This window comes from Miniopterus schreibersii (assembly GCF_964146895.1).
Source record: "Miniopterus schreibersii genome assembly, chromosome: 16".
Taxonomy (NCBI): domain Eukaryota; kingdom Metazoa; phylum Chordata; class Mammalia; order Chiroptera; family Miniopteridae; genus Miniopterus; species Miniopterus schreibersii.
In genome coordinates, this window is record NC_138116.1 from 34,985,440 (window position 1) to 35,114,940 (window position 129,501).

The following is a 129,501-nucleotide window of genomic DNA, read 5'->3' on the forward strand; positions in this document are numbered from 1 at the left end:
TACTACTTTATAGGTACCTTCTCATATACAAACCAAAGCCAATCTCCATTGGTTGATTTTCCCAGAGGCACAGCCATACATTAAACCTCATTTTCATATGGAAACACTCACTACCTGTAGCCTAAATTTACATTTCCAAACATAATTTCCTATCTTTCTGTTTCTCACTTCTTCACTTTTCTGAACTGAAATTAGCTATTTCTGGAGAGAGATAAGGTGAAGGTGCCACCTGAGGAGGAAGTTGACCACTCTTGGGCCCCAGTCTGGGGGATGACAAGCAAACCTCTACTGGCTCTCCACGTTTCAGAATAGGGTCTTCAGCTCTACAGACCTGGATTTGCTTTTTTCAAATACCCTAGAGTAGGCTCAGAAAGCCTCATTCACAAAATACTGATGCATAAACCAGATACCCAACTATTAATTAACAATGAGAAATAAACTCTGAAAGGACCACACTGCCCAGATGAAAATCTACAATGGGAAGCCACATAAAACACCAAAAATTGTTTAGTAGGCTTGCAATCACAAAAAGATTTTATTTTTTATGAATAGTTCTTAAATAATGATTCTGACCTGAAACTAGGTTAGATGCATAACAATCAACTGAGAAATCTGTTAAAAATAGTAATTCCCTACCTCTGAACTCTTAGAATCAGACTCTCCAGGGGTGGGCCAGGGGATCTGTATTTTTATTAAGTGGCCCAGGTGATTCTGATGCCCCACTAGGTTTGGAAACCACTGTGTGAGACAGTCTTAACGACTGAAGTTATCCCACTCTCCATGTGGTGCATCCATCCCTACCCAAAGTCTGGTCTACCAAGTAGCTAAACACTTATGTACAGCAGCAGTATTATAGATACATTGCCAGTTCTTGCTATGACTTTTTTCCTACCCTACATCTTGACTGCCCCTATCCTTCCCTAAACTTCTGAGGGCACATAGGGAAGATAAAATACAATTGACCCCTTTACTGAATAAAAATCGCATTCCTGTTATGCTTATCAGATTGACCCTAGATACCGTGACTGGACCCGAGTTTGCTCAAATTGCCTAAGTCAGAGTTTACAACAATTGCTTGTGATAGCAATATCACTCAGTCCTTTGAACCTACCTGCCAAAAATCATAATTTGCAGGAAAAAAGAAAAAATTTTAATAATCAGCCCACAGTCTGATTTGGTCTTTTTAAAATTTTGTTGAGCCCAGCTGGTGTGGCTCAGTGGCTGAGCTTCAACCCATGCACCAAGAGGTCACCAGTTCAATTCCCCATTTTGGGCTCCATCCCTAGTAGAGGCTGTGCAGGAGGCAGCCAATTGATGTTTTTCTCTCTCTCCCCCTCTCCCTTTCTCTCCCTAGAATTAATAAAAACATATTTTTTAAAAATTTTGTTCAAAGCAAAGATTGGGACTTAAATTACAAAAGGTCCAGGAATCATTTACTTCCTCAACAAACCCTCCCTTTATGTGGTACTCCAGAAGTTTTTCTACCCCAGAGGAATACACTATAGTAAAATTGAGGAGGGCATGGTTGAGAGGTATGTCTTTCTTTTGTAGAAGAGGAAGAGAGAAAGCTACAGACCACAGGCCCATTCTTAAGTAGATTGGTAGTAAGCAAGGATAAACACTGAAGTCAAGGATCTAGAAACTGATTCCCATTCAACAATCCATGTGCCCACAGATGTTACAGAGAGGGTTTGTGCACCCCCTCTGTGTATTTCAGTTTGAAGACTACTGCACAAGAGCATTCTGGGCAGAGAATGGAGTAAGCAAAGCCCCAGAGGCCAGGAGGTACAGGAGGAATAAAGGAACAGAAAGAAGAGTCTAATTTCAATGCAGTATGTGCAGAGTTGGAGTAGATAAGGAAGAAGTGAGGATGCACTGACGTTTTGATGTGGGGAGTAATGATGAGCACTTCCTAGGTACTGTGTGCTAAGCGATTTATTATAGGCAATAGCTTGTTAAACCCTCACAACCTCCTTATGACACAAGTGTGCTGAAGAGCATTAGTGTGAGGAGGAGCCAATCAGCATGCTTTCCTTTCTTTCTCCAGCAACACTTTTGACAGCCCCAGGGCAGGCTGGGAATCTAAAAATATGCCTGGTGGAAGAAAGAGGGAGTGAGGGACTTGAGCATGTTAGCCAGTACAAAGTTGAGATGACTGAAACAGGGAGGCAAATTAAGTGGGGGGTAGGGAGGAGGAGTAGAATGTTAACAGATAGAGGTGACAGAGAAGGTAAAGAATGTGGTGAGCACGAGGAACCAAGCAGGGACAGGTACCCAGGAAACTGGTATGAGGTTTTATTTTGAAATGTCAAAATATATAATACACCAAAAATAAAATCCTTTTCAACTATTCAAATTTATGACAAAAAAGATGAAACATGTTGGATGTCAACTTACATATATGTAAGGGGATACAAAGCTTTTCAAATTATTTTATGGGGTATTTGAGGAAAAAGTTTGCAGTGGCCTTGCTCTCAGAGGCCTTGCTCTCAGAGCACCAGGAGTGAACCCCAACTGAGTTAACCCAGTCAAATTAATACCATCCTCCTTGCAAGTGACTGTTCAAAACAGCAGGAGCTGGTTCAGAAATGGACATATGCCTTTATCTGGCTCAATAACATTCTAAGGTAGTTTGCTAGGAGCTTCTGGGAATAGTTTCCTGCCATTCTGCAGGAAGTCACAGGAAGAGACTCCTATATACGGTTCCCTGGAATTGCTGCTGCCATTTCACTCCCAAGTTGTAGATGAAGGCAGCTAGAGATAAGAAAATTGAGGGGAAATGGAGCCAGGCCCCAGAGATTAAGTCAGTTCTGAAACCACTTTACCTGTTGTTTTCCAATTAAGAGAGCTTATACCTTGCATTTAGCCAGCTTGAGCTGTAGTCTTACAGACAAAAGCATTTTAACTGATACAAATACTTTCCCTTAACTTCTGAAAGGCCATATACTCAATATCTAGTATAAGAATCACCTCCTGCCCAAAGTCTTCACTAACACCTGCAGTAAAGAGATTCTCTCTCAGTTCTCTGAACCAGCATTTCACTTACCTCTTTCTTTGTACTATAGTTATCAGGTCGTTTCCTGTTCATTGCTTCCCAAGACCTACAGAATAAAAACTTAACATGGCTCAGAATGCCCTTCTGGTCAGACCCCTGTCCCCCTTTCCATCTCCTGTTCCACGCTCTCCAATGACTGTTGAGAGCTGTAGTCATGCTCGGGGTCCTGCAGTGCAAACGCTTCCTATTCTTGAAAGTGTCTTTGCCTTTGCAAAGAGGTTATCCCCACTGCCTGCCCACCCTGTGCACTTAACATCTACAGGACTCAGCTCAAGCATAGACAGTCCCTTCTGTTTTCTTCCTGGCCCCTGCCCCTAAGACTCCTTCATCCTGTAGCAGTTACCTCATTTTACTAAGTCTATTTTTATGTCTGCTTTCCTCCGTATAAGGCGAGTAAGGGTGATGTTCTATTTGGCTTGGTATTCCCGGTGCCTGGCATGCTTCGGGTACCTGGCAAATATTTGTTAGATGAATGTGTAAATGTCTTACCTACATAACGAATCTGTGACACCCTTGAGGACTAACTGGATATTTCATTCATTTTGTATTTAAAGAGCCTAGAACGATGTCAGACACATAGCTGACTACAATAACTATTTGTAAAAACAAGTTCCTTTTCCCAATCAGGATATTTAACTTAAAGAGCTATTATCCCCCTTTCCGCTGTCCTTCCCCTGGTTCCACAGTCAAGAAGGCCCTATTCCCTGTCTCCTTTCCAGAACTAACCCTCATAAGCCACTATCCTGTCTGCCGGCACAAGGCACAACATGCCACGGGGGCCTTCAGTTTTTGACATTGCCCCGCCATTTCGTCCCCGCAGTTTACTTGGGGATGGTGAGTCAGAAACCACAGCTCCCACTGGCCCCCGCCTCGGGACCGAGGAAGGGAGCGCCCTGCTCTGCGCCCCCGCGGCTGGCAGGCACCGAACCACCGCGGGGGCGGACCGCAGGTGGGAAATGGAGGCCGGCGCTGACCAGAAAGCCCAAGGTCACACAGAGAACCCGGGTCAGGAATGGGCCCAAACCGTGGGTTTCCGCTCGGCTCGCGGCCGGGAAGTCGGGAGCCGGCGCCCCCCTCCCTCCTGCCGGGACGGAACGAGGGCTCACCGCAGGCCGCCACCGCCCCACGCTCGCTCCGCTCGCGCTCCAAGAGCTGCTCCGCCCGCAAGCACGGAACCCTGCAGCTGTTGTCTTGGTTTCGCTGGCGACGGGCATCGGCTACTTCCGGTACCCGGGCGGCACTCCAGCCAATCAGCGCGCGCCGCACTCCGCCGGACGAACAGGTGGTTCGCACGCCAACGCCTCCTCCCCTTTCCCCGGAGCTGTCTGCGGGTTCTCACGGTAACCCGAGCGCCCTCTCGCCACTGCCGGCCAAAGCTGCTCCCTGGAGTGGCCCAGTGACCCGGCCGACGCCAGCTTCAGCCCCGGGGTCCCTAACGAGCTGGGTCCTCCGGGTTTCCTAGAACGGCTCCAGGGATGAACTTCCGCCCCGTGGCAGGCCGCTCTGCGCGCTGGTGTCGCTCCCCGGAGCATTAATCTGGGCTTGAGAAACTGGGAGTCGGCTTCTCTTCTTCGCGGGGCAGAGGTTGCGGGACCTCCTTAAAACCCCGAACCTGTATCCCTCATCCCGCCACTACCTTCCCTGAGCAACATGAGTCCGGTAAACACAGACCCCTGGATCCCAGGAAGAAGCTGGGGACGAAGGGACACCTGCTGTGAGGTCATGGACGGCCTACTGGGGAGAGGGAGTGATGTTTCGGCTAAATCCGAAGGTTGGGCGGGAATTACCCAGGTTAAGAGTGAGGGGAAGCGGGATTCACACAATAGGAACCGCATTCCACTCCAGCTTTTCCCCTCGTGAACAAGCGTGGCCCATCTCTCTGCAGAACGTTTGTACTTTTTACTTCCCTTCTTTGCACAACAGGATTCCTGTTGTTCAGGTCTCCGTTCAGACGTAACTGGTTGGAGAAGCCTTCCATCCGATCTAATGTTGCCTCAAAACTACATTACCCCTCCCAAATGCCAGCTACAGGGAAGGACTACGATTGGCCCAGTTTGGGCCTGGTGCTCATTCCTGGACCAAACATTATATTCAGGGGATAGGGGTAGTGGGATCAGCCAAATCTGGGTCACCTCCTGCTCCAGTTGTGGGGGCGGGCTTCTGAGTTTACCTCACCATAATGGAAGAGGGAGTGACTATTCTCAGAAAGCGAGATTGTGTATATATACCCAGTACACAATCTGGCAGAAAAGAAAACCTGCTCTTGAGTTCATCCTTGAGTCAGGCCTAGACTCTAAGGTCCATCGCTTTAGCCACTCTCACACCAGTATCCTTGACTTTTTTCTTCTACTGTCTGCAACTGCCCAGGAAGTTTGCTAACCTTGGATCAGTTGAAATACACATTTTCTTTGCCCAGGCACTAGTGGGAACAATTGTACATTTTGGAGAAGAGCCCTAGGATAAATGTATGGTTTTCACTTTCCAGAGGTTTGTCAGTGCTCCCCAGAAATAATTTTGTTTCCCTAGTCAGCCTGCCTACCATCTTCCACAATTGCTATTTCTACCTTCATTCTGCTCAAGCTATGATCCAAGAGTAGTCAATTACCATCACAATTCATTGTCACCTACATTTATCCAGAGACGTCCAGACTACAAAAGTATCCTGCCTCAGAACCAAGGGTTAGGGACATTTGGTTCTACTGACTTTACCTAGTGTACCTGCATGAATGGACATCTGCATCAAGAGCCTAGACCAGTCATTCTCAAAATTGGCTGCACACTGGAATCCCCTGGGACCTTTAAAATATTGATGTCTTGTGCCACCCATATAGATTCTGTTGAAATCTCAGATATAGTCTGGGCAAGGTTTTTTTTTTGGAGAGGGGGTTGTGTTTGTGTTTCTAGCTTTCCAAGTGATTCTAACATGCAGCTAACAAGGTTGAAAAACAATAGCCTAGATCAGTGATTCTCAAAGCATGGTCTCTGAATCAGAAACTCTGGGGTAAAGGCTCAACAATCTGTCTTTAACAAGCCCTTCAGGGGTTCCAATGCACACTAAAATTTGGGTATGACTCACCCAGACACTGACAGTCCTGCATTTGATCACCCCTTGTATGTGAGTTAGGAAAAGAATAAGTTGTATCCTCGCAGCTCCTCCCCTGCTAACCATCTGCTCTATTCCACTAGGCAATTTAGGGGCCATCTGGAGCAATGGGAACCTACTGAGGGGAGAGCAAGGCATATGATCCACAAATACCATTCCCATTTCCAGTGTGAATGAGGATAGCTGGATAGGAGCTGATGTTTCATGGTCTCGTAGCAGGCTATGAATTGATTTTCATAGGTAAGCGCGAGCAGTTTTGCTTCTCTTGAAAAAAAGGGCAGTAGGAACCTTGTCTGCCCTCTTCAATTCACACAGGGACATGAAAAATAAAAGACATACTTCTCACGTTCACCCTTGTTCCTTCTGTTCTCTCTTGGAACACGTAGGGGATTATCAGCACTAGCTGCACTCATTTCTAATACTTTAAATCATGTCGTCTCTCTAATTAGTTTACAACTCTGTTTTGGGCCTGGTACTGATTGTAATTATATTTTCAGTTGTCTATAGACCACACTCCAAGCTGTTACCAAACTATGAGTAACAGCACTCAGACAGCATGTAAATGTAAGCCACTTTAGAATTCTGGAAGAAATGACCATAAGCACCCCCTTGCAAACCTTCAGATCTTTCAAAACCCTTTCTCCCACAGGTGTGCAGCAGGTCCTCAAATAATATCATTTTGTTCAATGTCATTTTGTTATAACGTTGTTGAGATGCCATAGGAGCTTCACTCTAGTTTATATCAATTAGCCTATGGTGAAACTGGTTTCATTACATGTCGTTTCGCTTAGTCACAGAACCTATCAACGACATTAAGTGAGGATTTACTCTATAACTCTGGGCCAGGGTACGATTTAACACAAGGATACTGGCTTGGATAGTTTTCTCTTCCTGCGAATGGCTCTCCTCTTCCCACCTTCTCACATCCACTTCTTATATCACTGTCCTTGATCCTACTTTCTTTCCTTTCTTTCAACTAACCAACCTAACACACCTGAAGTCTCACTCAGCATGACACAAATGCATCTTGCCTATGTGACTTAGCCATTTCCCTTGAACATATCTTTACCCTGAGAAACAGTGTTCCTTGAGAGACAGGACTGTGTTACATGTACCCGAGAAGCACTGGCCATCCTGGGTCCATGTTCAGGAGAACCCAGCTGACCTGAAATATTCATATCTCACCTCCGCACACCAGCAATCAGCTTAAGCTGAGCTAAGGTTCAGTTAAGCCCTCAGTGTTCCCCTCGCACCTCCATCTATGTAGAAGAAGCAGGTAAAACAAAAAGCCACCCTCCTTCTCTAGAGTTAATAATTATACCAAGGAACCCAGAGAGACTAATTCTGAACCTGACTTAGCAAGGTCAAGTTGTCACTGTGCCAGGATAGCAGAGCTTTCTTGGGCAAGTTCTCTAAGGTCCCTTCAGGGTCCTATAAGGTCCACCTCTCTCAGGTGAAACCATGGCTGGATAATGTCTCCTAACAACCCACAGAAATGTTATTTGTCCAATAACACAAGTGAAATAGCATATCCTTGCAATGAGCAACATAAAATAATGCTAGCTCAACTGGCGTGGCTCAGCGGTTGAGCATCAACCTATGATCCAGGAGATCTTGGTTCGATTCCCAGTCGGGGCACATGCCTGGGTTGTAGGCTCAGTCCCCAGTAGGAAGCAGGCAGGAGGCAGCCAATCAATGACTCTCTCATTGGTGTTTCCATCTCTCTCTCTCCCTCTCCCTTCCTCTCTCTGAAATCAATAAAGACATATTTAAAACCACACAATGCTATATAGCTATAGTCATAAAACAAAAGGAAAGCAGATAAGAAAGAATATTGTATTAAATGCTCATGTTGAGTAAATAGAATAAGAATAAAAGAAAATGTGGGAACAGATAGAGTCTGTGAGAGAATCATCTGAATTCTTTCAAGAATTCTAAGGATTGTTAGTCCAGTTTTTACCCCAGAATCCAAGACTGCCTTTTCTCTTAGGGTTGTCTTTCAGGCTTACCACCAAAGGTATTCTTACCTAGATACACCCTAGGGGAGCTAAAAAAAAAAATGATGTCCATGTGTATTAGTCTGCTAGGACTACCATAATAAAATACCACAGGCAATGGGGCTTAAACAATAGAAATTTATTTTCTCATAGTTTTGGAAGCTGAGAAGTCCACTATCAAGGTGTCAACAGGGTTGGTTTCTCCCTAGGCCTCTCTCCTTGCCTTGTAGATGGCTGCCTTCTTACTGTGTCCTCACATGGCCTTTTTTCTTTTTCTTTTTTAAAATATATTTTTATTGATTTCAGAGAGAGGAAGGGAGAGGGGGAGAGAGAGAGAAACATCAATGATGAGACAGTCATTGATCAGCTGCCTCCTGCACGCCCCGTGCTAGGGGTTGAGCTCTCAACCTGGCAGGCATGTGCCCTGATGGGGAATCGAACCACGATCTCCTGGATCACAGGTCAATGCTCAACTGCTAAGCCATGCCAGCCGGGTCTCATATGGCCTTTCCTTCATGCAGGAGTATTCCTGGTATCTCCTCTTGTTCTTAAAAGGACATCAGACAGATTGGATTTGGACCCTGCCCTATGACTTCTATTTTGCCTTACTTACCTCCTTAAAGACCCTATCTCCCATTGCAGTCACATTGGGGGTTAGAATTTCAACATACAGAATTTAGGTGAGACAACAATTCAATCCATAATACCGTGCCTCCCCCCAGAACAATTAAGTTTAAAAAATGATACTTTCAGAATTGCTTTCTGGGGGTCAAGAACCACTGGTAAAGCATGAGCTTTGGAGACAGCCCTGCACTACACTTGAGCTTCTACCACTTACTAGCTCTGCACACCTGGGAAGACGACCTGAGTTTTGGGCCTCAGTGTCCTCTCCTGTAAAATGTGATAATATTAGTACCAAGGGTTCTGATGAGAATTAAATGAGATAATGCACAAGAAGCACTTTGCACATACCAGAATGTATGCAATAGCAACTACCCCTGCAGCTACTGCTGGTGCAAAGAAGGAGAAAGATTTTCTTGAGGAATCAGGAAGGAGTTGGAAGAAGGGGTAGCAGGAATGGGTGTCTGTGTGAGGAAGGTCATCTGAAGTGGAATTAAGTAGACGGGGAATCTTGAAAGGCACAGGAGCAGGAGCTATGTTTATATATTGAGGCACCCTCTCCCTGAGTGGGGATGGAGAGACAGTGTCCTCACTGGGCATCAGGTGGCACTGCAAGCCTGCAAATCAGAGTCCAGCTGTGGCCGGGAGAGTGGATAGGAAAGGGAAAATTTAGTCTCGGGTCACTTGTCCAGTGGACCAGCTGCCCCTTTGTACAGACGGGGCATCTTATCAGTGTTTACACTTCAATGAAGCCATAAAATTCCATCTACAGATCAATCCTCTAGATTTTTTTTCTAATTATTTCTATATCAAGGGACATAAAACATGTATACTGTGGCAGGTAAATAATAAGTTTGTTTTTAAAAATTAGGCCTCATATTGTTAACTATGAGGCCTAATTATTAGTAGTACTAGAGTACTACTATATTTTTTTTAAAATACATCTTTATTGATTTTAGAAAGAGGAAGGGAGAGAGAGATAGAAACATCAATGATTAGAAAGTCATTGATCCGCTGCCTCCTGCACTCCCTCGACTGGGGATCGAGCCTGCAACCCGGGCATGTGCTCTGACCTGGAACAGAACCACAATCTCCTGGGTCATAGGTCAGTGTTCAACCCCTGAGTCACACAGGCTGGGCTAGAGTACTACTATTAATCATAAACAATATTAGGGAGATACTAGATTAAAGTGATACATTTCTCAATGATTTATCCACATCAGCTAAAGGTGAGGAGGGAAATTAAAAATCCTTTATATAAAGGATCTAACTAAGCAAAATCCAGACTGTAAAGTTTAACTGCTTCTGCATATAACATTTAAAATACCATATAACATTTTATTAAGGTAGGAAAAAGCATGCATACTATATGTTATAGCAGCATGTTAGCATATTATTACCATAAATAATATCATAGCCCACATCCCAAACCAGACAAGTCATTTCTGCTGGCAAATGTGGCAGCAAAACACGGGCCCTGGTGGAGACAGAAAAGAGAAAAATGTGAGAAGAAGTCATGACAATTGTGACAGAAACTGGTGGTTGTCTGTCCCAATAATACCCACTCCTCTTAGCATCCTAGAGAATTAGCTGGGTGCAAGGCAGCTTACAGCAAAGAGTAAAATTCCCAGTCTTCCTTGAGCTGCATGTGGCCATGTGGCTAAGCCTTGGCCCGTGGGACATGAGTGGAAGTGGCAGCCTGTGGGAAATTTCCTTGAGACACACATGGCAAGTACCTTCCTCCATTCCCTGCCTGGAACATGGTTTTATGACAGGCGCTCCGCCTTATACCTGAGGGCTGAGGCTCCCTAGGATGACAGAGCAGGGAGCTAGAAATGGCCTGGATTCCAGGCGACTACAGGGGCTCCATAGAAACCCTGAGTTGTCCACTTCTGGACAATTGAGAGAAAAGTAAACTTAAATAATGCGTAAGCCACTGTTATTTTGGGTCTCTATTACTTTAAGTCACAATCCAGCTGATACACCCTATAAGAACTCCAGTTTTATTTTCAAAGGATATTTTTAGAAAAAAATATGGATAAAAGAAATGGAAGACCAAGTAGAGAAGATGGTGAGAGGGTTAGGAAGACAACTCTCAAACTTTTAAGGCTGAGTAGCAGCACAGGTAGAAAAACAAGGGGAAATGTTGATGATACTACAGTAAAAACATCGCTAATGGGAGTCACCTTTCACTGCTGCCAGCAAAGGAGACAGGAACGCCTAGAGTGGGAGAGCAACCTGAAGACCTTCGAGCTCCTGCTTTTGAAACCAGCCGGGCTCTCCTGCTAACCCTGTTTGAATCAGTCACCAAACTAGTAACCAGTGGGGCTTAATCAAGGTCATAAGTTTCCGAGATAAGAGAGTAATGAGTGGAGGTGAAGTTTAAGGCATTAGTCATCCAATAAACCATTACTGAGTCACCACTGACAGGCACTTTTTTCCATTAAGTAGTTAATTTTTATAATTACTGAGACTTTCTGGGGTGATAGTGAGGAATGTTAGATAGTACACTATACTTAAGTATTTAGGCTTAGTCTCTTCCTCTGGGAAAAGGGGCGCTTTGATTGTTAAGACCAGAGGCCCATTACATGAAAAAGTCACAGATGGGTTCCTCCAAGAAAAGCAACATCAAACAATGAGGCCCTGTGCCTTGTCTCTGGTCCAGAGACACCCTGTTAGGCATTCGGTGGAATCCCTCGAGCTGCTAGAATTAGCAGCATATAGACAACTATAGCTCTTTTGCTCTTTTGTTGGAGTCAGTCATATAAGCAGGAGTGCCCTTGTGCTCTTTTTTGTTTTGTGTTTATATTTTGAACTTTTATCTTTGGGTACTTACAATTGGCTTAAAGTTCTGTGGCTGAAAATTATATTTAAAAAGAAGAAATTCTTTCAGCTACCTTGAATCCAAAACAATCTGCAATCTTCCTGTTCAGCTTTTCCCGGGTTCCCCTGCATGAGTACCTATCTATGTTGAGGGCCCCAAGACCATCCTCAGGTTTGGTGGTTCACTAGAATGACTCACCAGACAGCTGTCATACTTATAGTTACGTTTTATTACAGTGAAAGGATACAGATTAAAATCAGTATAGGGTGGAGTCCAAGAGAGCCTAGACTTAAGCTTCCAGTAGTCCGCTGCCAGTAGAATCACATGGACAGCACTTGATTCTCCCAGCAACGATATGTGACAACGTGTACAAAGTGTTCCCAAACAGGGAAGCTTCACCAAGCTTCGGAGTTCAGGACTTTTCTTGGAGTCAGTCACGTAAGCAGGAGTGCCCTTGTGACTAATCTTAACTAGGCAGTGTCCAACCCAGGAGTCAAGCTGACACAGTGTGGCCCAAAGCTTCTGGGCATACAAAAACAGGTGTTCACCGCATCACCTTGTTAGCATAGACCTTACGGTGTGGCCCAAGGCCTCAGGTGCACAAAGATACTCTCATCAGGCAGGTATTACAAGGGCTCAGAGTTTAACCCCCAGGAGCTGGGCTAGTTCTGAAAATCTAGGTCTGAGCAGATAAATAAAGAAACCTAGTACCTTTACAATAAGGCACCATTACCTGAGCTAGCTTCTGAACACCTTCGCTCCTTGCATGAAAAAGACCCAACCAAAGCATATTTCTAACAGCAATGTGTCTAGCATTGTGGACACTTGATAAAGGTTTGAATAAATACAGGAAGGCCCCTTATAGGTGCCCCTGGAGACTGGAGATCTGAGTCTTAGAGCTGCCCAGTTTTTATAGCTGTGGCCCTGTGAGCAAGCTCATTCCTACAACTGGCTTCCTCCCAAGTGTTTCCCTTCCATCCACTTCTCTCTGTTCCAGCTGGTCCAAGGCCCCCAAGATCCAGATTTCCATTTATTCCCCTCCAAGCAAGCCATTCGGGCTCCAGGGCTTCCGTCCAGGGCCAGGACTAGGATGAGGCCAGTGAGGTACAAGGCCACAATATTTAAGGTGGCATCACTCTTGGGGTTGGTCCTCCTTAGATTCTGTACCCTAGGCACCTCACTCCCGTCTTCACCCTGTCTTGAAAGAATCTCTGCATGGGAACCCACACCCCTTGTTTTGTGGGTGTTCAGAGGGAATGGGCAGGTATGAGAAGCACAGGAGCTGAGTCCTGGGAAACAGAGTCAAGCATTAATTCAGATGAGCTTGAACGTGTCTTATGTATGAACCATCCTAAAGGGTAATTCAATTAACTTTAAGTGCCAGAAAATAACTGAAGTGGGTCCTGATGGCAGCACACACTTCCCTCATTTCTACCAGGACCCTTTCACCATTCAATCCTTTCAGAGGCACGAGAGCTCTTTTTCCACAGCATCTAAGAATCTTTATAAACTACATCTTGATGGTAGAAAACTGGTCGGCACCCTTCATTTCTAGATTACCTTGCATTTCCCTGATTTGGGGTAGGAAAGGACTACAGGAGATTTCAGGAGCTCTGACCCTTATAAACAGGACATTCAGCTGCTCACGCGGATGACAAGTCGGAATGCATCCATTAATTCCCAAGACTTGCATCCACTGCTTTTCCATCTGGTGTGGCACTTCCAATGATATATAAGGAGGAACTGTAGAAAAACTGTCCTCCAGGCTTGCGATTGGATCTATTATTCACATAAGAAATGTACGGCCCTGGCCGGTGTGCTCAGTGGTTAGAGCATCGGCCTGCACACCTGAGGGCTGAGGGTCTGACTCCCGGTTAAGGGCACACACCTGGGTTGCGGGTCTGATCCCTGTCCCGGCTGGGGCTCAATGGGAGGCAGCCGACTGATGTGTCTCTCTCACATCGATGTTTTTCTCTCTCCCCACTTCCTTCCACTCTGAAAAAATCAATGGAGAAAGTATCCTCAGTCCTCAGGTGAAGATTAAAAAAAAAAAAAAGTATTAAAAAAAATAAATATACAAACCTAGGATGTACAAAGCTAGCAGTTTTGCATCACAAAATAAATTCACAGATACATTCGAATTGCTCAAGTTTTTTATCATCTCTTTTTTCACAGAGCAGATTCTCAGGTACTAGTCTGCAGAAGGTAACCTCACTTGCAGTACATTCACAGGAGTGTCCCCTGAAATGGGCTCTTTGATGCTGTAAAGCTTGGCCCGAGCCAGAGAGCGTTTTCCCATTTATCACATGCAGACAGGTTCTCTCCCGTATGAATTATCTGGGGTCGAGTAAGGTCTGAACTCTAATTGAAGGCCTCCCCACACTCAGGACAGTCACAGGGTTTCTCTCCAGAACGCATCCTTTGATGCAGAAGTAAGGCTCAAGCTCCGATGAAAGGTTTCACCAGATTCAACAAATGACGGGGTTTCCCTCACGAGCAGACACAGTGATGGAGACAGAGGTGTGCGCTCTGAGGAAAGCCTTTCCCGCGGTCATTACATTCAAAAGGGGTCCCTTGGGACACGAAGCCCCCGGGCTGGTAAGGCAGTTACGTCTCCCCATGCTCCGGCACTCGGGGGGTTTTCCAGTGTGAATTCACCTGCGTTCAAGGAGGCCTCCGCTGTAGCCGAAGGCTCCTCCACCTCAAGGCACTCCCAGGGGTCTCTCCAAATGAATTCCCGATGTTGAACAGTGTGTGAACTCCTCCAGGAAGTTTTCTCATGCTCATTACATTCCAGTGGAATTTCTCCACTGTGAAGTCCCTGATGTTGAACAAGTGAAGTCGCCACCTAAAAAGCTTCCCTACATTTCCTTATACTCACAAGGATTTTTCCACTATGAATTCAGTAATACCGAATGAGTTCTGATTTCCCTTTCAATACTCTCGAGCATTTATTTTTTTAAATTTATCTTTATTGTTGAAAGTATTACAGATGTTCCCCTTTTTCCCCCCATTGACCCCCTCCTCCTCATTCCTGCCCCCTCCCCAGGCCTTCACCACACTATTGTCTGTGTCCATGGGTTATGCATATGTGCATATAAGGTCTTTGGTTAATATCTCCCCACCCCACGCACCCCTTCCCTCTGAGAATCATCAGTCTGTTGCTCCCATGTCTCTGGATCTATTTTGTTGGTCAGTTTATTTTGTTTATTAGATTCCACATATGAGTGAGATCATGTGGTACTTGTCTTTCTCTGCCTGGCTTATTTTGCTTAGCATAATACTCTCCAAGTCCCTCCATGCTACCCTAAAGGGTAAGGGATCCTTTTTTACAGCTGCATAGTATTCCATGGTATAAATGTCCCATGGCTTTCTTATCCACTCATCTGCTGATGGGCACTAGGGCTGTTTCCAGATCTTGGTTATTGTAAACTTCGCTGCTATGAACATGATTTTCCTCTTGTGTGAATTATCTTATATGGAACATGGCATAGCTTTCTCTGGTCACACATGTCACATTTTTACCTCGCTCATTAGTAAAGATCAAGAAAACTGACAAAACGTGGTTGGGGTGGGGATGAGCACTTGTTCATTGTTGGAGGAATGCAGATTGATATAAATTCCAAGGAGAACAAAATTTTCCAAATGCAAAATGCATGCACCTTTGACCAAACAATTCCATTTCTAAGACTGCATTCTACAGAGAGGCGTCATCATGAGCAAAATTACAAGTGCACACGGTTATTTAGTGCCACACTGTTCATAACAGCAAATGGTTTAAACACCCTAAGTAGATCCATAGGAAAGTGGTTAAATAAATGATCATATATCTGAAATGTGATACCTTGCAGCCACGGCTAAAAAGAAGCTCTTCCTCTCTTTTCCTCCCTCCCTCGCCCCTTATTTTTTTTTCTTTTTAAAGCTGGGCGTCATACGATTCAGAGAACATCAAGTATACATTCTCACAGAGACAGGAGTTCAAAAGTGGCCTGGTCCTCAGGCTAGGTAAACACTTGTGCCTGCGGCTGTGGGCAGGGCTTCAGCCACCGGCCCGGCCTGTCTTTGGTTTGGCGTCTGCCCCTGTGGTGGGCTGTCCCTGAGTCTTACTTGGTTCTTGACTGACGTGGGCCACTTTGCAGAGCTTTCTGCTGTTGCTGCTGCTTAACCTGAGTCAGAATTTCCTGAAATTTTCTCTAGGCAGCCTACAAAAGGAGAGAGCTTTGAAATTTCTTCCTGGTCAAAAGTTACTCGAAGTTGTTTTACTTTGTCGTTGTTGCTAATCCTTACCCGAGGACATTTTTTCCATCACTTTATAGAGAGAGAGGAAGCGATGGAGGGAAGGGGAGAGAGAGAGAGAAACATCAGTGTGGGGATTGAACCCGCAACCCAGGCACACGCTCTTGACCGGGAATCGAACCTGAGACCTTCCGGGCGCGAACCAGCGCTCCAGCCGCCGAGCCGTACCGGCCAGCGCCAAGTTGTTTTACTTTTCCATTTCAAAAACTTCAGATAGAAATTTATTTGAAGATTAATTAGAATTCGTTTTGTTTGCGAGTAGAGTCTCTGAAATCACCTGCTCACAGGGGGGTGAAGGGTGTCTGGCCCCAGAATCAGCGGCGGCATGGAGGCACGGGCGCAGGGGTCCGGCCGCAAGGTCTGGGGAAGGCACGGGCGCCATGTGTCCAGCGCAAAGGTGGCAAGAAGCAGCCCAAGGAGCAGGCCGAGGAGATGGCCGAGGAGGAGATGGCATTCAAGCAGAAGCGAAAAGGGGCAGCGGGAGAAACTCAGGGAGCTGAAAGCAAAGGCCGTGGGCAAGGGCGCCCTGGCCGCGGGTGGAATCAAGGAATCTGGCAAAAAGTGAGCTGTTTCTGGGGCAGTGGCGACCCTGAACTCCATTCCCGGCTTAACATCTGGATTCCCTGTCATGACATCTCTTGCCACCTGCAGCTGCAGTGAAGTGTTGTCTTGGATCCTGTTGTGCATTTAAGAATAACCTTTTGTAAATAATAATGATAGTAATAAATAAAAATGAAGAGGCTCTTTATGTCACCAAACTGGAACTATCTTGAAAATAAGGTTCGGAACAGTGTTTCCAGAACAATATCAATTGTGTGCCAACAGCAACGAAAGGAAAACAGCAGGTTTTGACTGACCGCGCACAGATCGCCTCCGGAAGGAGTCAGGGATCCTAACTCAGGAAGGGCCGCGGGGGCTGGTGCCCTTCTGTTCTTTGGGATTCTGTACTACAAAAAGGTATTGGTTGTTTTACAAGTCCTGAAATCTGAGGAAGAGATAGATAAAGACGCGTGGCTTCGGGAAGGTGAGGCTATAACGGAGCGAGGAAGTTTAGAGGATGCGTTGTTTGATCTTGGAGTCTGTTCTGGTTTCTGGTTCCATAAGGAAGGAGCTTGGAAGTCACCGCTCCATCCTAACAAGTAAAAAGTTGAACAAAGTAAAAAATCAACAACTTCTGAGAGCCGTAAGAGAAGTGAGGTGTCAGGGCAAACCACTGCCCCCCAAATTAGAGAGACGGGCCAAACAGGGCAGCACAGCATATCGGAGCCGAACCCTCCACAGGAACCAGCCGGAGGAGGGAGGCCTAAAGTGTCATTGATGAGATGCCAAAGGCCAGGCGTGGACAAGTCTGAGAGTTACAAACTCCAGGGGGACCCAGGCACGGGAGGTGCCCCTGGTTTGGTGAATTTTAGCTTCAGGAGCTCGACCAGGTTCTCACAGTAAAAATGGGAGAAAAATCTCCTTGTGCTTCCAGCCGAGGAAGGGAAAAAGGACCATTTTGAAATACCTCAGAGAGCTCTTTTCTTAACAAGACCTGCCCTCAGAAGAAACTGGTTAACCAGAGCCTAACCAGCTGGGGTTTTATCAGAGCCTAACTAACCTGGAGGAAGAGAAATACCCAACTCCAGCTCTAGCCTTCCTGCTCCACCCAAAGGGGTCAAAGGGAGAACTGAGAAACAGCTGTGGAGCTCTCAGACCAGAGGCACAGGCCCACTAGCAGACTGAGGCCTACATACAGGATGACAGACACTTCCCCTCCCTCACACCTCACAACCACATCACTAAAGGCCTATTTACAGCAGTTTCTTTTACTCAGTAAATCATGTCCAGCTGTCAAGAAAAAAAATTACAAGGCATGCTAAAAGTCCAAAAAAATCCCCACACAATTTGGAGAGACAGAGCAGGAATCAGAACCAGACTCAGATATGGCAAAAATGCTGAAATGATCAGACCGGGGATTTTAAAAACTATGATTAGTATGCTAAGGGCTCTTAGTGATAATGTAAACAGCATGCAAAACCAGATGGGTAACGTAAGCAGGGAGATGAAAAGTCTAAGAAATAACCAAAGCCCTGGCCGGGTAGCTCAGATGGTTAGAGGGTGGTCCCAATACACCAAGGTTTCAGGTTCGATCCCTGGTCAGGGCGCATACAAGAGCCAACTAATGAATGCATAAGTAAGTGGAACAACAAATCCATGTTTCTCTCTCTCTTTTCCTCTCTCTCACTCTAAAAGCAATATATTTTTTTATTTAAGCAAAAATAAATAAATAAATAAATAACCAAAAAAAAGCTAGAGATCAAAACCACTGTAACATAAATGAAGAATGCCTTTATTGAGTTTATTAGTAGGCTGGGCACAGCTGAGGAAAGAATCTATGAGCCTAAGCATATCTCAATAGAAAATGCCAAAACTGAAAATCAAAGTGAGCAAGGACTGAAAAAAGAGGAATATCCAAGAGCTGCGGGACAACTACAAAAGGTATAACATACATGTCACGGGAATATCAGGAGACAGAAAGAGAATGAAACACAAGAAATATTTGAAGCAATAATAACTGAGAATTTCCCCAAATTAATGTGAGAAATTCAAAAGAACATTAAGCAAGATATATGCAATACCCCTCCCCAAAAAAACTTACACTTAGGCATATCATTTTCAAACTACAGAAGGTAAAGAAAGAAGCCGGGGGGAGGGGGGAAGACCTTACCTCCAAAGGAGCAAAGATAAAAATTACATCCAACTCCTCAGAAACCATGCAAGAAGAGAGTAGAAAAAAATATTTAAAGTGTTGAAGAAAAAAAGCCCCACAAATCTAGAATTCTGTACCCTGCAAAATTACCCTTCCAAAGCGAAGGGGGAAATAACAATCTTTCTCAAACAAACAAAAACAGGGAATTCATTGCCAATGGACCTGTCTTGAGAAACAAAGAAGTTCTTTAGAGAGAAGCAAAATAATATAGCTTAGAAATCTACACAAAATCTACACAAAGTATCAAAGAAGGAATAAATAAAGATAAAATAAGCTTTCATTTTTCTTATTTCAGTTGACCTAATAGATAAATTTTTCAAAATAATAATAGTAACAATGTATTCAATTGTGTGTGTGTGTGTGTGTGTGTGTTACATATGCTTATATATAAGTGAAATGAATGACAGCAATGATACAAAGGATGGGAGGGAAGAAAGAAGATTATTTTTTGTTATTATAAGGCATTTACCAATGCAGCAACATTGAAAGTGGACTTGGATTAGTTGTAAATGTATATTGCAATTCTAGGGCAACCACTAAAAAAGGTTTAAAAAAAGAAGTATAACTGATATGCTAAGAAAGGAGAGAAAATGAAATCACATAAAGTGCTCAGTTAAAACCACAAAAGGTAGAAAACAAGTGCAAGACAGAAACAGGAACAAATAAAAAGAGCAACAGGTAGAAAATAGTAACAGATGCGGTAGATACAAATCCAACTACAGCAATAATCACTTGGGACATCAATGGTCTAATGAACCAGTTAAAAGACAGATTATCACAGTGGATCAAAAACACAAGATCCAATTATATGCTGTCTACAAGAAACTCACTTTAAATACAGAGACACCTACAGATTAAAAATAAAGGGATGGAGAAAGATACACCAGGCTACCACAAATCAGAAGAAAGCAGGAGTGGTTATATTAATTTCAGACAGGGCAGACTTCAAAGCAAGGAAAATGCTCAGGCTAGAGACGCGTATTACATAGTGATAAAGGAGTCAATTCCCCAAGAAGACACAGCAATCCCTGATGTGTGTGCCTCTAACAACAGAGCCTCAAAATACGTGAGACAAAAGGGAAGGGGAGGGGAGGGGAGGGGAGGGGAGGGGAGGGGAGGGGAGGGGAGGGGAGGGGAGGGGAGGGGAGGGGAGGGGAGGGGAGGGGAGGGGAGGGGAGGGAAGGGAAGGGAAGGGAAGGGAAGGGAAGGGAAGGGAAGGGAAGGGAAGGGAAGGGAAGGGAAGGGAAGGGAAGGGAGAAAGAGAGAGAGAGAGAGAGGGGGGGGAGAGAGAAAGGAAGGAAGGAAGGAAGGAAGGAAGGAAGGAAGGAAGGAAGGAAGGAAGGAAGGAAGGAAGGAAGGAAGGAAGGAAGGAAGGAAGGAAGGAAGGAAGGAAGGAAGGGAGAGAGAGAGAAATAAAGAAATAAAGAAAGAAAGAGAGAGAGAGAGAGAGAGAGAGAGAGAGAAAGAGAGAGAGAAAGAAAGAAAGAAAGAAAGAAAGAAAGAAAGAAAGAAAGAAAGAAAGAAAGAAAGAAAGAAAGAAAGAAAGAAAGAAAGAAAGAAAGAAAGAAAGAAGACAAGACAGAATGGCAAGAAGGTATAGACGAATCCACTATTATAATTGGAGACTTCAACACCCCTCTATCAGAAACGAACAGATCCAGCCGGCGGAAAATCGGTGAGGACATAGTTGAGCTGAATACCACAATTAACCAGCGGGATATAACGAACATCTGTCGACTGCTTCATCCACAACAGCAGAACACGTGTTTTTCTCAAGTTCCCATGGAACATTTACCCAGACAGGCCGCTTTCTGGCCATGAAACACACCTTCACAAATTTCTAATAACAGAAACCCCGCAATGCTTGCTCTCGGATCACAGCGGAGTTAAACTAGCACTCAAAAGCCCCAAGATAAGTGGGAAACCCCACAAGGCATGGAGATTAAACAACTCGCTTCAAAATAACACACCCGTCAAAGAAGGAATCTCAAGAGAAATTTTAAAAATATTTGGAGCTAAATGGGAATTAAACTTGGTGGCGGCCACTGAGCAGAGCAGACTGCTCGTTGGGGCCTCGCTCCACTTCCTCTGAAACCACGTCTGACGCACCCCACACGGCTGAGATGGAGAAACTCAGTAAGTTGAAACTGAAGACAGACACGCAAGAGAAAAACCCGCCGCCTTCCGAAGAAACAGCTTCCAGGGAGCAGAAGCGGGCAGGCCCGTGTGCACCGCACGCTCCCCGAGCGCGGCCTTCCCGCTTTGCTTCTTTGAGCTGTTTTACTTTGTGAGGCGCAAGGAGGCTGCACGCGTTTAAATGACCGTGCTGCCCCTTTTCACATCGGAAAACTACTGACAACAGGGCCGCGCCTGCCTCTCCCCTCTGCCTGTCCCTCCCAGGGCAGGGAGGGCGAGAACTCGCCTGTGGGTGAAGGAAGCAGCTGGGCGGACGACAGGGAAAGCCAGAGTCAAAACCGAGCCGATCCGAGCGTCCTGCAGGCTGTAAAATGCGGTTTAATCAGAGTGCCTTTTTTTAATTCAAATGATTTTTAATTATGGGAATGCACAATTTGTAAATATGCAAATAAAAGTTTTAAAACCGTGGGGAAAAAGAAAGTTAAACTATAACTTACTAAAATTTCTGGGAGACCAGGAAAGCAGTAGTTAGAGGGAAGTTTATAGCATTAAATATGAGGAATGTGTGAGGATAGGGAATATATAAAATGGAGCCACTTTAACCAAGTGCTAAAATTATTAACAGTATGAAGTCTGAGGCATGAGGAAAGACTCCATTCTCGTGCTAACTACCCTGGGAATTTAATTTTTTTTCTACCTTTCCAGTCCTGCATCAACGCCTAGATAAGCATCTGGACACACACCAAACTTCCGGATAAGCCTTTGATTACCCCCTGAAGGACTCATAGCCAGGCCCCCCCCCCCACATCTCCACGGGCCCTGAGCAGACCTCCTGGCACCCATCATCCAGACCACCTGACATCTGACCGATACCCACCCTGGATCGATCAATCCTCGGGCTAAGAATGCAGGACTGGGGATTCTCAAGAATGTCCTTTGTAGCCCTGGGGGGGGGGGCTCAGTTGGTTGGAGCACCATCCAGGGCACTGAAAAGTTGCAGTTCCCAGTCAGGGCACACACCTAGGTTGAGGGTTAGATCCCCAGTTGGGGCACATGAGGGAAGCAAGTGACCCATGTTTCTCTGTTTCTCTCTCACTTCAGTGTGTGTCTCTTCCCCACCCCCTCCTCTCTCTAAAAAAAAATAAATAAATAAAAATAAATCAATAAAACGTATCCCCAGGTGAAAATTAAATAGGGGGGAAAAAGTCCTTTTTACTATACTATAAGAACTTTTCACTTTCCTTGCTTCTTTGGGACACTTCCAGGTTTTTGCCTAGCCGCATGCCCAGTCTGCAAACTCCAAGACCCTTGAAAAAATCTTTAGCCGTATTTCCAGCAAAGGCTCCCAACTCTTTGAGTTCATTAGACAAAAGCATATATCGGAAAAGAAGACCTAAAAGCAATCATCCAAGCTTCCACCTTAGGAAACTAGAAAAAGAAAAGCTGATTAAATTCAAAGGAGCATAAGAAAATCAGTAATAAAAATTAGAGAGAAAACAATCAGTGAGACTGAAAACAGGAAACCAGTAGAGAAAATCAATGAAACCAAAAGCTGGATCTTTGGTTCCGGTCTTAATACAATGGCCAGAACTTCAGAAAATCACATTAAACAACAACTTGACAGCAAGCCTATCTGGATGCCTCAAGGAAACCTACTGTAGGTAGAGGAGATTGTTTTTCTGTTTGTTTCTGTTCATCCTCACCTGAGGATATTTTTTTTCTATTGCTTTTTAGAGAGAGTAGAAGGGAGGGAGGGAGAGAGAGAGAGAGAGAGAAACTGATGTGAGAGAGACAAGTCGATTGGTTGCCTCCTGCACACACCCGGACGGGGTGGGGATGGAGCCCGGGCAGTGCCCTTAGCCAGGAGCCCAACCGGAGACCCTTCGGTGCGTGGGCCGATGCTCTAACCTCTGAACCACACCAGCCAGAGCAGAAAAGATTGTTTTTTAATTATAGGAAAGAGATTTGTGAACCAAAACAGGAAACAGCAGTAGAAGACACACAGACCAAAAAAAACAATAACAAAACTGAGCAAAATCTGACTGGCATGAACTAGCATCAAATTAAAGGTGCCTCCCAAAGTGGGGGGCAGAAAAGCACCTATAAGCGCCCAGAAGCTGAAGAACGCACCCCCTTCCCCTACAGAACCCAGGGGTGGTGGGTGGGGAGCTCTAACTCCTCTGAGCACCCAGGGATCCAGGCTGCCTTGGGGAGCCAGAGAGCTTCCCTCCTCCTAGGGGCTGCTCAGGCACCGGGAGAAGCCTGCGGGCTACCAGGGCAGAGGCCAATCATTTCTAGGCTTCCAACTGGATGATGAGCTGGAGGAGCGGTGAGAGGCCTCAACCCCCATGGCCGAGAGGCTGGGGTCTGCACAGGACAGGACAATGCCACCCAGTGTAAGCCCATCTAACAGTGGGGCACTCTCGAGGCCTGAAACTCAATCATTCATTTTTACAAGTGTAGGGGGGAAATGCAGCGAACTTTCACTCAGTTTTAGCCACAATGGTCTTTTTGCTGTTCCTGGATTGTATTGGACACACTCCCGCCTCAGGACCTTTGCGCCTATTCCCACTTCCTAGAATCTCTCCCTCCAGAGGTCTTATGGCTAACTCTCTCACCCCCTTTATGTTTTACTCAATAGTCTGGACACATCTAATATTTCAACATCCTGCCCCCTTCATTCATACACTTTCTATTTACCTTTCCTGGTTTATTTTTTTCTTAACAGGTGTTATTATCTAACATAAGGTATATTTTATTTATCTTAGTTATTGTTTTATTTTCTCCCCCAGAATGGAAGCTACACGAAGGTGGAGATTATTGCCTGTTTTTTGTTTGTTTGATTTTATTGTTTTATAGCCAGAACCTGGAAGCACACTGTCTAGGTACCTACAACTATAAATGGGTGATTGCCTGTAGTGATGTGCAGGACTGTGAGAAAGATACAAAGAGGTGTGAGATGGCCTTCTTGCCCGGGAGGAACTACAGTCTAGGTGAAGTCAAGGCCCTGAGGAGCACGCACGTCAAGCAAGCACGCGATCAAGTGCCAAGCTGAGGGCACCAACAGTAAATGCAATAAGAGGGAAGAGATCAGAGCAGGCTGAGCAAGTGGGAGCTGGAGAATATCTGTTGAAGGAATAAGCTGTCAGGACTTGATCACTGTAGCCATGAACAGATAAAAGAAGCGAGACGTCAAAAATGACACCGGGAATTGAGCCGCGGTGACTGGAAGGCCAGTGGTACTGTTGACAGGTGAGAGAGTTGGCTTGGGGAGGGTGAGTTGGGTTTTGGGTGTGTTGATATAAGACGTGTGTCCCTGGATCCACCTCTCCATGTAGACCCATAAATCCGGGCAAAGTGCTCCCCGAGTACTTGTGGGAGTCCCCAAAGGGGGTCTTAATATATCAATGAGCAAGGTGCTCCTCCATGAACTGACACCAGATGTTTTCTGCACTTCTTCCTGCTCAGGGCTCCTCCCACTGGGTACCAATATATTATTCCTCTGTTAAATGCTCCAAACCTTTTTTTTTTATTGGTTGATCTAACAGAAGTACTTTATTTTTTATTTTTTTTAATTTTATTGACTTTAAAGAGAGGAAGAGAGAGAGAGAGGAGAAAGAGGGAAGGAGGGAGGGAGGGAGGGAGGGAGGGAGGGAGGGAGGGAGGGAGGGAGGGAGGGAGGGAGGGAGGGAGGGAGGTTGAGATTGAGATTTGTTGTTCCACTTACTGATGCATCATTGGTTGATTCTTGCATGTGCCCTGACCAGGGACCAAACCCACAACCTTGGTGTATCAGGACGATGCTCTAACCAACTGAGCTACCGGCCAGGGCAAGTATTTATTTTTTATTAAATGTATTGCGGTGACACTGGTTAATACAATTATATAGGTTTCAGGTGTACAATTCTACATCATCTGTATATTGTATTGTGTGCTCACCACCCCAAGTAGAATCTCCTTCCATCACCATTTTTCCCCCTCGACCCTTTTATACCTTCCCCATCCCCCTTTCCTTCTGGTTATCACCAAGCTGTTGTCTGTGACTCACTTTGTTTTTATTTTTATTTTCCCAGGTATCCTTGACAGCTTTATTTGTCATTGTATGACTCACTTTATTTTGATATTTGCTTTATTGCAGGTGTCTGGAACTGAACTTGCAATATCTCCGAGGTACACCTATAATTGTCTTAATCTCCTTATTTCATCTCAAAAAAGATAGCAGAGGTCATTCTCGCCTCTCCATTCTCCTACTCAGTTTTCGTTTCTATAAAATAATCCTTGAACCTGGCCAGTGTGGCTCAGCGGTTGAGGATCGACCTATGATCCAGGAGATAGGCGTTCGATTCCTGGTCAGGGCACATGCCCAGGTTGCGGGCTTGATCCCTAGGACCCATCACTGATGTTTCAACTCTCTCTCCCTCTCCCTTCTTCTCTGAAATCAATAAAGATATATTTAAAATAATAATAATACTTGAATAAAGAAAATAAAAATCGGTGAGGGTGTAAATTGTCAGCTGTCCGCATCCTAAATTTTCCCGTGTGGGTTGGCCAAGTACCAAGTGCCCACACAGGACCTACTCTTTTATGATCCCCTGACACTTGTGATAACCCTTCTGCAGGTGGTATCTGTGAGTTTCAGCTGTTACCAGCCTCCCTTTTATGTCCTTTCATTTCTCGCAGAATTTTTAGGTGGTTTGTGTGTGTTTTTTCATTTTTAAAATTTTGTTTAACTTATGGACAATTTCAAACATATACCGAAGTCCAGAGAATAATATAATGAACTCCCCAGTACTCATCACCCAAATTCAACAACCACCAACTCACAGTCAATCTTGTTTCATCTATAACTCCATCCTCAGTGGGGATATTTTCCTCAACTATATTTAGAGTTGGAATTGGCTTTGGGGGGGAAAACAGCTTTTATTTAATAGCTTGAGATATCATTCACATACCACAAATTTCACCCCCTAAGGCATACAACTCAATGCTTTTACCACCATAAACTAATTTGAGAGCATTTCCATCATCCCAGAAACGTTGTGCCCATTAGTAGTCACTCTCCACCCCCCACCCCACCCCAGCCTTAGGCAACCCGCACCTGCTTTCTGTCTCTCGAGGTTTCCTATTATGAACATTTCATATAAATGGGGCCGTGTAACATGCTGGCATTGCTTCCTTTTGTCTCTCATGAACTCAGAGCTGCAATGATTTAGTCAAATGTCTAAAGCACAAAAAAGTCTAACCACTGAACCGCCTGTGAATGAAAAAGGGGTTGTGCGGAGTTACCTCACGGCGTGATCAGGTCATAAATTCCTAACCGGGTGGGTCACGGTGAGTAGTCACACCCCAGGCCAATAACTTCTTTAGTAAAAGGTTTATGTCTTTTTTTTTATTGATTTTAGAGAGAGAAACACTGATTTGTTGTGCCACTTACGCATTCATTGGTTCGATTTCTGTATGTGCTCTGACCAGCGATCGAACCCACACCCCTGGCGTAAAGGGCTGAAGCTTGAACCAACTCAGCTCCGTGGCCAGAGCTAAAAGGTTTCTCTTTGCCTCAAGCAGGCCCCGTCCATTGTTCGTATGCATCTAGGTTAACACACCTTTGAAATGTCCCCTTAAGGCCCCTCCTGCTAACCCACGACCACCCTCCAGAGACCACGTCACCTGAACTACCCCGTAATCCAACCCCCACTTTACGCCCTCCCACCTCCATGTGATCTTCCTGACCTCTCAGTTTCAAATGCATAAAATACACTACAGAACTGCTATTCTTTGAAGCGTCTGAGGTCTTGGCCCCTGGCATATGTCGTCAGTTTGGCTCAAGCAAACTCTTATAAAAATTCTCTACAGGCGTGGAGGTTTCTTGTGTTGACACTCCTCACGCTGCCTGTCGGTCTTCACATCTGGACTCAGCCCCCCAACACCGAATGCTACTTTTGGGGTGCCATACAGTCCTCACTTAGTCTCCATGGTTGAGTTGTGAATCCCTTCTCCACTGGCAGGAGTGCTTGGGTTAACTGCAATGTTTGCTATTCAGAAACATAAAACCACCCAGCCGGGCGTGGCTCAGCGGTTGAGCATCGACCTGGGATCCAGGCGATCGGGGTTCGAATCCCGGTCAGGGCACATGCCCGGGTTGTGGGTTAGCTGATCAGTGACTCTCTCATCATTGATGTTTCTATCTCTCTCTCTCCCTCTCCTTTCCTCTCTCTGAAATCAATCAAGATATATTTAAAAAAAAAAAAGAAAGAAAAATATAAAACCAGCTCAAGGATGCAGTTGTTGTGCAAGCCCATCTTTTCCCTCCGGTCCCTTCCCCCTCGCACAGCTGTAGGAAAGCAGGAATATGCCCCCGCCTGGAAGTTCCTCTGATTGTCCAGTCCTCCACGGAACATCTTATTTGTTTGTGAGAACAGAAACAAAATAAATGCCCTTAAAAGGAGAGAAGCGCCAGCACGAGGACGACGATGCTTGCCCGGGCTGCCTCCTCCCTTCCCCACTCTGGCCGGCCGAGTGAAGGAGCCCGCGCCCGGGAAGGCACCCAAAAGGGGTGTCTGTGGTTCGTCGCGTCCTTGAAAGCAAGCAGGGCCCCGGGAGGCTCCCTGTCCCTGCGGGCCTCCCTCTGGCGCCAGAAGCAGGTACTGTGAAAAGCAGCGCAGCTCCATCCCAGGGCCTTTCCATAGGAAAAGCTTCTGAAACACAAAGTGCTTGGGCAGCGAAACCGGGCAGAGGGCCAGCTGCGCCGTCTGTGACAGCCATCAGTCGGAGCGTGTTCCTTTTCCCTCCACTGGGCGGCAGCCCTTCCACTCTTCCCTCATGTCTTTTCACTCGGGCTTCTCAACCCTTTATCTAAAAATCCACCTTGCCCTGTGGAATTTAAAAACCCATCAACCGCCCGGCCCTTGTAGCTCAGTGGTTGAGCATCGATCTAGGATCCAGGAGATCACGGTTTGATTCCCGGTCAGGGCACACTCCCGGGTCGCAGGAATCTATCCTCAGTGTGTGGGGGGGGTGCAGGAGGCAGCCGATCAATGACTCTCATCATTGATGTTTCTATTTCTCTCTCTCCCTCCCCCTTTCTCTCTCTGAAAGCAATAAAGACTTTTTTTTTTTTTTAATTAAAAAACAAAACAAAACACCTATAAAGCAAATACCTTTGACGCAAATTGACAGGCTTAAAGAACACAAAGCCCTGGGCTACTCATGAGCCTTTGTTTCTCAGAATGGTAAGTGTAAGAGCAGCCACAAAATGTAAGTTAGATCTTGACTTATTATGTATCTTGTCCAGCTAAAACTGGGGTTCAAATCCCTCTCCTCTTTTAAAAGTGTCGAAGAGCTTTTCATTAATATTAGAAGAGTTGTTTTCATAATTCTAAGAATGGTTCATTTGTAACCTCGAGCCTATGAGTGTTACAGCAATCTGCATTTCTTTGAGTGTTTGGTATGGAAAACTATCTTTGTTTGCTTAAACTATAAACTTATAAACTGTGTTAACCATCATATGACCTTTGACTTGACTCAGGGACAGGTCTTGTTAACCCTGGAGGACAAGACTGATCTCTCTCTAATTAACTCTGCCAACATAAAAAGCCTCTGTGGGTTCTTGCAAAAACAGACAAACAAATTAAGTAAATCTCTATTTGAACTGGAAAACACAATACAGAATCTTAATTTTCCATCTGTAAACTGCAGATCCAAACCAAGTAATCCACAGAAATATCTAGGACAGTTTAAGTTGTCTGGGAGGATTTCACAACTCACCGGTGGTTTGGTCACAAGTGGATTCGGGGGCTGAGGAAGGACACTAACCCAGGAAAGAGAAAGGCCTCATTACCTGAGTGAGTCTGAACACTGAGGACAGCGCTCCAGCTCTGACACACCCTGAAGGAGGGGTGGACCATCCGCAGCGTTTATAGTGCGCCAGGCACATGGCTAAGTGCTCGCTGACTCCTCAACACACCTCATGAGGCAGGTACTATTGTACCCATTTTCTGTAGGGGCAACTGATGCACAGAAAGCTTAACTTGCCCAAAGCCACACAGCTAGTGAGTGGCTCAGGGTCCATGCCACTGGCTGCAACACCTTACTGATAAAAGGGAGTCCTTTCAGTCAACAAATATTTGAGCATCTACCATAAATTAGGTAATAAGGGAGCTACACAAGTAAATATGATCTTTGCTCTCAAGGAGGGGGAGCTAACATGGGGGTAGTTTAGTAGGAAAACAAGAGAAGTGCCTAAGTAAACAGTAAAGCAGAACAAAATTGAGTTTCCTAAGAGGTATATAAATTTGTCTCGGGGGACTCAGAGAAGAGAAACCCTCACCTCACATCTGATTAGGAAGATCAGGATGTAGGGCTAGAACTGGATGTTAAAAAAGAGAAGTATTTTGACCAGGAGATAATGGGGGAAGGACAAAAGTTATTCTAGGCCGAGGAACAGATATGACAAGTTGAGGAGTCCTATTTGGCCAGTGAGTTCTCATCATGGACCGAAGTGGATCTAAGGCAAGGGACCAAATGGAACAGAGCATGAGCCAGGACCCAGGTCATCTCCTGGTGCCTGGTCCTGGACCCCTTCCACTACCTGTTACCTCCTTGACAATCAGAACATTCACCTGATTATGACTTGGGCTCCTGATCTTGATATAACCTCCCTGCCACTCAAGGCCTTTAGCTCTGACGCTAAGACTGACGTGGTTTCAGACTCCTCCCCAGGCTCCTTCCTTCGGCCAGAGGTGGACTTCTGGCTCTGGCCTGCTGCCAAGAAGCCAAGAGTTGACTTTACTCAAGTAGCAGCCTCAGTTTCCTCATTGATACTACTATTATGGTATTTATCATACCTACCTTGATATAATCATTGTACAAGCCTCATGACAGCTTCTCCATTCGACTTCATTAGAGGAAAATCTAGGTCTGATTTAAAGGGAAAATAAGGTTCAGTCCCTAACCTCAGAGTCCAGAGGCAAAGGGGAGAAGACAAGCCAACATTCACAACTGTGTTATTATACATGGTAAGTGCAATGATAGAGATGTGCCCGGGGTAAGCTTGGAAAAAAAAAAAAAAAAGATCCCTAACCCAGACAGGGGGAATCAAGGTCTCCTGAGACCACAGCAGCTACGCTGAGACTCATGGGTGAGTAGGAGGCGGCCAGTTGAAGGGGCCTGAGAGGTATGGGGGACCTTCCAGGGGGAAAGGCACAGAGGCAGGAAACAGTGTGGTGTCCACAAAGAACCGTAAACAATTTGGTGGAGGCAGAGAGAGCCAGAAAGAAGGCAGGAGAGGAAGGAAGGACCAGGCCCTGTAGGGTTTTATAGATATTTAATATGTCTCTGTGTCATCCAAAATACATAGCAAAATGCATCCTATGCAGTAGGCCCTTCATATTTTTAAAAATAAATAAAACGAGATCATGGATTCAAAGTTCCTGGCCCCTTGTGCTGCTGCTGAGTTCTAAATATTGTGAGTTTCTAATGGGAGTATCAAACCTCATTTATGGTCTTATTTTCTAGAAAGTTTGCTCCATAGATGTATCTGTTTGGGGGAGGGAGAGTGATGTGAAACCCACCTTAAAGGTAAGTTATACCATTCAGCTGGGCTTGCCCTCCCCTGGGTGAGTTGTCAAAATCAGGCCCTGGACTAGAGACAGTCACACCAAAGGGTAAGACTGTGGCCCCCTACAAGACCAGGGCGGGCTTCAGGAGGAGCCAGTTTGAAGTAGAGGAAAAACATAAGCAAGACAAGGATTCAAGGTGACTTGGGCTTAACCTCCCTCTCTGTGCTCCAAGAACTGTTCCTGAAGGGGGGGGGGCTGCCAAGTAGAAGGCATAGCAACATTTAGCTCTCCTTGATGACCTTCTTCGACACAGACTTGGGATAAGTCACTGAATCCAGTAAGAATGGCTTATACCATGCACAACAGTTTATGAATCAAGGGCCTTCAACGTGCCTACCCCAAGGCCTGCCCACAGCACAAAGCTATGAGAATTTTGTGTCTACCCTCCTACCCACCCCCAACATTAATTAAATGCTCTGTGAGGTCTTCAAACTAGAAACCCTAGCAATTGGCTAGGATTCCAGGCACTCTGTGGCTAATAGGTAAGGACACTAGGGGAAGTGAAAAATCAGGGAATGGAGATTTGGAAAATCCTTACCACCGGCCCCTCCCACCCATCTGGACTGGATATTATGGGGGAGAACAAGGAGTCATCACCTTTCTTGGCAGCAAAATAAGAACAGCCTTAGGTCTCCCAAACTCACCCCTTGTCTAAGTGGTATTCCTCGGGGTGCCTGTCCCCTGGGGCACACAGTTAGGGTGGGCTTAGGGCTGTGTAGGTACTATGAACCCAAGTCCTCCAAGAAGCACAGGAGTTCTACAGGTGGGCCGAGCAAGTTAGACTCTTGGTCCCCTTGGTAATTCCCTGGCTGCCATCCCTTCCCCAGGGCCATCACTCTTATTCCTTGTAACCCAGCTTCTGCTCTTTTGTGAAAAGTCTGGTGACGCTCAAGGTTTGAGGCACTTTCCACTGAGACCTACGATGACCTTTCTTTCCCAGGCGAGTTTGACCTCAGGACATGGCAGTGCCCAGTGACGTTCTTCATTAAGGAAATTTCTTCCACTTTCCTACTCAAGTCTCCACTCCTCAGGAGGCCACACACAAAGGGTGCCTTTATAATCCTACAATCAGAAGCACCCCAGGCACACTTACTTTGACAATACCTGTTCACAGCCCGCTCCTTGACTCCCTCCTTGTGGGTCTTGCCTCTCTTGTTGAGGCCTTTGTAGCCTTCTGCTTCTCTTCAGCTAGAGTCCAATTCTAAAGACATAGTGGTTTCTTTTGCCTTTGCAAGGCCCATACCACATAGCCAATAAATTTTCAATAAATGCCTAGATTTCGGGCTAGATCCCCAGTAGGGGGCATGCGGGAGGCAGTGATCCTTGTTGTACTCTCACACTAATGTTTCTCTTCTCCCTTCCTCTCCCTAAAATCAACAAATTATTCTTAAAAAAAAAAAAAAGAGTGGATCACAAAATTCTGAATCACACAGAAAGCAAACTGGGTGGCTCCTCCAATCACAAGAATGACAGGCACCCACCTAGCTCTGTGGAACTTGTAAACTTTCACAGGAGCTAATTCAAGTGTAAATTCCCTGGAATTTAACAAAGATAATCCATCTGACTTCTTAACATATTTATGAAATATTTAGCTACTTTCCAGTATAAATCCTGCCATCTCCTAAAAGTTACAATATAGCCAAAGGCTATTCATTATGTCTATAGACTATGTTCTCAGTAAGAATTATCCAAGATATAATTTTTATCTGAGAATGCCAGTTCTAATTAAGTTTATAGGCTTTTTTCCTCCAAGATGAATCCTCTGAAACTCAACGATGTCAGAATTTCATTTAAAGCCTGAGTCACATTTGATACAACAGAAACAGTACCAGCCTAGAAACCTGAGGTCCACAGTGCAGCCCCAGTCCTGCCCTACTGGATTCTAAGCAAGTCGCTTAGCTTTTCTGGGCTCCATTTTCCTCATGAATATTAAAATTCTGATAGTTTACAATTTTGCTTATAATTAATATTATTTATTATTTTGTTTTTAAAAGTCAAATAAAAACCTTGCAAGAAAAAATTAATAAAATCAGAGATTTGGGCTAAATAACTTTCCCTACATACTGTACATATTCTCTAATGTGCAATTAGATTTGAATGCAGATTATAGCGCTTTTATCCCATCCACAGCTCCTCTCTTCTGTGGTTTTTCTTTTCTGAAATCTTTCTCAGTAAAGTGATTCTCTGGCTTTTGCAATGGGATTTGCCCTTCTTCCCTGAAGACATGAGCAGGTACTCATTTGCACAGGTTTCTGGAAACCCTGCTTCCTGGTCATCCTTCTCTTCCCTCCGTAGTCCTCACACAGGCAAACAGCACTGAGCACATAGTATAGGTAGGTGTGCAATAAATACTTGTTGAACAAACATTTTTAGGATACACTTTCAGGAGGCACCCATGGATACTGTGGGAGGAAATAACGATTTTAATTTTCTTCCGTCCACTTTTCTGTATTTGCTAAATTTGGAATAAAGCAAACCCCAAAACCTCCTCTCGCACAGGCGCATCACTCCCCCTAAGGCTGACCCACTTCCCTTGCACGGGGACTATGGCAGAAGGTGCGGAATGGCCCTTCTCTTCCCTTTCTTTGGAATTCAAGAGCATCGACTATGCGCGCGGGGGCGGGGCCGGCGGCGTTTAATTCTGAAAGGAGTCGGGTCGCCCCTTCTGGAAAACGAAGATGGAAGCTGGTCTCGGAGGAAGAAACGCCCACAGCACCCCCACCCCTTGCCGCCCTCCGCTGCCCAGGAGGCCCCCAGCCTCTCCTACAGCCCGCTACCTCCAGCGGACAGGGAAGCCCTCGGCCCCGCCCCGCCCCGCCCCGCCCCGCCCCGCCCCGCGAGCCCCGCCCCGGGAGCCCCGGGAGCGCGCACGGCCCCAGGGGGACTCGCGGCCGCGCTCTCCCTCTCGAGGCTGTGGACGCGCCACCGAAAGCGCCGGGAGGGAACCTGCGCCTTTCCCCCTCCCTGCGGACAGCAGTGGAACAACAGAGCTTAGGGAAGTTGAGGCGGGCAGGGAGTGCCCAGGTGTTGAGCGTTGAGCTGGAGAGTTGTTTTGACATTTCTGGGGACCTGACCTCATTTTGCGGCACCTCCTTTCTGTCCCCAGAGTTCATTTCCAGTTAAAAACAAGGAAAATGGTAAGGCTCAACCTTGAGCTCCTAATGTGTGCTAGGTACTTTGCATGTATTCTCATCAAATCTTCACAACTTCATTGGGTTATTTGTCCTATTTACAGAGAAGAAAACTGAGGCCCAGAGGGGGTTACTTACCCAGAGCAACACAGCTGACTAATGACTAGGCTAGACCCCAGGTCTGTGTGCCCCAAAGGTTGACTGCAGCCTTAACCTGTTGGGAATGGGGCCCTGGACTAGGAGAAAGGAGAGCTTCTTCCGTCTAGCTGATAAGGCTGTACAAAAACACCCAGAACAGTTTCCGTGGTCATGTTTAAGCAACTCAGCTTATTAGGCATGAAAACTTTTCAGGCTAGTCCATCTGTTGTATCAGCAGGAACCCAACTGGAGCTAGAGCTCAGGTCAAGGCCTTCTCAGGTATCTGAAAATCTAGTCCTCCAGGATTGGGGGGGGGGAGCACAAAAAAGAAACTGGGGGTTTGAGGAGGGAATCCTCATTGCTGAGGCAATCAGGGCCACTGCAGGCTAATGTCAGCTCCTGCAAATGTGCAATTGTTCAGGGATGAGAGAAGCAGTAGAAACTGCTTCTGCAACACCCATCTGGTGACCAGAACTTTAGATGAGACATATATCCAGATGCCAGTCTCCTCCTGCCTTTCAAGAGAGACAGAAGTGGACTGTAGAAGTGAGAATTTATATATAACGAGGCAGAGGCTGCTGGCCTTTGACTAGAGAGGGGTGAACACTGAGCCCACCTTAGTGGGTAGTCAGAGATGTTAATGAAGCAGCACAGAGTACCAGGGCTACAGGGGTAGGCTGTGGGCCGTGTTAGGTTAAGCGGGACACTTAAAGCCAGCCTGCCTTGAGACGTGTTCTCTAAAACTCTACTGGTACGGGAAGCAGGACCCAGTGCCACTCGGTTTCAAAGATTCCACGTGAAGGAATTAGGATGCAAGCAGTCTGATCCAGCCGGACTGGCACGCCTGTAGGTATGGTAAGTAGAATCTACGCAGTCCACCTGAAACGAAATGCCACCGGGTAGCTGCTGATGTTAAATCTTTAAAAGGGAAAGTAACAATTTCAAACCAAATAAAATTAGAAGCTAGGAATATAGAAAAGGTATAAAAGACCATTTAAAAAGTCTTGGGAATCCCCAAATGTACTCAATAGAAAAATTTCAAGTGAAAGAACAAAAAGTCAAAATGAATTAACTAACAAAAGAGGCCTCCAGAGAGAAAAATGAAAAAAAGCAAATGGAATTTCTGAGGAAACCAAGGGCGGAATTGTAGAAATGTTCAAATTGGGCAAGCAGAAAACTGGCAGGTCGGGGTGACTTCTGCCCGACTCTGGAGGAGGCCCACAAATAGCGGTTCTCACTCCTTCACAGGACAATTTTGGTAGAGACCAGAAACTAGAGACAGACTCATGACATAATTGAGAAGACCTAACATGAGGAGAAGGCAACATGATTTCTAAAAGGAAAAGTGATATCTGAAGCCCTAGAGGAATCAGAGATAAAGTCTGGGCTTCAGTCAAGTTGGCCTGGGTTGGAATCCTAACTTTGCCTCTTAAGAACTGTAGGGCCACGGGAAACTCATTAATCTATTCAAACCTCAGTCTTCCCATCTGAAAAATAAAGACAACTTTACACGGCTGTTTTAAGGATGATATGCTAGTGTGTAGCACAGATAAGAGATTAGCAGGCACTTCTCTAAATAAAATCTAAAGTTCACATTTTTAAAGATTGATTTGGAAATGAGAAATGGATAAAAATGGCAGGTAACATGTTTACATAAGGCAGTCTTTAGAGAAAAATAATCCAACTGTATTTTAAGTTAATGAGCTATCTTTCCCATCTTAATTCCCGCAGCACTGTCTGTACCACTCAGTTTGCTCTAACCCGCACAGAACTTCCTATTCGATCATCTTTTTGCTCACATTTAGTCTCCCTGACCAGATTATAAACTGCTCAGGTAAACACTGTTGCCAAACTATCAATTACAGTCCAGATCTTGAGTCACTGTCAACAGGTCCCTGAAGACCTGATAGTCACGGGTGCCAAAATAAAGGTAGCCAGCATTAGGGTACAGAAACCAAGAGTAAACCTAATCGTACCCTTGCCCAGAGCTGTGGTTTGGCTGCAAATGGGATAATGTCTGTGGTTTTGGCTGCTTGCACTTCAAGACTGACATCAGAAAGCTGCAGAGAAACAGCTCAATTTCCAAGTGGGTGGAAGTGGTTTCCTGAGAACAGGATGAAAACACGGGGATTCCAAGGTTTGACAAGGTGAAGGCAGAGGAAGGATACACTCTAACCTGCAAAACCTTTACATTACAATATTGCATTGCCATGGGCTTGTTCCTCCCAGTCAGAACATTATAAGCAGGCAGCATCCTTCTTGAAAAGTCTTAAGACAAAATACTACTTGGAATACTGCATGGAACCTGCCCAAAGGCAGGAAACAGAAGCACGAAAATAGTACAGTCAGCCTGACCAACACATTCACTGGCAAACACACCCGAGATGAACAGAGTCTGGGGAGACTGTGGCTACTTAGGAGGCCTTCCTGGCAGTTAAGTGGTTATATGAAGCAGAACCTCTCCTTGCCCAAGCCCCTCCATTGCCTGGTAGGAACAGCCAGCTAGGTGTTGACCTGTGTGTTCCCTCTACCTCCCCTCTCATCCCTCCCTCTTTTCCTTTGACAATGACAGCGGTGTTGGGGGCAGAGATGGACACCAGGTAAGCAAAATTGAAGGAAATAAATGGGTCATGCACTCTGAAGGGAGACCTGATGCTGAAAGTTCAAGAAACCAAGGTGGACATGTTCTTACATCTTGATCTGGGTGGTGACTACACGGGATCATACATATGTAAAAATTCAGAGCCGCTCACTTAAGATCTGTGCATCTTACTTATATACTCTACCCCTCCATGAGACACCAAAACCAAACAACAAGCTCCCTCTGTTTGCTATCCTTTATTGAAGGGTCCCACATCCTCATGTGACCCCAGCCAAACCAGAAACCAGACAGGTCCTCCATTTATAGCAGGAGGACTGGAAGGGGAGGGGAATGACTTATGATCTGGCCACACCTCCCTGGAAACAGAAACCACCACAGACAGACAGACAAGGGCTGGGGAAGAGAACTTGCCTCACTCTATGTTCTCTCCCTGTTGCCCCCACTTGAAAAGAAAGTCAAACACTGGCTACACAGCATCCCAGCCCCCACCCCACCCATAGCAGCGTTTGTGGGACTCCCCTCTGCAAGGGGCGGCCCCAGGCAGCTTCCCATCGCTCTTCCTTCACTTTGGTTTGCTCCTGGCAACTCCGTGCCCTCTTCCTTCCTTCAGCCTCCAGCCCCTCACTCACCCATCACTCCCAAGTCATCTAGCACCTACTCGAACCTTCTCTCTCATCTCTAGGGCCTCCCTGCCCCAGGGCTTCTGGGGAAGCAGCATCTCAGGCATCTTCTCTCCTCCCAGCAAGGGGCCCCAGCCAGGCCCTCTCTGCCCAGGATGTGGGACTCACACAGCTGCCCCACTCTCCTTGAGGTCAGGGGCTGAGCGCTGCCGTCTCATTCTCGGGGGAGTAGTGTAAGGGGGGTAGCGGGGCCCTGGGGGCCGTTGGGCTGGGTATGGTTGGGGCTGCTGGGGATAATAATTGTGCTTTTTAGGCTGGAAGTGCTGGGGTTCAGGCTGCCCAGAACCTCCTCCCCGAGATCGGCCCCCTCCATCCAGGGAGTTCCTGCGGGGACGGTGGGACCTTCGGGGACTTGGGGGCCTGCGGGCAGGGGCAGGGGCAGGGGCAGGGGTGGCCAGTGGGGGAGTAACCTCCTCAGGGGGTTGGGGTGGAGCTGGGGCTTCCCCGCTGCCCATCCCTGGCCAGGACTCCCGGTGCTGGGGGTTGCTCTTGAAGGGGAATCGCAGCTTACAGTCGTGAGGGGGCACAAAGCGGGCTGGGGGCCTGCGTAGTCCCCCACCCCGGCCCCCAGAGCCCTGCAGTCCTTGCAGCCGCAGCTGCTCCTGCTTGAGCCAGCGAAGGCGGCCACGACGAAAGGCAGGGTCCTCCTCCATGAGCCGTGACACCCGCTCCCAGCTTGACAGGGGTGGTGAAGTAGACCGGGCTGAGGGCACGTGGTCACTGGGGACTTCATCCTGTACCACCTCTGACCCTGGGGGCATGGCCCAGGTGGCCTCACTGGCTTCTTCACTCTCATCCTCGTGATCCTGGGAGGGGAGGGGAGAGACAAGGAGTGTGAGAAGAGCTGAGTCTCCTGAGCACAGCGGACTTGGGAGAAGTCAGAAGGCCCTGCAGCGGCTGGATGTCAAGGGGTCCCCAGAGGGGTTCAGAGATAAGGGAGCTAGAATAGTGGTTGAGGAGCACAGGCCCGGGAGCCAGGCGGTCTGAGCTGAATCCTGGTATGCCACTGCACAGCTGTGTGCTCTGGAACTTTGGTTTGTGAACTCTCTGTGTTCAGTCTCTTCATGGGTGAGACAAGGTCAACAATAATAGCAGCTACTGCATAAGGTTGTTCTAAGAATTAAATAAATTAAGCTATGTAAAGGTTTTAGAACAGTGCCTGATACATAGTGGGCGCTCAGCAAATAGTGCTGAGTAAATGATGTGCCCTGGGGATATGACAGTCAACAAAAAGGGAAGAAAAATACTTGCCAACATTTTAGTAGAGTGAGACCATTGATAAGTGAATAAGAAAAATATATAGTATGTACAGTACCATACTTCAATAAAAAGTTAAATATAAGTGTATAGATTTAAATAATATTTAAATGATATTTAAATGATATATATATTATTCTCATTATATAGGAGTACATAAACCTTATATATTTTATATAAATTATACATATTGAGCTGGAGAAGACCAGAACAAGGAAGGAGGATGGGAGGCCAGGGTCAGCTAGCTTCAGTGAATCGCCAGAAAGGGACTCACTGAGAAGTTGTCCTTGTAGGAAACACCTGAAGGAAGTGAGGGGCAAGCTGCGAGACTTTCAGCAGGAAAGGCATCTAGCTGGAGAGAACAGCAGGTGCAGAGGCCCTGAGGCAGGAGTATGCCCAAGTTCAAGGAACAGCAAGGAAGCTGGAGTGGCAGGAGTGGAGAATGCGAGAGGAAGAAGCTGCGTGTGGAGCAGCCAGCCTCCGGCGACCACGAGCCGCTGTGGCTGGCCGCCTGCTGTCCCCCGGCAGATGAGCGAAAGCAGAGCAGCAACTCTGACCTCTGTAGCCCAGGCGGCTAGCACGATGCCTGGCACACAGCAAGCACTCAAATATTTGTTTGTTGAGTGAATACATACAAACCAGGGATCAGTGATAACGCTGCCACTCACAGGGCTACTGTGAGGATCATGTGGGGTAACACAGGAAAAGTGCTCAGCACAGCGACTGCCAGAATAAATGGTCCCCATGGAGAGAGGAGGGCATGAGTATGCGCATACGTGAACATTCATCAAGCAGTAACTTAAGAATGGTGCACTTTACATCAGTGTTTCACAAGCCTGACTGTACCGCAGAAACACCTGGGTACTTATCATAAATGTAGATTCAACCCCAAAGATGCTGACTCAGAAGGTCTGAGGCAGAACCCAGGAATCTGCATTTCAGTTAGTGCTCTGGTGATCGAGGTATATAATTCACAAACTACACTGAGAAAAGTCTACTACACGTCAGTCAATTTTTGAAAGCAAGAAGAAGAAGGAGGTTACAGGGAGATTCAGATTCTGAAAGGGAGTAACTGAGGCAGGAGAAAGCGGGCCAAGGCCCTCAGTACCTGGGTCAGGGGGATGACCCTCTCCATGCGGAGCATGCGGTCCCTCAGGGCCTGCAGCTCTCGGTCCTTGCTGCTGTTCTGGAGCTTCACCTCCTGCAGAATCCCGGTCAGCTTGTCGATGTGAGCCCGGAGGTCCTCCACCTCAGCCCCGCGGGCTCCCTCCTCACCACCGCCACCCCCACCTCCGCTGCCTTCCTCCTCGCCCACTGTGTCCCAGACATCCCGGGCCACGGCCCTCCAGGCGTCCCCGGGACCCTCCGGCTTGCCATAGGTACGACACAGCTCCCGCATCTTGAGGGCAGCCAGGGCCTCAATCTCAGCCCGCCCGTGGCGGAAGTCAGCCAGGGCCACCTCGTAGCAGATCTCCTTCACTGCCTGCATCTTCAGATCAGCCATGGTGGCCCAGCGGGGGTCTTTGCCCTGCAGCCGCCGACGCTGAGGAATCTGATACACCCTGCGTGGGGCCCTGCGCTTGCCACTGCTGGGCAGGCCACAGCGCTTGACAATGGTCTGGACTGTGGTGGGTGGCAGCTGCTCCCGCAAAGAGGAAATGAGCCTCCAGCTCTCTTCACAGGAGCGCTTGTCAGAGTCGTCCCCACTGTCAGAGTCGGCATACTGGGGCCAGAGAGAGAGAAAACAGGGAGAAGGGTAAGGACATCCCAAAGCCCTTGAGTCTCAACATCTGAAGCACCCATCACAACCGGCACCCTTGGGTGAGCTGCTTAATCTCTGCTCGTTCACACAACAGAAATGACACCACTATCTCCCTCACAGGTACACTTTGGGTGGCTGGCAGAGAAAGTGACCAATAAGTATAAGCTGCAGCTACAGCAAGTCTAGATTTCTTGCATATGTGTTACCACTCAGGATGAGGTTCAAGATTTAAAAGTCCACGTAAAGAACAATCTTAAATAAATACTAGTGCAAGTGGTACTTGGCTATGGTAAAAATCATAAAGGTGTCACAGGATCAACTGGAGCCTGGGAAGCCCTGGGAGGAACTCTAGTTCCCTGCACACAGTGTTCTCCCCAGGTCACATTTCTCTCACAACCGGCTCCCCCTACATGCCATCCTCACCCTCGTCCCTATGCCCACTCCCCCCTCTGGCTCACAGTGTGAACCAAAAGCAGAGTCAGGCTGCAGCGCTCCTGTGCCGCCAGCCCACCTCCTGCCGCTGCATGCCCCACCTGCCCAGCCGACTCCTCACCAGGCGCTGCTGCTCCAGCAGAAGATCAGCCTCTTCCTTCTCTTTCCGGTACTGATTCTCCAGATCCTGCAGCCTGGGATTATGGAGGGAGTGAGGAATAGCTGTGTGGGATTCTGGAGCCACCTCAGTGGGGTATCCGACAACAGGATGCTGGGGCTGAGGGCCTGGGGACCTGGGAGGGATAGCCTAGAGGGCCGGGGCACAGAGCACCCTCTCTTCGCACCTCTTCTCCATCTCCAGCTTGATGTCAATCCCTTGCTGCTCCAGCAGTTCCTTCTGGGCAAAGTTCCAGTCCACAGGCTCAGAGGGTGGTCCTGGGGGTGGGGGGACCCCTCGCTCCCGTTCCAGCCGTGCCTGCTCCGGGTGATTGAAGCGGAAAACGTGGTTCTTGCCCATCACAATCCTATTCCCTGGAGATGGGAGGAGGGGAAAGTGGACTCGCTCCCCCATAGCAGCAAACTCATCCCCATGCCCAAGGTGTACAGGGTCTTGTCCACAGTCCCCTGACAACAGTTCTCTCATCACACCAAGTCTGAAGGTGGTCTAAGCCAAGGCTCCTCCGGCTGACACCAGGAGCCACCCCGTCCCTGACAGCCAAAGGGGACTGGAGGAGTTTGGCACCCTCTTCCTGTTTTCCCAGGACAGCAAGAGAAACCAAAACCTGACTCCTTGATCTTCACTCTCCAGTTCCTTCTTCATGTCCCCATGCTGCTTCCTATTTATTTCTGGGTGCTGCCCTAAGATTCACCAAGGAAGCTCTGCCCTAGCACTTCCTGTGCACAGCCATGTCCAGCACCCTCACTCTGTAACACTTCCTCTACCTGACTTCAGCACCAGTGGCTCGGTCACCAGTTTCCCATTGACATAAGTCTCAGCTCCTTCACAAGGCTCCAGGGTGACCACCACTGAGGGAGAAAGAAAAAGGAAAGGAAGCAATTAGGTCCTGGGGGTGGGAGGTTTATGGTCATACTCTCATCTTGCATTACCCCCAAAAATACATGCACCCCCAATCCCACCCCCCAGTACCTGTTAGGGGTGCCATGGCCCCTCTGGTGGCAGGCAGCAAGGGAAAGGAAGAGCAGAAGGAGGATTAGAGCCCCAGCTAAAATTCCCAGGAGCCTCTGCAGGGGCTCTGTACTCACCGCCCACCATCCTGCCCACAGCAGCTTAGCAAACCAGTAATTCTCAGGGGCTTCATCTCATAGCCAACTGGTCATCAGGCCCTGTCATTTCTGCCTTCCAGGTGTCCATTCCATTCCTTCCAACTAGCATTTTCCCTGGCTAGGCCTGGATTCTTCTAGCAGGTTCCTAGCCCACTTCTGTCTAATGCATCCTACAAAACGCCACCAGACTAATCTTCTCAAGCCACAGCTAACAAACAGATCATTGTCTTCACAGAACAAGATAAAGTCAACCCAACCCAAACATTTACCAAGGTGCTCCTCTGAACAAATCACCAAGCCTACTGCTTGCTGAGACACAAAGATGCATGCGGCAGCTTCCTGTCCTTGAGGAGCAGTGCTTGATGTCAGAGAGAGAGCCCTGTATCCCAAAAATACAGGCTCTGTGACTCCTTAGCTGAGGGACACTGAACAAGTCACCCAACTTCTGTGAGATATAAAATGGAATCATGCCCAGCTGGTGTGGCTCAGAGGTTTAGCGTCAACCCATGCACCAGGAGGTCCTGTTTCGATTCCCGGTCAGGGCACATACCCAGGTTGAACTCAATCCCCAGTGGGGGACACGCAGGAGGCAGCTGATCAATGTTGATGTCAACGTTCTATCTCTCTCTCCCTCTCCCTTCCTCTCTCTCCAAAATCAATAAAAACATTAAAAAAAAGCATTGGTCTCACATTAAAAAAAAAAAAAAATAGGAGCATGAAAGACTTCCCATTCTATAGCTCATAGAAGTTAGCTCAGAGTGGTTGAAAGCCGAAATAAAGTGATATGTGAAAATGAGTTACTATTTATGCTAGAAGTAAGAGAACCCAGAATGAATTAGATAAGGCAGAGATGGGAATACTGACGCTACGGGAATACAAAGAAAGCAGAGAGCAGCTCAGTTTGGCCACAGAGGACGAGAAACGATTATGGGAAAGCAGGAGTTTCTGAGCCAATGCTTGAAGGGAGCCTCACATTTGAAGGCGAAGAAATGATAGAAAAGAGAAAAAAGAGAGAAAGAGCTAAGGCATCACCGTATTCTCCAAAACAGCAATGAAAGGCGGCAGCAGAGGAGAGCATGGTGTGCCTGTAATGGGTACCGGTCTACGCCCACCCTTACTCCCTTGTCATGCCCCAAAATTCATTCATCTGTTCCACAAGTATACTGCATCCTTACTATTTTCCAGGAACTATTGGAAGTCATGGAAATAGTAGAAATAAAACCCCAAATCCTTGCTCTTACAGAGCTCACTTCCAGCAGGTAAGACAGAGAGCAAATGAGTAAGTCAGGAGGTAACCTAAAGTCAGGAAGATAAGTGTTACGGAGGGGAATGGGGTCAGGCAAGGAGAGGAGTTTGCCCCAGCTGCCAGGACAGCCTTCTCCATGTTCACAGCAATCCATACTAAGGCAGCCCATAGCAGAGCTCAGAGCACAGCCCTGGAGCCTGACATGCTATATTCAAACCCAGTTCTGCCATCTTCTAGCTATACTGGTGTTGGGCAAATTCCCTAATCCGAGAGCCTCAGTTCTCTCACCAGAACTGCATGAGAAAAAGCAAAGGCACAAAGTAGATGGTCAGTGATAACTATTCTAGGTTCGCACCCATCTCCTCTGTCAGTCTTTGGTCAAGTCTTCAATCTGCTATAGGAACAGAGGCCCAAATCGACTGAATCTTTAGAGGCCCCAATCTCTGAGGCTCTACTGATGGGGCTCATCAGCGCTTTTATTGATGCAATGGTTTTTCATGACCATCTGTCATCTCTCAAAACACACTCTGAGCTCCTGAGGGTGGGCTCACTCCTCGGCCCTTGGATGATTTTGGTATCACCCCAGCACATGACTTAAGGTAACAGCAGAACAGGAACTCGGCAATAACTCCCTGGGCTGAACTGATTCAACAGCTTTAGCCCACAGTGCCAGAAGCATTTGCTGCCACTGAGGACCTGAACCAGACCAGAATGACGGCATTAATCTGCTGACCCTGACTTGACTTGGGGTCAATACAATATACAGATGATGTACTGTAGAACTGACTACCTGAAACCTATATAATTCTATTAATCAGTGTTACCCCAATAAATTCAATTTAAAAAAATAAAAATAATCTGCTGACCCTGAATCAACTGAAGCCCAACAGGCATGTCTTAAACCTGAGCTGTAAGCCACACAATAGTGTCTTTTCTTATTTTTAAAAACGTGCTGACGTAGCATGCCCCATCCCCCTGTGCCCTCAAAAGCATCAGACTAGGCACTGTTTTCAGCTTTGTGAGACACAGGCATGAGTTCAAGGTGATGAATAGCTCATGTGTAACATCTGCCACCCTGCCCAGCACATTTCCTACAGCTCAACTTCACTTGGGACTAACTGAACACAAATCATTGTTTTTTTTAAAAATGATCGAGAACAAAATGGTGACCCCGAAATATACCCTGAACCCCAAGAGTACTGTTTTGTTGATGTCAGACAGGCTACTACCTTCACCCTTAGGGCTTGTGACTCTTAAGACCTTTTGCAGCTATGGCCATACAGGGGCTAAAAATCTCTGAAAGTTTTCAATCAGAGGATTACATGGGCCAATTAACTCCCTGAAAGCAATGCAGTCATAGCTGCATAGATAAGCGGTTTTCCAGAGATAAATTCAGGTAGCCCACTGGAGCAAATACAATTTTTCATAAAAAATGACCAGGGTGTTGTTTTAGGATAAAAAATCAAGGAAGAAGGCAGACCTCTCTTCACCAAAATTTCACCCACTGGCATGCCAATGGTCTGTTTCTCACTGTCCCTTGCAGCAGTCTCAGGGTGGGTGCAGACAGCTGGCCCTTGATATTCCCCCACTGCTTACCATAAGCTCAAAGCCCCTATGAGGGTGAGGACACATGTTCTCATACACGGCTGCACACCCAGTGCCCAATTCAGTGCGTGAAACATGGGACCTGTCTCTCTCCTTGTCTGGTCATTCCACTCTCACTCCCTCAGCCATTACCTTCTCCATCCGGCTGAGGGATGCTCCGGAACAGACAGTGTTGCTCCCGAATGAACTTCCCAGTCAGCTTGATGTCCACATCTACCTGGCCGACCCTGGGAAAGCAATGGCCAATATTTCCTAAGCAGGTGGCAGATATTCACCAAGCCCCTTCTGAATACAAGTTCATCCACTCTATAAGCCAGACATATTTCTGCTTCACAGATGAGGAAGCTTAGGCTCAGAAAGGTAAAGTAACTTGCCCAAGGTCACACAGCCCAGCAGTGGTGAGGCTGGGATTTGAACCCAGATCTGCCTGACTCCAAAGCCCCTGTCCTTAGTCACTGTGTTATACACCAGAGGTAGAAAGGGAATCTGGAGCTGGATGGGCGCCCTCCGCCGTGGGTCTCCCACCCATCCTTAGAGCTGATCACCCTGAGGGCTCATTCCCTACCAAGGACAGCTAGTAAATGCCTGTGGTGGGACAGAAAGGGGCATCCTCTCCTCTAACTACAGCAGGTGACTTCAGAGGCACCGAGCCTCAGGGATACATGTTAGCATTAGCCAGTAAAGCCACCCGCAGCATAGGCACTGCCCATAAACAACATGGGCCTGGGACCACGACTGCCTCCACCCCACAAGAATGACGGTGGTGCTAAGGGCTGAGAATGCGGTGTCTAGATTTCCAACACACTTTTATGTTCCAGTAAATCACGAGCTATCCCCACAAGCACTGGGTCAGCTTGGTCCCAGGAGGCATCTTAGCCAAACCAAAGTGGTGGGTGAGGCAGGACAGCTGCTTAGCAGCCAGGCTCAGCAACTTCTCAGGAAGCCTAGAAAGTGAGCGGAACTGTGGAGTCAGCTGTCCTGACATCTGGGGTGTTTCTAGTGAGGTCACAAGGAAAGGTAGTCACTAGTTGTGGCCGTCCCTCTGCAATCACGCCCCAAATTGAGAGGATGCTCACAGGCCACTGAGTAAACGCTACCTGGTGATGCCATCTTTGATGTGGTAGAGCAGACATTCCGACATCAAGGGGTCTTCATTCAGGTTCACCAGATGGGGAGTCTGTGGGAAAGTGGGTTTTCAGGGGAGGGATCCTGAGAGCCAGCCAGGGGGGTACCACAGGGGAGGGAAGGAGCCTCAACAGATATCCCTCCAGGTTCCAGCACTGAGGGCTGCTCTCCCTCCCCTCACTAGAAGAATTCTTCCCCTCTCCTTACTCCCACTTACTCCAACCACTTTCAGGACAGCCTAACCCACCCTCTCCTCACACATAAGAAACCTACAAAATAACCCACCCTTCTACCCCTTTCAAGGTCAGCAACCCTTCCTAAGGTCCCATTTCTTCAGAGGCACCTCAACCCACCCATCTCCTTGACCAGAAACCTTAGAACCTGTCTACCCTCACCTCTGCTTTCCCTGTACTCCCTCTGTCCCCAAGTCTCATCATCCCTTCCTTCAAAATGTATCTTGACACTTCTGGAGAGTACAAGAGGGGACTGGGTTAGGGACCTGGTACTTCCCACCTTTTATTCCAGCTTCAATTTCTTAGGAGCATGGATTACTTTTACAATTATAATTTAAAAATACAAAGCGTCAGTTCAATTCAAAAGTATATAAAACAGACCTGTTTTTCCCATCAGATTTCCCACTCTTCCCCACCACTGCCTATTCCCAGCCCTACTTTACATGGGGCCAGGGTCACTGCAGCAGCTGCCTGTTGCTGTCCCTGTCGAGGCCTCCCTGACCAGATCCACCCACCTAACTGGCTGATCATTATGCTGCTCCACACTGAAAACTCAGCCCATTCCCTTCCCCCAAAGCCCCTTGTCCTGACTTGTCTAGCGTCCCCCTTTGTCCCCCTTAGACATGTAACTCTGGGAAGTATATAAGCCTTGTTCCTTCTATACCCCCCTCAGGCCACTACTGCCAGTCTCCCTCCCTACCATCTGCTGCCTCGGCCCACCCCCCACCCTGCTGCAGACCTGTCTGACTTCCTGCCATCTCCAGGGGTATCCTAGCTTTCCTGCTCATACCACACCATGGCCGTGCCACACTTCTCTACTCAGACCTCTCCAGCTGGCACCCCACGCCCACGTGACTTAAGCCTTTTTATGCTGGTATCCCTGGGCCTCATCCATATCAGGGCCCTAGCCCACCTATCCAAACCCCTTACTGGGACCCTTCTCTCCCCTTCTGTGTTCCCACCCAGTGGACTGCTGAGCACTCATTCCAAAAGACCTCCTCCATCCCTGACCACCCCTGGGAGCTGCTCCCCATGTTCTCTCACCTGGAACAGCCTCCCTCCCAGCCCCACCCCTATCCCCACCTGTGAAAATCATCTACTTCCCTCACAGTCTGTCTCAAATGCCATTTCCTCCACAAAACTTTCCCGTCTTCCAACTGAAGTCAAGATCCTCTGCCTCCTTTCTACAAGGATTTACTTTCTAAAGACCCTGTGAGGTGCTAGGTGGGACACAGAGATGAATCAAACCCCGATGCTGCTGTCCTGTCAGCAAGGAAATCAGAGTCAACTTGGGGAGATAAGACTTGGCAAAGTTACAAGTGGGAAACGGATGCCTCACAGTAGAGTTTCTGATCTTTTCACACTTTCCCTTAGCTCATTAACTCATTCACTCATATGTTCCCAGGTGTTGAGTGCCACCATATCCTGGGGGGGGGGGGGGTGTTCATATGAATAAAGTGAAAACCTGCAGGAGCTCAGAGGAGATTCAAGAGGACCTCAAGGAAAGGCAGCATGGGGTCTGATCTTTGCGAGTAAGGAAGACATGGACATGCAGAACAAAAAGCATTCCAGGTAAAAGAGGAGTGTGAACAATAGCATGGAGGCATGAGAGCACACAGTACAGGGAAAAACAGCCAGTAGTCAGGGCCCCCATATTTTTGGGGTCCCCCAAATGGTGATCCCAAGGTTGTGCCCATGGTGGATATGACCTGTATCCATGTGTCTGCCCCTCCACTCAGGCACCCCAATGACCACTGCTACCACACTTCTTCTCCCGAGGGACTCTCACACCCCTCCCAACCCTGCAGTGTTAGGAATGCCAAACACTGATGGGCTCTGGGAGCAGAAAGTGATCTATCCCTCAGGAGAGGGTACATGATTTAGGGCAGTGCTTTTCAATCTTTGTTCAGCCCTGGAAGTCTTTGTTCAAATGAAACCTTACCTAGAAGCCTAGTATGTCAAGCAGATAAGCAGAGAGCCACTCAGGATAAGCTTGGGGGTAGGGGACCCAGAGTTTAGTCCTGCCCTCCACCCCCACCCATGAAAGAAGCATCAAGCCAGGTTTAAAAATCACCCATTTAAGAAGGCCTGGTCCCTGGCTGGTTTTGCTCGGTGGCTAGAGCACTGGCCCAAGGAAGGGTCCCGGGTTTGATTCCTGCCAAGAGCATGTACTTTGGTTGCAAGCTCAATCCCCGGCCCTGTTTAGGGCGTGTGCAGGAGGCAACCAATTAATGTGTCTCTCTTATCCAAGTTTTTCTCTCTCTTTCTCTCCCTTCTACTCTCTCTAAAGAGCAATGGAAAAAATATCCTCAGGTGAGGATTAAAAAAAAAAAAAAGGTGGCCTGGTGATAGGGGTCCCAGAAAGAGGAAACTTTCCCTAAGGCTCTTGGCTCTCTCCAAGACAAACTAGCTTTTCCCCTAGGACCAAATTCCCCACCCCCACCATTCCCAGGCTGGAGCCACCAAACCCATTTCCCCACCTGTAAGTGTCACAGCTCTCCCTCTTGAAACATACATGCCTTTTAAACATATGAAAGTATGTTCATCCTCACCATTTTTGAGAAAATGCAAAAGTCAAACACCATTTTACCAGACTGGCAAAGATCAAAAAGTAGAAGAGGTTGAGCAAACATGGCCTCCCTCATATGTTGCTTTTGAGAGTATAAAGCAACATGGCTATCATCTTTGGAGGGCACTTTGGCAAAACATCAAAATTTTACACAGCAACCATTTGACCCCAAATCTCCACTTTAGGAATTTTTCCACAGATAAGAGACCTATTTAAGACCACCCATTGTAAGATTGTTTATGGTATTAAAGAATGCGATACAAACAAAATCACCATCAGTAGGAAGCTGGCTAAATAAATCATCCTTCATCAATAGGATATTTCTGACACCATGAAAAAGAACAGAGAGAATTCCAATGTTATGTGAAAAAGTAAAGTACAGTGGTACTTCGGTTTTCTAATGTAATCCGTTCTGGAAGGCTGTTCGAGTTCTGAAACATTCAAAACCAGAGGGATCCACAGCCAACAGCTAGGCCTCAGGATCTTGCCCTCAGCGGAAGCCGCAGGGCATGTTCGACTTCCGAGGCATGTTCGAAAACCGAAGCGTTTACCTCTGGGTTTATGGCATTCAGCAACCAAAATGTTCGTCAATGGAGACATTTGAAAACCGAGGTACCACTGAATAAAGTACGCAACCACTACTATTCCAAAAAGAGGCCATGTATGCACACACACACACACCTGCATGCACGCACACCTGTGTCTAACTGTACATAACCCACACTTGTGTGTGCACTGGCTACCTTCAGAAGAACACATCAGAACCTGACGAGAAGGCTTGCCTCTGGAAGGGGAACTTGAGGGTGGGAAGGAAGAAGACTTCCTTTTCAATGTACACACCTCTCAGCACCATGTGCAGGCTCTTTCTGGTGTTTATCACTTTACAAGAACAATTACAAACAAAAGAAAACAATTCACCCTGCTGTTGGTTCCTGAGCTTCAGTAGGTGGCATCCCTGTGCAGTGAGAGCCCTCCAGGGAAGAAACACCCACCCCATCAGTTTCTCCACTCCTTTCTACCTTTCCTCCAACCCTGCAACTGTGGTGGAAGCTCCTCAAGTACCCAGTACCTCAAGGTACCTGCAAACCATGTTGAGAGACATCTGTACCCTCTCCCCCAGACGCAGCCCTCAGAAGGACCCCAAATCCCTGGGTGCGCACCCAGGTCCAGGACCAGGTCCCTCAGCCCAGCCTGCTACCCTCCATCACCCACCCATAGCTCTCTCTCTACCTCACTGTGCAGTAGGCAAAGCAAACCCCTCTCCTCTTTTCAGATCCCGTTCAATGGTCCCTGCTTGCTCAATTTCCCAGATGGCCGACCTTATGAAACCAGAAGAGGCCTTCTTCTCATAACCTGCCACCTCTTCTAGGCAGCCCCTGTGGCCCTGTCTGCACTAAGCAGTTTCTGACTTAGGGCCTGATCCTATTTTCCTTCCTAAGATGGACCAAACAGACATGGCCAGCTCTCCAGTGGGACTGGAAATTCCTGATTTACTCCAACTGGCCTCCATATTGTCCCTTCATCAGTGTGCACAGCCCACACAGCTGTGCTGACTGGTTACGGCTAGCACCCATTCTGACTGGTCCGTCCCATGCCCTCCTGGTTGTTAAAGACTTTGAATACCATTCCTGCCTCCAGCTGAGCCTGATCACTCCTATCCTGCTTCCTTCCTTCCTTCCTTCCTCTAGGCAAAGATGCACTTACTAAGCACCAGCTACAGAGCAGGCACATGACAGGTGCTGGTGTGCACCATTACTGACACTTCCCTGTGTTTGCTTAGCCTAATGTTCTCCCTGCTCCTCTCTACTCCCAAATCCTGACCATCTTTCAGGCTCCACGTTACAAACCACCTTCTCCAGGAAACCAGTTTCCATCCATCTTTTAAACCTCTCGCTGCATCTACAATTAATGTCTTATAGTTTGGTGCTTACTCCTCGCTATTCCTTTTACAGTCCTGCTTCCCCAAGTTACCTTTTAAAAAATGTATTTTTTAGCTAATTTTTTGAGCATACACCATATGTATAGGGTACAGAATTCAAATGATACACGAGAGTATACAGTGAATAAGTCTCTATCCAACCAACCTCCAATCTCCCAGGTCCTCTCCCTCTCTCCTGGGGTAACCCCTAACCAGTTTTTTCTAAATCCAGAGAAAATTCTACGCATGAACTCAACATACACACATTATGTGAGGCTATTTGTAAATAACTAGATTCTAAGCAGCTCTTGAACCCGCTAAGGGCAGGGACCCTGTCATCCTTCGTGGTCCCTAGAGTCCCTAGCCACAGACACTTACTGAGCCCTTGCCTCTCTGGCTGTCAGATGGAGGGACAGAGAAGGCAGGGGTGGCCAGACAACATAGAGAGGAGGTGGCAGGAGTGGGGACAAAGATGATGCGGGACAACTCAGACACCTCGGAGATCAGGGTTAGAACTTACTGCCCTCCCACCCCAACCCTCTCCTCAAAGCATTCAGGGTCACCTAAGCCTCCCTAGGCCCCTTCACCCAGCACTCACTCACCTTCTTCGGAGAGAAGACACCCACGGTTCCTCCGTCCTCCCGGACAGCCACCCCCATCTCAGCCAGCAATGCTTCTCTGCAGACGGAGAGACACAAGCTCACCTTACCATTGCGACCCACAAACACCTCCCCTACAGAGCCTGGCCTTCCCTTCCCACCCCCACTCCTTCTAGGGCTCCAGCTGTGCCCCCTCCCCTCTCACCTCTCCATCCTCAGGGCTTCAGTCTTGCGTAGTTTCTCCTCCCAGGTTTCATTCAGCTCAGCTATGATCTTCTCTGTTTCCTGGGGGCACGAGGCAGACAGGGATCAGCACAACCTGGGACAAGCACCTACCACAGGGCCACACCAGTCCTGGGATTCCTTCTTCCTCTTCGACCCTGGCTTTGGAGAACTACACTCCCATCAGCCCCCAGCCCTGGCCAGCTCCAGCTTCCCACCTGCAGCCTCTCCATGGCCTCCTCAGGCCCAATCTGGGGCTCAGTGTTGGGGGAGAATGGTGGTTCCAGTTCCCCATTGTGTGCAGGGGGAGATGAGGGTGAAGCTGGGGAAGGGGGAGACGCTATAGCTGGCAGAGCACCTCCAGGACTCCCCTCATCCACCTTCAGTCCTGGGAGAGAGAAACAAGTCAAAGAAGGAGGCTAAGGGAAGATGTAGCTGATTGAAAACATAAAGAAGGCCTCTAAGAGGACCAGTCTTTAAGGACTTCAGAAGACATCTGGTCAACCTCCACCAAACAAGAAGCCTTCCTACTGCAGCCTTAACAAATGGGTACTCAGTCTCTGCTTGCTCCCCTCTAGGGGTGGAGAGCTCATTACTGAACAAGGCAATGAGTTCCTCCCATTGTTGGATGACTTGTACTATCAGAAAGCTATTAGCTATGTTGAGCTAAAATCTGCCTCTGTGCCCGGCCGGGCGTGGCTCAGCGGTTGAGCATTGACCTAGGATCCAGGAGATCGAGGTTTGATTCCCAGTCAGGGCACATGCCCGGGCTTCGGGCTTGAACCCCAGCAGGGGGTGTGCAGGAGGCAGCTGATCAATGACTCTCTCATCATTGATGTTTCCCTCTCTCTCTCTCTCTCTCTCCCACCCTCCCTTCCTCTCTCGGAAATCTATAAAGACATATTTTAAAAAATAAATAAATAAATAACAAAATAAAATAAAATCTGCCTCCATTATATGTGCCTATTGTTCCTAGTTCTGCCCTCTGAGATAAGAGAGACCACACTCCTTCTCCTTTTGCAAGACTACCCTTTAAATGTGGGAGGGTGAACACCATGTCTACCTTATCCTTCTCTTCCCAAGAACAACACTCTTATTTCCCCCACTGTGCCCCTCAGCACCCTGACTGTCCTCAGTGGGATAGACCCAAATACTGAACGCGGAATCCACACCTGATGAAATCAATACAGTTCTACAGCCTCTACACCAGACACCATTTTGTGTCAGTGAGGCTAAGCATTAAATTTTAGAAACCATTCCACTGTTGCGTGTTGTTAAGCTTATAGTCAACTAGACCCTTGAAGTTTCACAAGAAATTCTGTCAAGACATAAGTCCCCGCTCCATATCTGTATCCACGTCACTGAGGGCATGAAGGGCTTTGTGGTCAGTGGTCCCTCCCTGGCCCCAGGACTGGGCAAAGGCAAATGAGGAGAGATGAGGCAAACCAAGGGGCATCCCCGAGCTGCCCCTCCCCTGGAGCCCTACCTCCCAGAGCAGAGGCTGAGAGCCCCTGAGCCATCAGCAGTTCACGTAGCCGAGCCACCTCCTCCTGCAACTCTCGGATCAGCCGGGCATTTGGGTCCTCGTTGATGATGGCATTGCAGCGGATCTGCTTGGTGCGGTCAGCATACCTGGGTGAGGAGGGAGGATCGGGACTGGTGAGGCCCAGACCCAGATGACCTTTGTCTGCTGCCTATTTCCCTCTCTCCCTCCCAGGTTTTAAAATATTGGGGCACGGTTGAGGGTCAACTGTCTCATGGGCAGGGTCCTGAACTACCAGCCTCTGAGCTCTCCTGGCACTTTTCATATGCTGTCCCACCCACCAGAGTCCCACCTGAGGGTGCTGAGAGTCTCTTCGTAATTGATGTCTGCGGGGCTTAGGGCTGCAATCATTGCTGTGCGTGAGTTCCCACCTGTGCATGGAGAGGAGTGAAAGGCTTAAGCTGGGCTGGGTCCTAAGAAAAGTCATACTGGGTCAGGGGGGCCTGAGTGCCCAGGCAGGGGTCTGGCAGGGGCACTGTCCAAGGTAGGGTGATGCTAAGAGTTGTGGAGCTAGCCATAAAATCTGGTAGTTAGAGGGAGCAGGGGTGAGGTCAAGGAGACATCAGACATCTGAGAGATCAGCAGGAGGATGAAGCCAGCTGCGGGTGTGGATCAGAGGGCATCATGGGTGGCCAGGTTAGAGAGGCTCTTGGCTTGGCAGGAGGGTGTGGCCTGATCTCAGCAACAGGACATCTTCAAAGGTCAGGGGAGGGTCAATGGGACAAGTGGAAGATCTGGGATTCTCAAGGTGGCAAGGAGATTTTGTCAGATATATCAAAGGAGGTTAGTAGAATGGAGGCAGGGTCAGCAAAGAGAGAGTAGGAGCCCCTCACCCAAATTCTCCTTGAGCAGCCAGGTGAGCACAGAGTCCCTGTAAGGGATAAAATCCGACTTCCGCTTCTTTGATTGCTGGGGGACAGAAAGGGGAAAGGGGTCAGGGTGGGCCATCCTGTGTCCCTTTACCCGGAGTGCCTTCTCTTCCCACCCCCAGGTCTTACCATATCTGCAAGGGCAGAGATCACCTTCCCTAGAGTAGTCAGAGACTTATTGATGTTGGCACCTTCCTGGAAAGGGATAAGGAACGTGGGGAATGAGGCCCTACTCTCCCACTCTGATCCACTTTCCCTTCCCCTCCCCGCAGCCAGAGTCCCAGGTTAGGATGAGAGACGACTGCACAAGGCCCCCAACACTGCCCCTGTCTGTCCCTCCTAAGCCTCCTCACCTTCAGGCGCATGCCCCGGGCTCCTGAGGAATCAGCCCGCTCACTCCCAGCAAGGTCCACCAAACTGATCTTACTAACCTGGGTCAGAGGAAAAAGGTAGGAGGTGACCAGGTCAGGAGGCTGGCAAATCAGCAGAACACCCAGCAAGGGAATTGGGCCACTGGCAAGGGAGGAGAAAGCAGGAGGGGACGAAGGAAGGGGGCAGGAGAAAATGAAACTTATTAAGGCTACAGTAAGGGGCTGGCTACTCATCTATTGGTTCATTTATTCATTTGCAGATATTTACATGCCCACTGTGTGTCAGAACAAGGGACGATGGGCTCCAAGCCCTTCCGTGAAAAGTTTAGTAAGAAGGACAAACAAGCAAATAGGAGATTGTACCACACTGATCTGACGGGATGGACAGAGGGCTATAGAAGCCTGGAGAAGGCACTCAAGCCCAGCATGGGCAGGGAGGAAGACACAAGGCCACTTCACGACATCACTGTCCCTGTAACTAGGAAGGAATGGGGGGGGGGGTCCCACCTTCTCTGAGTCCAGTCCAGTGAGCTGGTCATGGCAGCGCTGGGTGAAGACAATGGTGAAGACGGCATGGGAACGGCTGCTGGTCTCATTCATGTTGGTGGCAGCCACAGTCCTGGGGGGGAAGGGAGTGGTCACTGGGTCCCACCTCTCACCTTCCTAAGCCTGGTTCCCTTTTCCTCCACTCCACTGGCCCACCTCACCTCGCCTTATTTCCACAGTCCATGAGGTCGGCAATGTCTGCATAGGAGGTCACAGCCAATTTAGACAAGTCCTGCACGTAAGGGCCCAGGATGGGGTGCTCCCGGACCCGCAGAGAGCCCCGGCTCTTGGGGTTCAAAAGGTCTCGTACCCGCTCACAATAGATCTCCATATAGCTCACCTGAGTAGGAGAAGAAAACAAGTAACAGTACAGTGACTACCAGAGAGAAAGGGAGGGGAGGCAGAAGAGGGTATAAGGGAGATATACGGTGATGGAAGGAGACTTGACTTGGGGTGGTGAACACTCAATACAACATACAGATGATATATTATAGAATCATACACCTGAAGCCTATGTAACTTTATGTTACCCCAATAAATTCAATAAAAAAGAAAAGAAGTAACAAGCCAACAAAATACTATGAAACTTACCCTACATTCCACTGAATATGAACCAGGTGATTTCAGCTAATGTACACTGAGCGTAAACTAGGCACCAGGCGTGGTGCTAAGCACTTTGCGTATGCTCAATGACCCACCCAACAACCCTAGGACGGGGATCCCACCTTTATCATTTCACAGATGAACATACTCAGCAGCGAGAGATGAAATTACTTGCTCAAAGCCACAGTTAGTAACTGGCAGGACAATGAATCCCAGGCTGTCTGACTCCAGAGACTGCCCTTTGGTCTTAACCACTCCAGACTCCCCCCCCATCAAGGAACACCATGCCCCCTCCCCACCGCCCACCTAGACCCGAGTTTACCTCCACAGAATAGGAGAGCTCAGCGCTCTGGTTCTTACTAACACGAGAGAAGAGGTCCTCGCAGAGCTGGAGAGGACACAGAAAAGCTGCTGTCCATGGTGCACCTGCGGCACCCAGCACCAGTCCAGGCCCTGTTGAATCCTAACTCAGCCCTGAAGGAGGGGTCATTCCTGTTTTACAGATGGGAAAGCAACCTCAAAGAGGTTCACACTTGCCCAGGGTCACAAGCTAGTATTTGGTGAGCCAGGAAGCAAACCCAGGCATCCTAACTCCAGAGCCTGTGTGCAAGGCCACTACACTGCACAGCCAGGGAGAATTATCACCAACTCTCAGTTATCCTCAACTGGTTTTTTCTATAGTCACCACCTTAACTACAGTATACCAATTTACAGGGAAAGTACACTCACAAGTGATTATGAAACAAGGTAAGTAAGTGGTAAGTGGCAGAACTAGGGTTCAAACCAGGGCTTCCGATGTCACAGTTTTGGCTCTCCTTACTGAGCCTTGTTGCTTCCAGTGGGGGTCCTGGATGTCCAGGTTGCAGCCAACCCCTGCCCCCCCATCACAATCCTTGTCACTAAGGGCCTCAGACAGCCAGTTCTCTGCTCTATAATCCTTAGACCCCCTAGGGGCACCTGATGATGCTCCTGCCCTTGTAGCCCTGCCAGGTCCCAGCATGTACCTGGGGCACAATGCCCTGCTGCCCTGGCTCCTGCCGCCCCATCATGGTGTAGGATTTCCCAGCCCCGGTCTGCCCATAGGCAAAGATGCACACATTGTAGCCTTCAAAGGCGTGGAGCAGCATCTCTTCTCCAATGTCCCGATATACCTGTTGCTGAGATGCAAACTGGGGGTCCTCAGCCTAGGTGGGAAGGGAGTAGAGAAAGACAACAGGAGCCCTAGATGGCTTTGTCATTAGTGTCTAGGTCCCTGGAGGCTTGCCCCATCGCCAATAATTGCCCAGAGGTCCTGTGTGCTTCCCCACCCCCATTATAGTCCTAACCATCCCTGGGGGTCTTATCAATCTCCTGCCAGTCCTAATGATCCCACGGGATTCTGCCTCCCTCATCCTGGTCCCAGTCACAATCTAAGTGTCCTACCCACCCCAATCCCAACCCATCCCCCAGAGGTGGTATTTCCTTGCAATGCTCCCTCCCCAGGATCTAAATCCCCTATCCCTCATTGCTTAGCTCTCCCCCAGCCCAACCACCTCACCGAAGTGTGTGACCAGTAGGAGTAGTCGAAGGTGAAACTTTTGGGGCCATCCTTGCTCTGTTTGGGATTGATGATGGCTGAGGGGACAGGAGAGGGCAAAGGAAGACCAAGGTCAGGTACTCCCAACCTCTGTCCACTGCCCACAATCCCCAGAATCCAGGCATCCTACTACTCCCCTCCTCTGTACTAGTTCATCTCTCCCCTTTAATACTCCCCACCCCCTCCCGCACCAAAGCTAATTTTGGCTTCCTAGGACCCGCCCCCACCAGACTGCCTCCTTGGATTGGGCAATGGAGGGCTCCAGGCCAGCATTCCCCCTCCCAGGGACTAGGAGCATGGAAAGGCCAGCCTGCCCCAACCCCCACCCTTACAACTAGCACCTGCTCTGTGCTGGGCACAGCCCTACTCCGGGTTCGGCCCAGCAGGACTAGCCTGCGTGGTGAGCCTGGCCCACCCTGCCTGTGCCCAGCCAGGCCCCTGGGACTCACTCACAGGTGGTGCTGCCCTGCATGCTGACCACACACTTGGCATCCTGGCTAGTCTCACGGGCATTGAAGGGTCGAACCCTCACTGCCACTTTCACCGAGGCACCAGTCATGACTTCAGATACTTTCACCCTCCTCAGCTGGAGGACAGAGACACAAGAGGTGGTTAGAGCTGCTGGGGGGACCCAAATATTGCCTCACAGTTTCTCTAAGGAACCAGTCTTTCCACTCCCCCTCCAAGCTACCCAACCCCTCAAGAACCCAGTTCCTAGTTCCCTGGCCTTCCTCCCAAATGTCACTCTCCTCAGGGACTCCCAAAGGTGTTCCTAGCCATATCCCAGGTCGCAAAGTTACCTGTCGTCCTGGCCCCAGACCACGGGGGCTGTATCAGTTCTGGCTGCCACCGGCCCTCGTAGGAGAAGCCCCATCCTACACTTGGGGCCTGGCCACGCCAGCTGAGGCTGTGGGGGAAACCCTGGTTGTGGGGGAAGAGTGGTTAGGAGGCACCTGTGGCTCCAGAGATATGTTTGGGGTTGCATGATTAGAGGACAAGAGGTGGGGGATAATGTCAGGAAAAGTAAGAATGATGTCCCTCTGGAGTGGCCGAATGCAATGTGAATCCAAGGGCAGGGATGGTGATATTTTTATTCCTCGCCACTCACAAGCGTACCGAACGTCAGATAGAGAGGCTGGACAGAGGGCAATTCTGAGAAAGGGACTCATGGGCAGAGACACTGAGGGTGGTAGGAAAGGGGAAAAGGGGGGGCAGAAAGTCACAGACACCAAGAAAACAAGAGACACAAGAGAGAAAGTAAAATTGAGGTCATGCCATGAAGGAAATAATGGGAGGAAAAGGAAGGAGAGACACCGAGGCCAACAAACACAGAAATGAGAGAACAGAAAGGGAGGAGAACTCCAGGGGAAAAGCACAAACTGGGAGCCCAGAAGAGAAACAAGAGAGAAAATCCCAAACATAAAATCTACCCTAAAATTCCCACACGGGGTCAGCCAGGGAGAAGTAAAAACCAGCTCCCACCCAGGGCCCACAACCTCCACACAGAGGCAGGGATTGCCAAGAGGCAAAGTCCAAGGGCTGGAGATACAGCCAAGGACTGGGATCCACAGGGCCTGCCTGTGGCCCCAAACCCCTTGCCCAGCCCCCAGCACTTCCTCCTCAGGATCCAGGACAATAGGCAGGGGAGGGCGGGGTCATCCTGCATCCATCCCGGCCAGGGCTCCTCCGTGGAGGAAGCCAGAATACCTGGGTCTTTATGGGGAGGGGAGGGTAACACTGGGATCTGTCTCCCTGAAAAGGGAGAGAAGGGAAAGGAAGCAGGCAGGTCCCATTCCCTGCCTGAGGCTAATGCTATGGCGTCCACTGCCCTGGGGAAGGAGCCAGGCTGGAGCCCAGGAATGTGGGTGATCGGGTGCCCACACCCTGGGAGGAGAGGCTGAGCAGCCTACGCCCACGGAGACAGGGTGGAGAGTTGAGAAGAGAGATCCGGGATGCTGGGGCCCCTTCTGAGGCCCTGAAGGACCCAAACCCGTCATGTTGGTTGGGTCTCACCTCACCAGCCTTGGAAGTGGGGGCGCGGAGTGAGAGGGCTGGTCTGTCCCAGGACAGGAAGGGAGTAGCTGAAATTGGAGGCTTTCTCAGGAAGAACAGCCCTGACCCCCAGACCCTGACTACACTGCTGGGGACACTCAATGGTGACGCCGTTGAGGCCAATGGGGCAGGGAACGGGGTGGCAAGGCTGGGAGACACCGGGGTAAAGGACTAGGGGACAGGTAGGTCAGCCGGAGCAGCATAAAGGAGCAATGTGGTACAGGGAGGAGCCGCGGCAGGGGAGGGGCCGACGCACCCGAACCCGGGCCTAGGGCCACCTGGACCCTGCCCGCCCGGCAGTTCCCACACAGGCCCCGGTCCCGGCCTTTCAGGGAGGCCGTGCGGACCCTGTCCTCCCGACGGCTGCCCGGGGCCTGGCACCTCTCTGCGCCTCCGCGGGACAAATAGCACATGATCCCAGCTCCCGCGGCCAACGGATCCCTGCCGGGTCGTGCAAACGCGGACCCCGGCTCCCCGCCCCTAACCCGACACATTCCTCCGCGGGCGTCCCCTCCCTCGCCCCCCTCCCCCAGCTCTCACTTCGTTGCGGCAGGGCTCCCGGAGCGGCTCGGCACAGTGCAGAGAGACAAACTTTCCGGGAACCGTGAGACCAGAGCGGGGGAGATCTGGGTCCGGTTCAGGGCTGCCCCCGCCCCTCGCCGGGTCCCGGGGCGGCGGGCGGCCGACTCACGCCCCGCGGGCGGCAGCAGTAGCGGCGCCAGCGGCCGGCGCCCGCCCGGGCAGCGCGAGCTGGGGCGGGAGCGAGGGGCGGGGAACCTACGGGCGCGCGCACGCGAGCGGGCGGGCGGGCGCGCGCCGCCCCGAGAAGGGCCCGGGAGCGACTCGGCTACTGTTAAAGGGGCAGTGCCCTCGGGACTGTGGGGCCCACCGGGCCTGGACAGGGGAACTAAGTTGAGGACGCAGAAGGGCGAGCTAGACGCCGGGACTCGGGAGGGTTATCGGTGCCTGAGGAGCCCAGAAAAGCAAGGGGAGACCCTTTCGCTGACCCAGGCTCCCGCCCGGCGCACGTTCCGCGGCGGAGGCGCGCTCAGGGGGCGGGGCCGCTCGCCGAGCCCCGCCCAGGAGGTGGTGCGGCAAGGCCCCGCCCCCAGGCTCGCGGTGCCTGTCGGCTCCTCCCTCTGGCCAGTCCCGCGGCGCTCGCCGTCCCCGCCCGGCCCAGCGTTCTAGAATTCGCCGCGCAGCTGCCTCAGGTGCTGGGGCCAAGTGCGGTCAGCGGCGGCACGGCCATCCCAGGCTCTCTGTCCCTGCCCGGCCCCTCAAGTTCGGCAGGCCCGGCAGGCCCGGGCCGCCGCCTCAGGCCCAGGACACCCCTCGGAACCCAGCCTGGCCCCACAGGGCCCAGACTGCCCCCTCAGGCTTGGGCCCTCAACCGGGGGGCCCACATCCGGTCCTCAGACTCCCAATTTTGTCCTCAGGCTTGGCAGCTCCGGAAGGCCTGGCCACGCCCCCGTCTGACTGCCGGGGGTCGCCTTAGCCCCCTCAGGCGAAGCCACACACTCAGACCTGGCCCTTCCCCCGGGCGGGGCTCCCACTCCCGGGCGGGGCTCCCACTCCTACCCCGCAGCCCAGACTGGCCCCTCAGGTCCACATCTGCCTTCCAAGGCCTTGCCTACCCCTTAGGTCAACTGTTGAGTCTGCGCCCAGCTTCCTTAAGCCCCATCCTGTCCCTTAGCTGTAAGTCACCCACTTAGACACAACTACCTGAAGTCCCAATGCCCCTCGGCTCCCAGCTGACCCCCCCCCCCCCCGGGGGTTCAGCTTATCCCCTCTGGCCCAGGACATCCCATGTAGACCCCTCCTGCCTCTTCGGCCCAACTCCATCCCAGTCTATCCCATCTGCCACCTCAGCCCTAAATACTCCTCTCCTTTTTTTATTTTATTTCACCTCATCTAACTGCTGTCTCAGCCCATCCTTAGCTGCCCTTGGATGAAGTTTCCAATCGGCCGTTTCTGTTTTTATTTATGTTTCCTACAGGCACTCCTGCAACTAGCATTCTTAGTTGCTTTTTCTGCCCACCCCAACTGGCTCTCGGGTTTTATTTGGCTTCCCCTAATTCTGGCTCTGTGCAACTGACCTTTGCTCACCTTCTTTACCTATAGACATTCCCAACTGTCCCCTCCTTCCCTGTCCCAATTGACCCCCTGTCCACACTGAACTTTCATTAACCCCTATACCTCATTTTTTTAACCACCCCTCAATTCTCTAACTGCCCCCAAGCCATTCAACAGTTCTGTACCACAACCCGCACATACCTCTGTCCCTGTCTAGTTTCCAGCGGTCACCCTTTTTCATTTCATCATCTCAGATTGCCAATTAAGTCGCTTAACAGTCACCTGTAAATTTCACTTACTCTTATACATTTGGCTTTGGAAAATTTGCTTTCTCCTTTATCTTTTACCACATCCACATTTCCTGGGCTCTCCATCTCCAACCTGTATATTCAGCTAATAGAAATGTCCAGCACTAGAAATACCTTTGAAGCTCTCTTTCCTTTTTCGGGACCCATACACCCTCTTTCCAATCTCTAGATCTGCTACTGGTCTCATCCCTACAGCCATTTACACGAGTAAGTGATTCATTTTTCATTATCCTCCCAGCAGCAATGAGGAGACTCAGTCCAGCCACCCAGCCCAGTCCAGTCAGGCAGGTCCACGAAGACGGAGACAACCTCATCCCCTTTGCCAAGTGAGTCGTCCCCACCCAGCAGGGAGAACGGGGACAGGATGGAGGGAAGATTGCATGCCGGGGTTCTCTCCTAAGAAGAGTCGGAAATAAGGAACAAGAAAGCTCAGTGCCTGGGCTCAGGATTGATGACTCACTAATTTATTCAACAAATTGTGTTTTGAACGCTGCGTTGTTCCAGGCACTGTATTAGGCACCAGGGATTCAGCAATTAGAGAGACAGGCGTCCTGCTCAAACTGCTTACATTCTAGGAGGAGGAGACAGAATATGCAAATAAATATAATTTCAACTAGTGATAAGTATCAAAAAAATAAAACAGGAGTGTAATATAATGGAAAAATAGAATGTCGAGGAGACATAAGTTTAGATAGGGTGATTGTGGAAGACTGTTCTACGGTGGTGAATTTAAATTGAGATCTGAAAAATGAGAAGGGGCCAGTCTGATAAGAGCCAGGGGGGAGAAGAAGGAATAGTAGGTTTTAAAAAGCCCCAAGAAACAGGCTTGGTATGTTGTAGGGCCAGGAATCAGGCCAACTGAAACTTAGGGATCAGGGAAATATAGAAAGTAAAGTCAGACAGGCAGAGGACCTAATTGGCCATTGAAAAGAGTTTGGATTTTATTCTAAGTGCAGTAGAAATCAGTGGAACTTTTTAAGCAAGGGAATGACATGAGTAGACTTTTTTTTTTCTTTCAACTTTTTTATCACGGAAAATTTCCAATAATTACAGAAGTAGAGAAAGTAGCTCCATCATGAACCTGGTGTGCCCTTTTCAGTCAGCTTCAATAACTGTCATTATATGGATAATCTTTTCATCTGTATACCCATCCAGCCTCCTGCTACTCAGATTATTTTAAAGTAAATCTCAAACTGTGCATTTCACATGATCATTTTTAAAAGATCATTCACACTGTTCTGTGAAGAATAGTTTGTAGGGGATTAGATGGAAGCAGGGAGAGGAAGAGGAGGAGGCCACTGCAGGAGTCCAGGCAGCAGAAGATGAGCTGGAATACAGTGGTGAGAGTGCAGATGATGAAGAGTGGTAAAACTTGGGCATATTTTAGATGTAGAACTGACAGGACTTGCTGATAGATTGGATATGGGAGGTGAGGGAAAACTAAGCATAACAGGTTTCTGGCTCTAACAACTGGGCATTTGAGGTGCCTTTCAATGAGATGGGGAAGGCTAGGGAGATGTTGAGTGGGCACTTAACCTGCAAGTCTGGAGTCCAGGAAAGGAGCCAGGGCTAGGAATATAGATTTAGGAGTCATCAGCACATTGGTGGTATTTAAAGTCATGGGGGGGGAGGGGGAATAAAATCATGGGCCTGAGTGAGATCACCTAAGGACAGATGGAGATGGAGAAGATAGAGGGCTCAGGCCTAAGCCCTCGGACACTCTCCTTCTAGAGATCAGGAGAGCAATCATCATTCAGTCTGCTGGCTTTGGAAGTGATGAGCACTGTTCTCAAACAGCTCAGTACATCCCTCACTGCCTACAAAGATATTAGTCTTTCTGAGATAGGGGAGACAAAGCAGTAGTAAATAGAGGTTCTGCTCTCCTGCATTCTTGCATTAACCTGTTTATCATCACCTGAGTAGCTGGGGCTGTCCTCTTTAACAGCCCTGCTTGCTAAATATGATGTTGTTTGTGGGGTGTAGAAGCTCAAGATTCGGTGAGATCTGACACTCAACAATTGCCAATCTCCACCCTCATCCCAGCTCCAATCTCCTTTCAAATCAGAGGCTTTACCATCTTCCTCAGCTAAAATGGATTGTGAGGACATGGCCTGAGGGAGCGTGGGCAGCTGTATGGTCTCACGGAAAGACAGGGCCTCTGAATCCCGGGGTGAGCAGATGCTGTAAGGGAAGAGCCAGATCCGAGCCTACCTTGTCCTCATTTCAGGTGTTCCAAGGTGGTTAGCCGATCTCCAACCCCCAGCTTGCCTTCCCAGAGCTTCAGACTGACACCCCAGCATTATGGAGACATCTTCTGGGAGAACCTTAGTCAAAGGCCCAGGTGGGTAGAAATGGAGAAAATGGGGACTAACTAGAGGTAGGAAGGTGAGGCTGTACAATTTTAAACAACCATAAGGCTTTATAGGCCTGGCTGGTGTGGCTCAGTTGGTTAGAGCATCATGGCGGGTTCAATTCCCAGTCAGGGCACATACCCAGGTTGCGGGTTCGATCCCTAGTTGGGATGTATGAGGAGGCAAACAATCAGTTTCTTTCTTTCTCATCAATGTTTCTCTCTCTCTCTCCCTTCCTCTCTCTCTAATATCAATAAAAGCATGTCATCTGGTGAGAGTTAAGGTGAAAAAAAGCTTTATAGAAATATGCACTAGTCTTGGGATAACTGCCCCACTGGCTGATGGACATTGTAGCTCCTAATGCCAGAGAGATAGGTGGTTGGGAGAGGTCGTTAGAGAAACAACAAGGATGAGGGTGTCTTTTCTGCACTTAGCCCCCTTTCTGTGCTTCACAGCCCCACTTGGATGGAAGAACCGTGCATCCCATCCCTGCTGGTATGACAAACATTTTACCCTTCAATAGTTCTCAGTTAAAATTGCACCCCAGCTCTCCTTATTATGCCTTACCTCTAGTGTTCCCCAACCAAAGCACTGAACAGGCCCTCCTTTCTATGAATCAGTCATGTTTTCCAGATCACACCTGTATTCGTGATCTGGGCTTCCCAAGACCCCTGACTCCCTATTTCAGACCAAGCTCACCTGAGAGCCCCAGTTCTGCCATCTATCTCCTTTTCCCCATTCTTTGGCACAGAGAGCCACTGGTTGTTCCAAGCCTGGCATGTGCCCCCCTGAGGAGCTCCCACCCCCTGAGATGCTTTTCCGAAGAAAGAGAAGGAGGCAATATTTGGCAGGAATGCAGCAGGGACCTGGGGGCATCCCAGCCCGAGTAAGGGCTGTCACTTACCACCTGGAGGATCTAAGGAGGCGTCAGAGAATCATCAATGAGTAAGGAGAGGCATCTGGGCTCTGGGAGCCAAGCAGGGTTTGGAGGCAGAATGGTTTGAACTAAGGAAGGGGTGGAGGATTTTGAAGGAATCGAAGGTTGTTTAGAAATGAATCGTGAACTTGGTGGGATTGCAGCAGAATTTCCATAATGTGGAAGGGAGGGAACTAAAGGATTGAGGATGAGCGACATGAGCTGGAAGAAGTGGAAGCTGGATCACTGAAGACAGGAAAACTCTCCATAAAACTAGAGGATAGTGGGGAGCTAGAGATCACCTCTGAGTCCTTGAACTTAAGTAAAAGTACTTCAGTCTGAGGGAAGCAGAAAGTTAGGAATGGAGAGTTGGAAGTCAAATGACAATGCCCCTGGGTCCCAGCAGGAAGTGTTTTAGGACAGAAAGGTGAAAAATGGAGAGACAGAAAGCCTGGCCTCCAGGCACCTCTTTCCTAAGCCTAGAGTCTCCACAGACTAAAGAAGGCCCAGTGGGGCAGCTCTGGGACTGCGTCTGAACCCCTGGTGCATGGCAAAGCAGGCTGTAGATTCCCCAGCACCACTGAACACCCTGATCTGGAAGAGGAGAGGGCAGCCTATCCACAGGAAGAGGACCACTTTCTCACACCTGACAGGGCCCAGGTATGGTTGGAGAGGAACTTGGTGGGGTGATGGAGGGTGATGTGGATGCCTGGTCTTGCATGGAGAGACAGCGGAAGCCAAGAGCCAAGTTGGATTGCTGGATTTGAGGGAAACAAGTCAGAGATTTGGGCGTATTTGGGTATGGGCACTAGAAAATCTGGAGAGAGACACACTTCCATTCTTTCAACTCTTTTTTTCACTCTCATCCTTACAGCTCTTTGGTCTCCCTGGAGTCCCCTGGTCCTGGAAGGATCTTGTCTCTCCAGGCAGCTGAGCTCTCTACCTCCCTATAGCACTGTCACAGCCAGTAGGAACCCCCTTAACAGTACCTGGGGGATGGAGTTGCCTGAGGAGTAAGGAGAAACCATCCGTGCCCATCCAACATGCTAGCACTGCCTCAAGGACCCAAGCCGCCTTCTCATCGCTGGAATCACCCCCATTTCTGGCATCAAGGCATTCCTGTCCCTAGCCTCTCCCAGTTTCCTCTCCCATCTTCTGCACTAGGCACTAACAGCCATCTGGGCCTCCCATCGCAACCCACCCCCCTCACAGGAACTCCCCAAGGCCGGTTGCCGCCCAGGCCTCGCTCCCTGGCAGTGTTCTTTTCCCTGTTCTATCATTAAAAAGCAAACAAGTTGAGCCAGAGTTGTCTTTCTCTCTGGGAAGCGGTGATGGAGAGGCTCATGAGCAAGACCCAGTAACAATGAAGTCAGGCTGGGTCCCCAAAGTTCAATGAGTCATGCCCTGGGCGAGAAAAAGTCCTGCCCCCAGTCCCGCGTTCCTCCCCTGGCACTGGACAGCCACCCGCGCCCCACTCTCCCGGCTCGAGGGTCACCCCAGTCGGCCGAGCTTCCGCCTCCAGGACCCCGGAACCCTGCCCCTCCATACTGCTGCCTCCTCAGGGACTTCCTGGGAGTGAGTCCCTCCACCAGCGCCCCGCCCGGAGTCCCCCAAGTGCGGCACCCAGGTTCCCTTCCGACCCCCTTCCCCTTAATTGGGAGGCCCCGCCCCGTGCGCAGTGACGTCGGACGCCGCTGTCAGCCGGCGCTGGGGGGGGTCGGTGTGGGGTAGAATGGCCGCTGCCGCCGTCACCTGCGGGACCCCGGGAGGTAAGAGCCAGGGCCTCCTGCCCGCCTCTCCGCCTCCGCGCCAGGGGGCGCAACTCCACCGGTCGGGACTTGGCGCGCCGCGCGGGAGACCACCGCCCCTTCTCCGGGTTCGCTCCCACTGCCCGCTTCCGTCCTCCTCCCTCGCGCCAGGGGGCGCCGCTCCGCGTAGGGCCCCACCGCGGACCTGCCGCGCGGGGACTGCCTTGGGGACCCCTGTACCCCCACTGTCCCTCGCCCGCCGCGCGCCCGCGGACTCTGCTCCTCAGTTTCTACAGAACATCCCTCCCTGCGGGCGGGAGGCAGGACCCGCTCAGCTCAGAGCTTCCCCGGGGACCACCGCCCCACCGCCCCACCGCCCCACCGCCCCACCGCCCCACCGCCCCACCGCCCCACCGCCCCACCGCCCCACCGCCCCACCGCCCCACCGCCCCACCGCCCCACCGCCCCACCGCCCCACCGCCCCACCGCCCCACCGCGGGGGGCCGCCCCTGGGCCGGCTCCGCAGCCTCGTAGGCGGCCTAGCCGGGACTGCGCACCTGCGCCCTGGGGCGGAGTCCTTACCCCAGCCCACGCAGCCGAGCTCGGAGGGGCCTCCTCCCCCTCGTCATCCTCGAACACCTGGCGGAGCCCGAGCTGAGAGCCTCCTCCAGCTTCCATCTGTTCCCCGGGAGGGTGGGGGCTCAGGCTGGAGCCGGAGTGGTAGATGGTGTAGGGTACGCCTGGAGGCCGGGGGAGGCAGAGGCGTTTGGGAAGGGTGGGGAGAGAGGTGGGTAAGGGGTGGAGAGGGCTGTCAGCCTCCGGGTCGTCCTGAGGGTGGGAAGCTGGGTCCTGGGTGTCTAACCCAGATTGTCCTAGGCCTTGACCATCCTAGCGCAGAGAGGGAGGTTAGGATCGGTTATCAGATCTGTCTTTACTCCTGGAAAAATAAATAGAGAAGGGACTCAGGGTGTGTCTTCTAAGGCCTAGCTCTCCACTTGGACTTAGATCTCCTGCCCAACCCCCAGCCACCAGCATCCAGGCTCTCATTTGCCAAACCATTCTCCAAGGACCGGATGCCCTGAGTCCCAGTCCCCAGATCCTGACCCCACCGAAGCCCCAGCCCCTTCAAGAGCCCACGCTGTAGGACGCCAGCCTTGCCAGTTCCTCCCCTCCCCCACCCCACCCGACTCTTCCTGATTACTCTGTTCTGTCGCGTCTCCCCACTCACGTTGGTTCCTGGCACCATGTCTGGGTTCTCCCCCTCCCCCATTCCCTGGCCCTACTCTCACATCAGAGCCTATCCCCTTCCTTCCTCTAGCTTCCTCATCTTTCCCAGATACCATGACCCAGTTCTGTACTGCCTCTCCCTCCTCATCCTCAACCTGGATAAGTGTGAGGGCTTCTGCCATGACCTGCTCTCTCTTTTCTCAGCACAGACTCCCCCTCCCCCCGGCCCCTCAGGCCAGGGGTGACCTTGCCCCTGGAACCCTCGCCATGAGTACTAAGGACACCACCGAGGTTGCTGGTGAGTCCACAATCTAGGTTCCCACTTTGGGCACAACCTTTCTCTCTCCCTGCCCTGCGGCGACTGTAATTCTTGGATTCCCTGCTCTCCTGCTCATTTCAGCTTCCCCTGGTGCTCTGGATTCAGCCCTTTGCCTCTGGGCTAGCACACTAAACCCTTCTTTCTAATTTTCTCTAGAGAACAGCCACCACCTGAAGATCTTTCTCCCGAAGAAGCTGTTGGAGTGTCTTCCTCGATGTCCGCTGCTGCCTCCAGAGCGGCTACGGTGGAATACAAATGAGGTTTTCTAGGGAGCTTGGGGGATTAGGGCCTAGCAAGGTCTGGCAAGCTACAGGAGGGTGAATGGGAGTCCCTGTGTCTGTCCACACTCTCAAGTGCAGAATACTATATTCAGGGCTCTTCAGAGATCCTAGGAGAGGTATAAAGACCGGCATCTTGTAGGAGCTCATTTCTTAGCATATCCACCTGAGTGAAAATAATAGACACCACCATTAAAGTATTTCTTACAAACCAGGCATTATGCTAAGTACTCAACCTGCACGATCTCATTCTGTAGCTCTAAGGATGCTATCTATAGAGCAAGCACTGTTATCCCTGTGGTATAGATGAGGAAACCGACTTAGTTCATGTAGTTTAACTCACTCTAGAGCTCCTGCTTTTAACCACCATGGATGCTGCTTCCTTCTGTACTCCCTACCTGCACCCAGTGCTTTGTATGCACTTGGCGGGTGATCATTATTGATCTGATTATTTGATTAGAAGAGAACTTTTAGTAAAAAGGTATGTGTGTATGTTATTCTTAGTGCCAGATGGCTGCGTGGAGATCTGGGGAGGGATTTGGTCTATAGGACGGCTAGGATTTCCAGACTTGAAGAGATGTGTACATGGCACTTCAGGCTTGTAGGGCACTAACATTAAGGGTGTTACTGCTCAGGCCAAGTTTTGGGAAGAATCAATGGACCAGTCTGGCTGGAATGGTAGGTGCACTATGAGTAAATAGTGTGAACGTAGGAGTGATGGCTTGATCCCTGGTCAGGGAGAACCTTGGAATCAGGCTGAGGAATCTGGGATTCCTGGCAGTGTCAAACTATTGAAGTTTTCTGAGTCAGGAAGTGGCACAAAAATGGTATTTGGAGAAAGTAAAATAATATGCAGTATGAACAAAGAAGGACGAAAGCTTGGACCTGGCCCCAAGATAAAAGCCCCAGTTGGAAGGGAGGGAAGGAGAGGTTAGACTTTTGTCTGCAATGGAACCTGGGATTCTTAGGAGGGCAGTGGGCCTTGCTGGGTCCTGATACCTGGCAGCATCCTCCACTAGCTGCCAGAACTCAGCAGAGAGTGAGACTGAGGGGATGACCAAGAGGCCAGGCTGAGACTCTATGAAGGTGACACCCCCCTGAGTACCTCCTCTCCTACAGGAGATTGCATCCTACTTGATCACCTTTGAGAAGCATGATGAGTGGCTATCCTGTGCCCCAAAGACAAGGTGAGAAAGTTTGTGAAGGTGGGGACTGGCAGGAGTCCTGGGTTCTGTTCACAGAACTCAAGGCCAACTTTTCCCTCTTCAGGCCTCAGAATGGCTCCATTATCCTCTACAACCGTAAGAAGGTGAAATACCGGAAGGATGGTTACCTCTGGAAGAAGCGGAAGGATGGGAAGACCACCCGAGAGGACCACATGAAGCTAAAGGTCCAGGGCATGGAGGTAAGCAAGGCATCCAACTCACCCTTCTCAACTCTTAGCTGGGTTCCAGCCCTGCCAGGAGTTGGTGCCATGGTCTGCCTCACCACCCTCCTTTCTCACTCACTTTGCATCAGCTGACTGATAGCTTAGCCCTCCCTCCACATCCCATTTCCATCCATGTCCCAGCTGTCCAGGCCTTAGGTCATGCCTCCCCTGGAGGACATCAATGCTCAGTTCCCTCACCTCTCTTGCATTTCCCTCAGGAGTCCAAGTACTGAACCTCTAAGCACAGGGTTATCTTCCCCAAATCATTGCTCCTCATCTTAGGTGTGTTCTTGCCCTGCCCTCTGATTTCTAGATAGTCCTATATCTCAAATGTGGTCCTCATTGTAAGGCCCTGGTCCCACTGTTCCCTTCTACCTCTCTATGATTTGGGGTGCTGGAATTTTAAAGGTGTGGGGAATAGGTGGGGGTCGGTAAGGGTTGAAGAGGAACTGGTGGAAAGATTGGGATTCCTGCAAAGGAACTGAACAGAGGAAGAGTTGGGGAGCAGACTAGCCCTCCCCCCACCCCAGCCTGTCTCCTGGCAGTGTCTCTATGGCTGCTACGTTCACTCTTCCATCGTCCCCACATTCCATCGGCGCTGCTACTGGCTGCTCCAGGTAAGGATGGAAGGGCTCTGGGAGCCACACTCTTCCTGGCTCTTTGAGGGAGATGGGGTCTGAAAGGCTGCAGTGGAAGGATGACTAGGTTCTGAGTGGGAAAAGGAGCCTGGGAAGATAGGGAGTTGGGGATAGCCAGAATTTGGGGATGAGGTTGGGGGTTGCCTGGGAAGAAAGTGAGGACTAGGAAGCTGAGCCCCTGGATCTCAGGACCCCATGGTGGTCTGTGTGTGTACCCTTATGCCCTCAGAACCCTGACATCGTCCTTGTGCACTACCTGAACGTCCCAGCCCTGGAGGATTGTGGAAAGGGCTGCAGCCCCATCTTTTGTTCCATCAGCAGTGACCGTCGAGAGTGGCTGAAGTGGTCCCGGGAGGAGCTGTTGGGACAGCTGAAGCCCATGTGTAAGGCAGCAGGGCTAGGACAGTGCTCCAAGGGGAGAGTGGAAACAGGGGCCTCCCAAAGGTACCAGGAGCCTGTAGGGTGACCATTTCCCTCTAAGCCAGAGGGTGCTTTCCTATGGGGGTGCTAGGCTTCCTGGTGAGTTCTAAGGTGTTGGAATATGGAGAAGGGACAGCTGTGAACTACAAATTCAAGCAGTCTTGAGGCTGCTGGCCTCTTTGCACCTGGCCAGAAGTCTTGGAGCATCTCAGGTGCTTGAAAGAGCCATCAAGATGCTCTGGGGACTTCTGTGGGGGTCCCATAGCACTTCCCCCCAACTCTCCTCTAGTTCATGGCATCAAGTGGAGCTGTGGGAATGGGACAGAGGAGTTCTCTGTAGAGCAGCTGGTGCAGCAGATCCTGGACACCCACCCGACCAAGCCTGCACCCCGAACCCATGCCTGTCTCTGCAGTGGGGGCCTTGGTTAGTGACCCCTGATCTTGGAGCTCTCTTTCTGTCTAGTCACACTGCACTTACTCAAGCCAGGGGTATATCTGTCTTGCTGGGATTTGCATGCTGGTTTGCATGTCCCTGAAAGATGGGCCAGATGGACAGAAGCCTTCCCTTCTGGGTGTACACGGGCCCCAGCTCCTTTTACTTGAGTCTTGGCAGCCCAGGCTCTTTATCTGCCATATACCCTTAGCACTACCCCAGTACTACCACTTAGACGCAGCCTTAGCTTTATTCCTAATTGGTACCCCCTTGGTTCTGTCCTTTTGCCTTTTTTTTTTCCCCCAAATGCTTTTACCTATTTTTCTCACTTTTTCTTCCAAGCCTTCAGTCCTTCCCTGCCATGCTCCACCAGTCCGTTTAATTGGGGGGAGGAGAAGTCTTTCTGCTGCCCCCGAGTGGCCACAATCAGTATTACATCTCTGGGATGTAGTGCAGCCCTAGGAACGACCTGAGGAACTTGTGGAAAGATGGGGATTCCTGCAAAGGAACAGGAAGAGCTGGGGAGCAGACTAGCCCTCCCCCCACCCCAGCCTGGGAATGCTGGAGAAACATGTGTCATATCCCTTCTCTCCTCCCCACCTCTTTCCATTCCAGGTTCCGGAAGCCTTACGCACAAATGCAGCAGCACGAAACACCGCATCATCTCTCCCAAAGTGGAGCCCCGAGCTTTAACCCTGACCTCTATCCCCCAGCCCCACCCCCCTGAGCCCCCTCCACTGATAGCCCCACTTCCCCCAGAGCTCCCCAAGGCGCATACCTCCCCATCTTCTTCCTCCTCTTCCTCCTCTTCATCAGGCTTTGCAGAACCCCTAGAGGTCAGACCTAGCCCTCCCACCTCTCGAGGGGGTTCATCGAGGGGAGGCACCGCTATCCTCCTCCTGACTGGACTGGAGCAGCGTACGGGGGGCTTGACACCCACCAGACACTTGGCTCCCCAGGCTGATCCTCACCCTTCCATGAGCTTGGCTGTGGTTGTAGGCTCTGAGCCCTCTGCCCCACCAGCTCCTCCCAGTCCTGCCTTTGACCCTGACCGTTTTCTCAACAGCCCCCAGAGGGGCCAGACATATGGAGGGGGGCAGGGGGTAAGCCCAGACTTCCCTGAGGCAGAGGCTGCCCATACCCCGTGTCCTGCCCTAGAGCCTGCTGCTGCCCTGGAGCCCCAGGCAGCTGCTCGGGGTTCCCCTCCACAGTCAGTAGGTGGTGGGAGAAGAGGAAACTGCTTCTTCATTCAGGATGATGATAGTGGGGAGGAGCTTAAGGCCCAGGGGCCTGCCCCACCTGTACCTTCCCCGCCTCCTTCACCACCACCCTCACCTGCCCCCTCAGAGTCATCGGGCAGGGTAGGAAGAGGGGAGACCTTGTTTGGAGGAGCTGGTGGGGCCAGCGAGCTGGAGCCCTTCAGTCTTTCATCATTCCCAGACCTTATGGAAGAACTCATCAGTGACGAAGCTCCAAGCATACCTGCCCCAACCCCCCAGCTCTCTCCTGCCCTTAGCACTATCACAGACTTCTCCCCAGAGTGGTCCTACCCAGAGGTGAGTCTTCACCCCTCCGTCCCGCTTACCCCATGGTCTGTGGCCTAGTTATCATGGCTGCTTAGTTCTCCCAACCTCTATTTTTCCAGGGTGTAGCTTCTTTCCTGTTTCCATAGTTCTTCTGACTCACCCTTCTCCCTTATTTCCCCTTCCTTCCCCTTCCACGTGGTTGTATGGGTCCCCCAAGTGCTCAGGGGACTTCATTCCCTTGGTGACTTTCACAGGGAGGGAATTGGGGCAACTCAGTGTGGAGAAGAGAAAGCACAGCAGGGATATGATTATAGACTTTGGGAAGCTAAAAGACTGTCTTCATTAGTAGAGAAGTTCTGCTTTATGCTGCCCTAGAGAGGGAATGGAGGAACTACAGTGGGGGCTTAAGAAAAGGACTTCCTCCTGGTGACAGCTATCTGCAAATGAGTCAGTAGCCTTTGGCAAGGTGGAGGGCAGGGATGTTGGGGAGGGACAGATTAGCTGACCTTACCCTGGTGGGTCCTATCCAATCCCTGTGCTACCAGACTCTAGCACAGGGCCTGCCACATAGTAGATACTCTCTCAAGGTCTGAATGAACGAACGAACGAACGAGTGAGTGAATGAATACCCAGCAGAGTTCTAGTCACAGGCCCTCTGACTTCTGTCTGCAGGGTGGGGTCAAGGTGCTCATCACAGGTCCTTGGACAGAGGCCTCCGAGCATTACTCCTGTGTCTTTGATCACATCGCAGTGCCAGCATCACTTGTCCAGCCTGGTGTCTTACGCTGCTACTGTCCTGGTATGGGGACTGGGGATAGTGGGGGAAGGGACTAACTGACGTGGGCATTTCAGACTTCCCAGAAGCACTGGGAACAAAGGTGTTGAATTGTTTCTGAGAGCACAAAGACCTCATCCAGTCTCAAGGATAAGTCCCATGGTCCCCCAGCAGGAAGATGAGTCTGGGCTTAGGTGTCAGAAGATTAGGGTTCTGGTCCAAGAAATCTACTCCTTACCTGACTAGTGATACGTCCGCTCCTTTCTTGGGTCCTTGGCCTCCCCTCCTGTAAGGTCAGGCATTTGACCCAAGGAGTCTCTAATGCCTGTTCAGGCCTCTGGCTGAGCCAGAGACTGGCTCTTGGAAGAATGAGAAAGGAGAGATGTTGGTCTCCTCCGAACAGTCTTGGGACTGAAGGACATTGGCTTCTAGACCTGTGCTAATACAGTAGCTGTTAGCTACATGTGCCAATTGAAATTAATTAAAATTAAATAAAATTTAAGATTCAGTTCCTCAGTCACACTAACCACATTTTGAGTGCTCAATAGCCACATGTGGTTAGTGCTACCCCATTGAACAGTGCGGATAAACATTTCCGTCATTGAGGAAAGTTTTGTTGGACAGTACTAGTCTAGATGTCACTGCCAAGGCTTGCCTGCCCTTTTGCCACCAGTCTTGCCCCTTACCCTGCACTCAACAGTCAGCCTTACTGTGGGACCCCCAAGGATCACCAGAGTGACAGGGTGACAACTTTGTTGTTGGTGAGTGTGTTCTCCCCCCGATCTCAACAGTACTATTCAGTGGAGGCTAGGGGTTGGGAGGAAGAGCCTCAGCCCCTGGTCTTGGGACCAGGGCCTGGTGGTTTTTTCTCAAGGCTATAGTTCTTGAGACCCTGGGACATAGCTCTCACTAGATACCATTGAGCAGCTAGCTCACCTTCCCCACATCTTAGTAACAGGGTCATGACCTCTGGACACTGATCCTGGGAGACTAAGGGGTTTATCTACCATCAAATTGTTTATAAGTACAGGTATCTCTTGACCCTCAGCTTCCAGGCCTTGGTGCTGAATAACAATTATCCTTAACTACGGGGTCTTGAGTCCAAGGGGTCTCTGGCCCATAGCAGGTATTAAGTACTTGAATGAATGGAATCCCTTCCCAGCTAGTGGCAAGGCTACAGAAGCCAACAGCCTCTTGGCCTACAGCACAGAAGTTGGGGAGCTTGATATAAATGACCATCTGTGGCTCTAACACAAGGGGCCAGAGAAGGAGCTGGGGAACGAGAGCCCTTCTCACTGATCTTGTCCTCCCCAGCCCATGAGGTAGGGCTGGTGTCTTTGCAGGTGGCCGGGCGGGAGGGGCCCCTTTCTGCTTCTGTGCTCTTTGAGTATCGAGCCCGCCGATTCCTGTCACTGCCTAGTACTCAGCTCGACTGGTTGTCACTAGATGGTAAGTACCTAGCCCTCTGATACCAAGTATCGGGCCCCACAACCTTTGAGCATGACATGCTCCTAGACCCCTCAGCACTCAGGTGGCCACTACCTAGCCCACATTTACCAGTCTTTTCCCAACTGCTTCATTGGTCAAATGCAACAGCAAACTTCCCCTACCTCCTCTTCCCTGTAAATCTTGGAGCCATATTTGTCCCAGTTCTTGCCCTGTCTTTTCCATCCCAAAGGATGGGATCTAGGCAAGGGAGGCCAAGGGGGAGCAGGAACAGGGTCTAGAGCAATATGTATGGGATGTGCAAGTGCGTATATACACACACATATACATATTTAGACATGTATTGTTTTCTCCTCTATAACTATATGTATTTATTATAGGAAATTTGGAAATTACAGAAAAGCACAAACTACAAAGTAGATAATGAAAACTGCCGATATTACTACTCAGTAATATTTACTACTTTAATATCATGGTGTACTTTCTCATACACACACACTTTCTTATACAAACACACAGACGCGCACACATACACGTGTATGTGTGTATTTATTTAAATCTAGCACTGTGTTCCTCATACTGGCTTTGAGAATTGTTTCTCTCTGCTCCTGCTTCTTTCTCAGGGTTTGCGCTTCTCTGTCTTCTCCTCTGGGTGTCTCTGTTGTTGCCTCCTAGTTTCTCAGTTCTGCTGTCACCCCGTTGAGTTTGTCTCCCTCCATCCCTACTTCTCTCCCTCAGAGCTGCCCTTTCACAAAGCCCGAGTGTGGGTTGTGTGTGGGTTGCCCTGCAGCCTACCTTGGGACCTTGCCAGGTCTCCCAGGCCTGTTCTGTCCGTCCTGCTGTGACTGCTCCTCACCTTGCTTTCCTGTCCCTTCCTACTTTGTGTTATACCCTCGCTTGTGGGCTGCCTCCCTCCCTCTTTCATTTTTCCTTGGACCAGGATCTTAACTTGTCCCTCTTCTGTTCCTTGTTGCTTGTGTGGGACAGTTCCCAGCTTTCCTCTGTCCTCTGTCCCCTCCCTTCACCTTGTTGATCCTTTCTGCTCTCTCTCCTCTGTGTTGTCCACCTTCCTCCCCACCATCACTTCTATACCTCCATCCCCTTCTGCATAGCATCTCAAAACATCCCTGACCTCCACCCCGTTTCTCTGTGCCTGTTTTTCCATGGCTCTGATCCTCTCCCGCCCCTCCTCCTTGTCCCTGAGTGATCTCAAGAGGGGACAGATATAGCTTGGGGTGTGTGTGTGTGCATGTGTATTTGTGCATGGGGTGAGGGGAGGAGGAGGAATGGACATGGCTATCCATCTCTGTCATGTTCCCTCCCCACCATCCTCTTTGTAGACAGCTGTGGGGGACCAGGAGCAGGGGGCGGTGCTTTTCAAGTTACAATCCCTGACCTCTTTTGGGCAGTGGTTAACAGAGCAGGGACCAGCATGGGGGACAAAGGTAGTGTCTGGGGCAGAACTGACAGCGGTTTACCTAGAAGGCTGAGGGAATGCGTGTGTATGTATGATCTGGAGCAGTTCGGGGCTGGATGCTATGTGGAAATTCCTCCTGTCTCTGTGTCTTGAAGGACACAGTTGTGGTTCTGGATTTTGGTCCTAGATCAATGAGTAGTGTTAAGAGCCCTAGCTTAAGGACTGAGTCCTGGTTGGCTGTGTTTCCAAGGTGGGTGGGTAAAAAGGCTGTTATTTTGGAGAAGAATATGATTCTATGTCTCCACCTCCCAGATCCTAGAATAGGTCCAGTTCTGGTGTTCAGGGCATCACCTAGGCCCTGCCCACTAAGCCTTCCATACCCATTCCCCCTCAGACAACCAGTTCCGGATGTCCATACTGGAGCGACTGGAGCAGATGGAGAAGCGGATGGCAGAGATTGCAGCGGCTGGGCAGGCACCTTGCCAGGGTCCTGATGTCCCTCCAATGCAGGTACTTCCATGAGGGAGGTCTGGCGAACGGAGAGAGGGTCTTCCTAAGGAAAATGGCTCTGGTGTGTGACTTCTCACTTCCCTGTCCCCAACCTCCCCAGCCAGCCCTCCTCCCTAGTTCCTGACATCATCCTGTTCCCACCCCCGCCCTGTGGCAAGAGTGGCTATTCTGGGCACCCTCTTGGCATGACAGGCTTCAGACTATTTCTGGTCTGAAGAAGGGTGGAGGTGAAGGAGAGGGGTGGGGGAGGGGACCACGAGGGTTGGGGTTCAGTGCTTTGTGGGTCCTTAGTCTCTGAAGGAAGAAAACTGGGAAAGGACTCTGGGTTCTGAAGGGGAGAAGCCATCTGTGCATATAGCCTGATCTGCGCTGGTGTGAAGGCTCAACATGGGCAAGGGTGTGTGATGTCTGGCTGCCAGAGGGTCTGGAGAAGGCTGGCTGTGGGAGTGGGGGACACCCAGGAACTTGAACTAGGAGAATAAGCCATTAGAGATCTGGGTGGTGGGAACCTGGAGTGAGAAGTATGGGAGGGGGCAGAATTAGAAGCTGAGAGGACAGGTATAGGATGGCCAAGGCCATCCCAAGCCAGAAGACCAGATGCTCAGTTCTCTGCATAAGGGTGTGTGTACTACAGGATGAAGGCCAGGGGCCTGGGTTCGAGGCACGGGTGGTGGTCTTGGTAGAGAGCATGATCCCACGCTCCACCTGGAGGGGTCCTGAACGTCTGGCCCATGGAAGCCCCTTCCGGGGCATGAGTCTTCTGCACCTGGCTGCTGCCCAGGGCTACGCCCGCCTCATCGAGACCCTGAGCCAGTGGCGGTGAGCAGGGGAAAGCAGGGAGGGGGCTGGGCAACCACTGGGACAGAAGTGCCAGGGGACTAAGGGGGACTGGAGCCCTGCCGAGAGGGAGTTGGGGTCACTGGGAAGGCAGAGAGGCTGGAAGATTTGTATTGGGGGGAATTTAATATCCCCTGAGTTACAACACTGACTTCTTGACCTGTCACTTTATTTTTTCCATCACCATTTATCCCCTCTGTGCCCTCTTCCACCTCCACCACCAACCCCTGCAATCACCACGCTGTCGTCCATGTCCATGAGTTCTTTGTTCTTTTTTGTTCAATCCCTCCACCTGCCCCTGACACCCTCCCTCCTTCCATTTTTTAATCTCTTGACTTCCTCATCCCACTGACTGTAGCGCTTCTAGACAGCTGTTTCCCAGTCCCTTCAGTTCCAATGTTCCCACTTTTTCCCTGACTGGGCTCTGTCCCTTTCCCAAACCCTTCAGAAGTGTGGAGACCGGAAGCTTGGACTTAGAGCAAGAGGTTGACCCGCTCAACGTGGATCATTTCTCTTGCACCCCTCTGGTGAGGATGCGTATTCCTGAGCGCATGCAGGGCAACAGGAAATGGGAAGGGTGCTTAAAGGGAAGACCCCCAGCAGGAGGAGTGGGGAAGGCAAGGAGCTGAAGATGTGGCCACCGGGAGAAAGGGCCCCAGGCCCACCCCCACCTGTCCCCACTCCTCCTAGCCTTTCCCTGCCTCTCTCCTTAGATGTGGGCTTGTGCCCTGGGACACCTGGAAGCTGCTGTGCTCCTTTTCCGTTGGAACCGGCAGGCACTGAGCATTCCTGACTCTCTGGGCCGTCTCCCCCTGTCTGTGGCTCATTCCCGGGGTCATGTGCGCCTTGCCCGCTGCCTTGAGGAACTGCAGAGACAGGAAGCTTCAGCTGAGCCCCCACTTGCCCTGTCGCCACCCTCCTCCAGCCCAGACACTGGTGAGGGTTGTCTCTAATTTTTTAAGAGGGGGATGTGTGTAGGAGGATAGGCTAGGGGAAGCTGAAGAACAGGAGACAGAAATTAAGAGGAGGGAAACCGAGGAGGGGGCAGGGATGGGGAGATAATACTAGCAAGAACAGACAGGAGACCGAGAGCCAAGATGGGGCAGGCAGGTGATAGCAGATGGCTCCTGCTGCCCTCACCCTCCTCTCTTACCTTACAGGTCTGAGCAGTGTCTCCTCACCCTCAGAGCTGTCGGATGGCACTTTTTCTGTCACATCAGCCTATTCTAGTGCCCCAGATGGAAGTCCTCCCCCAGCTCCTCTGCCAGCCTCTGAGATTATTATGGAGATGGTCCCAGGCCAGCTCTCCTCTGGTGCCCCAGAGGCTCCCCTTCTCCTCATGGACTATGAAGCCACCAACCCCAAAGGGCCCCCACCTTCACCACCTCCTCTCCCACCAGCCCCGGATGCTAGGGCTGCTCCAGAGGAAGCTTATAGCCCACCGGCTGTGGACGTGATCCCGGTACCACTTGTACTGATGAGATTATGAGGGCTAGAAAGCGTGGGGTACAGGGGTGGGGTGAGGTTGACTAGTCCATGAAACAGACTGAGTCTTGCTTCAGTTTGGGAAGAAGGGGCCACTTACCCTCATTTTTGGACAAGCAAGGTAATCCTTTGTTTAGTTTCCATCAGAGCTTGACTCAGAAGTCATGAGGCATCAGAGGTTAAAAATTCTGGGGAATATCCTCAGTTAGAGCTGGATTGTAGGGGTTACCAGAGTGATGGAGGGAAGTTGGGAGGATTGTAGAAGAGAGAGGCTCGCAAGATGGAAGCATCTATCTTGCAATGACCTTTGGTAAGGAGGCTTTTACATGGTGAAAGTTCAGTCTTGTGGAATAAATAAATGAGAGTAAATATTCAGGTGTAGCAGCAAGAACCTGAGGACATACTTGCTTTAGAGAGGCTAATGGATTAGAGAGGTCAGGGTAGCACTGTAAGTACAAAAAACTTACAAATTTCCAATAGGTAGGCTGTGTTGCATGTGGCCAGCAGGAAGTGCTGCAGGTTTCAGGGCTGGAGTAAAGGCAAGGCTAAAGCCATTCAATAGGGTGTCATGTGGTCAGTATGCTTTGAGCTGGTTCTTGGAGAGCTGAAGGGGGATGGGGTGGCAGGCATGGCCAAGCCTATGGGTAAGATGTGCTGCTCAGCTTGCATGGGCCAGGCCTGGGTGGGACAATCAGCAGTCAGCCTAGAAAGCTAAATCCTTCATTTGCTCAGCTCTTGAACCTCCATTTGGAGTATATGCTTCCTATCCTATGTTCTCCACAACGTTTCAACACAGGTAGAAGTCCAGTAAGTATAAATGAATGAATCTGGAACAGTGGTAGAGAAAGGCTGGGGTTAGAAAGGACAGCAATTCCTGAGGCCTCATCTGGTGGTGAGAGGAGGAACAAGACAGGAAGTGGACTGAGGCTACAGCTGTCAGGGCAGGAATATCTGGCAGTTGGGACCCCACAAGGCTCACCCAGCTTTTCCATCCAGGTGGACATGATCTCACTGGCCAAGCAGATCATCGAAGCCACACCAGAACGGATTAAACGAGAAGGCTTTGTGGGGCTGCCTGAGGCTGGAGCCTCAATACGGGAGCGGACAGGGGCCCTGGGGCTCAGCGAGACCATGTCCTGGCTGGCCAGCTACCTGGAGAATGTGGACCATTTCCCCAGCTCTGCCCCTTCCAGGTGACCAGCTTAGGACAGCCTCCAGATTCTTCTCAATGGGAGATGGGAAGGGGGAACATAGCTTCCCCATAGCCAAAGATCCATTCTGGCAGAGGCCCCAAGGGCCTTTGAGAAGAGTACTGGAACAGGCTGATAAGCTATGAAGTCATGCTCTCCAGGCTCTGTTGGTGGGGGTTTCCCTTTACAGCAACCCCTAGGCAGGAGAAGAGGGACTTCACATGCCCCATGACTTGCCTTCTTCCTATTCCTACAGCGAACTGTCTTTTGAGCGGGGTCGCCTGGCCATACCTCCAGCACCTTCCTGGGCAGAGTTTCTCTCTGCATCTGCCAGTGGCAAGATGGAGAGTGATTTTGCCCTGCTGACATTATCGGATCATGAGCAGCGGGAACTGTATGAGGCAGCCCGAGTCATCCAGACAGCCTTCCGAAAGTACAAGGTCAGGAGGCTGGGAGGTCTTAGGGGAAGAATTACACAATCTTTGAGTCGGGAGACTGGGCTCCTAGGACTCTGGGAGGGAGAGCAGTCATCCAGAGAGGCCTCAGATGGGGTAAAGGGTCAGGGGACCTCAGGCAAGTTAGAAGGACAGATCACATGTCTATTAGGTATGCCTTCAAGTGGTGAGACTTCCTGTTTTTCCCTTAGGGCCGGTGGCTGAAGGAGCAGCAGGAGGTAGCAGCAGCTGTGATCCAGCGCTGTTACCGGAAGTACAAGCAGGTGAGATGTTTCTCTCTCTAAAACATAACCAACCCAAACCCACCCATTCCAGCCCAGAGCATACAGAATGCTGCTGGAACCCTGACTCCCCTTCTCTCTCCACAAGCTGACCTGGATTGCACTTAAGGTATTAGGCATGAGATCTGGGTGTGAGGTTGTCTGTGATGATTCAAGCCTTTCCATGAGCGTGTGGGTTAGAGAAAGAGACCTGTGTCAGCTGACCTTGGGGTGACCCTCATGGGTTTGGGTTTCTGTCCCTCTATTTCAGCCCATTTCTCCTCCCCACTCCTACAGTTTGCACTCTATAAGAAGATGACCCAGGCGGCCATCCTGATCCAGAGCAAGTTCCGAAGCTACTATGAACAGAAGCGATTTCAGCAGAGCCGCAGAGCAGCTGTGCTCATCCAGCAGCATTACCGCTCCTACCGCCGCAGACCCACAGGCAGCCTACCTGCCCGAAACAAGTACGGGTCTAGCCCTTAAGCCCTCTGTACCTGCCCACTGCATCCATGCCCACTGCCCATGGGCCCCCAACTCCCAGCTTATCCTGCCCCCAGCCCTTCCTTGCTAGGGTCCCAAAGGGGCTGAGGGCAGGGGATGCCTTAGTGTTGTGTGAGGTCTCATCTTTTCTTTCTTCTGCCAGAGGCTCTTTTCTCACCAAGAAGCAGGACCAGGCAGCCCGGAAAATCATGAGATTCCTGCGGCGCTGCCGACACAGGTACTCATCCTTTCTCCTGCTGGATTTTGCTCTGCCTCCTCCATCACCCCAGATCTGCTGGTCTCCTCTGACTCCTTCCTTGTCTCTCTACAGGATGAGGGAACTGAAGCAGAACCAGGAGCTGGAAGGGCTTCCCCAACCTGGACTGGCCACCTGACCTCTCCCTACCCTGGAGGCCGCTTCTTGTAGTCTTAAGGGAGAGGGCTCTCTGGGGGAGGAGCCCCCTGTCGGCAGCTTTCCTCGTCACTTTGTTTGGAGATCTTCCTAGGTCTCTATCCTCCCCCTCCAAAGTGCTGAACTCCCTCTCCCACTCCCCAGCTCCTCTTCCCTCCGGGTCGTGCCCCCTCTTTCGTTCCCTGGCTCCAGAAGACCCACACCCCACATACCTGCATCTTTAGCTGTGACCTCCGGAGCCCTGCCTGCCCCGTCTCCACAGCTCCCTCCCTGCCTGCACCCGCCTCGCCCCTTTCCTGACTTGCCTTATTTATTCGTTCGATGCGTCTCTGAATGTATCAGCTTGGCCCCATCTCTGCCTTCTGCACTCTCCCCTTGTGTTTCAGGGCTGACCGTGCCCCCACCCGACTCCGCATGTTTGCGTCTGTTTCCTCCTTTTCTGGCCCTGTGTTCCCCCCTATCACTCCGACTCTGGCCACCAACTTCGGGGCCAAAAGGGGGTCTGTATATAGGAACTCATTGCGGAGTCCCGCCCCATCCCCTGATGGGAGGGGGTTTGTAAATATGTAACATACAGAGTATAGTGAAGAATCTATTTAAGGCGCCGCGGGGAGGGCTGCACAGCCGGGCTTGTGGTTCCTGGGCGCGGCGGGAGCCTCCTGCCGGCCCCACGAGCACTTTCTACTTGTGCATGGGCTTGGTTTCTACGAATTGCCATTAAACATCGCTGCACCAGCCAGCCTCCGACTTCTGTCTGCGGGGGGCGGGGCGGGACGGGGGCGGGGTCTCGGCTGGCGGGAGGCTGCTGATAGTGCTGGGCCAGATCACAGCCGGGGCGGGACCGGCAAGGTTTTCCACCTCCGACGTGTTTCCGGCCTTAAAGGCACTTCGCCCTTCCCTTTAAGACGCACCGCCCCCTCTCTGTCACTCCCAAGATGGCGGACCTACTGGGCTCCATCCTGAGCTCCATGGAAAAGCCACCCAGCCTCGGTGACCAGGAGACTCGGCGCAGGGCCCGAGGTGAGGATCCCAAATTCACATCTGCCTTTGTTCACTCGATTCCCAGGACCGCATTCTTCCTTCTTTAGACGGTGCCGCCTCTTCAACCTTGAAAGACCCCTCACAGGCCCCTTTAGAGACCCCCCAGAGTCCCTACAAGGGCTGCCGACCCGCCCGCTGGTCGTAGCGGACGATGATTGGCTACCCGAAGCCTAGTGTCAGCTTCCTGCCGCTTTCCTTACCCCGGCCTCGCAATCCTTGTTTTTCATTCGCGGACAGGCCCGCCTGTCCGCTGGTGGCGTGCTCTGATTGGTAGGCTGCCTTCGACCCCACCCAACCCTTAGTGTTTCCTTGGCCCGCCTTCGGGTGGCAGGAGGGCGTGTTCGGTCATCCAGCCCCTCCCATATCTGGCCTGAGAGTCCCACGACCCATTCCCATTCTGATTGGTCCAGGGGCACGCCCATCCGCAGTCCTTTCACTTCTATTGGCTACCATAACTTAAGGTCTACCTATTAAAGACCTTCCTCTGGCCCACTGGCTCACTCACCGCCAGCACCTCCAATTGGTTGCTGGGTCCATGCCCTTATGCCCCTCCCACTTGACTTATCGGGCCCCTTCTACCTCTTTCCAGCCCTTATCTCACCCGTAGTCTTACATTGAGTTCCCCGAGCGGTCGTGCGGTTGATTGGGGAGGAGAGAATGCCTCTACGCGGTCCGATTGGCTGTAGGCTCCCCTCTTGTGTTCTCAGAATAACGTCCTTGCCGGCGGGCTCAAGAAAGAGTTCGTCTGCCAGCGTAGGGCGCGGCCAGCCTGGCTGCAGGCTTTCCCTGGGTTGCTCGTGCTGTGGCGTGTGAATGAGTCTGACAGAATCTGCCTTGGGAAGGACCCCAGCCCCAACCCTGCGGGCCTTGCGATCACGGATAAGCCCCATCCCGGACACCGGCTCCCCATCCGCCCTAGGGGGCCAGAGCAGGCTGGATGCCTTCAAAGTGTTCATCAAGTGCTGCTTAATATCGAAATATATTTACTGAACGGTTGCTAGGGGCCAAGGGTACCCTCAGGAGCCCACCATATGAAGCATGGATGAAATGCGCTTTGATTAAATCATCACACAAGTTTAATAACCAACTTGATAAGTACTCTGAAAGAAAAATAATTGTTATGAGAGCAGCTAACTAGGGGTCCTTAACCTAGTCTGCAGTGAGCTGAGATCTGTAGAATAGATAATTCAGTAAGTGACAGAGGAAACAAAGTGTTACAGGCAGAGATGTGCATTTGAAAACTCTGAGGAAGGAGGGAACATAATGGGAACTGGCGATTGTAATTATTTCATGCTCACCATGACTGTCTAGGTTCACCAGCAGCAGTTGACAGACTAGGAAGCCAAGGTTCAGAGTTTAGTCACTTGCCCGAGGTCACAGGGTTACTGTGGCAGGGTTTTAAACCCAGGTGTAACTTTTAAGCCTGTGACCTTAACCATCGTCTTATGCCATCTCCTCGGATACAGAGAAAACTCAGAAACCAGTCAGCAAACACTCAGTGGCCACAGTGGGATGCACTGATGGTCAAGAGCCCTTGATGTCAAAGAGCTGAGAGCTCCTAAGTTGTCAGGCTCTAGGGCCACAGAATAACTGGATAAGAGATGAACAGGGTCCCTGTCTCCTAGGAGCTCATAGTGGTAGGGGAAACAAATAAATAGTTAAATTATATTAGTTCTCAGCACATGCTATAGCAGATGTCTGAACCAAATGTGTGTGGGCCCCAGAGAAAGTGAGTAACTCTGCCTCATGCTGTATCTCAAATTTTGCAAGAGGAGGAAAAGCATTTCAAGCAGAAGGAACAACATGTGCAAAGGCATGGAGTGATTAGGAAAATGGGAAGAGGTCATTGCAGCTAGAGGTATTCAGATCCTGTGGAAGAAGTTGGCCTTACAGATATAAAGAATTTGAAATAGCAGAAGAGAGGAGAGGGGGTATTAATATGCAATGGTGGGAAGTTCCTCTACAGCTGACTTTGAACACCTCCATTCCCAAAGGAGAGAGGTATCAGATTAGCCATTTCAGCTTCACCTTGTATGTAGAAGTGAGAAGTTGCGGGGAGGGGGCGATTACGAAATACAGGAAGTTAATTTCCCCTTTCCTATGTAGACAATGAGATGATAAACTCTTTAAGGCCAGGGCTTAGTCTGGTCGCCTTACCTCCCCAGGTGCCTTATAGTTCTTTGAATATTGTGGGTATTAAATAAATGTTAATTGGTTACCCCTGTGAGATTAGGAAATTAGGTTAAGCATGATTCTAATCTTTGCTACTCCTACTAAGCTCTTGAAGGGCAAAGTTATGTCTTAACAATCTTGATGCTCCAGGGCCTAGCACAGCACCAGATTTAAATACCACTAAATGCACCCTAGCTGGTTTGGCTCAGGGGTTAGAGCTTCAGCCCTCATACTGAAGGGTCCTGGGCTCAGTTCTGGTCACGGGCATGTACCTTGGTTGTAGGCTCAATCCCCAGCCCTGGTCAGGGCACGTGTGGGAAGCAACCAATCGGTGTGTCTCTCACATCGATGTTTCTCTCTCTTTCCCTTCCAGTCTCTGAAAAGCAATGGAAAAAATATCCTCCGATGAGGATTTAAATAAATAAATATTGATAAATGCTTGGTGAATAAACAATAGTCCTACCTTCCCAACGTGATACCTCCCAGTGGACACCAGACCTCTTTTGAAGCCTTACAAACTCTTCCCACCCATGTTTCTGCCCCTGGCCTCATGCTGCCATTTCTCACCCCCAGAGCAGGCTGCCCGCCTGAAGAAACTACAGGAGCAAGAGAAACAACAGAAAGTGGAGTTTCGTAAAAGGGTGAGAACAACTGGAGAGATCAAAGTCCAAGGCAGCCGCAGGAAGGATTTTCAATAAGTTAGAACTAGAACTCAGTTTTTTGGAAAATGTCTCAAGAGAGGTGAAGCCTGGAAGCCAACGGCATGGAGGCTGGGATAGGTGTGGGGAGGTGAAGGCCTGTTGACCCAGCTAAGAAGAGGGATATTGGGACAGAGCCATCATCTCATATCTTCTTCCCATTTCCCTCTCCCAAGATGGAGAAAGAGGTGTCAGATTTCATCCAAGACAGTGGGCAGATCAAGAAAAAGTTTCAGCCGATGAACAAGATAGAGAGGAGCATACTGTGAGTGTCTTGGGCTGGGGGAGGCCAGAAACGGGTGGCCAGGGTGGCATGAAAGGCCCAGCGTGGAAGTCCACAAGATTTCCACAAGAGAAGGGCGCTGGCCCCCCCCATGGCTCTACATACTCTTTCCCCTCTGCCCGCCCATCCCAGACACGATGTGGTGGAGGTGGCTGGCCTCACATCCTTCTCGTTCGGGGAAGACGATGAATGTCGCTATGTCATGATCTTCAAAAAGGTGACAGACTTGAGTCCCCTACTCTCTCCTCTCTCCCTTTCAGCCTGTACCCCCTGGGGAAGAGAAATGAGATGAAACATGTATACGGAACCTTGACCCCATTATCCCTTCTTCCCCAGGAGTTTGCACCCTCAGATGAAGAGCTGGACTCCTACCGCCGTGGAGAGGAGTGGGACCCACAGAAGGCTGAGGAGAAGCGGAAGCTGAAGGTGAGTTATGCCTGGCAGTCCCTGGAACCCCGCAGCCCACCACCTGGGAGGGCTTGGGGTCAGGCCCCTGAGCACCAGTGCCCCGCCTCTGCACCCCTAGGAGCTGGCTCAGCGGCAGGAAGAGGAGGCAGCTCAGCAGGGACCTGTGGTAGTGAGCCCCACCAGCGACTACAAGGACAAGTACAGCCACCTCATCGGCAAGGGGGCAGCCAAGGATGCGGCCCATATGCTGCAGGCCAACAAGACCTATGGCTGTGGTGAGGCCACAGTGGGGACTGGGGAGGGCAGGGGAGAGGAGCACTGGATGGGCAGGGGAGGGAAAACTAAGGCACAGGGATCCTAGGCCCTCCCCTCCCTTCCCTCTGCTCCCAGTGCCCGTGGCCAACAAGAGGGACACACGCTCCATTGAAGAGGCCATGAATGAGATCCGAGCCAAGAAGCGTCTGCGGCAGAGCGGGGAAGAGTTGCCACCTACCTCCTAAGCACCCCAGCTCCCTGGGGCAGGGCGGGGGGCAGGGAGGGACAAGGCTGCTGCTATTAGAACCCATTCTGGAGCCCCACCTCTGAACCACCTCCTAACAGCCATCACATAGGCTGGAGGAAGCAGGTGTTTGATTTGTCACTGTTAGAGTTTGGATGTGTATGTGTGGGTGCAAGAGAGTGTGAATGCCCAGGTGGGTATTTAATCTGTATTGTTCTCTGTTCTCCTTGGAACTTTCTTCCCCATGGGGCTGGGGTTACTCTACATTCAATAAACACTGTTTGACCCAATGTCTTGGTTTGTTTGAACACAGAGGTGGGTCCTGGAGAGGAAGAGAAGTGATATTAGCTTGAGCAGTGTAAAATTGTTGTTTGTGCAAGCCAAAGAAAGCCAAATATTGGCACTTTTATAAGAGATAGTATTTTTTTTTTTAATAGGTCTCCATTGATTTCAGAGAGGAATGGAGAGGGAGAGAGAGAGATAGAAACATCAATAATGAGAGAGGAGCATACTGTGAATATCTTGGACTGTGTCATTGATCGGCTGCCTCCTGCATGCCTCCTACTGGAGACCAAGCCCGCAACCTGGGAATGTGCCATGATTGGGAATCGAACCGCGATCTCCTGGATCATAGGTTGGTGCTCAACCCACACTGGCTTGGCAAGAGATAGTATTTTAAGAGCACAATCACTAGAGCCAAACGGCCAAGTTTTGGATCCTGGCTCTGCTAGTAACTAACTGTTATCTTGGGTGGGTATTTGACTTTCTTGTGCCTCAGTTTTCTCATCTATAAAATGAGGGTAGTAATGGTAACTATCTGACAGCACTGTTTCAAAGATTATGCAAGTCAATATATGCCAGGTATTTAGAGTAGTTCCAGATCTTTGAGCTCCATAGAAGTGGCTGCTCTGGTTTTCACTATCATCCTGTACAAGCACTTGACTTTGACACTGCAGCACACTCTGCAGACTTACTGGCAGATCTGATCCAGTTTCCTCCTGCAATCCTCCTCCTCCTGGTTCTGGTTCCATGTTCCATCAGTGCCTCCTTCCCCCAGCCTCCTTCCAAAATGTGAACTTTGTTGTTCTAGATACAGCCCGACTTCCTCAATGACCAGTCCCTCACTTCCCCTTTGTCCCAGCAGGTTACACACCTCTTCTCCCTTTCCTGCCCCACCTCCTATCTTTTCCAGTACAGAGATCAGCATCTCCTCCCTCCCACAAAGGACCATGCCACTGTCTTGGTTGGCACCAGTGTTTATTTCAGGGAGAAAGGCTTGAAGGCCTACATCTGTCCTGTGGGGTCCTGGGGCCTCCAGCTTCTCACTTGGCCTTTGGGTTACGGAACTTGCGTCCAGCAAAGACAGCCTTGTCCCCGAGTGCCTCCTCAATCCTAGAAGGCAGACCAAGTCAGAGCTGCATCCTTCTAACCCAACAGCCCTCAGCTCCCCACACTCAGGCCCACTGCACTCACTGTACCTCATAAGCTGGTTGTATTTGGCCAGACGCTCTGAGCGGCAAGGAGCACCAGTCTTGATCTGAGGAGGGAAGAGGAATTCCAAGGGTTGCGTGAGGCTAGAGAGGAGGGATTGGGCCTGGCCCTGAGGAAGTAGCCTGTGGTGTCATTCAACTCAGGGGCAGGAGACCAGAGACCACAAGAAAACTTGTTCTAATGTGTCAGAGGGGAGCCATGAGTACCTGTCCGGTGCAGAGCCCCACCACGAGGTCGGCAATGAATGTGTCTTCAGTCTCCCCAGAGCGGTGGCTCACCATCACTCCCCAGCCATTAGACTGAGCCAGTTTGCAGCTGGGTAGAAAGGACACTCGATAAGACCTAACGGGACCTTGGTGAGAAAGCCAGGGGCTGGATGGGGCTTTTCTGTTTCTGTTTTGGGGATTGGGCACTTTGCGGGGAGGGTGATGACTAAAGTTCTTTGGAAAGTAGGAGAGAAGGGGAGATTTCTGAGATGCTGGTGGGAAGTAGTACAGAATCTGGGAGAAAAGAATGGTATGGGGTGGGGATGGGATGGCAGGTCACAGTGGCAAAGCTCTTGGGGTCAGGCCAAGAGTTAATCAAAGCCTTGAGGTGAGGAGAGTGGGGTGGGTCAGGAGCCAGGGGAAAGGTAGACTTGGAGTTTGAGGGCAGGACTGCAGCTGGAGTAGGCAGAACAGGTGGAGGGAAGCTATGGTGCACCCCAGGGCCAGGAGGCACTCACGCCTGGATGGATTCAGTCACCGAGCCAATCTGGTTGACCTTCAGCAGCAAGCAGTTACAGGCCTTCTTTTCAACAGCCTGAGCAATCCTCTTGGGGTTGGTGACTGTGAGGTCATCTCCCACAATCTGGATGTCCACCCCCGAGAGGAATGAAGTCCAAGTGGCCCAGTCATCCTGGTCAAAGGGGTCTTCGATCGAGACCACTGGTGGGAGATGGAGCAAAGTCAGGTTAAAAGCTTGAGGGCCTCATGAAGGGGGTGACAGGTCAAAAGAGTTTGGATGGAGACTGCAATGGTGCTAAGGACTGGAAGGATCGAGTTGATAGCAATGGAGACTCTGAAGTCAGTGTGTTGGGCAGTTGCTGAGTACTTGGGCAGGTGCACTGGAACACCTGAAGGGTCTCACCAGGATAGTTCTTAATGAAGCTCTTGTACAGCTCCCCCAGCTTCTCCCCAGTGATGTGCCGTGCGGGGTCATCAGGGGACTTGAAGTCTAGATCGTACTTCCCATTGCGATAGAACTCAGATGCCGCCACATCCATACCAATCACCACTTTGTCTGGGTAGCCAGCTGCCTGGATAGCCGTCTTCAGCAGCTCTAGGGCTGGGAGAAGGACAAGAGAAGACCTGAGGCTCCGGTGCACCCTGTCTCCGCAGCCCCTTCCTCTGTGAGGACCCAGGGGTTCTGCCCCTCAGAGTGCTCACACTGACCCTCATTGTTCTCCAGGATGTTGGGTGCAAAGCCGCCCTCATCACCCACATTGGTGGCGTCCTTCCCATACTTGGCCTTGATGACCCCTTTGAGGTGGTGGTAGACCTCGGCGCCAATGCGCATGGCTTCCTTGAAGGAGCTGGCTCCCACAGGCAGAATCATGAACTCCTGCATGGCCAGCTTGTTTCCAGCATGGGAGCCCCCATTGATCACATTGAAGGCCTGAGAGGAGGAGTGGGTGTTCAGACCTGGGCCAAGGTATGAGGGATCAAGAGAAGTTGGGGAGGAGGGGTTGAGGTGGAATCTTGACTTCCCTATTTACTAGCTGAGTGATCTAGGGTGAGTAATTTTACTCCTTAGAGCCTCTTTCCTCATTTTTCTAATGGGAATACCACCTGCTTCCCTGCAGGATCTTATGCTGAAAATTAGAGAAACTCAATGTGAAGTTCCTAGTATGTGCCTGGTACACAATAGGTAACAGTGACATGGCACTTACTACAGGCCAGACACTGCTCTAAGTGATTGACATATATTCTATTAGCTCATCTCATTTTCAAAACAACCCCATGAACTAGGTACTATTATTATCCCCCACTCTACAAATGAGGAAACTGAGGCATAAAGAGATTAAATAATGCCTTAGCTGCTGTTGCTCAGTGGTTAGAGCATTGTCCCAAGCACCAAAGGGTCTCGGGTTCGATTCCCGGTCAAAGGCATGTACCTGGCTTGCAGGTTCAATCCATGGCCCAGGTTGGGGCAAGTGTGGGAGACAACCAATCAATGTGGCTCTCTCACATTGATGTTTCTCTTCCCCACCCCCTTCCACTCTCTCTGAAAAGCAATTGGGAAAAAAAATCCTCTGGTGAAGATTAATAAAAAAAAAAAAAAAAAGAGGTTAAATAACTTGCCTAAGGTCACATAACTAGCACACAGGCAAAGCCAGGATTCGAACCCAGTAGCTTATCTCCAGAGCTCATGCTCTTATACAATCTGCCTAGTAAGTAACAATAAATTGTAACTTTTTTTTAACTTTTTTTTAGAAATAGACTTTTATTATATTAAGCTGTTCATAGTTCAGGCTTTGTCTATAACGTTATCATTGACATTAAATTCAAAGGGTTCCCATATAAAGGAAATTTGCTTTTATAAGGATTAAAGAAGATACAAAGAAATGCAAAGATCCTTGTCATTGCCAATCAGATAGAAGAAGCTCTCTATCTGATTTGGGGGTTGGGATAAAATGCAGAATAAGAAACTGGAGTTATTGAGCCTAGGATTGGAATGTGAAAGAACTGTGTTGCATCATGAAAAAGACGCAGAGAGGCTTAAGGGAAGGTTTGGATTGTGAGGGGCAGAAGGAGGGGCAGGACTGAGTAGGAGAGGTTCCATTTCAGGAAAACATTTCTTTGGAGCTGCGTCTGGAAGGTGAACTTTCCAGGGTCTGCTTATGAACTTTTTGCTGGATGGGGCAACTCTGTCACTGTGGGATCTCACAGGACATCTGCACTCACAGGCACTGGGAGGACCAGGTCCGGGTTCCCAGCGAGATCTGCAATGTGTCGGTAGAGCGGGACCCCCTTCTCAGCTGCTCCAGCCTTGCACACAGCCAGGGACACTCCCAGGATGGCATTGGCCCCAAACTTGGCTGGAGGAAGTAAGCGCAAAGAGAGGATGAGAGCTTCTCCCCCAGGGTTTGGGGTCATCTCTTCAAATGTCCCCTCTGGCCCTGGCTGGGTAGCTCAGTTGGTTAGAGCGTAATTCCAATACACCAAAGTTTCAGGTTTGATCTGAGGTCAGAGCACATACAAGAATCAACCAGTGAATGCATAAATAAGTGGAACAACAAATCGATGTTTCTCCCCCCCCCCTTCCTCTCTCTTTCCCTTTTCCTCTCTAAAATAAAAACAAAACAAAGTCCCTCTGGTCACCCCAGGAAGAATCCAGAACTCCAAATCACTGGGCATTAAGAGTTTGTTAACAGATCTCTCCCCAGGGGTCTGAGGTGCTCAGGGCAATCCCACCCCAGGGAATGTGCTAGCTTCACATCTGTGTCCACAGCCCAGCCCAGACCTGGCAGAAGGCAGGCATCAGGAAATGCCTGTGGAATGAATAAAAGTCCATCCAGCTACGATGTGCCCCAAAATGTGGGACACAGTAATAATTCTAACCAGACGTCAGCCCTGTGGTTTCTCTCCCATCTATCCTGCATCTCATCCCTTCACCTATCCCTAGCCCTTCACTCACATTTATTCTCAGTCCCATCCAGCTCAATCATAAATTTGTCAATTTTTTCTTGATCCACAACGCTTAGTTTCTGGAAGAGGAGGATTGAGGAGGGGAGAGCAGAAGTCAGATTTCTAAAGAGTTAGGGCATGTGCAAAAGGAAGGAGTACAAGTATTTTGGAGAGACAGGACAGTTGGCCTCTCCCAAGCATGGGCTCCTTGGGATGAGGCAGCAGGGGTGGTGGTGAAGTGGAGGGGGGGTTGGAGGATCAGGCTCTTCCAACTTGCCTTTTCTAGCAGAGCAGGACCTAGAGTCTTGTTGATATGTTCCACAGCCTTCAGGACACCTAGAGAGGCCAGAGGAGGGGGTTCAGATCTTCAATTCAATCAGGTCTCTTCCTGTGGACCCCAGTTCAAGAGCTTTGGGTTCCAATCCTCTACCCCATGAAAACATTGGGGGGGGGCACATCCTGAAACCACCCCCTCACAGGCTCTTTCAGTGTTGGTATTTCCTCACCTTTGCCCAGGTAGCGAGATTTGTCTCCATCTCTTAGCTCCAGAGCTTCATAGATACCTGTGGAAGCTCCACTGGGCACAGCTGCTCGGAATCGGCCTGGGATGAGAGGAATTGGAAGATCATAGAGAGTCCCATCCACCTCTAAAGGACCAAGGTCTCCTCTCTGAGCCCAGAGTGGAGGCAGTGCAGACTAGTGCTTCTTCCAGCAGGAGATCCAGGTTGGAAGAGGAAGGCCTGGGAAGAGCTCTGGGGAAGGGAATCTCAGAGATAGGTAAGGATGTGGGGCAGTTAGGGGACAGGGACTGAGGCCAGATGGGGTTGGGGTCTTCCAAAGCAAACCAATCCAATGGGCCTGTGTTACCCTTGGCTGTGTACAGGTCCACCTCCACAGTGGGGTTGCCCCTGGAGTCCAGGATTTCCCGGGCAATGATTTTCTGCATGGCCATGGCTGCAGGACAAGAGGTTGAGTGAGTGTCGACAGTTGATCCCTTAAGGAACCCCAAATTCCAAATCCCTGTGCCCTTTAAGAGTCTTCCCCACCCCAAGAAGGCAGGTGCTGGAGCTAAAAATATCCCACAAAAAGGTCACAGAGCAAAGAGGCAGGCACAGCCCCCTCCCCCACTCAGAACAGCTCCTATTCCACCCTCCACCCCATCCTAAGAATCCAGGGGCCTCTCCTTTATAACACCAGCGATTCTGATTCTACCACTCCCTGAAACCCTCTCCGGAAAAGTCAAGCAATCTGTTCTCTGTGGCTTCCCAGCCATCAGATCTGTTACTGTGGTTTTCATTTTCCTGCTCCTCAGTCTTCTTCAGATCTTCAGGGGCCCCAGATTCTCCATCTGGCTCCAGCTCTAACTACCCTTCTCTACCCACCTCTGCCTGCCTCTCTTCACAGCCTCACTTCCCTATCCTTGGGTACCCCATCCTGTTTGCTCCAACTCCTCCAGTCTTTCTTAAACAACCCCAGTCCCAGAAGAGGGAAAAAGGTGACATTTCCCTTATTTCCTCCAAGGCAGCTCCACCCTCACCCTCTACCACTTCCATCCCCCTGGGCTGGAAGGTTCACCAGACCTGGATGTCTTGGCTGGGGGCTTGGGGTGAGCTCCGAGTCTAGGTGGCGGCTGGGACAATGTCAGCTCACCCCCTCAGGCTGGGAATTTATCCCCAGCCACCCTGTCCCCAGCCAGCCCCGCCTCTCCCTCTCTACCCTCCCCCTCCACACCCGGCTGGCAGCCAAGTGCCCACTATAGCCTAAAGCCCCCGTCCCAAAGGCCAGTAACTATCCCTCCCTTCTCTCTGTCCCCCAATAAAATGTCCCTACTTTTAATTCCACCCCTGGGGAAGAGCTTCAGAATGGCTTGGGGGGGGGGGTCTTTCACCTCCCCAGGATTATATTCCTCTTTGCAAAGGTTAAAGAGGAACTAGTGCCATTTAGGAAAGGCCAGGAGTAACTTGAGCCCTGCAGGGCTGGGGAGGGGGCCTGGAAGAGGGGCTGCTGGATTGACATCCACACATGCTCAGCTCACATGGCAGGCAGGGGCTGCTTCAGCCCTCTGTGGGGGAAGGAACCGGGGGTTCCCGGCAAGCTCGGAAGTCTAAAATTGAATCCCCCGCATTCCGAAGGCGAGAGGGTCTCACCTCTCAGGGTCCTCATAGCGGCCTCTCGGGGCTCCACCCCATCCTACCCCTCGGCGTAAGCAGGAGGGTGGGGGAGGGGGGGAGACGGAATTAGACTGGCCCTCGGAGTGGGCGAGGCTGTCTCTGGACAGCGCTGGGACAGCACTTATCGCCCCGCGTGGAGACTGTCAGTAAGGAGCCCCTTTCCCGACTGCGGGCGTTGCAGGACGCAGTCCTAGCCCTAGAACGAATGATGTTGAGTCAGGAGTGAAAAGTGAATGCACACGAGGAGGGGGCGGCCTGTAGTGAGTGAGGAACGCCCGGGCGACTCCGGCGGTCCTCTAGCAGCATTGAGGGTCTCTGCGCCAGGTAACTCCGCCCGGTCGGCTCTGGGGGCAGTGCGCAGCCGGCCAGGAGAGGGAGGTACGCCGAGGCTCGGGCCGGCCGGCCTGCGGGCGAGGGTCAAGGAGCGCCTTGGCTCCTCGCCCCCGACGCGGAGGCCCCTCCCGCCGGCGCTGGGGCGGCCCGCGCGGGGTGACTCACTCCCGGGGCCCTCTCCTCAGCTCCCCTCCCCGCTCCGCCCGTCCAGCGCTGTCCGTCTTCCAACCCCCAGCTCCGGGTCCCTCCCCCCATCTCGCCCCTCCTCCCTTATCTCAGGCCGCTCCCTCCCGCGATTTTTCCACCCTGGGGTAGGGGGCGAGGCAGGCCAGAGGTCAGGAGATGGCGGGCCGGGAGCGCCGCCACGCGCCCAAGTGCGGCCCCGCCCCAGCGGGCCAGTGACTCAGCCCCCGCGGCTGTCGAGGAACGCGGGCTCGGGGGGCGTCGGGTGCCCATGGGGGGCGGAGTGGCCGTGGAGGAACCGCGCCCAGCTCCGGACGACGAGAGAGATGAATCCCTTTCCCGCCGGGGCGGCTCTCCTCCCTCGGGGGGCCGGAAGCGACCCAACTCAGCCGCCTAAGCGGCTAGAGCGCGGCTAGTTCACCGAAGCCGGCCGCCTAGTCCTGCCCCACCCCCTTCCAGTTGGCGGCGGGCGATCTGTTCGAGCACAAATTGTTGACATAAAGTTTTACTGAAAAAGAAGAAACCCAACAGGCCCAAAGTAGAAAGGACCTTCCCCTTCTTGAAAAAGTTGCAAACCTTGAAACTTATTCTTCCGCCTTAAAAAATAGGCCCGCCTGTCTAGCCCCTCGGGCGTCCGTGCTGTGACCTCTGCAGAGATGCACCTAGGATCACAGCCGGTGACCCAAAGTGCTGGCCGGGGGAATGGGCGGGACTGGGACCTGAGTGTGAGGCCTGGGTGGGACTGGAGCGGATCCAGCTAGGGATAATCCCCTGGAGTGGGGTGGGCTTCATTAAGTCTAACTTGTGCCACCCGGCCAAATACTGGGACAGGGCATAAGTGTCCCCAGTGGATTCCTTCAATTCTGAAACCGGCCGGGGTATTTTGTCAAATTCCCCTTTGCTCTCTTATTTCTTGATTAAATAAAATCAAGAGTAGAGAAGCGGTAACGCGCACGCCTCGCTCTCGCCCCCGCCTCTTCCGCCCGGCGGGAGACACGTCCCCGGCCGCCTGCCTTCGCAGGGGTTCCAAATCGGTCCAGTCGGGAGCAAAGCAGCGCGCGCCCGCGAATCCGGCCGCCGGCCCCAACCGCCCCACGCGCTTTCCCTCCGGGGCCCGGCGCAGGCGCGGGCGCACGCGCGGCCGCCCGCCGCTCCTTCCCTCCGGTGGAGGTGGGGGAAGGGGGAGTCGTTCTGTTTAACCCTGAGTTCCCCGAACCCACTCTAATTTGCTAAATTGGCAGTTTGCTAATTCCTTCTTTCACTTTCCTTCAGGCTCACTTCCTTCCCTTATACCCAAGTGTGGTTTATATGCAATGCAAATTGGAGCGAGCCCTAACCCTAACCCTAACCTCTTACTGCTCCCCACTTTTTTCATCCTTTTACACTGCTTTCCAGTGAACTCTGCAAATTTTGCAATAAGGAGAGGGATTTTTTTAAATTGCATTTGCAAAGTTAGGTATCTGGGCAGACGGGGGGGTAGGGAGGGAGCAGGCCCCGCCCCTACCGCCCTTTGCAAATAAAAATCTAGAAGGGGGGGGAGGAGCAGGAAGTGGCGGTGCGAGGGCTGCTGCACAGCTAGCAGAGCCGCGGTCCGGACGGCAGCGCGTGCCCCGAGCTCTCCGCCTCCCCCCGCCCGCCAGCCAGAGGCAGCCCGAGCCCAGCCCGCGGCCCCAGCAGCAGCGCCGAGAGCAGCCCCAGTAGCAGCGCCATGGCCGGGTGGAACGCCTACATCGACAACCTCATGGCGGACGGGACCTGTCAGGACGCGGCCATCGTGGGGTATAAGGACTCGCCCACCGTCTGGGCCGCCGTCCCCGGGAAAACCTTCGTCAACATCACGGTACTGCGAGACCTGCGCGCTCCGGGGGACTGGCAGAGCTTGGACCCTGAGGGAGGGACTCGGGTGGGGGCGGGTGCGATCTGGGAAGGGCAGCGAAAGGCCATGACCCGGTCCTTGTCCTGGAAACGGCGCGAATGGCGGCTGCACGTGAGAGGGTCCGTCTGTTGCCCCTAAGTCCTACGCCCCAGGCGGCGTCTCCCATCCAGCCCGCCGCCCCGCTTTCCGCGACGGGGCGTTACATCCGGGGCACAGGGCGGGGAGGGGCGCGCCGCCCGGTGCGGCGGCCCACTTCCGCCTCGTTCAGGGCGGGGCGGGCACGCGCTGCAGTTTCAACCGGGGATTGTGATTGAGAAGGGACTTGGGGATCCCTGGACCCCCAGTTCCACTTCCGGCCGCCAACTCGTGCCCCCTCCACCATTGTTCCCCCTTATGAGGGCGGGAGCGTGGCCGGGGTTCCATGCGGGGCCTGTGAGCTCTCTACTCCTCCCAACTCAGTTGAAGAAGGCAAGGCCGCCTCACGCCCCCCCCCCCAAGTCTGCACCGTGGACTTCAGCATTCTTGTGGGACCAATCCCGGAAGTCCCCTCGCCCTCCCTTCCCGCCATCCCGCGGGGCCTGGAGTAGGGGAACTTTAAGAAGTTTTAGGGTAGTATAAGTAAAGGAATAAGGAATGATGACTGCTGTCCCCATCACTACCTCCCGGGTCCACACTGCCCGGAAGTGGGGAGGGGGAGCGGAAGTTCAAATCGGGGGGGAAGGGGATTTCCGGGCGGGAGGGGACCGGATGTGGGGATTTGGGGTGTAAGGGGGAGGGGTGGAAAGGTTCCCTGGGGTATCTGTACCCGGGAACTGGCGTGCTATGTCTAGCCTAGGTCCCCTTTCAAAAATTTTCCAACTTTAACGGAAAGCCCCCAGGGATCTGCTTCCTCATCTTGGGACCTAGATACCTGGACCTAAACTCTAGGTTACTTAGAGACCCAGGCGTCCCGGGCCCTAACAACTCCTTCAGAACCTTTGACCAAATAAGGGCAAAGTTGCTTCTCCTGCTTTGCCCGCCCCCTCCCTTCCCCTCTTAGCTTCTGCTTTTCCTGAAGGAGACTTCTGAGCATCCAAAGGCTCCCCACTTCATTCCACTCCACTTTCCTCACTGACTTTTGGCCCCCTTTATTTCCTGAGTTTGCTTTCCCTCTTAAACGAACTCTTAAGTCTCCAGAGGAATATGCTTTCTGTTCATATTACCATTCTCTAGGTTGAGGATCCTGATCTTTTTGTGTACTAACTTCCAACAGTCAGTTTTAAGAGTTTCTCAGATTTCATGGATGAGTACAAAGCACCTACCATACACACCTTTCCTCCCCAGGGGATTCTAGCTCCCAAGAAGTGGAAAGCAGATGTGCCCTTGGAGAAAGTGGGGAACCTTGGTGTACTAATTTGATGAGTGCTTGGTTCCCTTTCCAGCCAGCTGAGGTTGGTGTCCTGGTTGGCAAAGACCGGTCAAGTATTTTAGTGAATGGGCTGACACTTGGGGGCCAGAAATGTTCTGTGATCCGGGACTCACTGCTGCAGGATGGGGAATTTACCATGGATCTTCGTACCAAGAGCACCGGGGGAGCCCCTACCTTCAACGTCACTATCACCATGACTGCCAAGAGTGAGTTTCTGAGTCTTAACCTTTCTGTAGCTCCAAGATCCCTAATGTATATCCTTTTGTGAAGCTTTTGGGTGCTTTTTCTGTGTGGTTCCCCAGTATGAAGGGATCAGACCAGCCTTCTACTCCCAGCCTGCTGGATATTGGGACATTGGATAGTCCCTGTTCTGTCTCAGTTCCTCATCTTCTGATATAAAGAAGTTGAACTGTATTACCTGTTCAGTTGCTTCCTGCCTTGAGCCTTTTCAGATGAGAAACTTTTTTAGGAGGTGGTAAACTATTGGTAGTTAGCACTTAGCTGTTGTCTTTTGAGCCCTTTTGTTAAAATTTGGAGGCTCATCTATATCCATTTCTAGCCTGAACGTGAGTCAAGTCTATAAGCCTTTGACCCCTAAATTTTATTGTTCTGCTTCCAGTCTTTTAGCTTTTTTTTTTTTCCCCCCTTTTGAAAAGGCCTATTGTTTCAGGGTGACTGACAGCCTGCCTGTGCGTGGGGGGGAGGGGGGGGAGGTTGGGAGAGATGAGGTTGGGTTACAGCCCCCAGGACTGGACAGCTGCTGAACAGCTGGCAGGGGGTAGCATTGTGACACCTGGGTCCTAGCCTCCTTTCTCTTTCCTCTAGCGCTAGTCCTGCTGATGGGCAAAGAAGGTGTCCACGGTGGTATGATCAACAAGAAATGTTATGAAATGGCCTCCCACCTGCGGCGTGCCCAGTACTGACCTCGTCTTTCCCATCCCCCCACCACTCCCCACTGCTTTTGCACCCCTCTCCTTCCCACACACACACACACACCATTTTTATTTTTTTGGGCCATTACCCTACACCCCTTATTGCTGCCAAAACCACATGGGCTAGGGGCAGGGCTGGATGGACAGGCACCTTCCCCTACCCATACCCCTCCTGTGTGTGGTTGGAAAAAAAAATATTTTTTTTGTTTTGTTTTTTCTGAATAAAAAAGATTCTACTAACAAGGTGCTGTGTGGTTTTAGCGTGGGTGTCAGGATGGAGGACAGTCTCAGGGCCTTGCCTCTTTATCCTTGCTTGGGGTTAGGAACAGGAGTTGAAGCACTACAAAGTCTAGGAATTGGATCTTGTTTCCATATCCAGAACTAAGCACCTGCCTCAGGCCTATCTAGCCTGTTGTTTGTTTCTAGCCCTAGGTCCTCAGTGTGTTAGTTGAATTAGTGGGTAATGATACTGCCATCCAGACCAGAGAATGGGTCCCAGCCTATGGGCAAGGCAGGACCAGTTGAGTCATCCTATGGGTGGGGCTGCCCCTCTGACTCACAACAAATGCCTGCTGGGGCTATCCCCAAGACTAGGTTAATCTCCCAGAATTCCCCTGCCCCTTTACACCAAAAAAAGGGGACAACATCCCAAATGGGTAAGAGGTTCACCTGTGTGAGAATGATCTTCCCCTTCCTTAGTTGTCAAAAACAATTTTATTAACCCAATAAATGAAGACCCAGTCCCTTAGAACCAGCCCCCTCAAAAGGATGGGGTTGGGTAAGGGAGAAACCCAGGGTAGAAATATCCCATCTCTCAACAGAAGGCTAGAGGGAGAGGCTGTGCAAAATAGGTCACCAGGGGTGGGGGTGATGAGGGGAGTAGGAGACCAGCATGGCAGCTGAAGAGGAAGAGGGAGGAGAAGGTGGGGGATCTGTTGAAGACTCAGGAAAAGCAAGGGGGGCTGACGCTAGGGAGCCAGGATCTGTTGAAGACTCGGGAAAAACAAGGGGGGCTGGGGCTAGGGAGCCAAAAGAGGTGGGAGTTGTGGGGCTGGAGCCCAGAAGTGGGGTCCGCTCTGAGGCAGGATGGTCCCTTGGTTCCCCTTCTTCATCACCATCTTGCCCCTGAGTTTCCTCCTCCTCCTCATCCCCAGGACCTCGATGGACAGGCTGCTTACAGATGGGGCAGGTCTTCCGGGTCTGAGTGAGCCAGGGGTCCACACAGCGGCTGTGATAGGCTGCGGAAAAGGAATGAGGTGAAACTCCTGGTGTTTGCTGGTGGGGTGGGACATGGGCACAGGAACTGAGGGCCTCACCATGCGCACAGGGGAGTACCCTTAGCTTGTCACCATCCACATACTCATCCAGGCAGATGGCACAGACATCATACTGGTCTCCTGCAGGAGGAAAAAAGGAGTCCTTTTACTGAGCCACCTTGGACCAGGGCCCACAAGAACTCACTCTGGGAGGCCTGTAGAGAGCTAAGTCTTACAAGAGTTATTTTCCCTGTTTCTACAGAGCCAATGGAAGAGCTAAGACTGGGCCAGGATAGAACATGAGGAACGGGGGTGGGAGGTAGAAGGGACAAAGAGAAGCAGAGGTAAGAAGGAAGTGGGTTTTAGGGGGGGTGAGGGTGAAGATATAAGGAGTGGGAGGAGCGGAAATGAGGGCAGGGCTTCTGCTATTGCCTTATTTGGGCACTGGAGGCTCCTGGGCCTAAAGACCTAACCCCTCCACCTGTTCTCAGACTAAAGCCTCCCCACTCCTTCTGTTTTTGTTCTCCCCACCTCCCTTATAAGCAAGGTTGGTCTCCCATTTTTCCCAGCTGCTCCATTTAATCTTTGCTTCCCATCTTCTGCTCTGTTCCTGTCCTGTCCTCACTGTATATATGGGTAAAAAGAAGGAAGATGGCATCTCAGGCTGACATCTCCCTGCCATCTTTGCCCCTTATCTCCTGGGCTCAAACTCCTTCAGAACCATGTATGCTATGGGAAAGGCCTTTCATCCCCTTATCCCCCCCTCACCCTTCTGATAGTCATGTGTTGGAATCTGCTTCAGTTGCTCTTTGGTCAGTCGATTCCGCTGGAGCCGTTTCCGGTGCTGGATACAACGAACTATCTGTGGAAAGGGAGTAGATAGATCAGATCAGCCTTAGGGAACAAAACTGGACAATCCAGTACAAACCATCCCCACCTCTAAATCCCAAGTCCAGTCTGGTTTTAAAGGCCTCAGCTCCTCCCATCATGCTCCCTGAGCTACTCACCATCACTGCTCCCATGGCCAAAACCAGCAGTCCCACAATCCCTGTGAAAGGGATGAGGTAATAACCCAATGGGAAGCTACTGTCCGGGACCAGAAGCACCCGAGCCCTGGGAAAAGGAAGACCAGTATCAGAGGGCAGGAAAAGCAAAGTGACAAAGGAAGAGACACAAAGTAACTGGCTCTGGAAAAGGCCCATAGATAGAAAAGGGGGTGGAAAGAAAGTCAAAAGGCAGAGTATGAAGGGCCTGAAGCTTGGGCTCCAGATTTGCAGGGAAGTGCTGAAGGAAGAGAAGAGTGGGAAGGAGGGACACATCCTACCCTTTCTCGTAGACAAAGAGGGCACGCAGATACTCGGAGCTCCTCTCCCCAATAAACACAGACGGGATCCAGATCTGCTGCTGGATTTCTTCTGCAGGGATCAGGGCATTACACTGGGGACTCAACACTCTACTGATATCCTTTGGTAATCCTGGCATTTGGTTCTTTCATACCATCCCACCCAAAAGATTGACTACCATCTCTAAGTCTGAGTTCTACCGAAAACCCAGCTGTTCAGATCCCCCAACCTTACCACTATTCCACACCATGTTCAGAAGTTCATTGGAATTCACATTGTGTACCACAGCTGCACCATACCCAGCCTTCTGAGCATTCAGGACCTAGGGAGACAAGACGGGATAAGGAGCCATTATGGATCTTGCCTTCCTTCATTCCTGGTGTATTTTTTTTACCCTCACATTCCCAGCTCCCACTCCACATTCAGCAACCTTGAGGTCAAAGTTGCAGTCGAATCTTCGAAGCAGTGCAATAAAGACTGACCCGTTGACCGGGGCTGGGGGTGGTGGGGCAATGGGGCTGCAGGCATTGGCTGGGTGAGCCTCCACAAGGAAGCCCTGGGGAAGAAAAGTAAACAACAGTTGGATCTCACCTCCCTAGGTTCTGCTCTCCACAGGGCCCACCAAGCACATGGATCCCCACATACTGGATGATCTCTATCTTCCATTTCCTCCTCATTCCTGGGGTCTGAGCATCCCACCCAAGTTGGAATTCTATCTCTTCTTGGCCTCCAGAAGATGAAATTACATCAAACAACATCGAGATCCTCCCATTAACCTTCTCCCTGTCCCAAATGAGCTAACCTATGCCCCATACTCCAAGCTAATTCAAATTCTGCCTTCCAGTTTCCCACTGATTATACGTCGATTCTCCACTCACCCATGTTACTTTATCTCAGTTCCATTTCACACTTCCTTCTCTAGTACATACTCATAATACTCCCTGCTGTTAAACAAGACAAAAGGGCCCTGGCCGATGTGGCTCGGTTGGAGCGTCGCCCTGTATACACTGAAAAGGTCTCAGGTTTGATTCCCGTTTGAGGTACGTACAGGAGGCAACTGATTGATGTTTCTCTCCCTCTCCCTCTAATTAAACACAAACAAAAAATATTCTCCAGGATTGGGAGAGACGACAGGCCCAAAATGGAGTCACTTGTGCTAAACTCCATGTCACCAAACTGAGACTTAACACCTAACTTAATTACAGTTTCAGCCTCTCCCAGGAATAGAATCTTACACAAGTCATTCTGGAATTACCTGGTCAGCACTAGTGAGGTAATCTGCCTGAGAGACCCCCTGCCATCCCCTTGAGAAAGGTGACCTTGCCACAAACAACCAGCTCTTTGGTAGTATAACTCCCCTGTCCTGCTCCCTTCTGCCTATGGAAATCTTTCAGTATGTACAGCTCTTTTGGAGTTTCTATCTGCTACATGGGATACTGCCCGATTCATAAGTCATAAGGCCAGTAAGATCTTTAAAACTTACTTGGTTGAATTTTGTTTTTTAACACCTCCCTTTAATTTCCCAATTACCCATCTTACAAACAACTACACTGATATCTATGGCCCAGTTTTTGCTGTGTAGCAGTCTTTGTCCTGAAGTACTGCAAAATTGCTTTATCTAATTTAATCTTCACAAAAACCCTGAAATAACATCTATTATTATCCCGTGCTACAAAGATAATTAATCTAAGAGCATATAAACCAATAACTGACCCCAGAGATCCTACTGTAAGCACACTTCTCCCTGTCTTTTATCTTGATGCACTTTCAGACTCTCTCATAGGGTTCAGACTGCTAGAGAGAGACTTGGTCTTCTAGCTTCTGCATTTCACACTAGATGTGCTAAAGTACTTCCTAACTTAACTTTTTTCCTACCTCTAGCTTCATCCAAGGGTATGGCTCCTTAACCCAAGATGGAAGATTTAAGGAAAAAGGAGAGAAAATTACCTGAAGTCCCTCCTGGCTCAAAGCAGCCCCAAAGAGAGCTGGGAGGTCTGCAAAGTCCATGCTGGTATTGTGGTCCGAGGTCTGCGGACAAATGATTTCATATTCCCCTTCAGCTTGCAACCTCTCCCTTCAGCGCCCTTCCCCCATCTGCCCCTTTGACTCACCGCTCGAATGAGCCCCCGGACGGGGGCCGCTCCCCACAGCACAGTGGCCACAACGACGGGAAGCGGGAAGGCCGCAGGGTGCATGGCAGCGGGAAGGGAGAGGCTGAGGCCGCGTCCTGGTAGCAGGAGCAGAAGCGGAGTTCTGCGCCCTCTCTGCCCCTCCAGGATCCCAGGGGTCCAACCACCCCCAGGCCCCACTTCCCAGCTACATGGGGACACGGGGAAGGAACCCTGACTTGGGGAATGAGATACCTAACCCGTTTAGTGGACTTGGGAGGGAGACACTAAACGTATCCTTTCCTGGTATAGGAATAAATCAGGGGAAGGAGAAAGAGGTAAACACAGGTGACAGAAAAACTTCTGGAAGGGTGGGGGAGTTCAAGGAGGTGGGACTTCCGGCCAGGTGGGCTGTCTTCCTAGGTCCTGGGAAAGGGTTTCCGGTAAAGAAAGGAAGGCCACTTCCAGCATTGGACGCTCAAGATGAAGGACTTCCGGTCCTAAAAGGCCGGTTAAAAGAAAGGTTAGAGGTGGAGGAAGTGCCTGTGAAGATGAAGGAAGCACTGAAATCCCAAAGAACGACCTAGTCATTCCCCTTTTACAGCCAGGGTCCTGGAGCTGACCGGTTTACAAACCTTTCCTCCCTCCGGCCGCAGCCGCCGTCGCGGTACTTTCAGGTCTCGCGAGAGCCCTCATCACGCTTCCCTCCCACCTACTGAAAACTTGCTGTATCTATCGCGAGACACCTCCTAATTCTGGCTAGCCTCGCTTGTTCGATCTCGCGAGATCTTCAAACACCTTTTCTATTTTCCCGCGATTCCAATTCAGCAAAAATTGCGCCAATGCTCTGGCTTCCTAAATCAGCCACACCCCTTCGCGCACCCATCTTTGAGCTCCTCCAGCTCCGCCTTACTCCCGGCCACCTTTGCGCTGGGCGCCTGCGCCTGCGCCATCATTCCCAGGTTCTGGACTTGAGAGCCGGCGGGCTTTGCGCGCGTGCCCTCGCCCCTGTTGCGCGCGCGGTGTCACCTTGGGCGCGAGCGGGGCCGCGCGCGGGGTCGCGCGCGTACAGGACCGGGTGTTGAGGGCCATCGAGTAGTGATGGCGGCGACGGCGAGTCCCGCGGCCGGCGGGATGGACGGGAAACCCCGTACGTCCCCTAAGTCGGTCAAGTTCCTGTTTGGGGGCCTGGCCGGGTAAGCGCAGGCCCCAGGGATGGGAAAGAGGAGGAAGGGACGGGTGCAAGGAACCGGGCCCAGTTCATCTTGGGGTCTGTTGCAGGGTCAGCACCGTCCTCAGTGTATGTCAAGGTCCTTGATGTGGGCTACCAGGACCTTTTCACCCGTTGCAGGGCCCGTACTAGGCTACATGCAGGGTGATTGCACGGCTCCCGCCGCGCGCCACCAGAATGTCTCAACCCATTGCTTGGCTCTGCTGGACTGTATGGAGTTCCAGGTCATTCCATGGCTCCTGCGGGTCATGAATGGGTCGGACTGCATGCAGTCCCAGGTTACTTCTTGACCCCCTTGGAGCTTCATGGAGCACTTTGATTGCATGGCTCCCCCTGGACCATTGGACCTTTTAGACCCATTGCTCTTGATACACACATAGACTTATATACATGCCCCCCAACCTCTTGAACATTTCATCAATTGCATGGCAGGTCCTGCCCCTTGTGACCCTTCTTGTCAAGTTCCAGTGGGCATTGGTAGATCTGGGACACCTGGCCCTTGACTCTACTCCTGTCTTCCTCCAGGATGGGAGCTACAGTTTTTGTGCAACCCTTGGACCTGGTGAAGAACCGGATGCAGCTGAGCGGGGAAGGAGCCAAGACACGAGAGTACAAAACCAGCTTCCATGCCCTCACCAGTATCCTTAAAGCAGAAGGACTGAGGGGCATTTACACCGGGTATTGAGGCTGCAGAATGGGGGTTAGGGTGTGGGTTGGCAGCTCCAGACCTTGGCCTGATACGCTGATCCCTTCACTCCCCAGGCTGTCAGCTGGTCTACTGCGCCAGGCCACTTACACCACCACTCGCCTTGGCATCTATACTGTGCTATTTGAACGCCTGACTGGGGCTGATGGTACACCCCCCGGCTTTCTACTGAAGGCCCTGATTGGCATGACTGCAGGTGCAACTGGTGCCTTTGTGGGAACACCAGCTGAGGTGGCTCTTATCCGCATGACTGCTGATGGCCGGTGAGTTCCAGGTCTGAGCCTGCCTCCAGCCCCATTCCTTGGAATCTAGAATTAAGGACTAACTTCTTATTTTATCTAGAGCAGGACATTCATCTGTTCTGGCCTCCCTTTCTTTGTTCATGTGGGGCAGGATTGTCTGTCCTGAGCTTGGCCTCTCCCTGCCTTCCCACCAGGCTTCCAGCCGACCAGCGCCGTGGCTACAAAAACGTGTTTAATGCCCTGATTCGAATCGCCCGGGAGGAGGGCGTCCCCACACTATGGAGGGTGAGTGAAGGGGCTGGAGACTTGGGAGATATGGGATCAGGTCTCAGGCATTTCTGACTCCTCCACTCCACACCCAGGGCTGCATCCCTACTATGGCTCGGGCGGTCGTCGTCAATGCTGCCCAGCTCGCCTCATACTCCCAATCTAAGCAGTTCTTACTGGACTCAGGTGAGACCCAGAGCTGGCCCCTCAGCTCCCAGCCTGGCCTAGGCCTGCTCCGAGCTGACTGCCACTCCCTACTCTGCCTCCCATAGGCTACTTCTCTGACAACATCCTGTGCCACTTCTGTGCCAGCATGATCAGTGGCCTGGTCACTACTGCTGCCTCCATGCCCGTGGACATTGTCAAGACCCGGTGAGTCTGCAAGCCTGGGCCTAGAGAAGGAAGGGAGAGCCCCCTTTATATCTCTCATGCCCCTGCCTCCTCTTCTTCAGGATCCAGAACATGCGAATGATTGATGGGAAGCCAGAATACAAAAATGGCCTGGTGAGGAAATAGGGCTTGGGGGCTTGGGCTGGAGGATTGGATGTCCTGAGAAAATAGTGAGGGTAGCTGGGTATGAGGGCCAGGGCCCCAGAGGCCAGGTCCTAGCCCCAGTGTCCTGCCCACTTGCCTGTCTAGGATGTTCTGGCGAAGGTCGTTCGCTACGAGGGCTTCTTCAGTCTGTGGAAGGGCTTTACACCGTACTATGCCCGCTTGGGCCCCCACACCGTCCTCACCTTCATCTTCTTGGAGCAGATGAACAAGGCCTACAAGCGTCTTTTCCTCAGTGGCTGAGGCAGGCGAGGGGCCTGGAGCCAGTGTGCTGGGGCTCCCACTCGCCTGCTGCTCCTACAGTCAGTGTGCCCCTGGGGGGCCTGGACCGCTGCCCTGGGCCCCTCTATTTATTTTCCCTCCACAGTGTGGTTCCTTCCTCTGCGGTAAAAGACTTTGGTCTGTCCTACCCCTGCTCCAGCTTACCCTGCTTGTCCTGATCCTCATGACCTCTCTGTCCCTGGCTGTGCCTTGGGGGAAGCTGAGAAACTCCCTGAGGATTTCCAGCCTCCTCTTGGGTGTTAGTTTCAGGACACATAGGACAGCAGAAGATTCCCCTTCTCAGTAGGGAAACCAAGGCAGAGCTGAGGGGACCAGAGAGAGCAGAAGCTGTCAAGATGGTCAGAGGGTCTGCAGTGGGAGGATGTGGTCCTTCCTCCCTCCACCTCATTGAGGACATAATCAATAAATTGGATTGATAACACTATCCCCAAATCTGAAAAGTTGTGAGGCTGGATGGGGAGGAGACTGGACAAAAAAGCAATGCCCCTTGAGAACAGAAACTGGAGTTTTTAAGAAAAATTATTAAAGAAAAAGCACCTGCTGATTTTATGCAAATACTATGTAAATAAGTCTTGTTGCAGCAGCTGATGTGATGAGGAAAACCAAAATCCAGGCCATGTGTGTTGCTTCCCAGCCACTCGCCCAAGAAGACAGATGCACAAGTCAGCACAAGTCATCTCATGTAATCCCCAAGCAAAGCCTATGGGGTCTGGTGACTACTTCTGTGGTCTAAAGAGGGAGGGAATAATGAGTCTGAGAAGAGAAGGCTGACATGGGGGGGGAGGGGACATAGCTTGAGGGAGTGAGCACAGAAGCAAGGCCCCCAAACACTGGAGTTTTGAGGAACCAGAGATTATTGGCCAGAGACTTGATCTGGGCGCTAGGTTGAGAATGACTGCTTTATGAGAATGACTGTCTTATCTGTTGGTGTGATTCCTGGGCCCTGCCCCCAAGGAGCCTAAAAACCTCTTGGGGGCATAAAAGGGTATGGAAAGGTCAACTGGAAGGAGGGCTGGGCAGTATGAGGCCTGAAGGCTTCTGAGCCAGGCCAGGGGACAGGCAGGCAGCAGGTGGGAACTGGCCCCTTGGCAGAGCCTCTTGATAGAAGAGGTGGAGCTCAGCAGTCTGGCTTCCCAGCTGGGCCCTCCTACCTCTGCCTATCTTTTTACCTGCTCCATGTACATGTTGGCCTGGGCCTTTTGGCCACATTGAGACACTTGAGGCCTGAGTCTTATACTTAAGAAATTCCAAGTCCAGAGGGGAAGATGACACAGGAGCAGCTGGGGAGCTGGGAGTGTAGCGATAGACCGTTGCTGGGTAATTTAGAGTACCTGGCTCTGCCTGGGGGAGGAGAGACCTGTGTACAGTAGCAGTTAGACTGGCTGGGGAAGGGGGTGGGGCAGTACTCCTGGCTGTCATGAGAGCAAAGGCTTAGAGGAGAAAGGCTGGGCAGCAGGTGAAGTGTTTGTGAGAGATGAAGCCAGAGTGTCCAATGGATTAGTGCACAGAAGTCCTTGATTGTCGAGCTCAAGAGCTTGTTCTCTATCTGGGGAAGAGTTCAGAGCAGGAGAAATGCAGTCGTGTTTTCAAGTTAGCAAGATTCTTCTAGCACCATCTGGGGGAGGAGGACTCCATGAAGCCACAAAGCCTCAGCCTTCCCATTCTCTGGGCCTCAAGCCTTGGTTTGGGCTGGAGACAAGGTAGGAAAGAAGGCCCCATCGAACATGGTAAAGAGAATGGGAGAAACTGGCACCGGGTGAGAGAAGTGAGTTCCATTTGCAAGCATCCTAGCTTGAGAGTAGGAAACAGACTATTCAGTAAAACCCAGACCCTTCCTCTGTCCCACTTGACTGAAAGAACGGGGAGCTGCATTTCTGAGGCTGCAGGTGCAAACAAGCCCACCTTCACGCCTAGTACTGCGAGCCACAGACAGGTAGGCCTCAGCGGTGTTACTAACCTCCAGGGAAACTTACGGTTCTTGATCTGGAGCTGGTGCTTGGGGTGGCCTGGAGGGTAGTCACCCCTGGAGGAGAGAAGTAGGCACCCCAAGCAAGGGAAGTAGAAGCTAAGACTAGAGCTTTTTTGGGTGAGTAGTGCAACTAGAGTGGGGCTAGTTGGGGCCTTGGGAACGCCAGGGAGAGGTGTTCTAGCCACTCTTTCCCTCTCCAAAAGAACCTAGTTTTTCTTTTTGAAATTGTTTTTTATTATACAAATAATATAGTAGTAGAAAACTAGAAAATGCCAAGCAGAGGAAAGGGAAACCATATTTATACCACCCAGAGACAATCAAGGTTCACATCTTGATAAATCTCTTCAAATTTTCAATATACAGATAAATGTGGGGGCTATGCTCTATTCTGTTTTCTATTTGCTTTTTCCTATAACTTCCCCAAAGTGGTAATAACCTAGTGATCTCAGAAACACCCCTACCCCCATCCAGTGTAGTATTGGGAGCTTTCTTCTATGACCCACCCAACTCTATCTCACTACCTGTCCTGGTTTGCTGGGTCTGAGATGGTTTTCCTTTGGTATGAAAGGGAGGCTTCTGATAAAGGAAAAGTGATTAAGACCTCCCCTGACCCTGTGCTTTTCACCCACCCCACCCCTGCTAGATCCCAATAAGAAAGCCCATCAGAGCCTCTCAAAGTCCCCAAATCACCCACCCTCAGAGGCTGTGGCCAGAATACCTAATGCCCACTGTACCCAGCAGGTCCTGACCACGACCCAGACTGAGGGCTGAGGGCCTCCGTCCTGCCACCAGAGGCCCCACACGGCCATTCGGCCGGACCCACAGGAAGAGGCTGGAGCGGAAAGTTGGGAGTGATCCTTGGAGGAAAAGCAGCCAGGCCTGGGGCATGGCCACTTGCCTTCCCCTCTGCAGCTCCAGATGTGTGGTGTACTTGCCTGTGGCCAGGGCAACAGACTGGCCAAAGTCCAGGGCCTGTGGTTTCATGTGCCGGACCCAGGTCAGCAGCAGGATGAGGACCACAGAGGCAAACAGGAGCCAGAGGAGGCCCAAGACATAGAAACCCAGGGGGAGGAGACAGCAGAAGTCAGGGGTGAGGAAAGGGTCACTTCTGGGGCTGCCCACGTTCCCCTGAGCCCACCCCCGGGCCTTGGGGAGGTTGGCAGATTCAGAGATTGTTGTGGACTCTAAGGCAGGGAGGGAGATGGGTTCTGTGGTGGTTAATATGGTTGGTTCTGACTGCGACCCAGACGTGGTTTGGATTGTGGTGGGTTCTGAGGTTGTAGGTTCTGGGGTGGTCGGGGTTGTGGTGGGCTCTGGGGTGGTTGGGGTTGTGGTGGGCTCTGGGGTTGTGGGTTCTTGGGTGGTCAGGGTTGTGGTGGGCTCTGGGGTTGTGGGTTTTTGGGTGGTCAGGGTTGTGGTGGGCTCTGGGGTTGTAGGTTCTGCGGTGGTCGGGGTTGTGGTGGGCTCTGGGGTTGTGGGTTCTGGGGTGGTCAGGGTTGTGGTGGGCTCTGGGGTTGTAGGTTCTGCGGTGGTCGGGGTTGTGGTGGGCTCTGGGGTTGTGGGTTCTAGGGTTGTAGGTTCTGGGGTGGTCAGGGTTGTGGTGGGCTCTGGGGTTGTGGGTTCTTGGGTGGTCAGGGTTGTGGTGGGCTCTGGGGTTGTAGGTTCTGGGGTGGTGGGGATTGTGGTGGGCTCTGGGGTTGTAGGTTCTGCGGTGGTTGGGGTTGTAGGTTCTGAGGTGGTCAGGGTTGTGGTGCATTCAGGAGTGGGTTTTGGAGTTTTGGAGAATATAATGGATTCTGTGGTGGTTGGGAATGCGGTCTCTTTCATAGTGGACTCTTGGGTTGGAGGCAAGTAGGGCATTTGGCTGTCTAGAGAAGCAGTAGATTCTGAGTTGAGTAGGCCCCAGTGGGTTGAATGGGCTTTGGTGTTGGTGACCACAGCGCTTGTGGTAGGCCTCTTGTCACTCTTAGGGCCTTCGTCATAGCTGTCATAGTAGTCTTCATCTTCTTCAACAATGAGAGGGGGGCAGCCATCCCCTGAGTACTCAGAGACGAGTGTCTTGGGTATATTGACACATTGCACAGTCTCCACATTGGGGGTCATGGCCTCGACATCCACACCCTCCTTCCATAAGTAGACATTGTTAGCATTGTCTCGCAGCCAGTGACTGAAATAAACGAGGTCGCAGTCGCAGTACCAGGGGTTGTTGTGGAGAAAAACAAAAGGCAGAAGGAGCCTCCCAAAGAAGCCTGTTGGTATTGTGCGCAGCCAGTTTCCTTGGAGGTAGAGGGTGTCAAGATCCTTCAACCCATCCAGGAGCCCAAGGGGCAGATTTGTCAACTGGTTGTCAGCCAGATTGAGTTTCCTCAGCTGGGTTGTGGGCGCCAGGAGCCGGTTGGGCAGAGTCTTCAGCTTATTGCCACGCAGATAGAGCTCATGGAGCTGGCTCAGGCCATCCAGGATATCAGAGGGCAGTGAGGCCAGCTTGTTGAAAGAGACGTCCAGGGTAGTGAGCCGTGGCAGTGTCTGTCCTAGCAAGGGCAGGCTTGTCAACTTATTGTGGGGTATTTCCAGGGTCTCCAGCTCTGGCAGTTTCCCATCAGCCTGCAGGTTAGTCAGTTGGCTGTGACCCAGATGTAGCTGTGTAAGGTGAGTCAGAGGCCCCAGGGACACCAGGGAGAAAGTGCCCAGGGGGTTCTTACCCAGGTGGAGGATGGTTGTGTTTGCTGGCAAATCTGAAGGCAGTGCCTTCAGCCCCCGATTCTCACAGTTCACTTCCACCTGGTTGGCCACTTGGGAGACCTCACAGGTGGAATGGGGGTGTGAAAGGCTTGGTAGCAGGAGCAGCAAGAGAATGAGAGTCATGGGGACCTGTGAACAAGGGAAGTTTGGGTACCCCACTGGCCCCCAACATTCCCCTGGGCCCTAGCTCTCACTGAAGCCTCTAGGATCCTTTCCAGAAACAGCCCCCACAGCTCCCATCCTCACCACTCCCCTCTCCTACCCTTGCCCCCCCAAAGCCTAAATTGCTAGCTCCAGCTGCTTGGCCCTCACCCCTCCCTCGGGCCCCCTCCTCTCCCAGCTCACGCCCCCTCCTCTCCCAGCCCCAGCCCCAGCTTACAGGCAGGCAGGAAAACCTCCGAAAGCACAGCGCTTCTTCCAGGGTGTGCCGCTCTCAGTCCGTCTTTCTTCCAGCTCTGGGGAGGGCCTGGCAGGGCAGGAAAGGGATGGGGATTGGGAGGAAATGCCAGCCTGATAGGGGCCCCTGGGACCCAGTGAGCAGCCTCCCTCCCGGACACATGCCCTTATCACCCCCTTCCACAACTCTCCCCCAAGCCCTCCTTTTGGCTCCACTCTCCCACTTTCCTCCTACACCAGGGAGATTGGGAGTGAATTCTAACCACCACCCTCATCCAGCTTTTAGAAACCTCTCCAGCTGCCACTGTCACTTCCCCTGCACAGCTACATTCTTAGAGTTGCCTAATTTTAACCCTCACCTCCCTCTGCCTTCTCACCCACTCTAGGCTAGTTTCTTAACCCCCACGCCTTCATTGGTTCAGTTCTTGCCAAGGTGGCCAGTGCCCCCGCCCCTGTACACCCACTGGACACGTCTCCATTACGTTCTTTTTCTCTGCAGCCTGCATGCTCATGGCCACACCCACCTTGGGACTCGTGACACTAATTTTCCTGGTTTTCCTTTTACCTTTCTGGTCACCCCTTCTCCCATTTCCTTTGTGGATTTCTCTTCCTCTGCCCTTCATGAAAATTAACCTGCACCCAGACTTTGGTCTTTGGGTGACTTTTTATGCTACACACACACCTGAGATTACTCTTGTCCATTCGCTTGCATTCAATTACCACTGGTACGCCAGTGACTTTCAAAACTTTATCTCTAGCCCAGGCCCCTCTCCTGCGACCCAAACACATATGTCCCACTGCCTTTTGGATTTCTTGGATGTCCCAAAGACACTAAAACAGTATGTTCAAAACTGAGCACATCATCTCTCTCCAAGTAGCTTATCCCATGTTCTCCAGCCTGGTGAATGGTACCATTATACATTTATTTGTTGAGCCTAGTGATTTTCAGCTTTTTTCATTTCATGGCACACAAACTAATTACTAAAATTCCACAGCACACCAAAAATATTTTTTTGCTGATCTGACAAAAAATAGGTATAATTTTGATTGATTTACCAAAAACAAAAACAAAAAAGGATAATTGCCTCCCTCTTTTGCTCCAAAGTGATTTTTTTTAAAACATTGGGTGCCTATACTTGTATATAAGGATTTCTGGTACAAGAATTAACCAATCAGATGGAAACTTATTATGTAACGTGACCAAGAAGGTACAACTCTATTATATGACCTATGTATTTATGGTTCAAGACAGAGCATTCACATCGGGTGGCCATTGTTGTGCTGGCTGTTGTCATTTTTCTAATTTGACAGTCTAAGGGGAAAAAGGTCAGTGCCTCTGACTAAATAGTCGGGTATTGCATGTTTTAAAAATTCTTCAGCACATGGGTTGAAAATTGCCAGCCTGGCCCTGTGGCTCAGTTGGTCGGAGCGTCACCCTGCTGCGCCACGGTTGTGGGTTTGAGCCCAGGCAGGGCACATGCAGGAGGCAGCCAAGGAATGCACCCGTGAGTGGGGCAACAAACTGGTGTTTCTCTTTTCCTCTCTCTCTCTAAAATCAATCAATAAATTAAAAAATATATTTTTTAAAATTGCAGACCTAAGATAGACACACAAAAAGTAAACAAAAAAATAAGAGACGCCCTGGCCGGCGCGGCGCGTTGGGTGGCCGCCGCCGCGCCCTGAAAGGCTGCCCTTCGGCTCCGGTGGGCACGTGGCCGGGCGGCAGGCTCAGCCCCGAATGGGATGTGCAGGGGGCAGCCGACTGGTTCACTCTCTAACCAATGTTTCTCTCTCTCTAAAAAAAGAAAATAATAATTTAAAAATCAATTTCAAAAAGTTTTTTTAAAAAAGAAAAAGCACAAAAACAAAAAAAGACAAAATGAAACAAAAGCCAAAAAGAAGAAAAAAATATATATAAGGAAAATACAAAACAAACCAACAAAAGAAAATTGCTGGTCTAGCCATCCCATCATTAAACAAAATCCCTAATAGTCATCCTTAGCTCCGCTCCTCCCTCATCCCCACATCTAACTTGTCACCAGAGTCCACTGATTTTATCTCCAATCCCACACCCACTTTTTTCCGTTCCTACCGCCACCATTTCCCCCTACAGAGTCGTGTGTGGTCTGGTCCTTGCCTACCTGTCCAGCCCATCGCAACACTCCACCCTTCACTCTAGACCATTTTCTTTCTTGTGCCTGGATTCTCTTATCCCTTATCGCCTTCTGTGTAAATCTTACTTATATGGAAAGTCTAGCCCAGAATTTCTTTGTCTAGAAGGCCTTTTAGGACTTCCCGACACCAGGCTAGGTGCCTGTTTCAGAGATTCAGCCTCCATGCCTGTTGATCTACTGCCTCTCCTGATGATTAGAATGTCCTACCTACTGTCCCCCAGAAAGGGCACCATACAACCACATGAGCCTGTCCCTGTCTGCTCACCGCTGGTGACTGGACAAGGGGTGCAGTTAATCTGACCATTTATATAATTTGCCAGCTGCAAAAAGTATTTGAAAATGTGGAGAAAAGGAGGCGGCAAGCAACAGGAAGTGAGGTGGAAAGTTGTATAGAGAGAGACTGTGATGTGGAATAAGGCCCCTGAGGCTGTTGGGTTTTGCTGCATTGGTATAGGGGTTTTAGTTGTAAGCAGCAGAAGATGTTCTGGTTAATTTAGGCTGAAAGGAATTTATTAAAAATGCATTGGCTACTTCACAGATTTGTCAGTGAGGGCTAGAGAAGCAGACTTGGAACTGTGTAGCCAGCACAGTGCCCAGAACTAGGCTGCAGAACCAGTCTGGTGAGCAAAGCTCTGCTCCTGCTGCAAGACCAGGTCACTGAAGCTTGCACTGCTCCAGCTGCCGAGCCAGGGATTCAGTGTTATCACAACCTCCCTGCGGCAGAGGGAGAATTCTGCACCACCACTACTCCTTTGTGATACTAGCTCCTGAATCAAAGTCTGCTGTGAGTCTGGTTGGTCATGTGCCTGTGACTCAGCGGCAGAGGGTCAGTAAAAGCAGGTATCTGATATGTTCAGCTTCTGTAATAGGAGCCAAGTTCTGCTTCTCTAAGGATTCATAAGTTGAAGGACTTTTTCAGTCATAGGAAAGAGATTCATGTGCTTTGGCACCTACTGAAACAATCCTATGTTTTACTTTCTTCACATGTCAATGTCCTTCATTTTTTTCTAATTTTGGATCTTTGAATGCTTGGAATGAACCCTACTTGGCCATTATGAATTATTCTTTTAACATAATTTTAGGTTGGTTTGCTCACATTTTATTTAAAACTTTTACATCTAAGTTAGAAATAGGAGTGGCCGGGTTCATGTCAGCATCATGACTGAGTAAGAAGACTCCATTGTTTCTCCACTTAAACTTGCAACAAGTCAGACAACTATAACTCAGTAAAGGATCCCTTGCTCAACACACAAACACACCTGAACAATTCAGAACATCAGAAGGTGGGCGTATTGAAATAAGTAGGGGAAGTAGTGCGGGGGAAGGACCAAACAGTGGGCACTGACACAGTTCAGCATCCACCACACTCCAGCAAGAGTGGTAGCAGAGGAGAAGTCAGGGTGCAGCCCTCACACTATGGCCTGGAGTGTAAGAGGAGAAGAAGCAGTTTCTCTCTTGAAAAAGGCCATCTCCCTTCTCTCCCCATCATGGCAAAGCCAGGTAGAGGTGGCTGGGAAGCTAAAACAGCACAACAGTGCAGACAGCCATTACTGGAAGGGGGGTGGAGTTGCAAGATTGCTAACTTACCTCACCTGCCCCACACTCCCTGGCAGAGCCTGGTAAAGAAAACTGAGATGCCCTAAGCACCATAGCACAAACAAAGTAACCTACCTATCTACCTGTTGAATTGTTGAAAACAAACAGTATCTAAACAAGAAAAAGCTCCCTACCTCAATGTTCAGGCAGGGAATCAAACCATTAAATACCATAAGCAACCAAGGTAACAGGAAAAAAAACCCAAAAAACAGTCCCCAGAAACCAAACTCAAAGTCATGGAAGATGGTGGTTCAAATGACAGAAAATTTAAGATTGTAGTTATAAAGAAACTCAGTGAAGTACAGGAAAACACAGAAAGGCAGTTCAATGAGCTCAGGAATAAAATCAATGAACAAAGGGAATGCCTTACCAAAAAGATTGAAACTATAAGGAAGAACCAAAAAGAAGTTCTGAAGCTGAAGAAGTCAATAAAGGAGACTAGGAAGACACTAGGGAGCACTGAAAATAGAGCAGACTAGATGGAAGAGAGAATTGGTGAGCATGAAGATTAAAACCTATAAATGACTCAGGAGGGAGAAGAGAGATAACGGAATTTCTTTAAAAAAATGAAAGAACTCTCTGAGAACTATCTGACTAAATTAGAAAGAGCAACATAAGGATAATAGGTATACCACATGGAGAAGAGATAGATGGGAACAAAGAGCTCAGTGAAAGAAATAATTGATGAGAACTTACCAAACTTGTGGAAAGAACTGGACTTTAGAGGAAGCTAACAGACCAATGCAAAAAGATCTCTGAGACACATTTTATTCAAACTCAAAAAATAATCTTCTGCCCTAAGAGGATAGGAGAAGGCAGTGTCTACAGGCCATGGAGAGGCCCTCACCAGGAACCCATCGTGTGCACCCTGACCGGGGACTTCCCGTCTCCAGAACTGTGAGAACAAATGTCTATTGTTTAAGTTGCCCATGTGCACGATGTTTTGCTATGGCAGCCGAGCAGCCTGGCAGTTCCTTCACCCCTTGTGTCCTTGGAGCAATGGCTGTAGCCAGCTGCTGCATGGTTCGTGGTTCAGAGAAAGAGCAGCCAAGAGGTGCACTGCAGTGCTAGGGACCCGCAAGTGTCCATGCAGGGAGTTCTCCCAGAGCTGCAGGGATGGGGACCTTCGCAGTGGGGTGCTAGGAGCAGCAGTCAGAGCCTGACCATCTTCCTGCTCCCTGTGCCTTCACAGGACCTTCCTTTCAATCACTGGACTTGTCAGTTTTATAACAGAGCCCCCTTTTTGTCCACACCTGGTTGCCTCTTTTGAAGATTTCTTAAGACTCCATGTGTGACTCGGAGCAATCTCCCTTGAGAATCCTCCTTTCCCAGGTATTCTCACCCCCCTGTCTCAACTGGTTCCTTTGCTGGAATAAACCCTAGGGCCCCCTCCTCTGGGCCCCCACCTGCACACTTCTCCTGTTACCTTGGGCTTGGAGGGACCATCTTTGCAAAGGGAACTGGTGTTATCTCCACACTCACGAGTGGGAGTCAGCCCCTTCCTGGCCCATCTAATCTGTCCTTTTTTGGTTTGTTTTATTTTCTTTATTGATTTTTAGAGAGAGAGGATGGGAGGGAGAGAGAGAGAGATTAATTTGTTATTCCAGTTATTTATGCATTCATTGGTTAATTCCTGTATGTGCCCTGATTGGAGATGTTCTGAACCCACAACCTTGATGTACTGGAACGATGCTCTAACCAACTAAGCTACCTGGCCAGGGCCAATGACAAAGACTCTTGAAGCTACAAAAGAGGATTCAGATAAATAGATCAATTATGATGTCATTTAAGTCTCAACACAATTCTTTGAGGTATTAAAAATGGCTGTCCTTATTTTAAAAGGGGGAAGTTCATTTGGAACTTGACTTGTCAAGGACAGATAAAAATTGTAAATGCCTCCAGGGCAGAATTTGGATACAATTGTTCTTTTATAAAGTAGTAACTTTTTCTCATGGCTAAAAGGTCTCTGTTTGTGTCCTCTGTATGTATGTCTATATATATGTATGTTGTAAATGTGAGATAATTTTCTACCTCTGGGTGCTATTGTGAAAATTAATTTAAAGGCAAGTGCTTATGAGAATTGGGTATTCTAAAATTCTCAGAAATATAAAAACTAACTCAAATGTTTTTAAAGTTCATGTGACCAGAGATTAATCCTTAGTAAAGAAACACTCGTGCCCTAGCTGTTTGGCTCCACTGAGGGTGCAGGCCTGCAGACTGAAGATTCCCAGGTTCCATTCCGGCCAAGGGCATGTACCTTGGTTGCAGGCTTGATCCCTGGCCCCCAGTAAGGGCACGTGCAGGGGGCAACCAGTCTATGTGTCTCTCTCACATTGATGTCTCTTTCTTTCTCTCTCTCCCTTTCACTCTCTCTGAAAAGCAATGGAAAAAACATCCTTGGGGAGGATTAAAAAACAACAACTGGAAAACCTAAATAGATCAATCACTAGCAAGAAAATTTAAACAGTAATCAGAAACTCCCACCCACCCACCCAAAAAAAGTCCTGGACCACATGGCTTCACTGGTGAATTCTATCAAACATTCAAAAGTTTAATACCAATCTATCTCAACCTATTCCAAAAAATTGAGAAGTTTATACTTCCTAATTCATTTTATGAGCCCAACATTATCCTGATACCAAAACCAGGCAAGGGCAACACAAAAAAGAAAATTACAGGCCAATATCTCTGATGATCATAGGTGCAAAAATCCAAACAAAATACTAGCATATCTAATACAACAATACATTAGAAGGATCATAGATCACAATCAGGTGGGGTACATTCCAAGAATGCAAAGATGGTTCAATATCCACAAATCAATCAATGTGTATACGACATTAACAAAATAAAAGATATGACCACATTGACAAATGTAGGTAAAGCGTTTGACAAGATCCAACATCCATTTATCATAAAAAAACACTCAATAAAATCAGTATAGAAATTAAGTGTCTCCATGTAATAAAGGCCATACCTGACAAACCCTCAGCTAACATCAAACTCAATGGTAAAAAACTAAAAGCTTGTCCTCTAAGGTCAGGAACAAGACAAGAATGCAAACTCCTGCACTGTTATTCAACATAGTACTGGAAGTCCTAGCTAGAGAAATTAGACAAGAAAAAGACATAAAAGGCATCCAAATTGGGAATGAAGAAAACTGTTGCTACTTGCAGATAACACGATTCCATACATAGAAAAATTTAAAGACTATTAGAAACCATAAAAATGCTATACTATTTCATACTTTAAAATACTTTATATATACTTTAAAATACTATAAAGTTCTAGGTTACAAGATCAATATACAAAAATTCATTGCATTCCTATGCACTTAACAATGAAGCATCAGAAAGAGAAATTATGAAAATGATTCCATTTCCAATTGCAACAGAAAGAATAAAATACCTAGGAATAAACTTAACAAAGAAGGTGAAGGACCTGTACACAGAAAGCTGTTGAAAGAAATTGAAGAAATGGAAAGATATTCCATGTTCATGGATTGGAAGAATTAATATTGCTAAAATGGTCATATTACCTAAAGAAATATACAGATTTAATGTAATCACTATCAAAATCCCAATGGCATTTTTCACAGAAATAGAACAAAAAACTCCTCAAATTTGTATAGAAACACAAAAGACCCCAAATAGCCATAGAAACTCAAAAACAACCAAAAAAAACAAAGCCAGAGGTATCACACTCCCTGACTTCAAACTACTCTACAAAACTACAGCAATCAAAGCAATACGGTTATTGGCAGAGGTATACAGAGTAATGGAACAGAATTGAGAGCCCATAGATATAGAAAATAGACACATAGATATAGAGAACAAGCTGATGGTTGCCAAAGGGGAGGGGAGAGTAGGATGATGGAAAAAATTTTAAAATTTTTATAAAGAATTGAGAGCCTAAATATAAACCCATACATATATGGGCAACTAATTTTCAACAAAGGAGCCAAAAACATACAATGGAGAAAGGAAAGTCTCTTCAAATGGTGTTGGAGCCCGGCCGGCGTGGCTCAGCAGTTGAGCATCTACCTGTGATCCAGGAGATCACGGTTCAATTCCCCGTCAGGGCATATGCCCGGGTTTCGGGCTCGATCCCCAGCAGGAAGCGTGCAGAAGGCAGCCGATTAATGAGTCTCATCATTGATGTTTCTGTCGCTCCCTCTTCTTCTCTCTGAAATCAATAAAAATATATTTAAAAAATAAAAAATAAATAAATGCTGTTGGGAAAACTGGAAAGTCACATGTAAAAGAATGAAACTAGACTGCTATCTGACACCATACACAAAAATTAACTCAAAATGGATTAAAGACTTGAATGTTAGACCTGAAACAATAAAACACATAGAAGAAAACATAGGCATTAAACTTCTGAACATTGGCCTCAGTGGGGCTTTTGTGGACTTGACCCCAAAGGCAAAGGAAATAAAAGCAACAAGTAAATGATTGGGACTAAAACCAAAAAGCTTCTGCACAACAACAAAAACCCATCAACGAAACAAAAAGACAAACAACTGAATGAGAGGAGATATTTGCAAATGATACCTCCAATAAGGGACTAGTATCCCAAATATATATGGAACTCATACAACTCAACAGCAACCAGACAAACAATAAAATAAAATATGGGCAGAAGATCTGAATAGGCACATTTCCAAGGAAGACATACACATGGCCAACAGATAGATTAAAAAATGCTCAACATCACTAGTTATAAGGGAAATGCAAATCAAAACCACGAAATACCACCTCACACTGTTAGAATGGCTATTATCAATACGAGAAGAGATGACAAGCACTGCAGAGGATGTGGAGAAACGGCAACCTTCATATATTGCAGGTGGGAATGTAAATAGGTGCAGCCACTATGAAAAACAGTATGGAAGCTCCTCAAAAAATTAAGAATAGAGCTACCATAGGCCCAGCAATGTCTCCTGGGCATCTACCCAAAATTTCTGAAAATACTTATTTGTAAAGATAGATGCACCCCTATGTTCGTTGCAGCATTATTTACAATAGCTAAGACATGGAAACAATGTAAGTGTCCATCAACAGATGATTGGATAAAGCTGTGGCACGTGTATATACAACGGAACACCACGTGACCATAAAAAGATGAAATATTGTCACTTGCAACAACATGGGTGGATCTCGAGAGTATTATGCTAAGTGAGATAAGTCAGATGGAAAAGAACAAGAACCATATGATTTCACTCATGCGAAATGTAAAACAAAAAGCAACAAATGAACAAACAGAACAAGTAAACAGAAACAAACTCATAGGCACAGACAACAGAACAGTGATTCTCAGAGGGGAAGGGGGAGTAAGGGGTGGACGAAGTGGGTAACGGGCATCAAATATACGGCGACAGGAGAAGACGAGACTTTAGGTGGCGAGCATACAGTAGAGCACATATAGATACCATATTATACAGCTGTATACCTAAAACTTATATCGTTTATTATGAACCAATGTCACCCTAATGAATTTAATTTTAAAAAGTACAGAGCCTCGCCTGGCTAGCATGACTCAGCGGTTGAGCATCGACCTGGGATCCAGATCTCCGTTGGATTCCCCGGCAGGGCACATGCCCAGGTTTCAGGCTTGATCCCCAGTGGGGGGCGTGCAGGAGGCAGCCGATCAATGACTCTCTCATCATTGATGTTCCTCTCTCTCTCTCTCCCTCTCCCTTCCTCTCTCTGAAATCAATAAAAACATATTTTTAAAAAAGTACAGAGCCTCATAAATTAAAAAAAAAACAAAACCAAAAAAACAAAACAACAACAACAAAATAGGAGTGGCCCATAGGTTTCTTTTGAGGGACTTTTTTTTTCTAGTAAGTTTTTTTGCATATTTTCTTCTTTTAAAAAATATGTTTCTGCCCGGCCGGGCGTGGCTCAGCGGTTGAGCGTCGACCTAGGATCCAGGCAATTGGGGTTCGATTCCCGGTTGGGGCACATGCCCTGGTTGCGGGCTTGATCAATGACTCTCTCATCATTGATGTTTCTCTCTCTCTCTCCCTCTCCTTTCCTCTCTCTGAAATCAATAAAGATATATTTAAATATATATATATGTTTCTATTGATTTCAGAGAGAGGCCGAAAGAGGGAGAGAGAGAGAAAAACGTCAATAATGAGAGAGAATCATCGATTGGCTGCCTCCTGCACGCCCCCTACTGGGGATGGAGCCGGCAATCAGGGCATGTGCCCTGACAGGAATCGAACTGTGACCTCCAGGTTCATGGGTCGATGCCCAAGCACTGAGCCACACCAGCTGGGCTTTTTCTGTTTGTTTTGTTTTGCTTTGTTATCAGAGTTATGCTGGCCTTGTAAGTTGGAAATTTTTATATTCTCTGGAAAAGTTAGAGATCATAGGGATTTTCCGTTCTATGCAGGTTTGGTGGGATTTACCTATAAAACCCTCTGGACTCATGCCTTTGGGGGGGAGAGCTCCTTGGATACTTTTCCAATTCCTGCTATAATTATTGCTCTGCTGCGGTGTCTACATGTTGAGTCCATCTTGGTAATCGACAGTTCTACTAAAATATATCTTTAATGTGGCTATTCAAACTTACTATTGCAAGTTTGACCATTTATACTTTTATCATTTGTTAAAATCTCCATATCTGTAGTTATAGCCTCTAATACTGTTCATGTGTATTTTCCCTTTTTTTCTCTTTTTCTCTCTTCCTTCCCCTGCCACTTCCTTTCTTTCTTCATCAGGCTTGCCAAAGAGTGGTCTGTTATTTTGGACCAGTCAAAGACGGAGGTTTATCAGTTTTAGTAGTCAGTCGCTGTGTTTTTTTCTATTTGTGATGAATGTCTGGTTTTATCTTTAATAATCCCTCATACTTTGAGCTTATTTTCATGTTCTCTTTTTACCTTCTTGAGGTGAAATCTTAGTTCACGAAGAGATTGAAAACACAATCTTTTTTGCTTTTCAGGTAAATCCACTTAAATTCTATTGATCATTTGAGTACGGCTTTGTGCCACCTCACACGTTTATCATTAACGTTGTCGAGCCCGCTCACTGAGCTTCAATGTCAGCTGCTAGGTTTTTCAGTTATTTGGTTCTTCTTTAGATCTATTTCTCTGCTGAAACCTTTTATTTTTTTATTTGTTTCAAGCAATTCATAATTTCTTGTTGAAGCATTTTTATCGTGGTTCCTTGAAAATACTTTTTTCGCCCCAGGTAATGCTAACACCTCTGTCCTCTGGGTGTTGGCAGCTGTTGATTGTCTTTTTCTCATTCAGTGTGAGATCTTCCCAGTTCTTGGCATGATGAGTGATTTCCAATGGGAACATGGCCATTTTTTAATGCTAAAACTGTGTTTATTGTAAAACAAAAAGGTCTGACATACTCATTCCTGCTATAACATTTTCAGAGAAAAAGGGAAAAAGTAGGAGGCAGGAAAGGGGCTGGGGTGGCAGCATGACCAGGGCCCTGCGGTGGCCCGCGGAGCCCGGGGCGCAGGCCCCAGGGGACCCTCCGTCACGCTCTCTCACCTGCCGTCCAACCACCATCCCTGGTCGGCGCACGTTCTGTACTAGAGTTCACGACACCTCCCTGAGGCCGGGCTGCGGCAAGTGCCCAAGCTCGGCTTTCCAGGCCTGTGGGTGGCCCCGAGGAAACGGCGAGGCGCAGCGCGGGGCCCGGGCGTCCCCGCGCGGAGCCCACGCCTCCGGCCCGGCCCCAGACTCGCGGAGGAGCCGAGACAGGAGGCGGGAGGCTGCGGCGGGAGCGGCGCAGGGCTGGGGCGCAGGGCCGGCAGCCCCCCGCGGGCCGCAGTGTACGGGGGTCGCCGCCAGGCCGGGCAGGTGCCCCAGAGGCAGCCGGGGCTCGCCCGCGTCTCCCGCAGCTTGCTCGGCAGGCGCGGCCCGGCTCGCTCCTGGCGCAGGGCGGCTGCTCGGACCAGCTCGCCTGCGAGGTCTCCCCTCTGCGCGTCTACTGCCGTCGCCGCCGCACATGCTCAGTGAAGACCCGCCCCGCCCCGCCCCCACCCCCTCCCCACCCCACTCCCGCCCCCACCCCCAGTTCTTGACGCGTGGGTGCAGCCCCTGAGGATTTTCTGAGAGGCTGTTTGCCGACGCCCTGCGCGCCTGGTGCTCGCCAAAACATGGACATTTTTGCATCGTTTTATCTGACTGGATCTTACTGAGACCTCCTGTGGAGGCCGCTTTCTCTCCCAGAGGGAGTAGCCAGCCGGTCAGGGCCCCCCTCGGCCCCCGCTGGCATCTGCCGGGGCGAGGGCCTCTCCTCCGGCCGGCGCGGCGAGAGGGGCGGTGCCCGCGTGGTCTCCGCCGCCACCTGGCGAGGCCGGCGGGGCTGCGGCCGCCAGGATTCGCGTCCCGCCCCTGCCCACCCGGCGCAGGCCGGGCTCCCGCGTGCTCTCCGCTGACCTGCGCGTGGCAGGCCTCAGTGCCAGCTGGCCGGGTGACAGTCCCGCCCCCTCCTTATATCCTGGGGAGGGTGGGAGCCTAGCGTCCCCGCGGGTGTGGGTGTGGGTGTGGGTGTGGGTGGGGCCACAGGTTCTCTGTGGGTTTTGGCTGGCGCAGAGTGGTTGTCTAGGTTTTCTGTCTCCTGTCTCGGTTGGCTGCCCCTTTCCTGGTCCTTCGGCTAGGGAGGGAGCGCAGGCTTTTGTTGCGGTTTGTTTTGTTTCTTGTTTTGTCTGTTTTGTTTCTTGTTTTGTCGGTGCCTTGGTGTTTCCAGCCTGCAGACTTCACTTCCAAGACTGGGGCAGCCGAGCGCGAGGAAAACCCAGGGAACTCGCCAGCATCCTGCTGTTTCTTGGGTTTCGAGGTCCCTAGCCTTACTTAGCCTTTCTGCCTTCTCTCCACCCTTCATCTTCTTATGTTGAGAGAGAGAGAGAGAGAGAGAGAGAGGCCACATAAATAGATATAGCTCTCTATATATGTTTAGGGTTTTAGTTGTGCTTAGTGGGTGAAATAGGGAAAAGTACATTACTCTGTCTTCTCAGAAGCAGAAATCTTTCAGGTGCATTTTGCTATTTTTTTATTGCGAACTTCTAAATGTATTTCATTTGAAAAAAAAAATTTAAATCAACAAACAAAAAAAGAGAAATATAAATAAACCTCTTTCAGTTGACAGTGAACCTCGTGTGGGGCGTGGTGATGGTTCATTTTATGGGTCAACTCCCACTCGCCACATAAACGTTTTGTCTCATTCGCTTTATCACTTTCGCTCTCAAGTGCTTTTCCCGAATCACTTGAAAGTAAGTTGGAGACATCACGTCCCTTTACCACTAATACTTCAATGTGTTTCCTAAAAACAAGCACATATTCTTACATAACTGCAGTATAGTTATTAATTTCAGAAAAATTTTTAAAAAGATGTCTTTATTGATTTCAGAGAGAGGAAGGGAGCGAGAGAGAGAGAGAGAGAAACATCAATGCTGAGAGTCATCCATCGGCTGCCTCCTGCACGCCTTCCTCTGGGGGGCGAGCCCGCAACCCGGGCCTGCGGCGGGAATCGAACTGGGATCTCCTAGGCGCTGCTCAAGCGCTGAGCCAGCCCAGCCCGGCGAGTTTCCTTCTTTGATTTTCAATCACTAAACAGCAGCAGTCGTGGTTTTTGTATGTCTGTTTCTATTGTTTATTTGCTATAACTTCTGTGGTATGTTTTACATCTGGAGGGTGATTCACTCCTCTTTTCTTTTTCAAAACTGACATGGGCCTTGGTTGGGTGGCTCATTTGGTCAGAGCGTCATCCCTATAGGCCAAGGTTGCGGGTTGATCCCTGGTCAGGGCACATACAAGAACCAGCCAAAGATTTCATCCAGAAGTGGAACAGCAGGGGGCGCGGCGAGGGGGGGGAGCGGAGGGCGGGGTGCGTCCCGTGACCGCTGTTCCCGGAGGCGCGGCCGCAGCGGGGGCGATTTTCAGTGTGTACGCGGGGAACAGAGCTGGTGGCCTGATTTCCCAGCTGGACAGTTACGCGCCACGGGCCGAGGCTGAGAAAACGTTCAGTTACCCGCTTGATCTGCTGCTCAAGCTACACGACCGACGAGTGCTAGTTGCCTTCGGCCGGCGCGACGGCATCCGGGTGGGCCCGCCGTGCTGCCATCAATGGCATGGACGTGAAGGGCAAGTACGCGGCGGTTGGCACAGAGGTGCTGGAGCACCTAGGCAACCCTGCGAGCTACCGGTGTCCATTCCCTTGGGCCGGGCCCGCCTCGCTTCCAGTGAGAAGCGCATGTTGGCCTCCGTGTTCCACGCGTTGTTCGCAACTGGCTCCCAGTTGTCTCCTGAACAGGGCAGCTCAGGCGCTGAGATGCTGGAGACAGACACGTTCAAACCGCACTGCTTCCGGACACTAACAGGGATCAAGTTCGTGGTGCTGGCAGACCCTAGGCAAGCTGGGATAGATTCTCTACTCCGAAAGATTTATGAGATTTACTCAGACGTTGCCCTCAAGAATCCATTCTACTCCCTGGAAACGCCCATCAGGTGTGAGCTGTTTGACCAGAACCTGAAGTTAGCCCTGGAGGTGGCAGAGAAGGCTGGAACTTTTGGACCTGGGTCATAGGCTGAACCTGCAACAATCCCCCCACCCAACCCCAACCCTGCCTTCCTAAATTCTGAGAGATCCTGTAGCAGGGGTCTTGCTGATTCCACGCCAATGGAAATCCCAGAAGCCTTGTTAGTACACTTGGGGGAGGGAGTTTTGCTGAGATTGATGAGATGACACATACTGACCCCTGAGCCTTAATACTATGCTCTCTTCCCTACTGTATCTATCATGGTACTACTTCCCAACTCTGTACAGATTTATTTATGGAGGAGGTAGGCCCATAAATGCTGTAATAAACATTCCTTTGATCACAAAAAAAAAAAAAAAAAAAGAAGTGGAACAGCAGCCCTGGCCTGTTTGGCTCAGCAGTTAGAGCATCGACCCTCGGACTGAAGGATCCCGGGTTCGATTCCGATCAAGGGCACATACCTCAGTTGCAGGCTCAATCCCTAGCCCCGGTTGGGGTGATTGCGGGAGGCAGCTAGTCAATGTGTCTCTCTCACATTGATGCTTCTCTCTGTCTGTCTCTCTCTCCCTTCCACTCTTTCTGAAAAGCAATGGAAAAAATATCCTCGGGCGAGGATTAAAATAAATAAATAAGTGGAACAACATGGGCCTCTGGAATTCCTGGGGCCAGAGGAGGGATGCTGGAGGCCCTTTCTTGTCTCTACCTGTCTTTGTGTACCAGCTGCATTCTCTCTCAGTCACGTAAAAGATGGGGAATGAACATGGCTGCCTCATGCATCTAAATTTATATCTTGCCCTCCTACAGCAAAGAGAAACTGATTCCTCAGTTCCTGCTGGAAAAAATTCTCAGGGAAGGGCTTTCTTTGGCCTGGCTTGGGTCAGGTGTTCTGTCCTGGATCCAGCACCTCTGCCCAGAGGTGTGGAGACTCTAAGGCCAGGCAGGGCCTCTGGAGTCACGTGGCTGGAAAAGAACAGTTCTGAGTAGATGGGGGGATAAGGCACTCATTTTTTAAAAAAATTAAATTTATTGGAGTGGTGCTCGCTTCGGCAGCACATATACTACAATTGGAACGATACAGAAAAGATTAGCATGGCCCCTGTGCAAGGATGACACACAAATTGGTGAAGTGATCCCTATTATTTAAAAAAAAAAAATGATTGAGGTGACACTGGTTAATAAGATTAGATAGGTTCCAAGTTTACATTTCTATGATACACGATCTGTATGTTGTTGCATTGTGCGTCCACCGCCCAAGGTCAAGTCACCCTGTCACCATGTATTTGAAGGCACTCATTCTTTCATTTATCCATTTGTTCAGTACATTTTTATTGTGTGCCTATTATGCACTAGGCTCTGTGCTGGACACAGTAAACCAGCAAGGTCTCAGGCATCAGAGAGCTTAGGTTCCTTTGAGGAAGGCAGGCCAGAAATCAGTGTCTGCCGCCCCTGTCCCGGCTCAGCCGATGCGCTCTCCCAGTTTACAAAAGGAAACCGGGCTCTTTTTGTTGCAGTCAGAGGGGCCCTAGTCAGAGCAGCTTGGGGATATTTCCACTGTGAGGACACTGATGACGAAGAAAGAGCAGCTTGGCAGGCCTGGCCAATAAGGACGGCTGCAGCTGTGCTGAGTTACCAGCCAAGAGCCAGTAGGTGCAGGGAGTGGCTTCCTGTTGAGCTAAGATCTTTGAGTCTAGCTTTCTGTGGAATTTTTATTATAAAAATACGAAACCCAGGTCTGAGTTAGGTGCCTGACTCGGCCAACTTGAAAGAAAGTCTCAGTCCCTCAGGCAATTGTGATCCTGAGCAAAGAGAAAAAGAAAAAGAAAGTGGCTCAGCTAAAGTGGCTCAGCTCGGTGCCAGTGCTAGTGGAATCGACTGAGGCCGAGAGCGGGGGAGGGGAGGAGGGGGGAGAGGAGGGAGAGGAAGGGGAGATTGCCTCTCCTGGCAGCTCCCTAGGGGGAGGTTTTTAACATGCTGAGTTTGTGAGAGATGCCCTGGGATTCACTGCTCTGAGCGAGACCTTCACCCACGAGCTACAGTCCCTGCCAGGGACCCTGCAGCAAGGTGCTCTGTGGCAGATGTGATACGTGCTGGACTAACGACCCAAGTAGCCACACATGGGCCTGGGCAGCAAGGGATGAGGGTTTCTAGCACTCTCCCTCCACCCAAACTACCCTCCCCCATGCAGGCTGTTGGTCCAGATATGGCTTTGCCTCACTACTGTATCTTACATGGTGTGTGTGTGCATGTGTGTGTGTGAGAGAGAGAGAAAGGGAGGGGGGGAGAGACATACATGATGTCATGATGGTGATTAAATTCAGCATCTAGCCCATAAATTGGAGAATGGTTGGAAATTGCACCTGGAGGAGTAAACCTAAGGGCACTGGACTCTGAGGTTGAAACCTTTTTCAAAGGGCCCCTGCCACAATCATTTTTGGAAGCAAGACATGAAGTTTCAATCTTGCCTGAGAGGATATAGTGCATTTTCAGTTGTAGCAGTGAGAATGGGATCCGACATGGTTTTGGGAATGAAATATGTGGGCGAGGGCTGGGTTGGTAAAGGTGGAAGGCTCTGGGCACGTGGCCACGCCCAGTCTCCTTGGTAAATGGGGCCGTTCCATGTCTGAACCCAGCCTCATGGCATCAGATGGGTAACGATGGCAGCGAAGGCCAAACTGGCTGCATCTTCAGAGCGAAGCCAAGGGGTTGGCTTGGGGCCAAGACCATGGTGAAATGAGGCAGAACCACAGTAGAAAGAGAAGACACCAAGGCAAGAGAAAAGGCAGGCTGGTCAGGAGTGAGAGGAGCACAGCAGGCGGAGCAGAGGCAGGAGAGGTGGCCAGTCCGGAGCTGCCTTGGCCACTGACACTGGTCTGGTTAGTCCCAGTCCTTGTGTTAAGCCTACAGGACATGGCTTGGGGATCTGATTCTTGTAACACAAAGAAGCTACTTGCAGCTTCATAGCTCCTGTTTTTTTACCCTTTTGACAGTTCTGGTGTCACTGTCTGCTTATAGGTCTCCCTCACCTCCTTGAGGCCATGTCTTACTCATCTCTATAATAATAGCATCTGGCCCCGTTCAGGGAAGCTTGCAGATGCTCACTAATGTTTGAATAATATCTGTATTTATCACAACAACTCTTGGCCCAGGCCCTGACCTAGAGACTCTGGAATAAGCAGCAGCACAGATTTTAGAGTCAGTACATGTATCAGCCACATGCAAAGAAGTGAGACGGGCCACATAGAGTCTTCTGGGGTCTGAAGTGGGA

The 129,501-nt window shown here is 50.1% G+C and overlaps 10 protein-coding genes and 1 pseudogene across 20 annotated transcripts in view; 6 read left to right on the forward strand and 5 right to left on the reverse strand.

Annotated features, from left to right (window-relative positions):
• The window catches only part of ZFP3 (ZFP3 zinc finger protein), a 14,162-nt gene extending 9,845 nt beyond the window's left edge, over nt 1-4,317 (reverse strand). Inside the window, exon 1 of the mRNA XM_081162889.1 lies at nt 4,162-4,317. The gene's annotated coding sequence lies outside the window, so the exon portion shown is untranslated. The remainder of the gene's footprint in view (nt 1-4,161) is intronic.
• Nucleotides 4,318-36,489: 32,172 nt separating this feature from the next.
• KIF1C (kinesin family member 1C) lies at nt 36,490-59,543 on the reverse strand. Of its 3 annotated transcripts, XM_081160989.1 has the most exons (23): nt 59,305-59,543; nt 57,513-57,633; nt 57,166-57,298; nt 56,674-56,750; nt 56,141-56,320; nt 55,459-55,524; nt 54,695-54,873; nt 54,495-54,606; nt 53,970-54,047; nt 53,746-53,811; nt 53,581-53,656; nt 53,040-53,118; nt 52,691-52,836; nt 51,423-51,592; nt 51,188-51,267; nt 50,986-51,061; nt 45,636-45,715; nt 44,671-44,765; nt 41,346-41,429; nt 40,748-40,934; nt 40,525-40,597; nt 39,318-39,932; nt 36,490-37,758 (listed from the first exon to the last, which is right to left on the reverse strand). In XM_081160989.1, the coding sequence occupies exons 3-23, from the start codon at nt 57,269-57,271 to the stop codon at nt 37,057-37,059; spliced, it is 3,327 nt and encodes a 1,108-aa protein (XP_081017115.1). In that variant the 5' UTR covers nt 57,272-57,298; nt 57,513-57,633; nt 59,305-59,543; the 3' UTR covers nt 36,490-37,056. The 3 variants fall into 3 exon arrangements, with proteins under 3 accessions (XP_081017115.1, XP_081017116.1, XP_081017117.1); XM_081160990.1 differs by lacking the exon at nt 57,513-57,633 and having other exon boundaries at nt 59,305-59,509; XM_081160991.1 differs by lacking the exons at nt 55,459-55,524; nt 59,305-59,543 and having other exon boundaries at nt 57,513-57,605.
• Nucleotides 59,544-59,871: 328 nt separating this feature from the next.
• On the forward strand, nt 59,872-65,711 carry INCA1 (inhibitor of CDK, cyclin A1 interacting protein 1). Of its 4 annotated transcripts, none has more exons than XM_081160992.1 (7): nt 59,872-59,975; nt 61,387-61,471; nt 63,373-63,486; nt 63,952-63,991; nt 64,248-64,441; nt 64,907-65,072; nt 65,287-65,711. In XM_081160992.1, exons 2-7 carry the CDS (start codon nt 61,389-61,391, stop codon nt 65,344-65,346), a joined length of 657 nt encoding a protein of 218 aa, XP_081017118.1. In that variant the 5' UTR covers nt 59,872-59,975; nt 61,387-61,388; the 3' UTR covers nt 65,347-65,711. The 4 variants fall into 4 exon arrangements, with proteins under 4 accessions (XP_081017118.1, XP_081017121.1, XP_081017120.1 ...); XM_081160995.1 differs by having other exon boundaries at nt 59,909-59,975; nt 61,384-61,471; XM_081160994.1 differs by lacking the exon at nt 59,872-59,975 and adding an exon at nt 59,984-60,459 and having other exon boundaries at nt 61,384-61,471.
• A 433-nt stretch (nt 65,712-66,144) lies between these two features.
• CAMTA2 (calmodulin binding transcription activator 2) lies at nt 66,145-82,438 on the forward strand (the record flags this gene model as incomplete). Its single annotated transcript, XM_081160996.1, is given in 24 exon segments — nt 66,145-66,181; nt 67,597-67,635; nt 67,638-67,685; nt 67,863-67,966; nt 69,104-69,171; nt 69,254-69,389; nt 69,944-70,030; nt 70,281-70,434; nt 70,761-70,895; nt 71,520-72,460; nt 73,103-73,229; nt 74,520-74,654; nt 76,463-76,578; nt 77,213-77,397; nt 77,864-77,942; nt 78,129-78,351; nt 78,576-78,877; nt 79,897-80,093; nt 80,347-80,530; nt 80,737-80,808; nt 80,915-80,935; nt 81,103-81,272; nt 81,452-81,526; nt 81,620-82,438. Coding segments are annotated over 24 exon segments (3,699 nt in total). The 3' UTR covers nt 81,684-82,438.
• SPAG7 (sperm associated antigen 7) lies at nt 82,432-87,091 on the forward strand. Its single transcript, XM_081160997.1, has 7 exons — nt 82,432-82,720; nt 85,487-85,554; nt 85,788-85,876; nt 86,027-86,111; nt 86,231-86,320; nt 86,421-86,577; nt 86,693-87,091. Exons 1-7 carry the CDS (start codon nt 82,636-82,638, stop codon nt 86,800-86,802), a joined length of 684 nt encoding a protein of 227 aa, XP_081017123.1. The 5' UTR covers nt 82,432-82,635; the 3' UTR covers nt 86,803-87,091.
• A 950-nt stretch (nt 87,092-88,041) lies between these two features.
• ENO3 (enolase 3) lies at nt 88,042-94,295 on the reverse strand. 2 transcript variants are annotated; one of them, XM_081162305.1, is made up of 12 exons: nt 94,108-94,295; nt 92,828-92,914; nt 92,467-92,562; nt 92,238-92,296; nt 91,971-92,040; nt 91,238-91,371; nt 89,726-89,948; nt 89,421-89,618; nt 89,017-89,218; nt 88,499-88,607; nt 88,280-88,338; nt 88,042-88,193 (listed from the first exon to the last, which is right to left on the reverse strand). In XM_081162305.1, exons 1-12 carry the CDS (start codon nt 94,121-94,123, stop codon nt 88,124-88,126), a joined length of 1,323 nt encoding a protein of 440 aa, XP_081018431.1. In that variant the 5' UTR covers nt 94,124-94,295; the 3' UTR covers nt 88,042-88,123. The 2 variants fall into 2 exon arrangements, with proteins under 2 accessions (XP_081018431.1, XP_081018432.1); XM_081162306.1 differs by lacking the exon at nt 94,108-94,295 and adding an exon at nt 93,541-93,800.
• Nucleotides 94,296-95,279: 984 nt separating this feature from the next.
• On the forward strand, nt 95,280-99,106 carry PFN1 (profilin 1). Its single transcript, XM_081162312.1, has 3 exons — nt 95,280-96,487; nt 97,945-98,137; nt 98,757-99,106. The coding sequence occupies exons 1-3, from the start codon at nt 96,356-96,358 to the stop codon at nt 98,852-98,854; spliced, it is 423 nt and encodes a 140-aa protein (XP_081018438.1). The 5' UTR covers nt 95,280-96,355; the 3' UTR covers nt 98,855-99,106.
• Nucleotides 99,107-99,558: 452 nt separating this feature from the next.
• On the reverse strand, nt 99,559-104,481 carry RNF167 (ring finger protein 167). Of its 3 annotated transcripts, none has more exons than XM_081162307.1 (10): nt 104,206-104,481; nt 103,574-104,070; nt 103,410-103,490; nt 101,893-102,018; nt 101,697-101,784; nt 101,444-101,534; nt 101,127-101,232; nt 100,888-100,981; nt 100,180-100,260; nt 99,559-100,101 (listed from the first exon to the last, which is right to left on the reverse strand). In XM_081162307.1, exons 2-10 carry the CDS (start codon nt 103,655-103,657, stop codon nt 99,716-99,718), a joined length of 1,137 nt encoding a protein of 378 aa, XP_081018433.1. In that variant the 5' UTR covers nt 103,658-104,070; nt 104,206-104,481; the 3' UTR covers nt 99,559-99,715. The 3 variants fall into 3 exon arrangements, with proteins under 3 accessions (XP_081018433.1, XP_081018434.1, XP_081018435.1); XM_081162308.1 differs by having other exon boundaries at nt 104,194-104,253; XM_081162309.1 differs by having other exon boundaries at nt 104,154-104,252.
• On the forward strand, nt 104,465-109,198 carry SLC25A11 (solute carrier family 25 member 11). Of its 2 annotated transcripts, none has more exons than XM_081162310.1 (8): nt 104,465-104,766; nt 105,327-105,479; nt 105,564-105,770; nt 105,944-106,034; nt 106,112-106,202; nt 106,289-106,388; nt 106,469-106,520; nt 106,656-109,198. In XM_081162310.1, exons 1-8 carry the CDS (start codon nt 104,672-104,674, stop codon nt 106,809-106,811), a joined length of 945 nt encoding a protein of 314 aa, XP_081018436.1. In that variant the 5' UTR covers nt 104,465-104,671; the 3' UTR covers nt 106,812-109,198. The 2 variants fall into 2 exon arrangements, with proteins under 2 accessions (XP_081018436.1, XP_081018437.1); XM_081162311.1 differs by having other exon boundaries at nt 104,498-104,720.
• Nucleotides 109,199-109,294: 96 nt separating this feature from the next.
• On the reverse strand, nt 109,295-112,008 carry GP1BA (glycoprotein Ib platelet subunit alpha). Its single transcript, XM_081162302.1, has 2 exons — nt 111,941-112,008; nt 109,295-111,690 (listed from the first exon to the last, which is right to left on the reverse strand). The coding sequence occupies exon 2, from the start codon at nt 111,682-111,684 to the stop codon at nt 109,516-109,518; it is 2,169 nt and encodes a 722-aa protein (XP_081018428.1). The 5' UTR covers nt 111,685-111,690; nt 111,941-112,008; the 3' UTR covers nt 109,295-109,515.
• Nucleotides 112,009-125,828: 13,820 nt separating this feature from the next.
• On the forward strand, nt 125,829-126,359 carry LOC308568975 (trafficking protein particle complex subunit 4 pseudogene; annotated as a pseudogene). Its single transcript has one exon. The product of its transcript is annotated as a trafficking protein particle complex subunit 4 pseudogene (transcript).
• Nucleotides 126,360-129,501: the final 3,142 nt, after the last annotated feature.

Bases quoted from the DNA above. Each gene is read 5' to 3' on its own strand.
- INCA1 (XM_081160992.1), top strand. From the start codon at position 61,389: ATGAGGAGACTCAGTCCAGCCACCCAGCCCAGTCCAGTCAGGCAGGTC. The intron at 63,487-63,951 runs GTGGGTAGAAAT...TGTGCTTCACAG, and splicing joins AACCTTAGTCAAAGGCCCAG to CCCCACTTGGATGGAAGAAC. The intron at 63,992-64,247 runs GTATGACAAACA...TCTTTGGCACAG, and splicing joins CGTGCATCCCATCCCTGCTG to AGAGCCACTGGTTGTTCCAA.
- GP1BA (XM_081162302.1), bottom strand. From the start codon at position 111,684: ATGACTCTCATTCTCTTGCTGCTCCTGCTACCAAGCCTTTCACACCCC.
- PFN1 (XM_081162312.1), top strand. From the start codon at position 96,356: ATGGCCGGGTGGAACGCCTACATCGACAACCTCATGGCGGACGGGACC. The intron at 96,488-97,944 runs GTACTGCGAGAC...TTCCCTTTCCAG, and splicing joins AAACCTTCGTCAACATCACG to CCAGCTGAGGTTGGTGTCCT. The intron at 98,138-98,756 runs GTGAGTTTCTGA...TCTTTCCTCTAG, and splicing joins TATCACCATGACTGCCAAGA to CGCTAGTCCTGCTGATGGGC.
- RNF167 (XM_081162307.1), bottom strand. From the start codon at position 103,657: ATGCACCCTGCGGCCTTCCCGCTTCCCGTCGTTGTGGCCACTGTGCTG. The intron at 101,535-101,696 runs GTAAGGTTGGGG...TGATCCCTGCAG, and splicing joins GAACATGGTGTGGAATAGTG to AAGAAATCCAGCAGCAGATC. The intron at 100,102-100,179 runs GTGAGGCCCTCA...CCTTTTCCGCAG, and splicing joins GGTACTCCCCTGTGCGCATG to CCTATCACAGCCGCTGTGTG.
- KIF1C (XM_081160989.1), bottom strand. From the start codon at position 57,271: ATGACTGGTGCCTCGGTGAAAGTGGCAGTGAGGGTTCGACCCTTCAAT. The intron at 56,751-57,165 runs GTGAGTGAGTCC...CTGTCCCCTCAG, and splicing joins CATGCAGGGCAGCACCACCT to CCATCATCAATCCCAAACAG. The intron at 53,657-53,745 runs GTAAGACCTGGG...TCTGTCCCCCAG, and splicing joins TCTCTGCCCTTGCAGATATG to CAATCAAAGAAGCGGAAGTC.
- SPAG7 (XM_081160997.1), top strand. From the start codon at position 82,636: ATGGCGGACCTACTGGGCTCCATCCTGAGCTCCATGGAAAAGCCACCC. The intron at 86,112-86,230 runs GTGACAGACTTG...CTTCTTCCCCAG, and splicing joins ATGTCATGATCTTCAAAAAG to GAGTTTGCACCCTCAGATGA. The intron at 86,321-86,420 runs GTGAGTTATGCC...CTGCACCCCTAG, and splicing joins AGGAGAAGCGGAAGCTGAAG to GAGCTGGCTCAGCGGCAGGA.
- ENO3 (XM_081162305.1), bottom strand. The intron at 89,949-91,237 runs GTGAGTGCAGAT...TCCTCCTCTCAG, and splicing joins ACCTGGTCCTCCCAGTGCCT to GCCTTCAATGTGATCAATGG. The intron at 88,339-88,498 runs GTACTCATGGCT...TTCCCTCCTCAG, and splicing joins TGGGGCTCTGCACCGGACAG to ATCAAGACTGGTGCTCCTTG.
- SLC25A11 (XM_081162310.1), top strand. From the start codon at position 104,672: ATGGCGGCGACGGCGAGTCCCGCGGCCGGCGGGATGGACGGGAAACCC. The intron at 106,389-106,468 runs GTGAGTCTGCAA...CCTCTTCTTCAG, and splicing joins GTGGACATTGTCAAGACCCG to GATCCAGAACATGCGAATGA. The intron at 106,521-106,655 runs GTGAGGAAATAG...TTGCCTGTCTAG, and splicing joins CAGAATACAAAAATGGCCTG to GATGTTCTGGCGAAGGTCGT.